At 46.2% G+C, this 144,179-nt stretch overlaps 1 pseudogene; it reads left to right on the top strand.

Annotated features, from left to right (window-relative positions):
* The first annotated feature begins 27,573 nt into the window (after window positions 1–27,573).
* On the top strand, window positions 27,574–136,605 carry LOC146822844 (arf-GAP with coiled-coil, ANK repeat and PH domain-containing protein 2 pseudogene; annotated as a pseudogene).
* Window positions 136,606–144,179: the final 7,574 nt, after the last annotated feature.

Raw genomic sequence — 144,179 nt, 5'->3', positions numbered from 1 at the left:
ACTTGTCTTCGCACAGGTTATATTGCCCCATCTAACGTGCCTTCCTCGATGCCTATGTTATAACGCACAGTGCTATGCCATACATATTAGAATCTGGGATCCATATCTTTGTCACAGTGCATATGCAACGTTACACTCCCCAGCACATATTTTATATTACAACTTTAGAGACTAGTTAGGTTACACAACACTGCCCTGTGCATATTACACTCCAAGGCGCATATCGCATAACACGCGCTAGTGCCTGTGCTATCTCGCGCTCTCCAATGAATCTGTCATTGCGCACAATGTATTGCATATTATATTTCACGCCCGGTTCATCTTATATCACAATTTTTGGTGCATAGTTTATACCATACACTATATCTAGTTTTCATTTTCAATCGTGCTCTCAGGACTATGTTCTATATAACACTGTGTTCACCTACCCTTTTCACGGGCATTACATTTTGCGATATGGGGTGGAGGGTCAGGGGGTGTTTCTGCCAAGTGAGCCAGGAGTCACAGTCACAAACATCCTCTTCTTCCTGAATAAAAGTGAGATTATGCTGCATACTTGTTCATATTTTAAGTAGTTCGCACAGACACACATTTTAAAAACAATAAAGTTCCTAATACCCGCCTTCTCTGAACAGTTAGCTTGCTGCCCCATCCCCCTCCTCCCTATCCTCTGTTGTGTGAATCCATGGACTAGCCTCCTTCCTCCTGCCATGCATGGTCTGATGTGCTGCCACTGCCCTCCATTTAGCATGATGTACCAGTCCACTCCTCCTGCCCTCCATTGCCCAATTCTATGCCCCATCATTGACCTCCTACTTAAACTCTGTGCTTAGCTTGCTGCCCCTATTCTCCTTCCCCCTGCCCTCCGATGTCTTTGTGCATGCCCCTGCTCCATCCTTTTTGCCCACCATGTTCCATGGACCTGCCACTCCTATCTACTCTGAGTGTTCTGTTGAGCTGCCACTCCCCTCCCACCTGCCTAACATTGTCAGATGATTGTAACCTGTCCCTGTCACCTCCACCCTGCCTGTCCACATGCCATGCCCCTATCCCCTTCCTCCTGTCCTCCATGGTCCATTTTACTGCCACACCCTTCTGCCCTCCCTGGTCTGTTGTGCTGCAACTGCTCCTCCTGCCTGCCCCGCGCGGTCAGTTGTGAGGCCCCTTCCCCTGAACTCTCTTGTCTGTGCCCAGGTCCTGACCCTCCCTTCTATCCTACACGGTCCTTTCTGCATGCCCCTGCACCCTCCTTCTTGCCCATCATAGCCATTGTGCTGCCACTAACCCTCCCGCTTGCCATGCATGGTCTTCTGTGCTGCCATTGCCCCTCCCACCTTCCCTCCATGGTCTGAGTGTATGCCATCATAGTCTCACTGTTGCTCTCCATGATGTGTCTTGTTTCTAGTTCCCATCCTGCCTGACCTCCATGGTCATCTTGCTGCTCCTGCCCTGCCCCCTTGCCCCCAGCCCTCTGTTTCCATGTGCAGACCCCTATTCCCTCCCTCCTGGCTTGTCTGTTCCATTGTAATGCCCCTGATCCGTCCCTCCTGCCCTTTATGGTGTGTTATGCTGCAGCTTTCTCTCCTGTCTGTCCATTATGGTCAGCTAGCTACCATTGCCTCTTTCCCCTCTGTTCTCTATTGTCCATGTGCATGGTCCTGTCCCCTCCCTATTGCTTTCTATGGATTGTTGTGCTGCACTCCCATCCCGCATGCCCTGTGTGGTGTATTGTGCTGCTGCAAACCCTGATGCCTGCCCTGTAGGGTCAGTTTTGTGCACCTCTCCATGTCCCTCCTGTCCTCTGTTATCCGAGTCCATGTCCCTACCCCAATTCCTCCTGCCTACCAGGATCCAATGTACCATACTTGCAAACATTTTGAACTTGGTAAGAGGGAGATTTTGAAAACAAACTGGGGTATTGATTTTCCCCTTTGAGTTACATTGACAAAGAGGAGATTGTAGACAGGAGACAGATCAAATAAAGCCCATTTGAGCTTAAAAACATTGGACGTTTCCTGGCTGAAACGGGTCTGTTGGCATGTATGGTTGTACTACAACTGCCTCTTCCTTCTGCCCACAATGGTCTATTATATTGCAACAGCCTCTCTTGCCAGACCTGTATTGTTGGTTTGTTGCCCCTGCCCCCCTTTCCACTGCCCTCCATAGTCTGTTGTGCTGCCACTGCCCTTCCTGCCTGCCCAGTGTGGTCAAATTGTTTCCTCTGCACTCTCCTATCTGCCTTCAATTTTCAGAGTCCGTGCCTCTGGCCTCTGCCTCTTAACAGTATCCCAGTGAACAACTAGATTGCTAACATTCTATTTTCATTACAAAAGTGTGGAACGCCTGGCGGCATCTTGATGTAATCAAAACTGTAATACCTACAGCATTTCCTTTAGAAATTACATATATGAGAGGGTCTTATGTAAATGTAAATGTATGTAATGTAAATGTAAATGTAAGGAGATTTCTAGAGCGCATGGCTGCCCATGAGCGTCCCAGCGCTAGAAGATGCGACAGCGAGTTCAACCGATAGCGGAGCAGATGGTTATGGGAACAGCCATGTCTTTAGTGACTTTCGAAATGGAAGCAGATTGTGTTGGGCCCGGAGGTCAGGTGGAAGGGAATTCCAAAGCTTGGACGCATGAAAGGAAAAACGTCGACCTCCTGAACGAGCTTTCCTTATCTTGGGAATTTGAATCAGATGGGCGTGCGAGGCTCGGAGGATTCTGGTAGTGGTATATGGAACCACAAGGTCCTTTAATATGGACGGCGCTTTTCCCTGGACGATTTTGTGGGTTAGGCACATAGCCTTAAAATGTATCCTTTGCTCAACAGGCAACCAGTGCAAGGATCTAATTGCTGGTTTGGCAGAGCAGCGGGTCTTAGTGTTTGTGAGAATCCGGGCAGCGGCGTTTTGCACCACCTGTAGCCTGGCAATCACTTTTTTTGGAGCCCCGAGGTAAAGAGCATTACCATAATCCAATCTTGAAAGGATAAGACCCTGTAGGAGGAGTTTCCTTGATTGAAATGGGAGCAAGGGAAGAATCTTACGGGTGGTGCGTAGGAGACCAAGGCATATTCCAGCCGTTTTTCTTGCCTGGGTGTTTAGGGTGAGATTTTGATCAAGCCAGATCCCCAAGCTTTTAATTTCAGCTTTGGGGATTGGAGGTGCGCCCATGCATGGAGGCCATAGAGACTCCGGCCGGAAGTGGGATTGGTTGCCTATCACCATAATCTCCGTTTTGTCGCCATTGAGTTTTAGGTGGGATAGGTTCATCCAGCTGACTATGTCCCTCAGGCAGGAGTGCAGATCTATTTCGGGGTTATCCTGCCGACTGAGGGAGACAACCAGCTGGGTGTCATCCGCGTAGGTCAGAAGTTTAATACCGTACGGGACGACAATACCTTCTAATGGCGACATATACATGTTAAAGAGCGTAGGGCTTAACGATGAGCCCTGAGGTACTCCGCAGTGTATAGGTGTCTCCCTGGAGAGGAAATCACCCTCCGCCACCTGGAAAGATCGATTGTCAAGAAATGACTTTAGCCACATCAGGGCCGAGCCAGAGATACCAAGGTCATGGAGTCTCTGGGCCAGGATACTGTGGTTGACGGTGTCGAAGGCCGCACTGAGGTCCAGAAGGATCACTGCCACTGATCCTCCTGTGTCGATGATTTTCCTCGCCTCTTCGACAACCGCCACCATCGCTGTTTCCGTACCCTGGCCGGGGCGGAATCCTGTCTGTGTAGATTTTAGCAATTTGTTGCTTTCCAGGAAATTTGATAGCTGATTGTTGATGAACTTTTCAGCTATCTTACTCACGCATGGGAGCAGGGAAATAGGTCTGAAGTTGGCAAAATTATTCGGGTCAAGATTAGGCTTTTTTAGCAAGGCCTTGACAATCGCTTTCTTCCAACTTGGTGGGACACAGCCGCTTTCAATGGATGCGTTTATCAAACTCACCATGGGCGCCAGAATAGTGGGGGTGACTTGTTTAAGATGTCTGACAGGTGCTGTATCAAGCGGGGAGCCGCTTTTAAGGGATTGGAAGATGGACCGCAAGGTTTCCTCACAGATGGGAAGGAACATATCAAGTTCTATGTGTGAGTTCTGAGTCTGCTCTGAATGAGTGGATGCCGAATCGTTGGGAGGAAGTGGGGGAAGCTGAAGGAGGATGTTTTGAATCTTTTGGTCAAAAAATGAAGCTAACTCGTTGCAGTGGTTATCTGGGAAATTGAATGTTAGAGGTGGCTCTGGAATTTTTAAAAGTTTTTTCATGATTTGAAAGGTTTCTCTAGACGAACAGGATGCCTTGCAAATTTTATCATTGAAAAAAACTGTTTGCGCGTTTTTGAGGGCTTTTTTGTAGATAAGAATAGCTACTTTGTATTCCCTTTTACTGTTAGGATCAAAGTCTTTCCTCCATATTCTTTCTGCTCTCTTGCAGGTTTTTTTCAGGAGGCTGATCTCATAGTGCTCTAAAAAACTAAAATGAGCACATATTTTCTGAGTTTTCAAATAGCGACAACAAACTTTTAAATTATTTGTAATCTTTATGTTTTTTTATCCAGTTGACCAGTTGATTAAATGTTACACTTAGGGGAGAGGATGTGGTGTTACTTCTGATGCAGCGTGGAACATCAAATTCCCCCTTCGTCACAGACCAAATACCTCAATATCAAATTCCCTCATATACATTCAGTGGTGGGACCCATAACACCAATACTTACACTCAGTTTATCTGTTTTCCTAGGGAAATAAGCTTCCAAACGCTGACATGAAAGGAATACCTTTACCTTACCCTAAACACATTGACTTCAACCTAAGATATCCCTCTCTTAAGGAGATGGATCATTTAGTTGTTTGTAGATTTAGTGTTGCAATCATTTATCTAGTCTTTAAATACCACAAAATTCTCTTCTTAAATAATTGACACAACACATTTGTCAATTAATCAAATATTCTTTATCTTAGAAATATTGCAAGAAATGTTAGAAATCATCATCATTATTTCAGAGCATCATATTTACCTATTCTGGCTAAAGTCGTCCTCTAAGTCAGTCAGTCAAGGAAGAATTATATTCAGCAAAGTTAGGCCGCAATTCAGTCTCTCAAAGATTCAGGATGACAGCTGTCCAGCAGTGTCACCGTCCTCTCCGTCAGCATAACGTCAGGAAATCAAGTTCGTCAAAGAAGAGCGTGAGCCATTTGTTCAATTCCCTACCTACTTTTATAATGAAAATAATGTCAAAAAGTATCAAGATCAGGATTCAGAAAGTCCTGATTGGTCGACTTGGAGTTGTGAGGTGCAGTTCTCAGGGTGTCAAACGATGAACTCATCGTACTTGCTGGTTCCGGTTTTTAAATCAAGCATTGTCTTTGGTATTGGCTAGGTTCCCGGAGCGTCCTTGAAGGGTACATGTTCTCCCAGGGTCAGGTCCAGGCCACTGCTGCTGGCGGTGACGCCTGCGCACTTCACCCAGAACCTCATGTTGTCATGGCAGTCACGTTTAACGTCTCATTCAGCCATCTTGTATAGGCCGAAATGGTCAACTTAAGCAAAAGAAACACAAAAACGTAATTAAAACATAGAAATGACTAATAAAATGTTATCCCCTTGCTAATACCCATATGTGTGTGTATTTACCTAGCAGAAGCAACACTCAGAGCGGTTTATACTCACTGAATAAAGCACAAATCACAAATATATCACCAAAGCAACATATAACATGCAATTTCCAAATTTTCTACTATTAATATGCGTACTCAAGTTAGTTTACAATTAATATAGCCATGCAAGGTGCAATTCCCACTTGTAATTCTTTTGTTAATATGATTGATAAATGTTCACTGCAAACCAATTAATATGATTACTATTAGTTAATTATTCAAATTAATATAAACATGCAGAATGGGGGGGTATACAACATTTTGTACTACCCGCTCCAGCACTTCCAGAGCTGCAGACTTTGCAACTGGGGAACCAGGTTGGAGTTTCTGCTTCAGCTCAACATTCAGTGATTCTGGTCAAATCACTTAATCTCCCCATGTCTACAACCAAAATGAATTTGATCTTGTGTGATTTAACCAATTCTCATGTAAAGCACTCCAATACCTGACAAGTCTTCACTATATAAAACTGCAAATACACAAAAAATAACTTCTGTCATTGGGCTACATGTGGGCTACACCTAGGTGATATTTGTGCTGCATTTGGGCTCTTTTGTCTCTGGTGGCCATCTTGGGAGATTTATTTGTTTTGAAGTTTCCTAATTTCCTCATTTACTGCAGTCTCCTTAGTAGGAAATGCTTTCAGTTTTTTACTTTGATTCCATCAAGAATGTATTCAGATATGTCACACATTTGCCATAAATTCTGAATGTTAGCACTCTAGTTGCTCATTAGATCACTGTAGTAAAGCTACTGCTCACCACGGAAGTCTGCTGCTGGTATTAAAAGTACATGTTTCAGTATGCATATCAGAATTTTTTAATGAAATAGAAGAGGATTTGAGAAGTCACTCACAATGTGCCCTAATTTTTCTTTCTGCAGCACTAATCATAATTTATATGGCAAAATGAACCCCCTCATTTTGTTCCTTTGTAAATTAAATATTTTTCCAATCAAGATGGCTTCAGGTGTGCCATACTTTTGTCATAAGTAAGACTGTTAGCGCTCTAGTTGTTCGTTAAAACACTCTGGGACATTCTGTCATTGGGCTATACTTGGACTACATCTGGGTGATATTTGGGCTACACTTGGGCTCTTTTGTCTCTGGTGGCCATCTTGGGAGATTTATTTGTTATGATGTTTCCTAATTTCCTCATTTACTGCAGTCTCCTCAGTAGGAAATACTTTCAGTTTTTCACTTTGGTTCCATCAAGAAGGCATTCAGATGTGTCACACATTTGCCATAAATTCTGAATGTTAGCACTCTAGTTGCTCATTAGTTCACTGTAGTAAAGCTACTGCTCACCAGGGAAGTCTGCTGCTGGTATTCAAAGTGCATGTTTCAGTCTGCATGTCAGAATGTATTTATGAAATAGAAGTGGATTTGAGAAGTCAAAATGTGCCCTAATTTTTCTTTCTGCAGCACTAATCATAATTTCTATGGCAAAATGAACCCCCTCATTTTGTTCCTTTGTAAATTAAATGTTGTAAGTGTTACCACTTTATTCCAATCAAGATGGTTTCAGGTGTGCCATACTTTTGTCTAAGGGTGGGCGTAGTTCGCGAAGTAGCACTTCGCGAAGCTACGCAAAGTGAAGTTCGCACTACGCGAGCTACGCGTAGCACTTCGCGAACTGCGTAGTAACATGTTTGCACTGTGCAAGATGTTGTTTTCAATGATTGCACAGTGCGGACAAGCAACCGGCACTGTGCAATCATTGAAAATGGCATCTTGCACAGTGCGAGCTGTAGTTTTCTGCTGCTCGAGTAGATTTTTACTCGAGCGGCAGCTTTCTCAACGCGAACTGGTAGTTTCTCATCGCGAGCGGTCGCGAGCATACGCGACCCCTCGCAATGAGAAACCTGACCTCCTCGCGTTGGGAATCTTGCCGGGAGGTTTATTTTCCATTCTCGCGATCACGAACAAGGAAAAAGTCTCGCCAGGATGTCATTTTGCTTGCTCGCGGTCGCCAACTTGAAGTTGAGGACCGCGAGCAAGCAAAAAATGACCGCAGCACTACGCAACACTACGCTACGCGTGTTCGCACTGTGCTACGTGCAGTTCGCGTAGTGCGAAGTAGCGCGAACTTCGCAAACTACGCGAGCGTAGCGTAGTGCTTCGCCCAGGCCTACTTTTGTCATAAGTAAGACTGTTAGCGCTCTAATTGTTCGTTAGAACTCTCTGGGACATTCTGTCATTGGGCTATACTTGGGCTACATCTGGGTGATATTTGTGCTACATTTGGGCTCTTTTGTCTCTGGTGGCCATTTTGGGAGACTTATTTGTTACAAAGTTTGCTAATTTCCTCATTTACTACAGTCTCCTCAGTAGGAAATACTTTCAGTTTTTTACTTTGATTCCATCAAGAAGGCATTCAGATGTGCCACACATTTGCCATACATTCAGAATGTTAGCACTCTAGTTGCTCATTAGATCACTGTAGTAAAGCTGCTGCTCACCAGGGAAGTCTGCTGCTGGTATTGAAAGTGCATGTTTCAGTCTGCATGTCAGAATTATTTAATGAAATAGAAGAGGATTTGAGAAGTCACTCAAAATGTGCCCTAATTTTTCTTTCTGCAGCACTAATCATACTTTCTATGGCAAAATGAACCCCCACATTTTGTTCCTTTTTAAATTAGATGTTTTAAGAGTTACCACTTTATTCCAATCAAGATGGCTTCAGGTGTGCAATACATTTGTCATAAGTAGGACTGTTAGCGCTCTAGTTGTTCTTTAGAACACTCTGGGAAGCTGTAGTAGAACACAAAGGAATCAACTGACAGTCTTTGCCCTTGTTGGATGGACATGTTTTACTGAGAATGTCAGACTTCATTCTCACATGACTGAGAAAGATAATGTGAATTTAAAGAAAATATGCTCTCAGTTTAGCTTATAGATCACCTTCCAAACCTCTGTGGGAAAAGCATGAGAAAATAGTTTTCTCTCAAACATGATTCATGATATCACAGCAGAAGGCTTTTTCACATGGTAAAATAACCTTAGAACACACCACAATTCCTAAAATGAGTATGGTACCATCAACAAATAATTTATAATGTAACTAAAGTCTTAAAACCTTCTATTAACTGCAATGCTTTTTAATGAGGTGCTATCATGTATATTCGTCCCAAGATGGCTGCCAACATTTCTTGGATGAAATACTGACAGCCAATCATATCTCACGATAAGATGTGTGGTTAGGCTCCGCCCAGATATATCAATCTTTTTAACTCTAATTTTCTCAGGAACTACTGAACAGATTTACACCAATTAAGCAGAAGGTACAAGTCTGAACTGAGGACTACCTCTTTGCCAAATTTGGTGTAATTCCGTTCAGCAGTTCGGGCTTTAGCTGCATCAACAGGTCCTAAGGGAAAATGCATGGGGAAAACGCGTTTTGGGACCCCCCTTTTTTCTCGGCCCCCGCTTGACAAATCACCGTGAAATTTTAAGGATAGGAGCGGACCGGAGCTGGCCAAAAGTTTAGAAAATTTAGCAAAGATCCGTCATTCGGCGCCAACGTTATTCCAAATAGAATGTTGCGGATTTCCTATGGAAAATAGGTCCTAACTATAACTACCTGCTGGCGACTGCTTACTTACTTACTTACTTACTGGCGACTGCCAGTAGGTAATATATATATATATATATATATATATAGTGTTTTATTTTTATATTTAAGATTCATTTTATTGTACATTTAGGATTATCAATATAGGCACCCATAGTTAGTTTAGTTAGGTCAGTTACTTAGGTGTTCATTATTGATAACTTTATACTTTTTTATCACAGGGTATTATAATAATATTTAGGGATGGGTGGGTCATTTAGTGTGTGTTTACATGTTTTTAAAAAAAAATACCAAAAAAATCTATTTGTGTTTTACTACATTTCTAGTTAGTTCATGTATAGGATAAGTATGTGTATGTCTATTGTGCATTGATGTGTTAATGGGGGTGGGGGATGATGTTTAGTGGTCCCGCGTGAATCTAGTTTAACTTAGGATAATTAAGTTAAGTTAAGTAGGCTAAGCATAGTTAGTTTAGATAGCTTTTAATATTTTACAATAGTGTTTAAGATAATTTAGGCAGAGTGTTTAAGATTAATGTAGATTTCACCTCCACCTTTTTTTTTATATAAAAATATTGTTATTTAACAAGCTTGGACCATATTCTTTGATGGTCAGTATTTAGTATGTTGTATGTGTGAGTAAGAGGGCACATGGACTGTGAACACAAATTACTGTTTGAGTGTATCATATGTGTTCACTCTAGCTGGTCAAACCTTCACCACATCTTGATTGCTGGTATGTTTAATTTCTTAGTCTGTCCCAGTTATATTTTTTGACACAACACCATCAATGTTGGACGTGCAGATTCAAAATCCACTTGCGCTGCCAGTACTTGGCTTTTTTTAAAACACTGACAGCGCTTTTCTCTGCCCCATATGTACAAGGACTTACCTATCCACCCGGCATAGACTTTCATGTCCTTGTAACTACAGCCACTTTACACTCAGCTTTATTTGTGAATGGGGTGTTCCATGTGGGTTGCTGTGGGTGTTCACACCTCACAACCCTGGAAGTAGACATATTTCCAGCTTTACGAAGAATCAGAAACCTGACAATGCGTCATTATGCTACGCAACACTAGGGGTGACAGAGAGAGGCACATTGAGGATCAAACTTTTCCTTTCGCAGCGTTTCTGAAAGTTTGAAGGTGTGCTGCAGTCTACAGAACACATTAATTTAGCAAAAAAGCCAGTTGTAACCATTTTTTTTTGTGGGAATGCCCCTTCATACACATCAAATATTTTCACCATGATGCAGGTATCCTTGCCCCATGCTGCAAGGGTGCATGGTAGCTGTTTCAGCACCAGCGCATGGGAGAGCACAGGAATGCCACATTTGATTGGATATGTGTTGCATTCCTGTGCTCAGAAAGTTACACAGAGTGGCATAGTCAAAGGGCTTGTTGTGCTGTGCTGTGGCACATTCATGAAAATCTGCACCTTAAATCTTCACATGACAGCATGTACTTTTATATTTGCATAGTCATACTAACAGACATTAATCAAGTACTTACACACTCTGTCACATGTGTCTGGATTTTACAATGAGCATTATACCCAGTGATATTGTGGAATGGTACAAATCTGACACAAGGGCACATTGTTCTTGACACACAAGTAGTGAAGCAGCACTTGTTGACATGTTTGAGAGTGTTGAAACAAAGAGATTTTATTTGTAAAGTAGTTTTGTGATTAATACATTGTTATTGTCACGATGTATTGGACTTCAGTGATTGTGGAAAAAAAGATGCGTGGCACAGGTGTTCACATTTTTATAATGCTCTTTTCTGTCAGACATTGTTCTCATTAAGCACAAAGTTTGTTGGTTGGAATACGACACCCGTGGCTTTATGTCATTTTAGTGACTAGTCTTCCTCAGGAACTGTGTTGCTGACTCATCCTCTTCTGAGTCGTCAGAATGTGGCTTTGTTGGCTCTGTAGCTGCAGGGCATGTTGTCCCACTGCCACCACAAGCAGTGGCAGCGGAGGTGTGAGGGGACATATGTTCAGGTGACATTAAGTTTGCCATTAGGGCATTCAACCTCACTTGCTGATATTTGACTACAGTCAGCAACTCCCCATGAAAGGCAGTCATAGTTGCCATGTAGAGGTCTCGCCATTGCTGCGTGTCTCTGATTCTCTCATAAATGTTTTGGAGGTGCTGAGCGACATCGCTGGTGGCACTTTGTGGTGGCATTTGAACATGCCTCTGACTCATTATATTTGAGATGTTAGCCAGAGATTGAGCAAGTCCTGGTGTTTGGGTGTTGCTTGCTTGGCCGCCCAATGTTTGCCAAATCAGGATTCAGGCTTCTCATTATGGCTTGCTCTGAGAAGTTCCCGCTGTAGAGCTACAGTGGTTCTTTGGAACTAAAGCTGTGTGTTCTCCCAGTCTGTGCTCATATTTGTAGTGGCAGATTCTGGTGGTGGTGGTGGTTGGGGTTCAGCTGGAGCAGCTACCATACCGTTGTCACGCTGAGGAGGTGGTGCAGGTGACTGTATAGTGGTAATGATCTCCTCCAGTGTGTCACTGTCAATGGAGGGCAGGGTGTCGTCCATTTCCTCAAACAGATTGGTGTCATCCCCCTGTTGTGATGTTGAAGCTGCATCCTCTGAAAAATAAGATGCAAATCTGTTAGTTGTGTTTGCATGTTCAGTTGTACTAAGGTTTAGTAAGAGGCATCACATGTGGCTTATCAAAGCTGATCTATGTACCACATTCAAGTGACCTATGCCCTGATGCAGACTGATGCTCAAGACTCATACCCACTTGCATGGACATTGCACCACTTATTGTTATAGTAGTGGTGCTGTTCATTGGTATTCTTTGATACTGACCTGTATACATACACTGCATTGGAAATGTTTCTCTTAATGGTAGGTGCACTTTTTGGGCAACACTGCAATGGCAATTGTAAATTGATGTGTGATACCAGGGTGTTGGCCTACTTTCAAGCCAAACCTAAAGATATGTGTCCATGTACAGTTTGGCGACATTACGGCCCATAGGTACAGGTTACTCAATCAAACTACCACAAACACTAGTTAACTGAAGTCTGCAATGTGCAGGCCTATTGCCCACTAAGAACACAGTGTTAGTGATGTTATTTCAATATTTTGCGACATGGCAAGATTTGCAATTGGCTGCAATGAAGACTGCCAGAACCACTGCTGTCAAAGCGTTAGTAATTACACCGTTAGCAAGCAATGATTGACAGAAGGCACATTAGCGACACATGAAATCAAATTAGTCAGCCCTATTTACTATGGCATCGGCAGTGAAAAAAAGCTTATGAGTCAACCTACAATGATAACTACGTAACTAACATTGTTTATCATGCAGAATGGATTAGCCTAGCCCCAGTACGTCACAAATCAACAACTCCCCCAAGCCCCCCAACAGCCATGATGACCATCCAGAGACCAAGGGAAAGGAGAAAATCTGGGCTACACTACTGAGTACTTGCGCTTTGCTGAGCAATACCAGTGTGCATCACCTCATTGGGCACTCCTACTACACAATGGCCTACAAACCCATCTAAGCACCAATGAGTTCCCGGCTCAGGGTGGCATTGGTGGCCTGCCATTTGTGAGCCAAACTGGGATGCGGAGGTGCAGTGTAGTTGCTGGTCTGTGTCTTTAGGCATTGAGGCATTGTTGATCACCCTTACCTGGTGGTGTAGCCAGCCAGGTCACATGGAGGCATGTTGCAGACTTGAAGTGAGAATACACCCTGGTCCCCCTTGTAGTTGTGAATGTACATGTCCATCTGAGTAACTACATAGGGAGGTACACATTGCATACCATGCACCAATAGTACACTGAGATGCACAAAGGATATTGGCAATGGTGGCCAATGCATATCTGCATAAGAGGCCAGAGGATGTGTCACTGGCCATATGCTGTGGAGGGAGTGGACCCTGCGATGATGCAAACTTATGTTGCACAAGCACTCAAACTACATACATAAGGGATGCGTGTTGCATCTCCTTCATCGTGTGATTACCCAGATATCTTGGCAGTGATTCTGTACCCAGGCTTGTGTAAGACCACCTAGCTGAGGATCATGCTGGCTGAGTCACAGACTTTGTGAGGGTACATCAGATAACACCACCGTGTGGATGTCCAAGTGAGTGGAAGGTGTGATGTGTAGTGGACGATGCCCAGGTTATAGTGGTGCACAGGGGTAGCACTTGTGGGTGAGGGACCCACATTGGGGGATAATCCACTATGGTGCTGGAGCACTGGGCCCATGAATTTGAGCACTGGTAGACGGTGAAACAAATACCATGATGGTCATTTTTCTATGTACTGATTGTTAGACCTGGCACCATTGGCGTGGTTCTCTCTTCCATTTTTTCACTGTTGCCTCCTGTGTTTTTGCTATATTTTGCTGGTCTAGATGCTTTAGGCACTTTGCCCCTACTATTAAGTGCCAAAGTGCAAGTGCTCCCTATTGTAAAGTGTTGTATCAGATTAGTGACTCCATGATTGGCTTATTTGATTTACTTGTCAGACTCTAGTACAGTGCACCATGTGTGCCCAGGGCCTGCAAATCAAACGCTGCTTTTGGGTTTGCAGCACTGATTGTGCCACCCACAGAACCAGCTTGTAAAATATGGCTCAGGCCTGCCATTGCAGAGCCTGTGTGCAGTCTGAGACTGCCATATCGACTTGTCAAGTGCACCCAGTTGCCACTCCCTAAACCTTCCCTTTTCTACATATTAGTCACCCCTACGGTAGGCCCAAGGGCAGAGTGCATTGTATGTAAAAGGTAGGACATGCTCTGAAGTGTTTGGCATGTCCTGATAGTGAATTACAGCCAATTTTGTTTTTCACTATTGCAAGGCTACCTGTTCCCATATGCAAGAATGGGCAGTTTGATTATAACAGCTTATAATCCTAACTGACCCAGGGAACACGGTAGAAATTTGAGTTTAGTATGCCTGAACTCAAAATGTTAAAATACATATTTTAGTGAGGGTGATTTTTACATTCTGTGTTTGAAAATGCCACTTTTAGAAAGTAGGTATTTTCTTGCCTAACCATCCAGCATGCCTCTGCTAGGTTTGTGTATTCAATGTCTGGTTTGTGAGTGACAGGGGGCTGGAGAGGCCTTTGGCTCCAGCAAACTGATGGGTCATGGCTGGGCTGAATAGGACCTGCATTGAATAGTGAGTGGGGGGCGGAGATTTCCTTTCACTGACCTGAGCCCTCATAGAATAAAGAGTAGGGGGAGGAGATTTCCTTTCAGCTACCTGGGCCAGGTCTGCTTTCAACAATGCTGTCACCACCTCCTGCCAGGAATATGCACAGAACTGGTTTCGGCTGAGCATAACTGGTATAAATATTGGGGCCCAGACCGCAGAACTTTAGATCACTTCTGGGAATCAAGACAAACCTTTACCAAGGAGAAGAACCAAAGAAGCTGAAGGGGGAAACTGACACTGTGCTGTGCTATTTCTAGGGTTGGCCTGCAGTGGTTACTTATTTGCCAAGGAAAGGAGAAAGGAACTTTGTGAACTTTCATCATCTTAAAGAAGAATCTCCAAGGGCTTGAAGTGTGCTTGCCTCCTGCTTGAAGTCTCAGGGATTCAAGACTTCACCACCAGCTCCCCTGAATTCCCTTGTTGGGAATTCTACATGCAGAGAGGTGCCTACTGTTATTTGGGCCCTCTGAGAAGACTGCGTGTTGCTGGGAGCTGGAAGCGTGAGGCAACGAGGAAGAAGCATGTTGCCGCTGCAGCAGTTGCTGTCACATCGCCAAAGAAGCGTGTTGCCGCCGTAGATGTTCGCCATCACATCACCGACGAAGAGTGTCCCATCACCGGAGAAGCATGTCTCCACTGCTGAGGTCGCCGTCGCATCACCGGAGAAGCGTGTCACAGGGCCTGTCGTAGCTCAAGAGTTCACCGAGTCACCGCACGACCATCGGGCGTGCACGTATCGCATCCACATTGTTACATTGCATCAAAGATGCCATTTTGTCACATCGCACCGGATCCTCATATCGCATTGAGGCGCCATCTTGTTGCATCGTCACAGGGCCGCAGTAAGAAATTACGCATCAACTCCCCACACAGTAAGGAAGCAACGCATCACCTTCCCTGCACTGCAGTAAGGAACCGACGCAACCACTCCCCTGAGTGTAAGGAACGGCGCATCAACTTCCCTGCGACCCTTTTGTTTGTATCGCGTGACACCTCCTAGGTACTTTGAGAGTAAAGTGTAGCATGTACCATCTACATTGCACAAAGCTATTTTCTACCATTTTAAAGACTCATTTTGGTTTGGTCTTGTGTTAAGTCTAGTAAAGATTACTTATTTTTCTAAGCTGATGTGGTGTCCATTTGTAGTGTTTTCACTGTATTACTGTATGTGTTCACAAATGCTTTACACACTGCCTCTGAGATAAGCCTGTCTGCTCGTGCCAAGCTACCAAGGGGGTGAGCAGGGATTATCCAGGAGTGCACCCCCCTTTCCCTGACTAGAAGCAAGGGCCCCTTCATGGTCAAAGGTACCTACCTCTGCCAACTAGAGACCTCCATTTCTAACACTGATGCTATGTTTCCTTGCTGGGTGGGAGGGTGATTGGGGCTGCTCTACTCAGAATTAGGCCCAGGGCTCAGTGGTATACCCAGTAAAGTACCCAATTTCTGTTGTTTTGTCCTCTCAGTCCAGCCAGAACAGTCATGTGCACTTCCCTGTTTGCAATGCAGCCATAATTACAGCATGCATGGAGAACATGCTCACCCCTCAAGCCCCTGTTTAAACGCACTGTCCCTGAGCGCATGAGCAATCACAACACCACATTGGAGCCTTGTGATTGACTTAGGTGAGGGAGCCTGGCTGCTTCCTGTCCCTTGAAGCAGTCTCAGAGGCGCAGGTGCACTGATTATGCAGGACCAGGCCTTGTTGCACATTTCCATTTGTAATGTGATGTCAAACCCCGCTCACACCCCCCATCCATGCCCCCTCCAATGTCTTCTCTGGTTTTTACCACCTCCCAGGTGTCCAGTGCCCCCTACATCATTTCTCAATGCCAGACGCTGTGCAGCCATGCGCAGCAGGCAGACCAGTGGTAAACAAAATGAATCTCTTTTGTTGCAAGGCATACCACTATATTGCATTTCAATATGATGCATACCAATAGGTCTCATATTACAACAGTGGAGTAAGAGCTAGATAGGGTAGCATTGTGTATTACAGTTCCCACTACAGTGAGTGCAACCCTAAAATGAACACTTGTAACACATAACAACCCCAGATACCTGAGATTCATCTCAGCCCCCCCAAAATAACCTTAAATGTCACATTTGGTGCAGACGACATCCTAATTTCATGTCTAACCCCCAAAGACACCCTATTGTTCATGTTTAGCCCCCAAAAGACACCCTATTTTCATATTTTGCCCCAAAAGACACCCTATTTTCATATATCTCCCCCAAAAGATACCCTATTTTCATATTTTGCCCCCCAAAACACCCTATTTTCATGTTTTGTCCCCAGAAGACAACCAAACTGCAATGTTTGATCCCAGCAGACATACTAATTTACATTTTTTAACCCAAAAGAAATCCATTTTTGATTTTGTCAAAACAAAAATGAAACTATTGTGCATTATTTCTCCACGAGACAGCCTATATTTTAGATTTGATCACAAAGAAACTCCCTTCCATTCTTATGTAACACCAGGACACATTACCAAAGCTCGAACTGATGAAACTCCATTACTTGCTTCACAATGCGTTGATATGACATGCAATGTGAAGGCAACTGCATGCCTGAGGTAATTTGGAATTTCCATTCCAATGTGATAACTGTGTTATAATGTACATCTCCCATGATGGAGGCAAGCCATGGATGAGACCGTCTGCGGCCATTTGCCCTGGACCACACTCACCAGCTAGGACCATTCCTCTTCTACACTCCGTTGTGACACCAGCGCCCTCCTCGCCTTCGACCCTTGACGCAACCACACCTGCCATCTTGCAGGACTGAATGCTTATCTTGCAACCTGAGCAAGTTGAATCTCATAACAAACCTTCTTCCACATCTACACACCGGTGCCTTGTACCACTCAGCCAAACAACACTCCACAAAACCAGCTCAACTCCATCCTCCACAACATGCAGGCCCCACACATGCACACTGCAGGAATGTCTCACCACCTTGATGCAAACTCTTCATATGTCACCTACTTCACATACACATGCACCAACCTTAGTTTTGGACCAGAAATCACCATCACCATCAGTCACGGCTACTTAATTACGCACAAGGCCCACCACGTCCATCAAAGAAGAGGCATTGCAATCTCCTACAAGGAAGGAAAACACTCCGACTAACCATGCACTTTAATGACGCAACAGTGAACATGGTACTACACAACTTGAAAAGCCGGACCAGGCACAACAACATCCACTTTGGCACCTTAATTCCAGGCCCCCTGGTCCCTGAACACTCATTCACCAATGTCATTGTAGCCATCATTGCACACCAGGCTCACCCCCCCACCAACGACATTCCTACTTTGAGAACACTAGTTCCACCTGGACTACCCCAGTGACCAGAACACCACCGCCTCCTGGGTGGACATTCTGACATCAAACAAAGGCAGCTATTGGCCACACCAAGCCACATTGCAGGTGACACAGACAAGCACATCTCCTCCGCCAGTAGACAAATTCAATTACAGCCACACCACCAGATTCACCTGGACCAACCATCATTGTAAATGTCACATATTCACCATGCCCAGCAGACACTACCACTATCATTGATCCACATCACAAAGGGATCTTGGAAATCTAATCAGTTATCATTGAGTCCCTTGGCCCTAACACTCTGCCCACACTTATATACAATGACCCCGCTGCACACGTCCTCCAGCCATTAATCACAAACTGCCCATACACACTGGCACACCTCAAGGAAGACCAGGGAAGATGTAGCACCACGTTGCACCTTATTACCTAAGTTACGCATGTAGGCATATGCATAACCTTGTGAACATCTTTTATATAGTCCTTGCACCGACTGGTCTTCACTTTGGAAATTCACATAAGTGAGGTAACGGTGGTGCAAGGCCCTACATAAATGATGTCCAATATGTCTGCTCCATCATAGATGGACATGGCAGTGCTGTTTTGAAATTTTCATTATGTGATTGACATATGTGTTTGACTTACATTGGGAATAGTTGTGATTGTGGACAAGTATAAGGACAACAAGATGCACACATCAGACTGGCACAGGGAAATTTCTAGCTGCAATCACCACCATGACCCATTACTGAAATCGGTGCACTTATTGTGACTTACCCGTTGCCTGCTCTTCAGTTTCTCTGGCGGCACTGTCCTGTCCAGAGATTCCCGTTACAATATCCTCTGGCATGACAGCTGCCACCCGCTCCTCCAGGTCATCCAGGACCTCCTGGTCTACTGGGTTGCCTCCTCCAGTTTATGAGGCTGCCTTCCGGTTTGCTGCAAGCTTTTCTTTTGTCTGGTGCTTACAGTCATGCCACTTTTTTTTGCAGTCGAAGATGGTCCTCTTGGACTGGCCCACGCTGTTGATTTTCTGGACAATTCGCTGCCATATCGCCTCTTTTTCAGCAAGAGGCAGCTTGGAACTAACAAACAGCTGGTGCTGGTAGTTGGTGACCTCCGTCACTAGTATTTCATTTTCCTCATGACTGAAGTTGGACTTATATTTTCTTTTAGCCCCAGGCTCAGCCTGTGCATCAGGGCTTCTGCTAGCGGTGTTTTCCTGAGGGTCCTGGCTACTGGTGTAACCTTCCTGATTCATTATTAGGTCCTCTGTGGTCCACAAATGTCTTTTTTGGGACTTCCGTCGCTTTCCCGGGTGCCTTTTGTCTCTTCCAGCAGTATACGCTGTCGCAGAGTCATCGGAATGGGTCGCGTGTCGCATATTGGCCTTACATGACTTTTTCTGAAGTTGCAATTTTGCGGCACCCACGTCAGTTTTTCTGATGCAGGTTACCGCGTTGTGCCACGGTCCGTCACCTTATAGATTTTCCGCATCCGCGTTGACTTGCACTGTCGCAGTGGCGACGCAAGATTACTGATGCATTTCTGCATTGCGGAAGCGATGCGTCACCTTATGTAAATCTGCCACTTGGTGTCCGTGTCCCTGTGGTGCTTATACAGCGCGTTGTTTTGGACTGGTGTTTTGCATAAATACATATATATATCCAAGGAATTCCCGGTTTGTTGGACAGTCAAAACACAACTCTGGCACAGACTCCAGATTGCATGTAATAGATTTATGCAAGCGACATGGTCCATATGACGCGTTTTGGCCGCTGACCTGCGGCCTTTCTCACATGACGCGCTACGTGACACTCATGTTCTTTAAGTAGGTAACAGTTTTTTTACATTTCCTTGAACAAAATGGCCATTTTTACATAGATGAGTGATTATTTAACATGCTCTAGGCAGTGAACCACATGGGTATAACCAGTCAGTCATAGATAGAATGGAAAGACTCACGGTATGGCCAAATGAATGGACAGAGAAGCAGTAATCACATTACTGAAATAGGGACAATTGCTGTTCATTATAGTTACAGTGAATGATGAAAACCATGTACAGAGTTTCTAAATAACCAATAACTGCATCATGTAATAATTTGGGAAATTTCATTGGTTAAACCAGGTAACAAAGTATTAATGGCATATACAGGATAAATATCAACAATCTAATAAGGCTACCTGACAGTTGACTCAGAACACAGGGAAGTACTTTGACAGATTAAGACATATATATATATATATATATATATATATATATATATATATATATATATATAATCCACCAATTCCGGTTTAAAGATAGCGGTCTGTCGCCGGCGGTCCGAGTTTGGAAACCGGATTTCCAAAGTTATTCACTCCAAACAATCTCACGTATCTTTGAGAAATACTCGGACTCCCAAGTTGAATGCAAAGGATTTATTTACAAGTGCAGAACGACGCGTTTCGCCATTACGGCTTGTTCACGCTCCCGTGAACAAGCCGTAATGGCGAAACGCGTCGTTCTGCACTTGTAAATAAATCCTTTGCATTCAACTTGGGAGTCCGAGTATTTCTCAAAGATACGTGAGATTGTTTGGAGTGAATATATATATATATATATATATATATATATATATATATATATATATATATATATATATATATATATATACATATATATATATATATATATATATATATATATATATATATATATATATATATTATCTACTGGCGGTCGCCAGTAGATAGTTATAGTTAGGACTGTGTTTCCATAGGAAATCCGCAACATTCTATTTTGAATAACTTTGGCGCCGATTGACGAATCCTTGCGAAATTTTCAAAATAGGTGGGGCGCTCCACTCCTTCCCTGAAAGTCTCGGGGGGATTCGTCAAGCGGGGGCTGAGAAAAAGGGGGGGTCCCAAAACGCATTTTCCCCATGCATTTTTCCATAGGACCTTTAGTCCAAGCTGCAGCCCGAACGGCTGAACAGAATTACTTGAAATTTGGCAGAGAGGTAGTCCTCAAGTCAGGGATGTGCCTTTTGCAGGTCTGGTGTAAATCTGTTCAGTATTTCCTGAGAAAATAGCATTTAAATCAATATATATATCTATAGGCGCGCTCCGAGCGCGTACCGTAAGCTTACCGTACGCACAAGCTGCCGTGCGCGAGCGCGATTCTGATTGTTTGTTAGATCTTAGTAAACATTCGAATCGGTCGAAACCAGGAAGTGTCGGCTGCCATTTTGTCTCTCACAGTCTGAGGGGGTGAAAAACAAAGGTGGATAACGTGAAAAGGGGGCAGGCTGGACAGTTCCTGACCCCCTAGCCTTGGTCAGGGGGTCCCAGAAGGACCCCCAATGGCAAAAATGTATTTTAATTTTTTTACGAAAAATCGCGGAGTGCGCGTAGCGTACGCGCACGGTAGAAACGGAAAAATTCCGCAAACTACATAACGTGGGCGCGCGCACGGTGAAAAAATTTAAATAAATAAATAAATACATAAAGTAGCATTTAAAAAACCGTACAAATTCACTGAAAAAAACATAGGTTTCACACACGTTATAGTTAGGAATTAGCATTTAAAAAACCTTGCAAATTCACTTAAAAAACCATAGGTTTCACACATGTTATAATTAGCTGGGCATTTCACTCGTGAAAAACCAATGAAATTCCCCCGTTATAGTTAGGTCAGATAACTATAACTCGCGCGCCCGCAATCCAGTGCTCATGACGTCACATATTACATCACTCATGACATGGTCAGTGGCATTACTCATGACATCACCGATGACATCATCCTTGTGATAGAGTGGCGGTCGCGCGAGTTATAGTTATTTGACCTAACTATAACGGGGGAATTTCATTGGTTTTTCACGAGTGAAATGCCCAGCTAACTATAACATGTGTGAAACCTATGGTTTTTTAAGTGATTATATATATATATAAATATATATATTTCACCAAATGCCCATGAGCTTTGGGAGCGCACCCGACAGAAAACGAACCATCCGGTTTATTCTTTGCAGGTATCTTGCTTTATCATCCTCGGTTTTCAATTATAGGACCAACGCGTTTCGAGACTCACTCTCTTTCTCAAAGGTCACTCTGCCAGGATGTTAAACAGGAAGTTCTGCATGCATCATTTATATCCGTTAGTGTGATTCCATTTCATGCGTGCTGGGACTTGTAGTCCTGTTAAGAACAATCATTTTCCTAAGTAGGTTCTGCTTATCCAATCCTGTATTAAAAGCATTTCATATGCCCTCGTGGGCCCCAGTGTTGTAAAGCAAGTTATTCACCTCGTTTTCTGTGCTGTCTTTTCAAGTACGAACTCTCTTTCATCCCTGCAGCCTCCTTGACATCCATGGATGGTGCTGCTCCCCACGGCAGGGCCGCCGTGTATAATATGTTTCACCAAATGCCCATGAGCTTTGGGAGCGCACACGACAGAAAACGAAATATCCGGTTTATTCTTTGCAGGTATCTTGCTTTATTATCCTGGGTTTTCAATTATAGGACCAACGCGTTTCGAGACTCACTCTCGTTCTCAAAGGTCACTCTGCCAGGATGTTAAACAGGAAGTTCTGCATGCATCATTTATATCCGCTAGTGCGATTCCATTTCATGCGTGCTGGGACGTGTAGTCCTGTTAAGAACAATCATTTTCCTAAGTTGGTTCTGCTTATCCAATCCTGTATTAAAAGCATTTCATATGCCCTCGTGGGCCCCAGTGTTGTAAAGCAAGTTATTCACCTCGTTTTTTGTGCTGTCTTTTCAAGTATGAACTCTGTTTCATCCCTGCAGCCTCCTTGACATCCATGGATGGTGCTGCTCCCCACGGCAGGGCCGCCGTGTATAATATGTTTCTGTCGTGTGCGCTCCCAAAACTCATGGGCATTTGGTGCAGAAAAGATGCTCTTGCCCCCATGAAGGAAAGCAGAATTGCTTTTTTTGGCAAATGGAGGTGCATGTTAGCAGCACCATTTGCCCAATAGCAATGCCAGCTCCTGCTGGAGGCGGAGAACCAGCAGGGACCGCCGGGGAATTGGGGCTCCCCCACAGTCCCCAAACAGAGGCCGAGCCCTGGGGAATGGGGTCCCCAGGGCTGAAAATGGCCATGGAGAGGGGCCCCTCTCTTTTAGAAAACTTTGTTTTTAATGGACAAGCCCTGGGGGCTACACAGCCCCCCTTCCTGATATAAAAAAAATAAAAATAAACCAGCAATGCGCTGGAGGCTTCACCCCCTCCCTGTACCACTCTTCAAATGTGCCTCTTGGCGTGCTCTGGGTTGGGGGATGAAGTTCCCTTGACTGGTGAGGGTCCTTAGGGGCCTGCTAGCCCACCAGGTACCTCCAGTAAGCCCCACACAGTGGGATTGCTGAGAGGTGGTCAAAGGCAATGCCCCTTTTTGCAACACTCTGCAAACACACCTCTTGGTGCACTGCTGATGGGGCGATGATGTCCCCTTGTGTCCTGAGGACTTGAGGACTGAGGTGAACTTCATCCCCCAAGCAGCAGTACGCCAGGAGGCATGTTGACAGAGTGGTGTAAAAAGGGGGTGTGGCCTCTGACCACTCTCAGCAATCCAGCTGTGTGGGGCTTGGTAGTGGTAACAGGAGGGCTAGTTGGCCCCCAGGGATCCTCAGGACGCAAGGGGACCTCATCTCTCAACCAAGAGTTCACCAGGAGGCACGTTTGCAGAGTGATGGAGAAAGGAGGCATGGCCTGTGTCCACCTCTCAGCAATCCCACTGTGTGTGGCTTACTGGAGGTAACACGTAGGCTAGTTCGCCCCTAAGGACCAGCAGCAAAGGGACTTGAATCCGCACCCAAGAGCATGCCAGGGAGCTCGTTTGCAGAGTGGTGGGCAAAGGGGGCATGGCCTGCTAAGAGAACAATCCTGCTGTGTGGGACTTATATAAGGTAATAGGAGGGGTAGTTGACCCCCAAGGATGTCCTTGGCGGCCAACTACCCTTCCTGTTACCTCCAGTAATTCTTTTCTGCACCTCTCTTGCCTCTTTCTGCACCTCGCTTGGTTCTTTCTGCACTTTCCTTGCTACTTTCTGTACTTCTCTTGCTTCTTTCTGTACCCATTTTGCCACTTTCTGCACCCCTGTTGCATCTTTCTGTACTTCTCCTGCTTCTTTTTTGACCTTTCTTGCTTTTTCTGCATCCCTCTTCCATCTTTCTGCACCCCTCTTCCCTCTTTCTGCACCTCTGTTGCTTGTTTCTGCACCCCCTTGCCTCTTTCTGCACTTCTCTTGCCTCTTTCTCTACACCACTTGCCTCTTTCTGCACCTCTATTGCTTCTTTCAGCACTTCTGTTGCTTCTTTCTGCACTTCTGTTGCTTCTTTCTGCACCCCTCTTGCCTCTTTCTACATCCTTATTCCCTCTTTCTGCACTTCTCTTGCCACTTTCGGCAACCCTGTTCCCTTTTTCTGCACCTCTCATGCCTGTTTCTGCAACTGGCTTGCCTCTTTCTGCATTTCTGTTGGATCTTTCTGCACTTCTCTCCCTCTTTCTGCACACCTCCTGCCTCTTTCTGTACCTCTGTTGCTTCTTTCTGCACTTCTCTTGCTTCTTTCTGCACCCCTGTTGCCTCTTTCTATATCCCTCTTCCCTCTTTCTGCTACCACTCTTGCCTCTTTCTACACCTCTCCTGCCTCTTTCTGCACCCCTCTTCCCTCTTTCTTCACCTCTCGTTGCTCTTTCTGCAGTTCCATTTCCTCTTTCCACACATCTGTTACTTCTTTTTGTATTCCCTTGCTTCTTTCTGCACCCCTCTTCCCTATTTCTGTACCCCTCTTGCCTCTTTCTGCTCCCCTCTTGCCACTTTCTGCACCCCTGTTGCATCTTTGTGTACTTATCCTGCCTCTTTTTTCACCTCTCTTGCTTATTCTGCATCACTCTTCCATCTTTCTGCACCCCTCTTTCTGCACCTCTGTTGCCTGTTTCTGCACCTCTATTGCCTCTTTCTGCATGTCTGTTGGTTCTTTCTGCACTTCTCTTGCCTCTTTCTGCGCCCCTCCTGCCTTTTTCTGTACCTCTGTTGCTTCTTTCTGCACTTCTCTTGCTTCTTTCTACACCCCTGTTGCCTCTTTCTATAGCCCTCTTCCCTCTTTCTGCACCCCCCTCTTGCCTCTTTCTACAACTCTCTTGCCTCTTTCTGCACCCCTCTTCCCTCTTTCAGCACCTCTTTCCTCTTTCTACAGTTTTCTTGCCTCTTTATGTACATCTGTTGCTTCTTTTTTTGCACTTCCCTTGCTTCTTTCTGTAGCCCTCTTTCTTCTTTCCGCACCCCTCTTCCCTCTTTCTGTACCCTTCTTGCCTCTTTCTGCTCCTCTCTTGCCTCTTTCTGCACTTCTCTTGCCTCTTTCAGCACATTTCTTATTCTTTCTGCATCTCTATTGTTTTTTTCTTCACTTCTCTTGCTTCTTTCTGTAGTTCTCTCCCCTCTTTCTGTACTCAAATGGAAAGTGCAAGCTGTCAGGTTTAAAGGTCTGCCTGCTCTCGTGACTGAGGTATATGTCTACTTGTACATGTATTCTCACATGTGTTATGCATCTGAAGATGGTAGCTTGAAAGCGGGTAGCTTCTCCTATAAGTGGTCAAATCTTTTTCAGTTCTGCTCTGTCATTTGGTTGCACGGGGAAACATATTCTCATGTACATAGCTGTTATCAAACCCCTCAAATATACTGCCATGTGCCCTGTATTATGGTCTCAAAGAAAAACATACCTTTTTTTATACAAACATTTACAGAGTATGCTGTTTGAAACACAGGTATTCTAGTTTTTGTAGGTTTATTTGTAACATGTCACTAGGTAAAAGCAGAGACACGCATGCATACCTTAACAATCTTGGTCAGACTTACAACAGTGATGTGGTTAGGATTGCTGTTTTATATTTGGTAGGCCTAACATTCTGAGCAGTCAATGAATAGTGAAACTTAAAGAGAAAAGTGAGGTTTAAGACATCATGGGAGAAGGATTAGTGATTAAGCTACTTTGTATGAGTCTGTGGAAAGGTACAGTCAAAGCAGGCCTCTTTCAGCACCTCTGTTGCTTCTTTCTGCACCTTTCTTCCTCTTTATGGACCTCTCTTTCTGCATTTTTCCTGCTTCTTTCTGCACCTTTCTTCCTCTTTCTGTACCTCTCTTTCTTCTTTCTGCACTTCTCTTGCTTCTTTAGGCGCCTTTCTTCCTCTTTCTGTACATAACCTACCTATGTAGGCTTAGTTTGAAATTAGCACTTAAAAAACCTTAGAAATTCACTGAAAAAAACCACAGGTTTCAGGGTCGTTATAGTTAGGCTGACATTTCACTTTTACAAAACCAGAGAAATTCAGCCTTTATTACTCCGCCCCACCCCTGCATGGCACTGCTGATGATGTCATATATTATATCACTCATGGCATGGTCAGTGACATTACTGATGACATCACTGATGAAATCTCGATGCGCATATATAACGTAACAAGGACATACACTACGAACCAAGGGTCACCTGTGCCTTTCTGTTAATCTTCAAATTTCTTTATCTTTGTGATGGACACGACATTGCCTCATAAATCTCAGTGTCACCACGTAAACATGTTCTGCACATCGAAAAGTCACAAGACAAAAGTTTAATACTTTTCTTATTAGGCCCCTCCTGCACTGCCTTCCTTTCCTTGATAAAAGTAAAACTCAAATGCGTAATGTGTGTTCTTAATACTAAAGGTAGTATCTGTACTGAAATTTTGCTGAATAAATCCCTAAAGCAAGATGTAGAAGGCACAATATATGTTGACCTTTTTTATACAGTTCTTTAATTTTGGATAATATAGTGAGCAGCATAGCCTCCAACCGTCCGGACTGTTCTTGGTTCACCTGGGGATTGTGGAGTGGCGCAGGAGCACCGGGCTAAAAACGGAAGGAGTGTGCCCGGGCAAAGACTGGGCCAAGACGGGCCCGTCTGACCCCATCTTAGCCCGACAGAGGCCGGGCTGGACCACCCCACTTTCTTCTCGGAGTTGGATCATTGAATGTTTTAAGTTGGTGAGTGTACACTGCAGTTCTGCTGGTTCCTCTACACTGGAGGCTTTCTTGCTTAGGCCATCTGGTTTGAGGGACTGCTATTCCCTCTAGTGAGAGGTAGTCATGGTGCAGCTTGTGGAACATATTTATACTTGCGTCAGGCACCCTGTTGCAGGAGGATTTCCTAGTGTCCCTGGTAGGAAGGCTGTGTGGATCAGTTTATTTTTCGCACCCTGCCCCTCCTGCACTCACCCCGCGTTACTGTGGAATAAAAGGAAGCTAAAGGATCACTTGTGGGTCTTGATTTACTTGGATAAGGTCCTGTCTGCACTACCGACAACAGCGCCAATTACAACGCTGCCATCTCCTTCAGCTGGGGTGTGGTTCTCTAGGCATAAACTTGAGGAGGGTGGCTGGGAGCGGGAGATGTTGTTCAACTCCATAGAATTCTTTCATTGTAATTCGCCTGTGAGCTCGGGATTTCAATTTAAATCCTGGATAAACCTTAGCTTAGCAGAATTATAAAAGGTAAAAGCCCATTTATATCAGTACATTTTCCACTGGTTCTTTGATTGGCAACATCACACCAGTAATTTGGGCTGACTGAATTATGGGTAAATGGAAAGCCACGTCTGCTTCAAAACTTACTGCTACTACGCTGAATGGCTTTCTCCAAAAAGCTGTGGGGGCAATTACCAGGGAAATTGAACAAGCAGAACGGAGACTCACATTAGCCCCTACTGCTGCCCTACTTCTTTCAGCCCACACAGACGCTAACATGGATTCTGATGGCATAGACAGTGAACAGAGGACTCGAGTATCACCTTTGCCCGTTGTGACATTCAGGAATAATGATGCAACCACGGCCAAAGAAAATCGAAATGTGCCTGATTTCAATCCTAACATTGAGGAGAATAAATCTCCTCAAGTAATGGGGGGACGAAAGAGAATTGAGGGGGGTGGTTTAGCACATAAACAAAGGGTTGCCTCACCCATGACTAATAGAACAAGGCAGGATCCTGTGATAGGTAGTAGGACTAAAAGGGGTGTGGGTAAGAGCGGTGAGACCATAGAGGGTAGATGTTCCTTTTTGTAAGTTCAGTGATTTAATATCAGAGCATGGCTCCCATTCTGGATCGCCTAGATCATATTGAAGGTCAGGTTTCCCTTATGGTACGGAAGTTAACTAAGTTACCAGCATACGTCATGCAAAGGGATAAGGCTATTGAATCAAGTAGCACAGTTGCCTCTACGAATGATAGGATGGTCCCCAGAGTTATTACTTTCATTACCCCCATGGAAGAAGTCCCTAGTGAGGATCGATCCATAGATGCCCCTGTAAACCCCCCAGATCATCTACCTTGGGAAATAGTTCCCCCTAGGAACTATCAAAAGGTGGGGCATGGGGACATAAACTCCTTTAGACAAAATCTGCCAACTGGGGTCAGTCACCATCATCACAATTCGAATTTAAAGCATGTAGTAAATACACCACTTGGCGGGGTGGGCGCAAAGGACATACTTAATTTGCCACCAGTCAGCACACTGGTGTAGTACTAAATTATCACTTCAGGTAAACAATATTATTATGGCCAGGCAGATGAGTTGGTTGAGCCACACTGCAAAATCTGTTGAGGGAGATTGTGTGGTCATCAATTTCATGGACCCAAGAAATGTGCGCTACCTCAAGGACACACTTGATGAGAATGACCCAATAAGGGCCTATCCGCTGGGTTTTTGCTATCCACCTCATAGGGAAAACAGCTTGAGCCTAGGGCTGCCCTCCACAGGCTTAAGAACTTTTGCTCGCTCACAGCTATTGCCGTTCCCTAGCCCGAATCGCTTTGAAACTCTCTCAGGTCTCAATGATAATGATTGATTGCAGGTCCATCTTAGAGATGTAACGGAGGTGGGAGCTGGCGAACTGGCGTGTAACAACCTAGGCAAGGCCACGGGTGATGTAAAACGCACAGCTGAAGGGCCCACGCCCTTAATGTGCATTATACGCTATGCACCCACTAACACACCCAGGGGTCCATCAAGCCAGGGAAATGCTACCCCTTCTTCTAAATCATTTCATGGAATATTTCAGGAATTCACTCTAAAATAACGAACAAGGACTGGCTAGGATATATTAGAGGCTTTGACATCATCTGCCTTCAGGAAACCTGGTCCAAAGATGATATTACCATAGATGGGTATCGTTCGTTTTGTGTTCCTGCTTTGCCATCGGTCGCATGGAGGGGCAAGGGTGGGATTGCAGTGCTCCTAGTTGCAAAATATGGATCTATAAAAGTCAGCTGTTTAAGTTCGTCTTCTTGGCATCAATTAATTATGATCCCCAACTTAATTTGGAGAATTGGTACCATAATATTTTTGATCAAAATAATTGTCGGCTCATTGAATCCCTACAAAATGAGATTACTCAAATTACTGGGAGTTGGAGCCCGCTATGCATCCTTTGGGTGAGGGATTTTAACTGCACAACTTGTAAGCATAGCTCCCTATGTGTGTAAGGGCTGATAGATACTGAGGGCCAACCCCAGCCCCATGTAGTTCATTCACATCAGGTTGAAGCCCTAAACTCTATTCTTATAGGGAATGATTTAGATTTTATAAATAGTTTGGATAGTGAACCTTCATTGCAGTGCCCCACATATACTGGCTGTGGCAGGGCCAGTTTGATTGATTTTTTTTGTCCAAGAATTTTATTATGCTTGTTCGCGATTTTACAGTGGAACTCAATTGTGAGAGTGACCATAACCCCTCATCGCCTCCCTTAATGTAAAGATTCAGACGAGAGTGGATGATGAATGCCCGATTTACTACCATTCCAACAAGCGTGTTAGAATAAATTGGGGCAAGATGAACCCACCAAAGTTTGAGGAAGATCTCATCAGAGGAAATTATCACTCAATAATGGGGTGTTTGTGGTTAGACTCTTCCCCAGGGGATGTTGTCCGGTAGTTTGGCTCAGTGTGCTCTGATCTAGCTAAACGACTGACCTGGAGTGTTCAGTACAGGGAACCTCAGAAGGCCCGATGGTTTAACTTGGAATGTACCAGAGCCCATAAAGAATTAAAAAGGCCACTTCACGCTACTCCGCGCAATAGTGATTTTGTCAAAGCTGCAAAGTATAAATATAAACTTGTGATTGAGGAAAGAAAAGCTGAAATGAAAAGTTCAGCATGGAAAGATCTGGAGGGAGGAGGAGCCTTCAAACATATAAGAACATTTTGGGAAGTTATCAACCACCCTTTTTTTATTGAAGAAGTGAGGCAGATGGACTCACTAATTTTGTCAGATGCCTGGGTAGCACATTTTATTTGTATTTTTAGCCCACTAGGCAAGAGGGTAGAATATTCTATAAGGGATCTTCATGTAGATCTATCTGCAGCCCCCCAACTTAGTCTATACATTACAGTATCCGAGGTTGAGTTGGTCCTATGCCTGAATCCTGGAAGGAGGCACTAGTGGTCCCTGTTTTCAAAAAGGGCAATAGAAGTGATCCGGCATGTTACAGGCCAATTTCACTCATTGATGCCACAGTTAAGGTGCTGGGCAAGGTCCTCCTTGCCCGTTTGGTGATTTGGGCAACCACTGTAGGGGTCATGTCTTCAGGAGGGCATTAGACATGACTGAGCAATGCCTTAATCTCTCCTTAAGTATCAACAATCCGTGAAGGCCAGGAAGGGTTCAATCCACCTGGCCATCATGGATTTGTCCAGTGCCTTTGTTGCAGTTAATATGGATATATTGTGGGCTATGATGAAAGGCATGGGCGTAGAAGAAGCATTGGTATCCCATCTCCACAGGTTGCACCTTAACACCTCGGTCGCCATAATGTATGGCACCCAAGGGGAAAAAAATGAGATGATCGCCTCAACAGAGGGCATCTGTCAAGGGTGTATCTTAGCCCCCTTCTTGTTTTTAATATATACCAATAGTTTGGAGGCCATTTTATTAAGAAGGAAGCTTGAATTCCCTAAAATTGGTAGCAAATCTGTTCCCTTACTAGCTTATGCAGACAACACGGTGTTAATGGGCACGACAGCTAATAGCCTTCAGAAATCCCTTAATATTTTTTCTGATTTTATGTCCTCACTCGACCTAAAAGTTAATTTCACTAAATCATATATAATGGTAAGTGGCCCTAAGACTTCAAGAACAAAGAACTTTGTCGTGTGGGGCAAGAAAGTAGAAAAAGTAGATAATTTCATGTACTTTGGTAATTTATATGATAACCAGTTGAACTGGGAACCAGCTCCACAGCCCACCTTACAAACATGGCTGTGGATGGGCTATATTGTTCTGGACATAGATTGGGCCAGAAGCCAGTGAGGAAATTAATTACTGTATATAAAGCAAAATGTCTTTCTATTACAACATATGCGGTAGGGATGTGGGGACACCATAAAAGCGGCCAGCTACAAACACTGAAAAATAAATTTACCAAAAGGTCATTGATGACCCAGAATAGTGCCCCCAACCACTTTGGTCACAAGGAACTGGGTCTAGAGTTTGTAGAGGATCACATATCTAGTGCTCTCTTGTTTCTATGGGCAAAAATCTTGCTCTCAGAAGAGTTAATGTTTTCATGTGAAGTAATCAGAGATTGCCTAAATTTAGCTGATGTCCTAAAAATACCATGGCTTCACTTTGTGATGGACACTTATCATGAGATAGGACTGGGACACGTTTATGACAATCCGGGAAATATTCCATCAAATGCTAAAGCCATTATTAAAGAGGTGTTCTTTTCAAGGGCCAATTTGTGCTATCTTGATCAAGACGAGATGGGCCCACTACAGTTGCCCCTTCCCCCGTTGCAATACTCTACAACTTTTACTACTGACGTGCAGACTAGATTTTATTTAACTAGATTCCGTTTATGACCTGTTCACTTTTTATTGGCATTCCCACGTCAAAGAGGGTGGGCGGAAAAACTCACACCTTGTCCCTGTGACAACTTCACGATCCAAAGCACTATGCACTTTATTCTATCCTGCACTTTATATAAAATGTTGAGGAGTACATTTTTAGCCCCATTATTAAGGAAAATCCGCCTCTGCACATATGTTGATGGTTTTAACATTTTGCACTCACTGGCTGCCCCTGATATTTGTATTGCGGTAGCAAATTCAATAAAAGTCTTTGGCTAGCAGAATGCGTAAGTGCTCCTGTATAATGAATGGCTTTTACCCTACACTGCCTTAAAATGATTATTATAGATCTAGAATTGTGTTTTTTATTACATTGTAATAACCCATACATTACCAGGTTGTTCCAACTTAATTACTGTATGTAAAGAATTTTTATCTCCCTGGTATTTTATGAATTCTTCTTCTTTTTATTTATTGTTTGTAATTGTTATATACGTTGTGATAATTTTATTGTAAACTTTTGAGGTTCAGAAGTTGTTGAAGTTGAGCAGCATAGCCAAGCAGTTTGAAAGCCTGACCATTGCGATTTACATTTGGCTGTTGCAGTATAATTCAAATCTCTTGGGGCAACGAGGAAATCAGATAAGCCAAGGTCTGACAGTACAGCCATGGCATTTCAAGAAAAATGCTTGAAACTCATTATGACACAGGAATTTTTCATAAATGTAAAGTTTGCTGACTAAGATAAAAATTTGCAATTTAAAATATCAAAATGTACTGATCCAAAGTTACCACAGGATAAAATAGGAGCTCTACTGATCATCTTCACAAAATAAAGTGGTATTCTAACGCAAAGTAAAAATCAGTTAATCAGAAACTGTATGCTATTGTTCCTTGTCCTGTAGCTGTGTGTAAAGAGTAGACCAGAATACCATGAATAGTGGGATTCACCTGGTATTGAACTTTTTTTTTTTTTGCTGAATTGTCCACCAGTGTACGTTTGTGCACTTTAGGGATACCTAATGCTCGTGGTCCTCCATTACTACCATCATTGATAAATCCCTGACAAAACACCATGGTGGATTATACTAACATTTCCCGCAATGCAGTGCAGCAAGTGAAGTTGATGCGCTGCGTTGAGTGAAGGGAGAGAGTAGAACTGCACCATAATTTACAAGATATGGCGCAGTTCTGCTGCCTCTGAGTGCTGGGGCACTGGTGGCTGCCTAGCACCAAATGCAGGCATCCTTGCATCATGTTGCAAAAGGTGCTTCCACAGAAAAACTGTCCTTTGAGGTAATTTCCTCTTTGTACATATGCTGCAGAGTGCAGCAAACAAGCAAAGAGGAAAAAATAAGGAAGAATAAAGATATTTTGCCTCATTACGTAGGCCTCAGGCAGGTGCACCATTTGAGCAAACACTCATTTTTACAACTCTTTGTAAATATTGTTTTGCATCAAACACCCATACACCTACCTGAATCAAGCTAATGTGCTGCGTTGTGATACTTTTTTTTTACAACACCACGCAAGGCTAATTTGGGATTTGCTTGGCTTTCTAAATCCCAAAATAGATTTTACGCCTGGGGTGCCCAAAAATGTGGCTCAAACCAGACACAAATGTTTTGAAAATCTGGGCCCCATTCTTTGTGATACTGCTTTGTGATTGCCCACCAGTTTCAATGCCTCATGTCACAACACTTTAGGATCCAAGGAAGGGTATAAGTCCATGCTTGGCCTCCATGCCGACCATTCACAGAATTGTGAGACATTGACAGAAAAGCTATTAGGAGAGCCCGCCAGGGAGAGCATCCATAGTGGACAGTCCTCAATACTTGTCCTAGGTGTCCATTTATTATTTCACCACAACGCTATGAGGTTAATGTTAAGGAGTGTCCATAACAGGCGATGCCCATTGTGAATGGTCTTCAATGCTTGACTACCACGTGCACCACTCATTTATTTTCAAGGCCTTGAGGGACAGGTTTGGGGAAGTGTTTGACAAGGACAGTTTGCAAGGCAGAGGGGGTACTGCCTATCTACTTTTACTATTCACTTATTGCCTAGACTCTGATGGAAATATCCATTGTTGAAGTTGCTTTTATGACTGGGCCTACAGGTTTGTTAATAAGGGAACGTAGTACACCTCCCAAATAATTCTATATCTACTTCCCATTTGTATCATCATGTGCATGATGTACTAAGGACACATAAGTAAACCCAGGCAACATATTTGAACCACAATGGACTTCATTAACTTATGATGCAATGCCATTTTTCAGAACCTATAAGCGAGGTCTCACGCTCACTGTCTCATTTATCATGGATTCACATTCTATATCTGTGCCCATGGGTGCTCTGGCGCTCAAAGACATGGTTATTCTAGCATTGAGATCTTGTGTTCATAATGCACTGCAACTCTGAGCTGCATAAGATGTACGTTGAAGGTGGAATCTCTTTTATAGCTGATGCTGCTGTTTTCCAAGTGTAAGCAACAACATTATATTTGTCTTACCTCATTTTCCTGCCTGGTTTTGCTGGGAGAAGAAGCAATATTTATCCCACCTAGTAAATACCTCAAACTAGTGTAATGGCGTTTACCTGGTTTGATAAATACACAACATTATTTCACCCAACTTGTACTGAGAACTTTAGTGTTAAGTCTACCTGTGTGCACTTTTGCTTCAGAAAAGTAAAAAAAAATCCATTGCTTGAATCAGTATATTCCTTAGTGCTCTACCCAGATCCTTCTGTTTAACATACATTAGCACAAAGAGACCAGAGTGGTCATACAGCTTTACATCAATCATCAATAACATGGCATAATACAGTATTAAAATTCTAAGGTATTGATTTCTTCTGTGGCTCTATAGACAAAATGAAAAATTGATTGACAGAATGTTGAACAATGTCATACATTAACCCCATGGGAACAGTTCAGCCCAAAATGCCAGACCAGGTCATCTCTGGACTGAAAACAAGCATTATTGGACAGGTTTTGGGGTTATCCCCTCATCAGCCAGGCTAGCTTGACTCCAGTGGCATGGAGAGCTCGGGACCCACGTCTGGGCACACCTGTCCCATTTGGAGTGACAAATGCAAAAAGAACAATTGATGGACAATATGTTGAACAATGTCAAACATTCACCCAAGTACGGAGATCTTGGCCTAAATCCATTGTTTTTTTGCTCCCCATACCATTCCAGTTTAGACCCAGCCATATGCAAATCAGTCTTGACCCTGCTCCCTATGGGAACAGTCCAGCCTGAACTGCCAGACCAGGTACTCCCTTTCCTGGATTTAAGCTAGCATGGCTGATGAGGAGTGACATACCCCAAACTGCTCCCATGAGGAACAGGGTCAAGACTGATTTGAAGATAGTCGGGTACAAACCGAGGTGGCATAGTGAGCAAAAGAACAATGGATTTAATGCAGTACTCTTGATTGGGGGAGAATGTTTGATTTATTCAGCACTTGTTGCTGCAGCACTTTTCATCCTAAGTGAAAGGGTATGCCCAGACATGGGTTCTTTGCTTGCTGCACCACTGGATTCACGCTAGCCTATCTGATAAGTAGTGCTATACCCCGAAACCGGTCCCAGGATGCTTGATCCCAGTCCAGGGAGGACCCGTCTTGGCAGTTCAGCCTGGACTGTTGTCAAGAGGGACAGGGTCAAGCCTAATTTGCATATAGCCAGGTCCAAACTAGGGTGGCGTAGTGAGCCAAAGAACAATGGATTTACCCCAGATCTCTTGACCGGGAGAGAATATTTGATTTAATCAGCATTCAGTCCATCATTTGTTGCTGCAGCACGTTACATATCCATTCGGTGCTCTTCCTGAGTCATATACAAAGATGACTGAACATTGCATTTTGCTGCACTAGCGTTTTTCTGTTAGGCAGCAGGGTAGGGGTACTGATGGCTCAGCTGGAATGGCTCACATAACCCCATCAGTCTTATGTGGTTCTATTATTAGAAAGATGTTCTGCATTGTGAGCTTGGTTTAAGATTTTCAAGTAAGCTTGATGTTGGTTTCTATATTTGGACTTTAAATGACCAATAATAAAACTGGAAGGTGTAAATTACAGAATTGCATTGCCAAATGTCAATCTTTAACACATCGAATATGCATATCGTCTTCATAAGTAACTGTATGTTGATGATTTCTTGATCAATATGCACTCATAATTAACTTATTCTGTCGCCACAACTTTTCATCTGGTGACCAAAGAGAATGGCAGTACCTGTAGGAAGTTCATTAAGATCTTCAGCTGTTAATGAGGCACAAAAACATATGACCTCCAGTGAAGAGGAGGAATGAAGGAAAGCAGCAAGAGTGCATCTGCCTGAAGACTCATTCTCCCTGCTCTAAAAGTACTCCAGGCAGGGGCTGTTGAGTCTCCGGAGCAAGATGGAAGAAATAGATATCGCTTTCCAGGGGATGGTACACAAAGAGTCAATTCAATTCAATTCAAAAAGTGCTTTATTCGAGATTTACTCATAAAAGCAGACAAACAAACATATAATAAAAGACAATTAAATCTGAAATGTCATTTTGACAAACGCACAGTTCATAAAAAAAGAATACAAATTATTTACAAAGAAGAGTTAAAATTCATCACAATTATACAATTCATAGCTGGAGGTACTGCAATTATATACAATTTATATATTCTTTGTGCTAGTGACAGAGCCTCTTAGACATACTTTTCGCAGGTGTAACGTTCGTTAATGTAATTAATACAATTAAATATAATTTTATAAAATCATTATTCTAAAAAGAAACATTTAAAATTGTTTTGTCCCGATGACACGAAGAGATACATCACACAGAGAATAGACAATACTCTAGCAGTCTCTGTTCAACTAGGCAGAGAGTAATCACCGGACTAGCAATCTCTGCCTAATTGTCCATGCCCACCCCAAGTACTTGGCGGTGGCGATTGTAATCCAAGTTAAAGTAGTCGATCTTACTATGCGCAAAGCCACCATACTACTCCTGGTGCCCAAATTCCTACTCATAGGTGCCAACCATACACGCCTTGGAGTAGAGTATGGTTTACAGGAAAACAAGAAGTGACCAAGTGTTTCATTACCTTCCCCACAAGCTGGGCATGTAGCAGGGCCTCCTTCCCTCCATTTAGATGTTAGGTAACGAAGAGGAAGAGAGCCCGCCCTTAACTGAAAAAGCAATTTCCTATCCAAAGGTTTGGATATATAATCCCAATACAGTTCATACATGGGTTACAATTTGACCTCGAGAAAACTAGCAGTCATGACCCCACAATTGATACTGAGGAGGCTTTTGTTATCGACATTGTCCCAAAAAATATTTTTTAGGGTTGCCTTGGTCGGGAATGATGCCCCTGCTGGATCGGACCATAATGCATTCAGGCCTAGTTCAAATAATATTGATTTTAATGATTTGAACCATCTGATTTTGTTAAAGCAATCTGCTCTAACAACGTCAATAAACCCGGATGCATAATGAATGAGCTCAGGTGTAGTCCATAACCTACGCCAATATAAAATTGGTCGTAGTTTGGCCATTTCCGAGATTTTCTTCCTTCCAAGCTCGTATCTCAGGGGTAATAACGGACTACTTTGGGGTGTACCCGTTAATTTCCTAAGGAATTTATTCTCTGAGGTTTGCAACTCCTGTAGGTTATCATGCCCCCATAACTCAGCCCCGTATAATGCCGACCCAATTGCTTTTGCCTCATATATGATCAGGGGTGGTTTAATCGGTTTAGTTAATGATTTCCTGTGCTCCTTTAAGATAGTTCCGGTCAGTTGCTTGTGCCTCAAAGTAGCAATGGTTAAATGCTGGTTCCACCTGTTATCATTAGAAATAAGGATTCCCAGGTATGTGAAAGATGATACGACCTCAAGAGTTCGTCCACTCATGGTAATATTAGATTTAAAATTACGATACGGATTAAAAACCATGAGTTTAGTTTTAGATGCGTTCACCTCCAGACCGTGATCCCCACAGAACTTATCAAAAATATCTAATGCTTTTTGCAATCCACTTGGAGTTTTAGATAAAATTAACGTGTCATCGGCAAACATTAAAATCGGAACTTTTACACCTGCAAGCGAAGGAGCATCAACTGCCTAGGATTGAATACAGGAGACTATGCCATTAATAAAAAGGGTGAACAAGGTAGGTGCCATTGAGCACCCCTGCCGAACCCCACGCTCAACAGGAAAATCGGCAGTGTCTTTACCGTATCCCCCCCATTGAATTTTAGCATAGGTGCCTTCGTGTAATCTCATGATCATTGTCAACAAGACTCCTGGGACCCCCAAGGCCGCAAGTACTTCCCACAGTTTTGTCCTAGGAACCAGGTCGAAGGCAGCCCTCAAGTCGACAAATGCCGCATAAAGACTGCCCCCGCCTAGCACCACAGTCCTCCACTGGATCAGCTGGAACCGAAATACTTGATCCACGGTACTAGTGGCCTTACGAAACCCAGCCTGAAATGGAGATAGAATATTAAATTCTTCCGCCCATTCGAGCAATCGATTAACAATCACTCGCCCAACGATTTTTTGCACTGTGTCGCTCAGGCTGATCGGGCGGTAATTACAAGGCTGGGAACGATCACCCTTTTTGTACACAGGGATGATAACAGCACCCCGCCATGAAGCCGGGATAGCTGCTCCCCTCGCAATGTGGTTAATTAGTAAGTGAATATATTTACACCACCTATCAGTGTCGTTTAAGAAAACGTCCGCTGGGACTCCATCAATGCCAGGAGCGCGTCCTCTGTGTACAATTTTGAGGGCCGACAGAATTTCGGCCATCGTAAAGACATTGTCCTCAGGAGTTATATAGATAGGGCTAATGTTATTTACAATCTGAACCTTATTAGCATATTGATTACTAAAAAAGTTTACCCAGGCTTCCTGCGGGACATGATTATTACAAGCCTCTTCAGGCCTTTCTTGCCCCCATTTGACAATATGCCAAAATAATCTGGAGTCTTTTCGGTCACTAGCACACTTCAGTTTTTTCCAATGGGCTTCATCCCAATCTTTTTTCGCTTTAGCAATGCAAGTTTTATATAACTTTCTTGCAGAGCGAATAGCCCCCAGGTTTTTGCACTTGATTGCAGCACCTAGAGAAGTTCGTGCCACCTTACAAGCATGATTATACCATTTGGCCACTCTGTGAACTCGAGTCACCTTAGGGTTTACTGGTTTCAAGAAATAATGTTTGATTTCTTGGAAAAGGGACTCATGAACTTCAATGATGTTAACTTTGCTTGTGGTAATCCCTGCTTCGCCATCCAGGGCCATAATGGCCTTATCGGTCGCAGCTCCTATATTATCGATAGCTTGCTGGTCTGTCCTAACACTAGTCCATCTTAACCTGCGCATATCATTCGTTGGTACAATAAGCGGGGGTAGGCGATCATCAAGAGAAATAGAGGCGTTAGATTCAGACAGCCACCATTTGTGAGTGACACATAACGGATTGTGGTCACTCTCTGGCATTGCTGTCACGACCATATCTCTAACAGTAGGCCAAAGGGAAAAGCTACAGATAATATAGTCAATGCGACTTTTGCTTCTCCCGTTATCAAAAGTCATAGCTGGTACCCTGTCTGACTTTGTCCTCCCATTTAGAGCTCTTAATCCTTGTTCAAGACACATTGCATTCAAACCCAAAATATCCTCTGTCCAACGAGTTACTGGGATGGTATCTATTGAGGGGATATCCCATTGTTTATCTTCCTCTGCACCTAGAAAGGCTTCACCTGTATCAAGAGGTTCAAACGTACGGTTTAAATCCCCAGCAATTATTATGTTTTTGCCATCTGAGTGTGTCTCGAGGAGATTATACAGGGCAAGAAGAACCTCAGATTTTTCTACATTTCCACCTCTGACATAGATATTATAAATATCGATGGATAAGGATAAATCACTCGTGAATCTAATGAGTTGGATATCTTTCTGCCCGGTCTCTATGTTTTTTGCAACGGCCTTTAAAGATTGTTTAATCCAAATGGTAAGACCCCCCATCGGGCGCCCCTTAGGGCCCTTAGAAGCTGGGACACAAAAGTTTAGGTACCCCAAAGCGAAAACAGGGTCGCAAGCCCATGTTTCCTGAAAGATGCAAACATCAAAATTACTAACAAAATTGGACCAGTCACCACAACCCTGCTTTGAGCCTAGCCCGGCCACATTCCAAGATAATAAGTTTCCAGAATCATGTGCCATTACGGGATTGGGGCTAGGAGTGAGTACACTCATCACATTATCATTTGAACCATTATGTGTTAGATTATCAGATGTTGAGCCAGCTAAGGCCTCCGGCATAACAGCCACAGGACAAGAACCTTCTCGTTGGCCCAGCTCAACAATATATGGTGAATCAGATAAACAGAGGGATGGTTGTCAATCGCAAGCATTCAGGTTTGACAAAGCAGAAAACCTATTTTCCACACATAGACCCCAATCATGAAATCTGACATCATTACAGCTCCTGTTGGTCACAACATTCCATTTAGTTCTTAGAATATTAGGGTTCATGCCTCTTCCTTTCCGTGAATAAAAAAAGTCCAGGGTCAGTGGTACAATTGAAGTTGACCTTCGCTGTGGAGGCAAGATGTTAGGTAAAATATTTGACAAAACCTCAGGGTCAGTGAAGGTTAAAATAACACAGTCCCCTCTGAACCTTTTAGTGCTGTTACCAATCCATTCAACTCTTCTGGCATTAGCGAGTTCAACAGCTAATTGTTGCTTCCCCCACGGTGTTATTATCATGTTGTTTGTAAGCCATGATAAAGATTTGTTTAATAGAGAAGGAACAGATTCGACCTCGCCAGAAGCCAAAGGGGGTACATTTGCAAGAACAAGAACTAATGGAGAGGCTTCAACTACAAGCTCGGAAGACCCTTTTCCCATATTAGAATCATTAGTGGAAGCGACCGGGGGTAGATCAGCAAAGGCACCACTAGATACATTAGGCAGTGGTACAGGGTTGGAGACAGATCCCCTATTCTCAGCAAGAATTGTATTGCTCGTTGCTGGCTCTACAACAACTTCAGTTATATTCCCTACCTTCGCCAAAGTTTTCTCTAATAAACCACCTAGTCTATTGACCTCGGCGGTTAATTTGTCAATTTTACTAACCAGGGGTTTGACTATACCTTTAATTTTTGTATCCATCATACTCCATAGTTTAGTAAATTGAGCGTTAGAAAGGGTAACATGAGCTTCACTAAACAGATCAACCTCCTCCTCCTCATCCACTGATATTCTCCTCGAAGGGGTTGCAATTTTGTTTCTGCCTGATCTTAGACCCCCTCTTTTCTGAATAACCTTGCTTTTACCCCGAGTGACCCTCGGAGCTGGTACAGGAATTATAGAAGGAGGGGACTCGATGTTAGTAGATATCACTGATACCTCTTCACTATCGCTATTGGCTTCTGTAAGTGCGACTACACCACTAGGCAGGATGGGGTCAGTATCAAGTAGAGGGACATGAGCCACACAGGATACACTACTATTGTGTAGAGCCAGAGAATCCCCATACTCTTTCTCGGCCATATGGGATTGATTAGATGAATCCAGTCCCAATGAGGATCTCCTGTCATTATTAATTTTAGCCACAACTTGAATCAAATAGTTGTCTAAGGTATTATTTGCTGGGGTTTGTTTTTTCCCAGGCATGAGTAAGACCAAAAAAGTGGCCACAGTAATCAGTACGCTTAGAGCACAGTATACAGATGGTTGTGATAATTACCCAATATAGACCGCACAGCTCGTGTGTACGTAGATGGTGTAGAGGAAGTTTTGGGCAGAGTCCCTGGCCCAACCCAACCTGGTCCAACCTCGGACGGCCTCAGACGGCCCGCCCTTTGCCCGGGCTTAGCCCGCGCGCGGTCCCGCGACGCGGGGGGTGGTATTACTTTTAAAGCGCCTTCGGGCGCGAAATTCTGGTGTCCGCCTCCGGATGTCGGTGCAGGGGAGCCTGGGAACTGAAGTCCAATAGAGCCTCCGCACAGCGGTCGCCGCCAGTCCCACAGCGACAGCGGGAGAAAGGGAAATGCACACAAGGACCCAACTGCCCCCTAAGTAGCGCCACAGGTAAGGAAAGCACCCCCAGCTGTAACAGGCAGATTAGCGAGCAGGGAAACCCGCTCTACCGGGGGTGGTATTACTTTTAAAGCGCCTTCGGGCGCAAAATTCTGGTGTCCGCCTCCGGATGTCGGTGCAGGGGAGCCTGGGAACTGAAGTCCAATAGAGCCTCCGCACAGCGGTCGCCGCCAGTCCCACAGCGACAGCGGGAGAAAGGGAAATGCACACAAGGACCCAACTGCCCCCTGAGTAGCGCCACAGGTAAGGAAAGCACCACCAGCTGTAACAGGCAGATTAGCGAGCAGGGAAACCCGCTCTGCCGGGGGTGGTATTACTTTTAAAGCGCCTTCGGGCGCGAAATTCTGGTGTCCGCCTCCGGATGTCGGTGCAGGGGAGCCTGGGAACTGAAGTCCAATAGAGCCTCCGCACAGCGGTCACCGCCAGTCCCACAGCGACAGCGGGAGAAAGGGAAATGCACACAGGGACCCAACTGCCCCCTAAGTAGCGCCACAGGTAAGGAAAGCACCACCAGCTGTAACAGGCAGATTAGCGAGCAGGGAAACCCAAAGAGTCGCATCCTAGCCCTGAAGACAATTTAACATTGGTGTCATAGGAGCAGAACCTACCACCATCTGCGCCTCCAGTCACACCCTCAATCTTTCCAGTAGCCCTTTTAACAAAGGGGCTACTAGGTGCACCCTCTGCTGTACCTCCTCCTCCAACTGCCCACCAGGAAGAATAGTGATCGAGGGAAATATTCTCCCTAAGTACACCTAAGCCCTTGGCCTGCTGACTCCATACCCCTTCCTGAACATGGCAAATAGCTGCATTCAGGGAGGCATGGCAGAGATAGATTCTAGTCAGTGAGTGGTATCATAAAGGACTTGATTGGCCAAATGAGTGCTATTTAAGATAAGCTATTGAACCAGCATCAGGAACTATGTACCCTCTTGACCACCATGATAGCAGAGATAATGACTGCTTTGCTTTCCCATCCTATCCAACTTGCAATTATCACATCACTCAGTCTGTCTGCCCAAAATGTTTCACCCCTACTCCACAGGGAGTCAGGTCCTGCCGATCAATCCACCTCTCAGTGTAAGGTGGACTTAATGTTGAGGTGGAATCGGAACCTAAGGGTGGCCTGGAATCTTCACTCCTGACTTAGACACTCAATTTGGGTTGGAGGAGTTACTTTAATTATTATTTGACCAACTGACTTTCATTTCATGCTTTGACTTTCATTTAGAGCATTTATAACCTGATTTAGGACTTTTGAGGTTGGACTAATGTTATTAGATTTTCTATTATTCGTCTAGATTTCCATATATATTTTATCATTTATCCACCTCCCTCCAAGTTCATATTTCCTACTTGAACTCACATAGTACTTTCTTTTATTTTCTTATTAACCAGGACTGACATTAAAAGCAATTTGTTTTAAAATGAAATATAAATGAAATTGTATAACATTAGTGAGAAATACAAACTTATACAGCAATTCAGTCTTTTAACTTCAACCAGTACTTTACCAGTTACAGACATGTGAAAACAAACACAAGTGAATACTTGATGTAATTGGTTTTTATTTTCAGTTGTACTTGCAGGTAAATGTTTGACATCATAAAATGCGTGGATGTTGTTAGACAGTTACATTCAAGATGTGTGGTTGAGTGAGGGAGGTGTTCTCTGTTAAAATAAAGGTTCTCTCCATGCCACTGGTGGGAAGAAGAGGGGTTGTCCACATCTCTCACTATACAGAAATTGGACCATTAGAGCTTGAATGTGTTGTTGCTAGGGTTTGTCGGTGGTTTGGCCCTGACTGATTGTTGTGGTGTCTTGGTTGAGCCTTGACCTTGAAGATTGACAATGGCACTTATTTTTTGTGGTTTTTATCATCTGCATGGGCAAGGCATGTTGCTTTACACTCTCCCCCCTCTACACACCATGATGTTGGCACCACAACTTTGACATGTCTTTGCAACATTTATGACTGTTCTACAAGACATGAGTTAGGCTTTCAATCAATCCATTGATTTCTTTCTGGTGGGCAGCAATTTCATGTATTCTTCCCCTTAACTTGCGAATTTCAGCCTACAAATACGACTGCTTAAAATCAGTCTGTCTGCCATTATAAGCAGTTGACCAGCATGCAAAGTGATGACATCTAGGAGATTGTGGGATGGGAGATTGTTGAATGGGGAAGAGCTCTTTCTCAACAGCATATCCTCGGGCCAAGTGCCTAATAGAATGCTAGAGTTTGAACTACGTGGGAGGTGTGTGCAGGGGAGTTAACTGGGTTCGAAGGCTGTGTGGATGGAATTATTGTGTAGTCTGGGCATGCAATTGAGGCTGCTTAGCTGATGGATGGGGATAGGTATTTCAAATGAGAACATTTTTGCCTGTGTCTTGGCTAGGATCTCTTTTCGAATTTTCTTTAATACACCTCTTAGTAGCTGTTGGAGCAGGAATGTCTTCCGCATGATGTACAAATGTGTTCCACTGCCCTGAGTGTGCAATTCAAGTAACTGCTAACCTGTTTTTTTTATTTTGACCCCAGTCTAATGCTAACCTAATGAGTGCGTACGAAGGCCTAGGGCTATTCCTTGACATGAGTGAGGTTCTGGGCCTTTCCTTGACCGGGTGGAATTCACAGGACATGCCCTCATACGTTTGGCAGTGGACTGCCATACTTGTCATAACTTCAGTATGTAGAGCAGAAGTGACAGTATACAGATTTTTGCGAAGCAATAGTTGAGACCAAACCTTTTTATTAGGGGTGGGCGGAATTTGCGTAATCGCGTTACGCAAATCTCCGCGAAACGGTAAAAAATCTCCGCGAACACGCAGAAATTCCGCGAACACGCGGAATTGCTTGTTCGCGATACTTTTTGCCTGTTCGCGATCGCTGTTTGCGTGCTCGGGGTGAAATATCTCGCGAACACGCATATTGAGAACGTGCACAAGCAAAAAATTTCGGGAAGTCGCGGAACGCAGATTTTTGGGTAATTTCGCGTTCTCCGCGGAACGCGAAATTACCCAAATTCCGCAAATTCCGCGAACGGAACGGAATTTACCGCCCAGGCCTACTTTTTATCCATGTCAAGGGAGTTGTTACCTACGGTCCTACTCATATAAAGTTTCTCTGCTATGCAATAACCCAGGTCCAAGCACTAACATCCCTGTGCATGAGTATCTGTATGTATGTGTGCAGCTCATGTGATGCACACATTGTATGTATGAGTGCAACAAAGTTTGCCCTAGCACTCCCACTTAGTGTATCTAACCAGGACTCCATTGTGGTCAGCCTCAAAGTTTGACTTTTTCCCAGTAAACCGTGACCGGATGTCCCAAAGTGGCGCTATATGTTTTTAAACACTAGAAAGTGCTTATTCTTTACAAATTCATATCTCCGGTTCCCTGCATTGGATTTTTGTCTTTTTGATGTTTATTTGTTAATAAAAATATAACCTTTTGTTATAAATTGGAGTTGGATTTTTATTGGGTGTTGGGTCTTACTTATTTAATTGTTTAGTGTTTTTGAATGCTTTACACATCTGTCTCCTAAGTTACACCTGCCTACTTGTTGCCAGCTGCCAAGGGTTAAGCAAAGGAATAGTCTATTGAGACCTTTAATGACCTTTTTATTGTGATTGTTGCCTTATTACTATTTTTAAGTCACTACTTATCACTATTAATAATCCATTTTTCAACACTCAGGGAGTTTTTAGGTATTTCCGTGGAATTCCAAGGAGTGCAGTTCTGCAAGTTCCGCCCACCCCTAGGTGTAATGAGCATCGCTTTACAGCAAAGCTGTGTCTGTAGAGCACATATGAAAGAAGAACATACACAAAGAACTGTCTTGACTGACTGCACCTGTGTCAACTATAATGTCATTTGAGGTGTCATGAGCAATGTCACCAAAGATGTCATTTAACATGTCATGAGTGATGTAATACGGGAGATCTTAAGCAGCGTATGGTGGCACAAGTTATGGTTAGCAATATTTAACAGTAATTTCACTTTAACCTGTGCATTTTTCACTGAATGTCTATGGTTTTTGTAAAAGTAAGTTAAGATCTTAGGATCATATTTAACTATAACTTGACTTTAACCTTTGATTTTTTTCAGTGCATTTCAGGGTTTTTTTCAATGTAAGGTCAGATCTTATTACTATAGCTCACAAAAATGTTACTTTAACGTTTGCTTTTTTCAGTTAATTTCAGTTTTTTTGTAATCATATTCAGCTAACTGCAGCCAACTCCTCTGCTGCACATGGCTTTCACAACAATGAATAACCCAATGTATGTCATGGTGCCTCAATTTTCCTAATTGTATACTGATTAAAATCACAGTTCAAAATCAATTACTCTGCTCTGTATTATGCCCCAGTGGGCAAACTCTATCTTAGTGATTCATATGTCAAGTTGATCCACCAAATTCAGAAAGTGTCATAAGAGTTCACGCAAAACAACACAGCAAGTGAAGTTGCTGCACTGCCTTCCATGAATGGGAGAGAGCAAAACTGCCTCATGTATTCAAAGAAATGTCCAGATCTGTTCTCAACATGTATTGATGCACTTGTGTCTGTCTAGTGCCAATGCAGGCACCCTTGAGTTATAGTGCAATGGTGCGCTAAGGTCAGGATAGTTTTTGTGTTGGAAGGGGTACCATTCTGCAAAGAAATTCCCCTTTTGAAATATTTCCTCTGCAGCACACATACAAAGAGGAGATAAAAGAGAAATAAAGATATTTTACCTTGTAGATCGACTTCAGGTTCAAGCATCATTTTAGCACAAAGCCATGTCTTTACAAATATGAGTTTGCGTCAAAATCCATGGGTGGATCCACAGGAATGCCCATGTAGCACTAATTGAACGCAAAGTAATGCACGTCAGAGCAAAGCACTGCACTGTGGTACGTTCTTTGCAAAGCCCCACAAATTAGCATTTGTGTAGCTTTGTAAATACACAAAGATGTCTAAGAAGTGATGTAAAACTTATGCAAATCTTTGAAATTCTGGCCCAAAACGTCTGTGATCCATCCATTCTTTCAGTCACAGTGAAAAAATGTTCAATGTAAAAGGCAAATCACTTCATTTTGATCCATGACAAGTAACTTTCTTTTTCCACCATTTGATATAAGAGATGCACCAGCCATTGTAAGTGTACAAACAGTTGCTCTTCAACATGAAGCCTGTTTGTTTCTTCTGTTTGCAACAGAATAATGTATCTGGAGTCCATCTCCTAAATATCTGCTCTTCATTTCATTATAGTATTTATGAAAGAGTAGGGTAACTGGATATTTCCGGACTGCTTTCTTGATAGCCTGTACATGTTGTATTACTAGCTTCTGTGTTATCGGAATTGTTCGTTTCTTACAGCAATGACACACTAGGGTGTAGAACATAGTCAGACCCGCATGTGACATAATGGTTAACAAATCTGGGTTGTTTTCGAGATGAAATGTCCAAAATTTTATAAGCTTGCCAATATGTCCAAGCTCGGCAATGGTTGCACCCTTTGAATGCTTTGTTGAGTATCAGCCAGTCTTTGCTGAATGCCCTGAATTGACCACTTCAGAGGTGATCCCTCACTCAAACTAATGGCTCCGCACTGCATCTTGCTCATAGCTCCTAAGTTCTACAATTTGGAAATGTAAATCCAAATGTTCAATCTGATTACAAATAAAAAAAAATAAAAAAAGGGTTCTGGGATGAAATCTTACTGCCTAGTTTTCTATTGCTTTTTGTTCTGAGGAATGTTCAAAAGGTAGCCTCAGGGACATCTGTTGATAGAATAGGATTATTAGTTGAGGTTTGCTCCATTAATCCTTCTCTGGTCCAGGGTCAGAACATGTTCATGCTGTAGATGCACTTGCTGCTTTGCAGCACTTTTCAGGTTCTTTAAACAAAATTCATAGGGCAACAAAAAAAAATTAGTGCTGCATTGAGTATGTACAGGACTTTACATATTTTATTATTTGTAAACTGCCTGGAATCTCCCTTCAAATGACATTTCATGAAATACTCTGGTTGGAAATTTGAGCTGCACTGTAAAATCTTCAGATTGTTTAAGGAGACTCTAAAATCTGGCCAGCAGTTCTATACATATCACAAAGGTGATCCCAACAATGTAATTGAAGGAATTACCATATATTCCAAAATCAAACCCTTATGTACAAGTTCATCGTTTTTTTCTTTTTTAAATCTTTATTTATATAATTTATCAACAAGTACATACAGTGAAGCAATTACCAATTGTTTTAGACAACGTCCACATATGTGGTACATAAGGTTACCAGGAAGAAGAAAGGATATAATAATAAACAAGATACATATATGCAGGGGGAAAATGTGAAAAGACGTGACATACATTGTAAGCAAAACAGCACATTAGGGATCATTTAACAGTATAGGAACATGACAAATGTAGCATGTGGCAAAAAGGACAAATGTTTAATCTGCTGTTTCATCATCTAAAGAATTTTCCATAGACAACAAATAGTTCTGCAGAGGTTTCCAAATATCTTTGGGTCTGGATGTAACTAGCTGCAGGTAGGCATTCAATTCCGAATTTATATCACAATAGGGCTAGTCCTTCAGCCAGGCTGATACTGTGGAGGTGGAGAAGCAACATTTTTCGTTTAGCTAGGAGTGAAGCAATCACAGTAAAACGACACAGTCCCAATGGTAGTGGCTTAGCATACCCCAATAAAGCCACAAAGGTGTCAGTAGAAAGTGAATGTTCAACCATAGGAGACAGAGTGGAATACATGTCCTTCCTAAAGGAAGATATCACCCCACAGATTGATGCCAAGTGTAAGAAGACTGCGTGATCCGCGTAACCTTTCGTGCATCAGTTGGATCTAGTAGGGTCAAATTTTGCCACTGTATCAGGGGTAGTGTAGGATCTGTGGAGATATTTAAAATGTAATAGTTTTTGTCGGTGGTTGCCTGAAACAGGTTTAGTCTGCATACAGCAGCAAGGCCAAATCTTCTCCAAAATAGGTATATCTAGGTAATGTTCCCATTCAGCTCTGGCTCTCTCCACTCCGACAGGCTTTAATCGTAAGGGAGTGTGATATAAATTTGAAGAAGGATGACTATTACATGGGGAAGCAAAAAGTAATGTGAGTGGTGAGAAATCTTAAGGTTCAGATGGGTAGGTGGGTTGCACAAGCTGTAATGTAGTAAGTAAATGATGGACTGTAGTCAATATCTCTTCCTTGGCCATAGTGGAACTGGGCTTGAGCACACCATGCGACCTGCATGTTGTGTGTGCCAAGAGTGCGCTGTACCAGTTTCTCAAGACTGAGTGGGAGCCAAGGGATGTTTAGAAGTGGGATATGAGGGGGAGTAAACTGTGTCCTCACCAAGATTAAACCGTGCCCAACTAGCAGTGGCAAGCTTCTGCATTATATTGGGGTCGCGCTGAAGACCTGAAGGCAATATAGTGGTAGGTGGGTGATGTGAAAGTTGTGTCCTCTCAGGTTTAAGAAATGGCAACCGGGCATTTGGGTGATACCAATAATAAGTGTGATGTGTTTGGGCTATGTAAAATAAATTTGGAGGCCAGGGACTCCAAATCCACTGCATTCATAAAGGAGTGAAAGGACATCCCAGCGGATGCGAAGCTGAGAACCATCCCATATGTGAATAAGTAACCCGCAGAGGGAGGTGAAAAAACTGCTGGTGAGGGGAATAGGAATAATAAAAAAAAGATAGGGAAAGCGAGGCAACACAACTATTTTAATGATTGTTATGCGCCCAGCCATGCCTAACGGGAGCTTAATCCAACACTCTACTTGCATTTCAAGTTCTTCCAGAGCGAGTCAATAGTTGCCATGGATCACTTTCGTTCCCTGTGTATATGAGTGCTCAAATACCTGGCGGAGTCCGTGCACCATTGTAAAGGGAATTCAGGGTTGCAAGGCACAGTGGCATCTGTAGGCGGGAATAATTCAGATTTACTCCAGTTGATATGCAGACCAGAGAAAACACCGAATCTCTGCACCTTGCAAACAAGTGGAGGTAACTTGACTGTGGGGTCACAAATGAACAACATTACGTCGTCCGCATAAAGTGAAGTTAACAGTGTTCCATGTGGGAATCCAAGGTCCCCATAGAGATGTTTTTCCTATAAATGAAGGACTACAGGGTCCATGTCAATCATATACAAAAGAGGAGAAAGTGGGCAGCCTCGTTGGGTACCAAGCATCAAGGGGAAGGCTTAACCAAGCCAAAGGATCTGATTTCGGAAGCCGCTGGGCATGCCCAGTTTTTTAGAGTGGTGATGCGAAAAGACCATTCAAGTGAATCAAATGCCTTTGCAGCCTCCAATAGTGCAACTGCCGATGGGGTGGTGGGGAAAATTTGATTGATCACTGCAAATAAAGAGCAAAGGCTAATTGGAGTGGAACGGTGTGGCACAAACCTGATTGCATGGGAAAGATTATGTGGGCTATTAATAAAGAAAGACGGGTAGCTAAAACCTTGGCTAGTAATTAAGTATGGTAATTTATAAGGGTCAATGGTCAATATGATGAACAGCTTCCCGCAGCATGGGTGGGAGGGATCCATGTTCAAGAGACTCAGCATACATATCTATTAAAAGAGGGTCCAGAAGTGGGTTATAAGCTTTGTAGAAGTCACCTGTGAGCCCATCCAAGCCGGGAGCCATGGAGCCATTCAAGTCATCTAAGTCCTATGATCTTTCCTCACATGCATGGGAGAGGAGAGGAACTGCTGTTGGCCGTAGTCAAGGCAAACCATCGCGGTTTCAGATAAATAATTATAATCTTTACCAATGCCCGGATGAGAAGTGTGGAGTAACATGTAATACACTGTAAATTCTACCAAAATATTAGTGTCATCAGTCACTTCTGTGCCATCCGGCTGTTACATAGTTGGCATGGTAAGGGGGATAAAGTGCATTAGAAGGAAAATGCCAGGGGCGGAGCATAGGGACATGAAGGGGTATGTGTAATGTCATTACCACAGGAGCATGGTCTGACAGTGTGCCGGGTAAGTGTGCCAAGGTATGTAGCCACAAGAGAGCGCCTTGGGACATGTACCAGTGGTCAATGCGGGTCCACGCATTATGCAGGGCAGATTAAAAAGTGTAATCACACTGATGCGGAAATTTATGACGTAATGCATCTGACAACTGCAATGTGTCAAGTAGGTCAGAAAGGGTTTGTAGGGAATAAGGTTTAGCAATTGCTGTGGAACCTGTTGCATCTTGCTCTGGTTGTCGGATAAGATTTTGTTCGCTGCCCAGTTTAATATACTCAGTTGGGTATTGGCTGATTTTAGAGAATAAGTTGGTGAAGAAATATGGGGTGTCAGTGTTTGGTGCAAATACATTGATAAGTAACACTGTTTGACCTGCCAATTTTTCCAACACAAACAAATATCGACCATATCAACTGAAAGGGGACACTGCTATGTATCAAGATGCACACCCCATGTGAATAGGAGCTATAGCGAGACAAGTAACAATGGGTACCACATGAGGTGCATAATTGCAATCGGGTCTGGGAGCTAGATGTGTTTACTGGAAGAAGGCCATTTGAACCCAGTGGTGGAATAAATAGGCTAGGACCTCTTTCCCTTTTCCAAGAATTATTCAAATCTCTGATGTTCCATGTCATTCAGGAGTGTGGAAGTACTGAGTCTCTACTAGTGGGTGAAGGCATAATATCTTTGATAGATATGGCATACAAGTTAAGATTTTAAGGCCAAACCTGTTATGTACCATGACAATACAAAGGCTTCAGCAAGGAATAATACAAAAAAAAAAAAAACTATACCCCCCTCCCACTCCAGCTGAAACAAAGGCTAGAGAACCCAACTAACCTACAGTGAAAATGAAACAACAAACATAGTGGTGCACACCTTAGGGGGTGACAACACCCAGGAGAGCAGATCCCGGGAAGTATTTGATGATAAAAGTCATCGAACATGTGAGCAATGAGAAAACATATTAAAAAAAAACAATGCAATGCTATATGGATAAAAAGGCATGGATCAATAGAGGGACAACACATCAGAAAACTATGGAAGGGTGTCCATATTCATGAATTAGCAGAGTGTGTAGGGCAAGTTATGGTGGAAGTGTACCCGGCGAAGAGGAGGCAAGGACAGCAGAGGAGGCATTTGCCAGAGGAGTGCTTCTTACAGAATTGTACAGCATCCATGAGGGTGTTGAAAATTAAGTGGCGGACATTAGATTCCACCCGGAAACATGCAGGTTAGAGCATTCCATATTTTAGCCCCATCTTTTTGAGAGTGTGTTTAACCTCCGTGAATTTGTGACTGGCCTCTTGAACCATTGGTGTATAGACCGGAAAAAGCAAAATTGCGGATTCATATATTGCAGCGAACTTTGGGGCATTTCAGCAACACCCGGTGATAATTATTGCTCAGCGCTCTTAGCGTGAGGATAATTATCGGCGGGTAACGTGGACTTTTATCACTGAGATAGCGTGCTATTAGCAACGCTTATCTCCTCAGTGATAAAAATCCTAGCGCTTACTGCCTAACGTGAGATTATCGCTGGAAACCCAGCGAAAATCTCACGCGTTAGCTTGATGATAGGGACTCACAAACTTAGCCATGATATCCACCTTCCATAGGATATCATGGCTAAGTCAGTCCTGAAGCAGGCGTAAGGAAAGTAGCGATAACAGGGGTTATCGCTACTTTTCCTGCCGCTATGCTTCATAGCGTGGGGCTTGATGATAGGAGAAATGTCGCTTAGCGACATTTCTCCTGTCATGTTAGGTCAGGAACGCCCATTTAGCAAAGCTGGGCGTTAGAAATCCCCACGCTAAAGCAAGGTTTCACGCGTTAGCGTGGCCTTGCTAATTAGGTGTTAAAATTATCGCCGCTTTTCGGCCGAAAACGGCCGCAATAGCGGCGATAAATTTTTATCGCCAGCTTGTAAATATGCCCCTTTGTCTCGGGCCATTCTTAATGCAGTATCGCATCACAACTGGGCACAGCGGGGAGGCCCAGGACATGAAACAATCCAGCAGAAGCACAACCTGCCGGCACTGAGGCACACTGCGACCCCGCCCTCTGGCTCACCAACGTGTCTTGTCCCTGCGGAGCCTCCAAAGGCCACGTCAGGCCACAGCAAGCAGACCATTGAGTAAATAACCATGGGGCATATCAACAACAACCGGCGATAATTATCGCTCAGCGCTCTTAGCGTGAGGATAATTATCGCCGGCTAGCGTGAATTTTTATCGCTGAGATAGCGTGCTATTAGCAACGCTTATCTCACTAGCGATAAAAATCCTCACGCTAACAGGCTAACGTGAGATTATCGCTGGAAACCCAGCGATAATCTCACGTTACCTTGTTGATAGGGACAGGCAAACTTAGCCATGATATCCTCCTTCCATAGGATATCATGGCTAAGTCTGAAAATTAGCAGACGTAAAAAAGCAGCGTTAACCGCGGTTAGCGCTGCTTTTTTTGTCTCTAACAGGGTTAGCGACATTCTTGATAATAGGAGAAATGTCGCTTAGCGACATTTCTCCTATTATTTTACTCTGGAACGCCCCCTTTGCATCTCATTAGAGATGCAAGGGGAAGCTTAGAGTAAAAGGGTGCTAACATGCAAATTTGCGTGTTAGCACCCTGTTGTTGATAGGGTGCTAGTTTTATCTCTGCTTTTTTGGCTTTTAAAGCCAAAAAAGCAGAGATAAAGCCCTTGTTGATATGCCCCGATGTGAGGGCTGCACTGAAACCCGGCCCATTGGATTTTAGCCTCTATATGGGAGGAAGAGGTCCGGAACTATTGATGAGCTCATAATGCAATAGGGGAGAGTTTGATGAGATGGACGTTGCAGGCAATGCTCAGCAAAGCTTCAATACCATGCAGCCATCATTGTCGCCGGCTTGGCCGTGATCCCAATGTACAAGGTCATCAGGTTCTACAACAAAAACCATAATACGATATCACAGACAAGCTGACAAAATGCTCTATATTGAAAAGATGTGTACGTTTGCAAACCCAGTTGAAAGACAGTCAAGTGCTATACAGTGTCTATGGCAGAGACACAGAGTGATTTTAGGCAGTAGGTGCAGTGTTCTAGGAGAGAAGGTGGGCTTACTGCTTGCCCATTGTTAGATACTGTCCTGCTTAGTCATCAGAACTATTTTTTTTTTTTTTAGTTTTTTTGACTCATATCACACTCTGGATGTATTACAATAGCTTGTCTAGGAGGTTCACGTGTCATGCTGAGTCTTGAATTTCACCTGCAATCGATTTGCGAACCATGAAACAAGATGGAGAACCACTTCCAAAGTGTCATGTAAAATGCAAGGAATATATTAAAATATATATGAACCCCTCTTTCATGCATTGTCAAAAGGCTGCATAATAGTTAATGATTCGATTTTTTTTTTTTTTTTAGAATGTCGCTAGTAAATCTACTTTATTATATAAAAAAGAAAGCCAATGCCTCTCCTACACATAGGATGTGGCCGATAAGAGATCATTGTTAGGCAATTACAATATAAGTGTGGACGCTCATGTTTAACTTGGATCCAACTAGGACTACACCTGAAAAGTATACGTGAATTTTACTTAAATATATACTCAGTCTCATTAGAGGTGTTTTATAGACTTACATCGATAATATGTGGCTGGCAATAGTTTCTAGAGATTAGTTGCTGAGGGAAAAAGGAAACGATTCAAAGGTTGTTACTGTCATTTGGGGGCATATTATCAAGCCAGGTGATAAAATTATCGCCGCTTTAGCGGCAGAAAACAGCCGCTAAAACGGCGATAATGGGCTTGATAATATGCTCTATGGAATTCCAATTGAAGCCCATGTTAGACGTCCTTCACATTTAACATGGGCTTCAATTGTATGGCAAACTGTCCCCTGTGTTTTGCAGGGCAAGTTACCAGACAAGCCACCTACTTTAATTTAGTTCAGTAGAGACAGTCTCAGTTGACTGCTGTAGTTTACAATCCATAGGCACACTGAGGGGCATATTATCAAGAAACTGTGTTAAAATTATCGCCGCTTTAGCGACACAAAACTGCCACTAAAGCGGCGATAATGGGCTTGATAATATGCTTTGAGAATTCCAATAGAAGCCCATGTTCTGGTGTCAACCTGGCTTTCTATTGGAATTCTCACGGGCATATTTTCAAGCCCATTATCGCCCCTTTAGCGGCAGTTTGCTGCAGCTAAAGCAGCGATAATTTTAACGCCGTGCTTGATAATATGACCCTGAATTTTCGGAGACACATGAGTAGCTTTTCCCTGTTTTTCACCTGTTTTTTCTTTGAACGATATGAATTTGATCGTTATCGTGGACATCTACATAAACACTCATTCACATCATTCACTCATTTTCTACAGTACATTCTACCACTGCAAAATAATACATTCTCTGTAAAAACTCTGCTGCAGTCTCCCCACCATCATGTTCTGGAAATGTTTAGTATCTCTGAATTACTGTAAATAAATTGATAAGCACATCTTCAAAGTGCAGTTCAAGGAAACTCCGTCTATAGGTGTGGGTGTCTGACTGCTTTTAGTAATCATGCATTACATGAAAATGACAACGGTAAAGGCACAAGTCTTTACAAAGTTATTAATTGTGTTTTTTTTCTAGTTTTGCCACCTTAATTAATTTAATTAAATAGGCTAGGTTATAGATTTCAGGCGATATATTCGCACATTGTTTCATAAATGTGTTGCTAGATTGACATTTTATTAATTTTAGGGAAAGATTCACCTTAAACAAGATTTGTGACTCTCAGATCTGTGCAAACAACATAAGCTTTGAAAACTACCTGAACAATTAATTGAGTAGAATGTTTTCCTGTTTTTTATAAATGTGTTCATTAGTGTTATGTACATAATGTGCAGCAGTAATTTATTGTGTCAAGAAAATCAAATTGAAATGCAAAACTGCTATTGTAAATGAGGCCAAAGTCATTTGCAATTATGCAGATTTTTGTTTTAAAATGTAGAGAACACAGTTACTAATCTATTATGAACAAATAACGAAATAAACTGTACGCAGCGACCTTACCAGCTATATTAGAGATTTATACCATAAGCAGCTTTGAACAGATTACAGAGCTTGAAGTTAAAAGTAAGGCGAGGACAATGTATTTCTATAGAGTAGATAAAACGATGCGAATTGTTCTTTCCTCTAATTTATAACAAGTACACTGTGGCGAACAACAGACAATACACTGGCTGAGCAATTTAAGGGTCATGTTTGCCAGATTTTGGTAACAAAGTAACCTGATGCACCGCGCCATAGGGAAAGGGCAGGAATGTGCCATATAAGCAATATGGCACATTCCTGTCCATTCCCCTTGTGCTGTCGTGAAATTACGGCAGCCTAGCGTCAATGCAGGCACTCTTGCACCATGGTGCAAGGGTGCCTGTGTTCTAGACAGGGGGGCAGATTGACAAGAAAGTGATGCATCTATAGAGATGCGTCACTTTCCTTGCGCCACCCTGAAAAATGCTTGTGCTATCATGGATGCGCCGTATTTACAATACGGCGCACCATGGCGGATGGATTGACAGATGCGTCAGAAATTCTGACGCATCTGTTGGGGCAAAAGTCACGTATTGCTGAAATCGTATCGCAAGCACGACGCAACTCCAGCAATGCATTTTGTGGCGTATTCCCAATACACTGCGTCACTCCTTACGCCTGCTTCAAGCAGGCGTAAGGTTTTGACGCAGTGGCATCCTAAAAGTGACGCAGTGAAATCTTGGAGATTTCACTGCGTCACTTTTACGAGGCCTTCCTGCATGGGAACGCCCACTCTGCATACAGTATACCTGACGCAGGTATAATGTGACGCAGGGCTTTACAACGTGACGCATCTCCCTAGATGCGTCATGTTGTAAATAGGGCGCATTGTTTGCGCAGCCGTTGCGTAAAAAAAAGTGAAGTGACGCAATGGCGGCGCAAAGAGGCGCAAGGAGCTTGTAAATCTGCCCCAGGATTGTTTTTGTGTAGAAAGGGGCACGTTCCTGCACAAAAACGGTCCATGGAGGCATTTCCCTCTTTCTTTGTGTGCTATGCAGCACATATAGAAAGAGAAAAAAACAAGGCAAAATTAACATAATTCTCATCATTACGCTTCACCAGGGGAGGCATATCTTTTTGGTGCATTTGCAGGTTTACCAGGTTTGGTGAGTCTGGGATTGTGTCAAAAACCATGGAATTTCCATGGAAAGACCTACTGCAACACTACTGCAACACCCATGGAATGCCTCCCCTGCACAGAGTAAGGCAACACAGTTATTTGTGCTTCATTGCCTTCGTTGCCTTACTCCAGATTTGTGAGGACACTCAAAGTCATACAAAGTGAGTTTGCGTGGCTTCATAAATCTGACTCAGAGCCTTGCCCCATGCATGTACCAGTTTGTGTTGTGCAAACTTGAAGCTTGGCTCTTATAAATATGCGCCCAAAAATATATAGTACTTCTTTTTTTTAATCTTATTTTTATAAAATTTTGAAAAGTCATGTTAACATACTTCAGATACAGAAATGCATTTCCATCATAATAGAGTCGCCACCATACTCATAAATATAATAACAGAATACAGTGTAAAGACATAATCACCTATCAAGGGACAGGGTGTGCCCCTTTCATTTAGCACTGGACCCATTCTTCAATGCTCGTGCAAGCTTTATCTATACTTATCGATCGCATACATAATCAATTCTTACATCTCTCCTACGCCGCATGTCGAATCTGCGCGCTCAGGTCCGCAACCCCATGTGAGGTGCAAGCCCAGTACCATGCACACATAAGCAGTTACCAGCCTAATGGTACTAATAATTGCCCAAATCAAATGCTAGGCTATACGCGACCTCTCCGGGACTCCCAAATGAAAGAAGCCATATAATCTGAATAGTAAGGAAACGACCCCGAGCCGCAGCCAGCCTTCTTCACACACGAAGATTCTTTTTGCACATGAACAAAAAAAGGAAACATCCAAATTACCTAAAAAAACAATAACTAATAACTAACTGCCAGGAGACTATGCGGTTCAGCCGCAAAGAATGAGCCGACTGTCAACAGTGTAGGCGAATAGGGGGTAAGGGGCAGGGGCCCCAAAAAGAGTGCCCCGAGAAGGGGGCCAATCCCCTCCACAGCCCAGGGCAAGCAGGGAAAATGCATAAAACAGCTTCCCCTCACACAACTACTCTGAACCTTCAGTCCCCCTGTCCTCTGAGTCCCGCTCCACTCCATGATGAGTGTCCCACAATTTGGCGATGTCACCCCAGGTCTCCGCGTATGGTTTATGCCGCTTGGTGATCTTATCTTCAGCGATTAGCACCCGTTCCTCAGCCCGTACCCAACAGGTTACGTCCGCCTCCCACCTGGTAACCAGTGGCGGATTCCCTGCTTTCCAATGAAGCACGATTTTCCTTTTGGCCACGAGGAAGGCTAGATCTACAAATCTGTGACCCAACTTATGGGCATTGGGTCTCGGGAAGAGACCCAACAGACAAACCTCAGGGCTGCACTGCAAGGTGCGAGCCAATATTTTATTAACCAGATCCATACTCGTGGTCCAATAATTGGAAAGCAGCGGACAGTACCAGTTCATATGATCGAAGTCCGCGTTCCCCAATGCGCACCTAGCACAGGCCTGATCGTCTCTATTATAAACCACATTCAACCTATGCGGAGTGAGATAGGTCCTATTCAGTATGTTAAATTGAAGGACCTTAAAGGCCGTATTCCCGGAGATCTTTTTTGGGCTCATTAGAACTTTCTGCCATTCCTTATCCGACAATGGTCGCATTAACAGTTTCTCCCATCTTTCCTGTATACCCGGAAGCTCGTTCGGCGCCAGCTCTCTTATGGCCAGATAAAGCCAGCGTATCAAATGTCCAGCGGAACCCAGAGTCACCATCGGCTCCAGGGCCGGATGTGTGTCCGGTTCACCAGAGGCTGCACCCCAAAGCTCCGACACTGCCCCACGGAGCTTATGACAGTTTAAAGACTGACCCGGGGGGAGTTCATGGTATGTAAGAAACTCAGCCAGCGGGAGCCATTCTTTATCCTTGTAACGATCGCCTACAGTGCGTACACCCGCCTCCCCCCAACCCAGCAATTGTCACTGCGTGAGGGGGGGCCCAGCCCCGCCTGAGGTGTATTCACTAGCGGAAGACACGGGCGTATAGCTGTCGCATTCGGGACCTGGCCACACATCTGTCCCAACACTGCACCACCACTGAAAGCAGCGTTCCCATATTGGGAATCTTCTGATGACGGTTAAGGATTCTGGGAAGTAACCGTGTATATAATGCCCCAGCGGGGAGTGAGAACGTAGAGAGGTCCCTGCCATCAAGCCATCTTGCCATCCATTGGAGTTGGGCTGCCAAATAGTATGCCTTGAAATCTGGGGCCCCCAACCCCCCCTCCGTAAGTGGGCGGCGTAGGGTCTGTAAAGACACTCTGTTATGGCCGCCATCCCAAACAAGATCTCTAAGAAGCCCATCCAATGTCCTAAACCAAGATCTGGGTATCAATACGTGTAGATTGACGAAATAATACAGTAGGCGGGGGAGAACAATCATTTTCGACAGTGCCAACTGAGCCATGAGTGGTAACTTAAGAGTGCGCCAGAAGGCCAATTGCGAACGCAAAGCCCTCAGGGTGCTCCCAAGATTCCCTTCAAACAAGTCCACTTGCGTATGATAAATCTGTATCCCCAAATATTTGACAGACACAGGAGCCCACGCCAGGGATGCCGGAAGACTCAATGGCCGAGGCATGGAGGGGTGCAGCGGGAACACAAATATTTTTTTCCCATTCACCCACAGGCCGGACAAAGCTGCAAACTCTTCCAGGATGTCCAGTATTGGATGGACTCCCGAGGTCCCATCCTGCAAATAGATCAACACATCATCTGCGTAAAGCGAAATGATGTGGGGGGTCCCATCGACCGTCACCCCCAACCTATCGCATTTCTTTCGCAGCCTTGCCGCCAAAGGCTCCATGGCCAGAGCAAAAATTAGCGGCGACAAGGGGCACCCCTGCCTGGTCCCTCTCTGAATGGGATAGGCAGCCGAGACAGTAGATCTTGTTCATACACGGGCCGTGGGCACACCGTATAGCAGGCAGATCCACTGCAACCACCCATCCCCCATCCGCAAGACTCCCATCACTGCAAGTAGAAAATCCCAGCATACAGTGTCAAAAGCTTTTTCCAAATCGATCGCCACCCACACTGCATCAGAATAATCTTGCAGTGCCGGATGAAACATGACATGATACAATCGTCGAAGATTACTGGACGTGGAGAGTGAGGGGATAAACCCACACTGATCTGCATGCACCAGTCTGCACATGTGGGGTAGGAGTCTCAGAGCTAATGCTTTACTCAATATTTTTAAGTCCATATTTAACATGGATAGTGGTCTGAATTCCGTCAATTTAGGGTGTGACAATTTAGATTTGGGCAGGGGGATCACCAATGCCTCCTAGAGCTAGGGTGGCAGACACAAGTCATGGAGCGTGGTGGCATACATCTGCTCCAACCACGGCGCCAGTATGTCCACATAAGCACTATAAAATTCTGCTGGGAGGCCATCCGGCCCAGGTGTCTTCCCTCTAGTCATGCCTCTAATAGCCGCCCGTATCTCGCCCGCTCTAATAGGTAAGGCCAGTTGGTCTCAGACAACCTGATCTAACTGTCCCAATCGTTGCTCCTCTAGATACGCCTGCAATCCCCCCCCCCCCTTGTCGATCCCGGGGAACTGTACAGCGATTCATAGTAGTCCTTGAATGCGTTGATAATTAATCTCAGGGAGGTAAGAACACTGCCCTGAAAATCTGTGACACTCACCACAGGTGAACCTCTGCTCTCAGGCCGAATTAACCAAGCCAGGAGTTCCCCAGCCCTGCCCCCCCTCCCTGTGCTGCGTGGTCTGATACTGTTTAAAGTCAAGAGCTCTCAATCTGTCCCAGGTAGCATTGTAACGGCTTTTCACCTCCGCTAGTTTCTCCAGATCTGAAATCGTCCCCACAGTTCCCCTATCGAGGGTCAGGATCTGGGCCTCTAAGTCCGTCAACTCCTGTGTAATCAGCCGTCGGGTGCCTGCAGACTTGCCGAGGCAATGTCCTCTCACCACCACTTTAAACGCCTCCCATTCCACCAGCGGAGAGCTTGCAGTTCTCTGGTTGACTAAGAAGTAAGCAGACAGGGCTTCAGAAAGCCCCTGTCGGGACACCTCATCGTCCAGCAGTCACGGATCTAGCCGCAAACGCGGAATCGGGGCCCTCTCCAAGACCGGAACGAACCCCATGACCAAAGGGCTATGATCAGAAAGCGACCGGCCGAGATATTCAGCCCCGGTCATCATGGGTGACAAGGTGGCAGAACAGAATAACATGTCCAAATGTGTGTGTAAATCATAAAGGTGTGAATAGTAGGAATATTCTCTACATCCTTCATTGTGTATCCGCCACACCTCATGAAGGTCCCAACCCTTTGCCCAAGCCCGCAGTCCCTTAGCAGTGGCAGCCGCCATGACGCCTCGCAGATGAGGGGTGGACCGATCCCGCTGAATATCAAAAACACAATTAAAATCAGCACCCAACAATAAGGTCTCCTGGGGGAACCCCGCTAACACCCTAGACAGCTTATCCAGGAATGAAAGTTGCTTCTGATTTGGGCCATAGATACTACCCAAAGTGTTCTCCCTGCCCTTCAAAGTGCCCGTAACCACCACATACCTCTCCTCAGGGTCAAGTACCCTCCAATGTAATTGGAAGGGCACCCCCGGCCTAATCCAGATTAATGCTCCCCGAGAGAAGGCCGAGTAGGTAGTAGCAAAGAGCTGGCCCCGCCATCAGCGCTTCAGGCGCGCAACCTTTCCTTCCGTGAGATGGGTCTCCTGTAACAACACTACCTGCGCTCCCCTTCTCTTAATATAGTTATAAATGTTGTAGCGCTTCGCAGGTGTCCCCATGCCCCTAATATTCCAGGTCAGAACCTTAATCCCTTCAGGGCTACCCACATATGCAGCCATCGGATCCACAAGACAACACCCCAGCCCCTCCACACCCCCACCCCCACACACCAACTGCCCTCCTGGCAGAGAACAAACCCCCTCAAAACAACTCCCCATCCCAAGAGCGGACTGACAACAGTCAGCTGCCCAAACACACATACAAATCGCATAGTGAAAACTCACACCAGTTCGGAAAGATCCAAGGCCAACTGCTCAAGGACCTGTGGGGGGGCGCAGCGTGACAGAAAACCAACCAATCGTCTGAATCATAGTCAATACTAAGCAATAGCCATGTCAGGCCGTTCCAACCCGCACCCGGGAGTGCCCACCCAAGGAGCCCCCCCTCCACCCACAACACCCTCCACCTTCAGCAAGAACAAGAGCGTATCCAGGGCAGAGACCAGCCCAAGTAAATAATAAAGGATATAAATCCCCACTACAACCAGACAGAAGAGTAGATGAAAGGAGGAAGCCGTCCGTCCCACCCGAGACCCACAGATCACATGTCGTTAGAGAGCTGCGGAGTCACAACGGGCATATTATCTCCTGTGGTCTGAGAGGCATCCGATTCAGTTCCTTCCTCGCCATACTTGGTTTCCACCTGCAGGTCCTGTTGGAAAGCCCACACAATCTCAGCCCCTAGGGCCCACATCAGACTTCAATCACCCCAGCCGGCCCCTCCTGTCCATACAGTGTGGGTGGTGCACCAGCGTCTCACGACCTCTCTGGAGTCGACCTGTCCCCCAGTTTGCTGCCAGGTAGGTGCCCACCTCCAGCCCTTCTCGCCGCAAGTCCAGACCCCCTCAAGGACTGCCGTGCAGCATCCGGTGGCCGGCGCGGCTCAACAGGTGACCTCGCCCCGCTCTGCCTCACAGCACTGTGCCCTCCAGTTGTCGCTCGGCCCACTCCAACACTTGCACAGTTGCTCCCCACTGGGCAAAGCAGCACAGCTCCTCACATCCAGGTGAAGGCCCCCCGCAGTCAAGCAGCTCACCACTTTTGCGCCAATAAAGCCACCCTAGGAACAATTGCAACACCAAACTGCCTCATATAGCGCGCACCTCAACTGCCAGGAGTATCCCAGGTCGCTGCCGCCGGCCACCACTCTGGTCCCTCCTTCTCCAGGTCCAGGTCTCCAACTATAGGTTTCGCCTCCACTCAGGCGGCGGAGGGAGAACCCAGCCCATGCACCACTTTCACAGCGGCTGTTCCGATAGAAAGCTAATCAAGCAAGCGTTCTCGCCCTAGTGGACCCAGCTGTAGCTCTGCTCCTCCGGCCCTCTCCGACACCACCACTCAAGCAGCTGGGGCGGTCTGTAGGCACGAGCGAACGCCTCCAAGTACCCCACTACGCCAAGTCGCAATCCAACGCCTCAGTCACCCTTCGCGGTAAGATCTGCTGATACTTGCGGTCATCGCCGTCCGCAGGGGACACAATCCCATCGGCCCCTCCTTCACCAGGGCGTCGTCCAGCGAGGACCTCCCCAGGGTCAGTGGCAGCCAGACCCAGACAGCCTCCAACGTACCAGGCCATCAGAACAGAGTCTCACAAGAGCGCCTCACAGTCTTCCACCTAAAACCCCCACTGCAGTTTCGCGGGCAGGATTCAGCGCCGTTCCGGGTGTCCACCACGCACCAGCTCTAGCCCCCACCATCCCGGTGAGAGTCTCTGATTCTGCAATCGCATGCCTGGGCCGCCGGGAGCACACTCTTTCCGTCGCAGGCTGGCAGGACAGTCGCACTCTGCTGTGACACAGCCCGCCTTGCTGCTTCTGGCCGCCATTGATCTGTAGTTTCGTCCGTCCCGACTCTCTCCCGCCGCGGGACACAGCATACAGGCTCCACAGAGTTGCCCCAGACGTTTCAGATGTTCTGTCAATTGAGGCCCCAGGAGAGCGCGACCGGGCCGGAGCACCGCCATAGCAGGAGAAATTACCTGGCTGGTGCGGAGCGCTCGGCTCACACGACTGCCATCGGTGGCTTCGTAGCCACGCCCCAATATAGCAAACTCCATAAAAATAAACTTCCACTTTCTTTTGAGCTATTTTCAGAAGCCATATAATGTACCCTTCCATTGAGTCTGGAAGTAGCAAACCGTACCACCTGGCAGCCCCTTACAGCAACCGGACTTTGCCCTTTTTTGTTTTTCACTTCCACATGTGCTGGCTGTATTTCTTTTGTATGTTTGAATAATATGCTATTTGGAATATTTGGATGTATTTTTATTATAAGTGATGTTATCAGCAACATTTTGAAGGACGTCATATGATCTGTTTTCAGTGATGTCACCAGTTAAGTCGCATGTATGACATCAGTGATATTGTGTGAGATGTCCTGTTGATGTCCTGTTGATTACATGGTGATCTCATGAGTTGTGGTTTGCTCTCTGATTCATAATTTACTAATATTTGTGGTTTTAAGCCAGAACCATAACTCAGTGTTTAAATGTGTATTTTTTCATTGCATTTTACTGTTATTTCCTTTCTTTTTCTTACTTAGTTTCAGTGTTGCTTTCTAACTTGTTTGAACAACAACTTGTGTAGTTTAATGGAATGTATTTTGTGATAAGTGATGCCATCACAAATGGCACTAGGGAGGGCATAGGTTATAGTGCAATCCAGTTAGGGTATAGTGAATTAAAAAGCTTGTCAGCCCAGAGCCTTGACTCTGTATTTAACTGCATATTTTTCCATTGAATATCATTGTAAAAATGTATGCTATTATATAGCTTTATATGCCCACCATTGCGGGCTATACTGGCTATCCAAGGCCCACTCCAGCATTAAAGGCCCTAGTGGAAGGCAAGGGTCTTCAACAAGGGAACAGGCCTTAAATTGCCGGCATAGCCCAGATAAAGCGGACTACAAAGCTATTAGAACATTTTAGAATGCTCTAACTGGAAAAACAAAGGCCTCTCGAAGCCCGAGGGTGTTTATATCCCCCTCAGCTCCAAAGCCCTTGTTCACAGCTCTTGCTGTGACTGTTATACAGTTAACAGCTGTGTGCAGGGCTATGGCTGTTAGCTGTTGAACATGCACAAAAAGAGCTGCGAAAGGTGGCTGAAGTCAATCCCTGGTTCTCCCCTGCTTGGCCGAACTGCTTTTTTTAGTCCAGCAAAGCCAAGGAGACCCAGGAGCTAAGCAGGATTCATCCCTCCCTCGATCAAAAGCCCAAATGACACGGAACTACAGGAGGATGGAAGCTTGAAGGCTGCATGTGTCCTCCTCCACAGCTTCTGCCTTTTGCTATCCTCTTCCTAATTAATATATTTTCAAGAGGCAGGGGAAAGAGAAAGGCAGAGATTGTGTATTAAGATATTGAAATATTGAGACTGGAGGGTCTAAACTAGTTCATATAGTCACTGCTTTTTGACTTCAGTGGAGGTCTCAACATTTTAATGTTCTAGTGAACATTATGAACCACAGTATTAACATTTTTTTTAATTTCTTTTCTAATGTTTCTTTTGTTTTGTATTAACATCTTAACTACTGTGTCACTCTGCATTGTGTTTTTCCTGTTAAACCAAAAACAACACGCTTGATTCCTTTTTGGATAGTTTCCTGCTGTGATGGTTTCTTGAGTGCCCTATGGTGTTGTTCATTTATACTGGTTAGTATCCTGAAATATTATTGACTCCAGTGTGGAAAGTTATGGTGCCTGAGGTGGTGCCATCCAAATATATCTGATCATGCTTAAAAGTTAGTATTTCTGCACATATTTTCATTTTATCCTGATTGTATCCCAGCAACAACAGTATGACATTCTGCCATGTTTACCTTATTGTCAAGTATTTCAGAGCTTTACCTGAGTAAATATTACATATAATGTTGTGGTCTGCATATTTCTTTAGGCATTCTAACTGCACTTCATGTTCCTTTGGCACACCTGTGTAGACAAATGATCAAGCCCTACATATGTTTCTGGTACATACCCACAAAAAATACTCCTGTGCATGAAGAATTCTTGAGAATCCCAGAATATTGTTGTTGGTGGTCTTTGTACTATTGATTTAGGCAGATCATATACCCTTTTTTACAAGAGCATGATGTATTATGCACTGAAAATCTACTCTTTTCCAATGTAGAAGTGAAAATCAGATCTCAATTATGAAAACACGGGTTAATTCCTTCTCTTCAGCTCTGGTTTGAGGCAAATGGCTATTTGCTGTTGTTTTAGAGAAGATTAGGAGCTGTACATCATATCAATTATAGTCACAATTTTCAGTCAGTCAGTTAAAATAACTTTATTCGGTTACGAGAACCATAAAGGTTTCACACAAATACTTGCTAAAATAAAATTTACATATCATAGATATTAAGGCATGGATAAAAACAAGCATAAAAGCAGACAATAAATATCGTTTAGGCATTGTTGAGAGCAATTATGGACCCTAATATCGAATACCGCAAACATCCATCTCTAGTATCACCCATACAATTTCATCCATATAATTAATTTTTGCAAAAGGATTACACAGGCATTATTAAATTATGATAGCTCATAGAGTTTCCCCATAGACATTGCAACTCTAATGAAATTCGAAACTGCAATGCAGGTGGTTAGAGTAGACAAAGACTTTAAGAAATTAACCCCTTTGTTGCGCGCGTCGGCCAACGGCCATCGCGAAGCACTACCTCGGTAGTGCTGTGCACGTCCGTTGGCTGGCGCGGCCCCGCCCACCTAATAGAACGCCAGCACCGCAGCCGAATTTGTGCCGCGGTAAAGGGGTTAAAACCGCCAATATAGGTGCATGGCCGTATTTTCCTCAGCAGTGGGGTTAAAAATGCCCCCTCGGATCTTTATAAAGGGGACAGAACAAAATAAAGTGCAACGTGCTCTGGGCTGCCATATTATCACATGGACAAGGCAGTAAACTGTGAACCCAACCTGATTGTTTAGGGAATGCCACTAGAAAGTGCAATGTGCTTAATCGAAACCTTGTCAGGTAAAATCGTGTTTGAACGTTAGTGGTAAAAGTTCAACACAATGTCTTTCTCTGGGAAATTGATAATGGGAGGCCTGACACTGCCATGTGTGCATGGTGAAGGTGTATCCTAGCATAAAATGCCTCTTTTGTAACATCTTTCACATGTATCAATACTTGCTGGATTGTCATAATAGGGCCCCAAGCCTAGCTCAAATAATGTGTCCTTCACAAAACGGAGCCAGGGGATGGACAAAGCCCTATCTAAGTTGGTACAATCCTTGATAGCATCTTTAGAGAACATTAGGTCCTCAGATGACCAAAGCTTGACCAATAAGATCAATGGGGCGATATCAATACGATCTTCAAAATAGGCCAACCCTAGCTCCTAGTGGCAAAAAGGTGTAGGGGCACTATTTGGAGCCATCAATAATCTCTTTATAAATGTATTCTCCAGGACCTGCAATTGTTGGGTATTATTGTAGCTCAAAAACTAAAGCAGTTCAAAAAAGGAGGGTTCAAGGGACAGATTTTATAGACCACTACGAATTATATCCCCTATCAAACATGCTATATACCAAAAAATCCAAGGGTCTAATCACAAATCAATAGTAAATGTGAAACAAAAATACTCCTTGATTAAGGATGTATCTATAAACAACAATGGAGGTGTGCTCATGGGGTCATCTAAGGGCAGATCCCTTTAAGGACGTAATCCCTCACTCACCATAGGTGACATGCTTCATCATAGGGACTCTCCTCCCAAAGGAAACACCTAGTTCCTTTGAGGGCTACAACCCCCTCACTGTGAGGGAGGACCTCAGGGATGTTTTAATGGAGTATGTTGGGTATCCTAAACCCACCTATGATGAGTCTGACGTGTGAGTGAGAACGCAGCGCAAAGAATAAACTAAAACAGTGTGGGTGAATGTTAAAACTGACTAATAGGCAACAAACAACAATTTTAATCAAGGTATGCCTAATGTCAGGATTAAAATAGCAGTGCACCAACGGTATAGATTTAAACCGCTAGGGTGTGATGACAAATGGTCGACATGTTTCAGCCATAGTGATCCAAAATCAGATCAGGCTTTCATCAGGACCTAAACAAATAATGCTGCTGCTCTCAAAAAACGTGAAAAAACAACTAAATAATTGTAACATTAAAGGATATTTGAACAAAAAACCAATCTCTGGTCTTTCAGTGAATAGATTTCACCATACCCGCAATTGCTGGGTGTGAGACCTCACCTTCACCTGGCAACCGCTCAGGAAGGGAGCTCCACTCTGTCAGTCGGTACTTCTTGGCAGAGTGAGCCTGCTGCTGGTTGGCAGCTATTATTGTATCTCCAGACTCCCGCCCCATAGGATGCCAAAGGCAAACATTTAGCTTTGTAGAGGGTAACCAGTTCTGTCACCGGTTTATGGCCTAGCTTGTACCCTAGCTGTGATAAGGAGGTCCTAGTTCATAGTGTCATTAAAAATATTCCCTAAATATGTAAAATGTTTCAACTTGTCAATGTTCTTGCCCCTAACCTAATATTTTCTTGTTTTCATACCTTTAGGGCCACACACCATGACATAAAATTTAATACAATTTACTTTTAAGTCCAATGCTGCCATAAAATCAGTAAAAACATTAAGTGACTTTTGAAGGCCATAGGCTGTCAGGGCCATTAAAACAGTATTGTCCACATAAGATAAAAATGGTTGCTTCCAATTTTAGGAAATTCAACTTCCTTCTCTATTAAAAAAGCCTCTAAACCATTTGTATACAATAAGAAGAGGAATGGAGCTAAAATGCAAACCTGCCGTACACCTTCTTTGGAGACAATGGCCTGTGGTCTCCCCCCTAGAGCCATATCGTACAGCAACCATTGTAGAAGTATGAAGCCTATGTAGGAGGCATATAAAAGCTTCTTCAAATCCCATTTGCTCCATCAGTCCCCACAATTTCTTCCGATTAACTGTGTCAAAGGCACTGAACAAGTCCATGAAGGCCAGATGAATGGAACCCCTCCTGACCTTCGTGTTCTTGCCCATAATGAGGGACAGATTTAGACACTGTTCTGTAGTACCCATTCCCCTTCTAAATCCATATTGCAGTCTGGAGACAATCTCTGCACTGTTCGCCCAGGTCTCAAGACGCACCAGGATAACTCTTCCCAGTACCTTGGCAGTAGCATCGATTAATGAGATTGGCCTATAACAGGCGGGGTCACTCCTGTTACCTTTCTCATATACTGGAACAACGATTGCCTCCTTCCAAGTTAATAGAATGGAGCCAATCACTACAGCTTTAAAAACGTTAGTGAGCATAGGTGCCCATAATTTGGGATTACTTTTAAAGAAATCTAGAGGGACCCCCATGAGGGCCAGGGGCTTTCATAAAAATTCCCCTCACTAGAGCCTCCTCGATCTCTACCACTAAACTTAATTGTGAAGCCAAGGTTATATCAAATGTCGGTTATCGCTTCCTTCAGCTATTGAGGCATTTTTCGGATTAAATATAGCTGAGAAGTGGGATTCCCAGGTTGCCCCCAGGATCAAGGAATCCAAGGATTTAGGCTTGTCCTTAAATAGAGGGCGATTAATTTTGTCCCAGAAGCTCTTAGAATCTTTCAGAGCACTGGCTCTCTCCAGGTCCTCCCAAAACAAGGTCCTCAATTCATCATGCCTTTGTTTGATAGTCCACCTATAGGTCTGCCTTCGAATTTTAATTTGTGTTCTATCACGTGGGGTGGCATGGAGGGCAATTTTAACATTCCTATGCGCTCTGGACACTCCGAATTAAACCATCACACCTCCTGGGATTCCCTTCTGGTCAGGTCTTTCACCACGTCTGCACAGATCAGTTTAAAGTCATGAACCACCTCTTCTGTGGGAGAGTCAGAATGGAGGCAGCTCATAATGAGGTTTAAATTTGTTGTAGCAATCTTTGCTTCAAATTGGATGGGATTAACTTGACCCCAGTTTAGTCTCATCCCTTTATTTTGATTAAAATCAATAGGGCAACCATCACCTTTCCCAACCCTAGCTTTAGTACTGAAGAGAATGGTTAGGGGGTTGTGGTCACTTGCAACATTTGGTACTACCTCGAAGTAACCAACAAGTAAGGAGCACTTCCTGGTAATAAACATAAAATTGATTGTACATTTGCTACCTCCTCCGACATAGGTGGGATACCGGGGTAAAGAACTGCAGTCCAAATTATTAGCATTAATAAGGCCTAGATCATTATCAATAATAAGAGAGTTCAAGCTCACCCTGTATACAATGGATTAAATGTGGCTGTGTCTGACCCTCTGTATCTAGCAATCCACAGGCTCCACAATTGCTGAGAGCACATATGGTAAAATTAAAATCCCCCACCCAAAGGATACATAGGGGCTGCCACTTTCCCGCGATGTTATTAATGACCTCCTGTAGGTCCTCAGTCACATGACAGCTATTCTGGTCAACCATATTATAGTACCAATTTACTAGCAGTAGCTTAATCCAAATCAGATTGAAAATGAGGACTAGCTGGTACCAAGGTGAGGTCTTTACAACGTGGGTGAGCATGTGCCCATATTTAACTGAAATTAAAGTCACAAGCCCTCCTTTCGCCCTCCTAGCCAGTAAAGGTGTTGCATTAATGTTAAAGGAACAATAACCGTCCAGCACAATAGCAGCCTGGTGCCATGTTTCTTGAAGGCAAATATTATCAAAGCCTCTAATATAATCTACCAAATCCTCATTAATTAATTTTCTACGGATTCCTGCAATGTTCCATGAAAGGATTCTAGACAGGGGGGTGGCATGTGCCTAACTTGCCAGGCCCATCTTACTTAATTGCGTAACAGGTGTGGTGAGCATGGCTGATATACCAGACCCCTCCCCCCCCCCGGATTCGCATTAGAAACCGGAATGGTGTCCCGGATGAAGATTTCAGTATTCACTGTGTCATCGGTAGGGCTGCTGATGTTTAACAAAGTGGGACCAGATAAATCTGTTGGTTGCCTATTCCTGATAACATCTGTTTCTTTGTCCCTCCCTAGAATAGGGTGCCGTGGGTATGATCTTTCCAGAACGACTAGGCTGCCTGATTGAACAGGCAGTCAGTCAATATCTGTCAGGCCTGAAAGGGCATCAAAGCGATTGGAGTGGATACATGAGAGGGGCTGGGTGGGAAGATATCTTTTTGGCCGGTAACCTGTAAGATGTTGCCTCCTATTAGTCCCCTGATAGGGGGGGAGTAGGAAAAACCCAGAGGACAGGACTTTTTCAAATCTTTTGGTGAGTCTCTGATATGCTTCAGAGCAAAGTACGCGCACCTTGCATCTTTAAAATTAAGTATGACTCAGTCCCCTTATAGGCATTTGGTTGTAGGGCCTAACCAGCCCACCCTCCTTGCGATATTAATGTGTTCAAGCCAATTGATATGTGATGGGATTCTCCTTGAGCACCAATATGCTGACTTATTTATAAGGCTCAACCAACTTTCTTGTTGCCCTGGAAGGAGGTGGGGGACACCTGACATGATCACTCTATAGGGAGTACAGTCAGGGGGTAAGTTTAAAATATTTTCTGCCCCCTGCCCAACTAAACATCTATACCCTGAGTCCAAGTTACTCAACGATTCTTTTGTTTCTCCACCTCCCCCAAGCATGACGGATCCTAGTTGGTCGTTCCCATTCCAATTCCACCCCCTCCCAGATCCATCCCCACTAAGTATCCCAACGATCCCAATTTCTATGCTTCTCATATCAATTAACTTATTTCTGGAACCAGGCAAAGTAGCCCAACTGTCTATAGTAGGTAGTCCATTCGATGGTTCTGAAATCGCTGGAGAGGCACTAGAAAGTTAATTGGTTACCCTTATAGTTATGTGGCTGGGTGAAGGGGTCATCATATTTTGACCTTGGAGTGATAGGTGATCCCTTGGGTCCTGAAAAAAATGCACAAAATGCTCTTCAATACTAGTCAAGCAAGTAAGAATAGATTTCAGGGCGTCGTTAACAACCTTGCTGATGTTTTCAGTCAATATGTCCAGCAGTACGGGTTCTGTATGCAGTACCTGAAGGGTGAAATTGTTTTGTGCGCTTAACCCTTAGCGACTGACCGTTTGCTTTCAGGTCAACCCCTACCAATTCAATCTGCATCCTCTTCCCTCCTATCACACTCAGGGACCCAATTTTTTCCATAATTAGGCAATCTCTTCTCCCTCATGTGTGGCGCATTGGTTTCCCTGACTTACCTTGATAATAGAGGGCGAAAGTGGGGGTTGTAACCTTGATTCAGCATATGTTTCAGGTTCTACCGTAGAAGAGTTCTCAGTAGCAGTAGTGTAGACTAGTGAAAGTCTCCTCTCAGCCAGTTCTATTTCCTTATTTAGTGCCCCCACTGCCATTTGCAGAAAGCTATCTAGAGTAGTCTCAGTTGTTTTAGGGGGAGGGCAGTTTTCCATTTCCCCATTTTGAATAAGAGTTTAACTTGGGATGTAACCATTTTGGGGGGAAAAAAAACCTTTACCTTGATGGTGCTTGCTAGAGTGGAGCTTTATGGCTCAGTTCCAGTACAAAAATTTGAAGAACCAAGAGGTTGCGCCCAGTCCAGTCCCCTCCAGGCTTTGATGAGCACAGACGGGTCTGCCCTTGGCCTGGGCTTGCCCGGGCGTGACCTGGGCATGCCAGCATGCGTCCTGTGCTGAGTGACTCTGCTGGTGATTTTAGACGCTCCTGTGCCAGAAATGCTGGTTTGGCATTACGGCCCCCTCCGGCCGAGTGTAACATGGGAGGCGTTCCTGCGCCGGAAACACTGGAGTGGCATTGCGGCCCCCTCCTGTCGATTGGAATGTGGGAGTGGTAGTCTGCCCCACTGGTACTGCAAAACTACAGTCAGAAATGCTGGTGTGGCATTGTGGCCCCCTCCGTCCGAGTGTAACATGGGAGGGGTAGTCTGCCTCACTGGTACCGCAAGACTACAGAGTCCCATGCTGCGGGACTCCACTGGTAGCTTTAGGCGCTCCTGTGCCGGAAATGCTGACGTGGCATGGCGGCCCCCTCCGGCCGAGTGTAACGTGGGAGCGGTGGTCTGCCCCACTGGTACCAGGTGTTATTATTCAAATCTTTTAGTAAGTCATGAGTCATGAGGTTACTAATTTATTTGTACTAATCTCAATTATCAAATATGAACAGGAATTTATAACCAAATATTAGTCAATCAAATGATCATAATAAAATGCATTAAATGAATTCCATAAAGGAAAGAATATCCCAATTATAGGAATCTGGAGAGAATGGTGTCAGTCAGAACATATTAAGGGTTCTAGTTCATGAGACTGAGAGTAACAACTGAAAGCTTTGGCATATAAAGTAGTTCATTAAATCAAAACGAATCAAAGCAGAACTTCCCATAAAGAGAGGTTTGTAAAACTCAGTAGAATCTCAAAGAAAAATAGAATAAGGTCAAATGAAAAATTCACAAGAGCAAGTGGTAACAAAACTCTAGGAACACACACTATTATAGACAACACATTCTGAAGCCTTTGCAACATTTTGCTCCTTCCATCTCCAGTCAGCCGATCAGCTTTCAATGCTCTCATAGGAACAGGATCACTTATCTTCTTCCCACAAGAATACAATAGTCCACAGACACCAATGTTAAGTTTGCAACAAAGTTGTATCATTTCTAATTTCATGTGGGTCGTTCTCTTGTTTAGGTCTGCTTTCCCAAATTCAAACTACATCTCTAACCTTCCACTATATCACATTTTAAACATCCACAAACAATGGTCTATGTAGAAGTCGAAACATCTGTATTACCAAAAAGAAAAAAAATAGCACATCAACCATTCATATTCTTTAGAGATGCTGCATCTTCATATATGAATTTCTTCATCACCTCATTAAATGACAAGAACTAATATAAGTTAACAGTGATGTTTGAGCAAGTGGAAATATTTTGCAGAATTATCTGAAACCATTTATACAGCTATTATTACTAAGAGAAAACATGTTCATGGAGAGGTCATTCTAATCCTCTGTTGAGTCATTCCTTTTTCTTTTTAAATTCTATAATTCCTTTACCCTCCTGAATTCTTGATTGATGTGATCATTCAATTCAAAATCCCTCTTTATCTAGCTGTTTCTTTCTCTGACCTTTCTTTCATGAAAATAATATCTACAACTTTTGTAAAAACTAAAGGTTATTAAGTAGAACCCTACTATTAATGTTGACACAAATATAGCTGTCAGAATTCTTCCTCAATTAATTGCCAACGGTAAAACTTCTTTAGCCAAACTTTTCTGAAATCCAGGAGTCTCTAATGGTTCTAATTCAGGTTTCAGATCTGAAATGTTGTTTGCGAATGCTTGAATTTTTTTCTTACTTTTCTCAGGTATGTGCAAGCAGCAATGCTGAGCTTTCAGCAGCTAATAGACTCTGCCTTTCTCTGCAAGGAAGTTTTCTAATGCTAAGAAAGTTTGTTAAACCATTGATCTAATAGCAACTAATACTGTCTCTGCAGCTAGTAAAGCTCCAGAAGTACTGGTTACCAATTTATGGACAACTGTTGAAAGTCTTCTAATCTTCTCATCATTCAATATAACCCCCCACTGGAGGTATGATTGCTCACTCGAGTTCCACAAAAACATTGAAATGAAAGAAAAAAGGGCAGAGTAGGAATACACCTACCCCCTAGGTGTGGTGGTGGATTCCGCCTGTGACCCCGACAGGGTAGAAAATCAATTTTACTTTTTCTTCCATGAAAATACAAAGGCCCTACAAATCCTCTGCAATTTAGTTTTTTAATGCAGCCCCAGAGTGGGTAAGGTCCTGGGGGAATTTGTTAAAAAAGGGGCAGGCGCATAGGCCTCCCCCTAAGACTCTTTGAGCTCTGGGGATACCCACCTCCCCTGGTCTTATTGATAAAAAGAAGGGGGGGCATAGAGCCACCGTCCATGGGTGTTCTATGCCCTGGGGACCACTACCTCCCCAGGGCTAAAGAAAGAATAACGGGGGAGTTGTGCAAACCCCGAGCCCTGGGGACCACCAGCTCCATGGGCTAAATAACACCCACAAGTAAGTCCCATACAGCAGGATTGTTCAGACCTCATCAGAGGCCCCACCTAGTTTCTCACCACTCTGCAACTGTGCCTCCTAGCGCACTACTGGTTAGGGGATGTAGACCCTTTGGCTGCTGAGGGTCGTTGGGCAACAAGTATCCCTATTCTTAGCACAAGTCAGTCCCCCACAACAGGATTGTTCAGACATCGTTAGAGGCCCCGTCCCCTTTCTCAACCACTCTGCAGACATGCCTCCTGCCACACTACTGGTAGGGGGATGAAGTTTCCTTGGGTGCTGAGGGTCATTGGGGCTAAGAGCCACTTTTGTTGCTACAAGTCAGTCTCCCACAGTAGGGTTGCTCAGATCTCACCAGAGGCCCCACCCCCTTTCTCAACCACTCTACAAATGCACCTTATGGCTCACTACTGTTTGGGGGATGAAGTCCTCTTGGCTTCTGAGGGTTGTTTGGAGCCAAGAACCCCTATTATTGCAACAAGTAAATCCCCCACAGCAGGATTGCTCAGACCTCATTGGAGGCGTGCCCCCTTTCTCAACCACTCTGCAAAGTAGCCTCCTGGTGCACTACTGGTTGGGGGATGAAGTCCCCATGGCTTATGAGGGTTGTTGGGGGTCAAGAAGCCCTACTGTTGCCACAAGCAAGTCCCCCAAAATGGGAATGCTCAGACATTGTCGAAGGCCCAGACCCTTTCTCAACCACTCTGCAAACACACCTCCTGGCGGCACTACTTGTTGGGAAAGGAAGTACTCTTAACTGCTGACAGAAGATGAAGCTTCAGACATTCAGTGAAACCACCAGTGGTTCCCAATCCTCTTTCTACAAAACTCAGTGGAGAAATAACTGTTTTGGGGTGTGGTTTTACATGTACATGGCAGGGTTTAAATGTAGCCAATTAATAGGTTAGATTTTGTGTCTCATCAGGCGAATTTGCAAATCCTCACCGTTGATACATGGGTTTGCAAAACTTGTAAAATGAGTAACTTTCTTGAAAAACAGACATATTGGAACCATATACATACTTATATATATTAATAAAAATAAAGGGAGGTACAATTGTGAAATAATCTTTCAAATTTCTGTGAATCCACGATTCAGACTTGGCAGATTTATTCCGATCATGTGAACCGAATTAAAAAACACAGAATACTTGTGGTACTCTCTATGTTTTCAGACCCGCGGAGGTACACCAGAACCAAAACCTAATTAAAAAAAGATACAAATTATATAATTAAATTTAAGAAAACATTATCTATTTCACATTAAGGTGCCGATTCCGATCCGTTAAAAATGATTTGCGTACGACCTGTATCCGTATTTTTTTACGTACGAGTCGTACAAGTACCGTACAAACGGCCAAGTACGATTCGTACATGAAAAATAACTATGAATAGCGTCGGGAAAAGTGTACGAGACTGCGTCGGAAAGTGTTTACATCCGAATATCGTCGGGAAAAGTGTACGAGAGTGAGCCGGACATTTTTACGTGCAAATCGTAAAACACAAGTCCGAGCGCACAAGTACAATCCAGACCATCCGTCCGAATACACAATCGCACGTAAAATGGCCCGTACGGAGCCAACGCAGTAGCACACATGTACACGGGTAAACTTCTGCCCGTGTACGAGCCGTACAGCCCCCCACCCCCAAATATGTCAGCACCGTACACCACCCTGTCCGCACTGTACCCCAGCCCCGCAACTGTATGCGCTGTACCCCCCCAGGTACATGCCGTACCCCCCATGTACGCGCCTTACCCCCCTGTCCGCACTGTACCGCAGCCCCGCACCTGTACGTGCTGTACCCCCCCATGAACGCGCCTTCCCCCCATGTATGCGCCGTACCCCCGCATGTACGTGCCGTACCCCCCCATGTACATGCCTTACCCCCGCATGTACGTGCCGTACCCCAGGCCAGCACATGTACGCACCGTACCCCCACCGCATGTACGCACCTTACCCCCATGTACACACCGCACCTCCGCATGTACGTGCCGTACCCCAGGGCCGCACGTGTACGCACCGTACCCCCACTGCATGTACGTGCTTTACCCCCCCATGTACGTGCCGTACCTCCACATGTACGCGCCCCACATGTACGCGCCGTACCCCAGGGCCGCACGTGTACGCACTGTACCCCCATCGCATGTACGCACCGCACTCCAACACCGTACCCCAGCACCCTCACCCAGCATCACGTATGTACGGATTTTACCTACGCGAAAAAGACTCTTACAGAACCAGGACACTGTAAAACAGCACAAGGAGGGTCAATTTGACTCGCACAACACCACAAAACACGTCTACATGACAAAATACATCTCAATGACTGACCTGGCACATCCAAACAGGCAAACAGAGGCCCTAAATCACAACCACCTCTTATATCACACCCACCAAAATTCAAACACAGCCACACCCAAAAATGGACCAATAAAAAGGGCCCACACACACAACCCATGAGCCTTTGCAACAGACCCACTGCTGCCAGACCCCACAGAGAAATAACTCTACATTACTCATACCTTCACTACACCTTCACTCACACACCTTCACACAACCTCCTTCACAAACATCCCCCTCTTCACATTCACACACACTGTCACATTCACACCCACAACCCACAACCATCCACACCCACACCCCACACCATGCCCACAGACAAGAATCCAAAGTTCACAACGGCGGAGCAGGACCTCCTTGTCAACGAAGTCATCAGAGTCGAGCCACAGCTGTTTGGAACATTGGTCAGACAGACCAGCATAGCTGAAAAATCTGCCATGTGGCTGAGGATTGTCGATAAGGTGAATGCTGTTGTGCCCATCCAAAGGATCAGGCAAGAATGCCAAGCCAGGTGGTACGATCTGCGCAGGGCGGTCAAGAGGAAAATGAACGAAGAATATGCCCAGAGTAACATCACTGGAGGTGGGCCGCCCCACAGACCCATACACTACCATCCCTGGGAGGAGAAGGTGATGGCCCTGCTACTGCTGGTGGGAGTACACGGAGTTGAAGGAGTCGCAGAGCCTGGTGAGTACACAAACAACTTACGTAACATGGAGGCAATGGGGTCCACACCACATATACACCAAATGCACGCAACTTCCCCCAAGCACTCAACACACACAACCACACTCAAAAACCATGCTCATGCCACTAACGTCTCCATGCACCGTTCACAAATCAAGGCAAGGCCATGTCCAAGGCTACAACAACCACAAACACAAGACTGGATGTCCGGGAGGCTGGGAGGGTGGGCCCCACACAACACATTGTGAAAATGAGACACAGACACCAATGCCCTCAGCCCATATGGCATAGGTACATACCAATGCACAATGCACAGGGGCTGGCAAAGTACTGACAAGGTAGCTGACACTTGGCCCTGCTGTATGCAGCACAAGGCCCTCCTAGGACCACTGTACACTCAAACACCAACTCCACAAGCACAGGTATCTAGCACAGGAACTCACACTCACTGTCATGCAAGCAAGCACCATGAGGGGACAAACACATCACCTGGGAGACCCAATGACAACTCACACTACACACAACAGCAGGCCCGGTCACAACCCCCCCCCCCAACACAAGCACACACCCCCAGGGCAGGCAACGGATTTACACACTCCCACAATGGACATGTGACACAACAAGACCAATCCATAGCCAAATAAGCTTCATAGCCAACAATCTACAGGTCGAACACTCAGGAGAACATCCCAATCTGTCCCCCGCAACATACCCATCCCCAAGTGGACATTGAGAGGAATGCTAGGCACATCCAACTACCTGGAGGAACCGTGTCAACTTGAATATGTATGAAACATAGATGTCGCATGAAACACCATTAACATTGTCTCTCTCTCACACACAGGGCAACGTCGTTGATCTCCCCCCAACACTGGGGGGAAAGAATCACAGTCCCAGGATCCGCGTGAAGATGATCCCACCGGCAGAGACGACTCTCACCACTCCCTGGATGACCCCGACCAACCTGGACCCTCTGGTGCCCAAGCCCCTGCAGCACCTGCGTCAGGTACATCTGTGCCAACCACCCCCCCATTCCTGCCACATCCCAGGACATACCCAGGAGCCCTGCTCGCACTGAACAACAGAGCCAGTCTGACCAGGAGGGACAAGGTTCTCCGGGTACCCAGGAGGAGGCAGGCAACCCTGCAAATGCCATCCCTCAGGGGTCCCGTAGACCCGATGTGCCCACAAGGGGAGGCCAGGCTCAAGTGGGCAGGGGTGGTGGGAGTGGAGGCAGGCGGAGGCGCGAACCTGACCAGCCAGCTAAGGACACCGTTATGTCACACATACGCAACATCCTGGACTCATACCGGCGTGACACCAGAGGCATCAACCAGGTTGTGTCAAGACTCTCAGAGATGCAGGGGACCCTCGATGAGATAAAGAACCTGCATGTCGAGCATCATGCCAGTCATCAACAACACCAAGGACGGATGGAGGCAAGACTGGCTGAGCTCCTGGCGGTGCACAGGGACATGAGCCAATCACTCTGTCAGATCGCCCTCCCTGTGCCACCAGGCATACACCAGCACCAGACACAGGGATGGAGGAGGAGGATTCGTCTGACGGAGCGTCCCAAGCATCGTCAAGGCCTGCATCTGAGGGTCCCCGGAGGAAGGTGGGTCATCCACGGAAAAGACCGTGAGAGTCAGCGGACCATCCACATCTCCCAGGTCACCTGGCCTGGCACCTGGCCCTCTGGCACAACAGCAGCACCTCATCCAATGACATTCTCTGCCACATGGACTTGCTGGTCACAGTCTGACCAATGATGACCAACACTGTGCCCTGGACTCTGATGACTTCCAATGCCAAGGATACCATCTCCCCCTGTGAAATTTGGATTCTATTCCCCCGGTAGAGCACCTAATTTCATCTACCAAAACACGTACCCCACGGCAAATAAATATATTACTTTGGTCATGAGACGTTCCTGTCATTTTGCATTATTCAACGACATATGTGTGTGGAAATGTCAAACTATACCTGAGTGTTGAACTAACTCCAGCCATCCATACCCTGGGATCAGAGTCTGGTACAGGACAAACATGGGTCACAAGGTATCATTCAATGTAGGCATGGAGCACAACACTCACCTGTAATGGCCTCTGGCTGCTGAGGGGGTGCTTGCTAAACTGTGCGGACAAACCTATTTGGGAGATTATCATCAAGGCGTAGAGGTCATGGCTCATGTGGAGGTTCCCGGGGAGGGAGTCCCAGGTATGTGTGGCCAGGTGGGAGAACAATGTCCTGTATGCTGAAGTACAGTGGATGTGAAGAACGGTGGCCAGGGCAAGGTTGGATACACGGAGATGGCCCAACGGGATCTAGGATGACAGACGTACAAGGTTGGTTTGTGGTCGGGGTTGTGGACTGCCTCCTGAGTGTGGGTGGGGAGTGTGGAGGTCATCCTGCAGCAGACAGTGATCCATTGCAGCTATCTATGGTGGACAGTGAGGTGGCTGGGGCGCAGGGTGTTGAAGCTGAGGTGTGCAGATGCACCCTGGATGTGGACAAGTTTCCTGGGAGTTTGGATGTACTTGCTCCGTAGAGGGCAGGGCAGTATTTGACACGGATGTTGTCATGGACCTGGGGGATGGTCTGTCTTTTCTTGGAGTGGATCTATCTGTGGATCATGTGCATAATGCAGAGGGCGTTGCAGCATGAGGTACAGATGCTGTGGACTAGCATGGCAAATGTGAGCGAGCCAAACATGATGCACACCATCTTGTGTGTGTGGCCACTGGGTGCTTGTGCAGGACTCTTGCGGGTGGGACACAAGCACTTGACCCAGCTGGAAGGGGACAATCCTCAGATGATCACCTCAGTCCTGTACAAGTCCAGCCTCAGGTGGCTCGTGTTCAGCCATTCATCAATGGATCTCATGCATACTTGAATGATGGAACTGCCAATGTCTGTGTCTTTGTTGAGGGTGAGGAGCACCTGCTGTCAATGGCATACGAGCTGATGATGAGGTACTGTGCGCATGTGATGGTGGAGAGGGGGGTCCTGGACACTCTGTAGATTGACATGCTGAGAGATGATACCTGTGCCATGTCCCAGACGATGACACCATACTACATGCTGAAGCCTTGAGTCCCACTCCCATGCCCTTGCTGGGCTACAGAGCAGGTGGGGAGTATTAGGGATGTGACCTGGTTGGTGTGACAGGGCCTGGAAGGCGGTGCAGCGTAGTGTAGGCAGTTGGAGTTGCACACTCAGCATGCAAAGATGTTGTGTGTGTGCCCAGGGTATGTCTGACAGCAGGCGTTAGATGTGCGGATGGACATAGCTCGGAGTGTGGCTGCTACATCAGACTGTAGTGTGATGTGGGTTATGCAAGGACAGGATGGTGGTGCAATGTGCACCTTGCATGTGCTGATGGTCCAGCCTTTGGCACCGCGTGGCGGCAACAGTGGCATAGACAAGCTGAGGACAGCCAAATTAATGGGTGGAGGGAGGAAGTGAGGAGCATCTTGGAGGCGTGTGTGTTGCCAAATCTGGATACTCTGTGGGCCCTTGCTGCAGGGGCCACAGCAGCAGGCGGCATCTCCTTGCAAAATGCCAGAATTTGCACACAAATACTAGGATGTCAGAAGGACAACTGCAACAGGCGTGTGTGTAAAGTAAGAAGTGTCCAGTGTCACATGGCACAGCCAGAGACAATGCATGCACAATCACCAAAGAAGCATGCCACTGGATCAGGAAACTGAAGGCCTACCTGCGCACAGGAGACACACCCTTAGCAGCTGTTGATGGCCCATTGTGTGGACCAACATGCCAAAAAACATTCACGACCATGTACTTCATGCCCAATAGGGAGCCTAATCCATGAGCAACTGCATGCATGTTGCTAAACTACACATGGACTCCTATGCATAATCTTCCACAACTATGCCAGATATGCCGCATGCAAAGTGGCAAGAGACCTGCATTGACAGAGATGAGGCACCTTGGAGTGTGACGAACACCTTTATTACTCAGACTCACACTAAGGGAAATGCATCAATTGGAACAGACTCACAGGTCATTTGGCTGACCATGTGTGACCTACACTGGACACCCCCTTCAACACACAGATGTGGTAAATCCTACTGAGCTGGCACACAAGTGAAGGGGTTGAGCCTAACACCCCTTGCTGCACATGGAGAGTCTGCAATTCCCCATTGAGCCTCATATGGGGATGTCCCACACTATGTCCACCATTAGCATCCCGTATGTTCCTGAGGGATGTTATACACACATTGATGCCTTCATCAGAATCCACAAACCATTACAGATGACTGTCAGGAAGGGTGACTATCAATTCATGGGAGCCATGCAACATGTCATGTGGCCCATGGTGAGTCGACATGTATGCATGGTAACACAACATGCACAGGAGCAGTCCCCACATATCACAAACACGTACCACCCACAAAATGCCTTGCTGCACTCCTTACCAAAAATGACTTTTCACCATGTCTGTGCATGTAACTCTGATCCAGCACACGTTGCAATACTCATGAGGAATAGCAGGAGGACAATGATGACATGAGCAGACGACAGCCGCAAGAACCTGGGGAGGACAGACACACAACAAGTCAGCGAAGAGCTAGTAATCCGCAGACATGTACATGTACTCTAAAGGAATGATGTTGTCACCATGCTCTTAAGAAATTTAGTGTCCCAGCTAAAATGTGTGGAATGACATCATCACTTGAATGACACATCAGAACACACCTCCAAGTCACTTAGCACACAGTCAGCTGGACACACACATTGCAACACATGCCACACAAGGCTCAAAGCGTGCACACTCCGACACAGGGACTCATCATCATGAGAAGAAGTTGTGGATAAGCTGACTCCGGATGTCCTCATCCTCATCCTCACTTGCCCCGTGCCCAAGCCCTTCATCCTCCACGGGTAGATGATCCTGCTCATCCGGATCAAGGATGAGTGGCACGGCCTTCTCCACTGCCATGTTGTGCAGCATGCAGCATACAATGAAGATTTTGCAGACCTTCACCGGGGCATAGGGGAGGGCGCCGTTGGTCTTGTGGAGGCACCGGAATCTGCTCTTCAGGAGTCCAAACGTCCTCTCAATCACGCGCCTCGTCTGCCCATGGGTGTCGTTGTACCAGTGTAATGCGGCTGTTCTGGGGTTGCGGAGAGGCGTCATCAGCCATGGCATGTTGGGATAGCCAGAGTCCCCTACATGGAAACATCATGTGAAGGAGTGGGTCAGGAGATGCCGTAAGATACAAAGATAGCGCTAATCACAGGACTAACAGAGTATACCCACCAACAAGACATGCTCGTTCCGCGTGCAGCTGCAGCATCATTTCTGGCACACTGCTACGCCTCATGATGTATGCATTGTGTGCGGACCCTGGAAAATGGGAACAGACATGGGAAATCAGCATGTTAGCAAGGGCATTAATGGAGTGATAATGTTTTCTGTTTCTATAGGCTACCTCCTGTGCCTGTGGTGGTACCAAAGCCACATGTGTCCCATCAATGGACCCAATTACATGAGGCATCCCTCCCAGGGCATAGAACTCACCCTTGACACCTGTCAACTGCTCACGAGTGGGAAAATGGATGAATTCATCCAGGTGCACCAACATGGCTTCTAAAACATCATGCAGGACACAGCTGAACATTGTCTGGGACAAGCCACCAACATCAGCTATGGTCAATTGAAACGTGCTGGTGGCAAAAAAATGTAGAGCTGCCATCACCTTCATCTTGGGGCTGTAGGATACCTGTGTTGTGGTTGGAGGTGTGGTGCAAGCCGGCGGGTCAAGTCCTCTATCAACTCTTGCGAGAAGCGGTATCTGCGTATGCAGTCATGTTCATGCATGGCATCCAGGTCTGGCATTCGACTGGGGAGAGGCGGTGCCCTACAGAGATTTGGAAGGAATAACAAAGAGTGAGTACATTACCACACCAATGTCACTGAGGTGAGCACATGTTCAACAGCTAATACACATCTGCTTAATACAGAGTCTGGCCTTTGCAATACATCCAGGACACGTAGGCCAGCCAGGTGATACTCCTACGAAGAGCCAGCCACAATTGCTGCATGGCAATGTTGATGTGACATGCTATTAAAATAGCTGTGGGCCAGTGTAAGTGACAAGCCAGACACATTACATGAGTGACAGACATCCACATATCAGCATTTGAAGGATGTCATCTCATACAGACAGTTGGCGGGAGTCTAGACGCACAGGTCACATGTCATCTGAAAAAGGACAGATAACACACATTTCCATGAAGGGGTACATGTCAAAAACTGATGACACAGACATTGAGAGAACGCAGATATTGCCTCATGTCAGGAAGACATCTTTGAACCATCATGACACATGTAACGTGCGAGTCCACATGTGGCATGGTGTGCGTATATGTGTGTCATGCACATATGCACACAGACACATGTTGGATGCTGCTACCGCAGATGGAGTTGACGGAACACCAACAGCAAGCTAATGGGAACACATGACACTAACATTACATAGTCACATCGTGGCACGCTGGTAGTCACATGTCAGGTGTAATTATCCATGTACCTGGCATGAGGGGACAGTTGCGGGTGTTGCTGACTGTGCCATACCAGTGATGCAGTGCTTGACATGTGTGTCCTACATGCACACATGTGCAAAGTGTGAAGTGGAAGTGTGCCACGTAGTGCCCCATCACACATGACATGTGTAAACAGCTCATCACACATCTATTGTGCCACAACATGAGGAGACATGTGCCACATCACTACCTGACACACCTAGGCCCTGCACATGAAGGACTGCACTGACAATGACTTGATGTCCAGCCTTGTGCGAGTCTGACACCTCCCTTCCTTTCGTGTGCGCCTCCTATCACCAGTGTAAGCTGTGAAACGCAGTACACACGCTCTGAGGGCGTGTGTACGGGCCGTACTCACGTGTGAGTACCCACCGTACACGTGTGAGTATGTGCCTATCACTATAGTTGTGTTACTGTAGGTCCGAGTGATACGGCACGTACTCACGCGTGTACGGCACGTACTCACGTGTGTAGGGGCCGCACACGTGCCTATGGTACCCCCAACTATAGTGATAGGCACCTACTCACGCATGTACGGGCCGTACACGCGTGAGTACGTGCAGTATCACTAGGACCTACGGTACCCCCAAATATAGTGATAGGCACGTACTCACGCGTGTACGGCCCGTACACGCAGGAGTACGTGCCGTATCACTAGGCCCTACAGTAACCCCAACTATAGTGATAGGCACGTACTCACGCATGTACGGCCCATACACGCGTGAGTACGTGCCGTACACGCGTGAGTACGTGCTGTATCACTAGGCCCTACGGTACCCCAACTATAGTGATAGGCACATTCTCACACGTGTACGGGCCATACACGCGTGAGTACGTGCCGTATCACTAGGCCCTACGGTACCCCCAACTATAGTGATAGGCACGTACTCACGCGTGTACGGGCCGTACACGCGTGAGTACGTGCCGTATCACTCGGACATACAGTAACCCCAACTATAGTGATGGGCACGTACTCACGCGTGTATGTGCCGTACACACGTGAGTATGTGCCATATCACTAGGCCCTACGGTACTCCCAACTATAGTGATAGGCATGTACTCACGCGTGTACGGGCCGTACATGCGTGAGTATGTGCCGTATCACTAGGCCCTATGGTACCCCCAACTATACTGATAGGCACGTACTCACGCGTGTACGGCCCGTACACGCGTGAGTACGTGCCGTATCACTAGGCCCTACGGTACCCCCAACTATAGTGATAGGCACGTACTCACACGTGTACGGCACGTACACGCGTGAGTACGGCCCGTATCACTGTAGTGATGGTGCCCTAGGGGTACGTGTGAAACGCGCCGTACCTGTGTGGGGATTTAAGAATTACAATGGGGACACATGAGGGACAAGTATTAGGGCCTAAATGCATGCTGGTTGTCATGGATACCGAGTTTCAAGTTCAAAATTTAACATCATGTGGTCTGGAAAAAGCAGTTGGCCACATTATACATTGTTGCAAAGTGGTTGTTGACTTGACATGATGCTGCAAAATCGAAAGATGCTAAGGCTGTCACTGGTGTATGTTTAAAGGGATTGGAGGTAACGTAGGATGCAAATGAGTCTGACCAATCACTCTGTACTCCTGTAAATGAAATATGCCAGCAAGGCAGATATAAGGCAGGCAGAACCCATGAGAGGGCACTTGCCTGCACAACATGTCAGTCGATACCACTGCTGCTGTATTGTCTCCCTCTGGCACCATGTCAAGGACTGTGGAGAGGGCCTAGCCTTTCACCCAGAAGGAGAACGAGGCCCTGCTGGATGTGATCCTCCCACGGTACCCCATGCTGTATGGTCGACCAGGGGAGCAGGTGAGTGCTGACTCCACTACCTTTGCCTGTGCACCTTTATTGTGTCTGTCACTTCTGGCGTTGTAGCCAGGTGTGACAGACATGCAATGTTGTTTAGAGTGTGTCCCGGGGGGGGGTGGATGGCTTATGTCTCTCATGCAGGGCTTGATGTAGTTCATGTGTGCACTCCTCACTTGCATTGTGCTTACTGTGACATTCACTGCATAGTGCATGGCACATTCAGCCAGCCTAATCCTCTTGGGCATTCTTGTTCTATTGTCCTGCGGTGATTCAGTGGTCACCCCGGTGTGACAGGTGACTGCACCCACAGATGTGTGTGAGAGTTGAGTGGAGCTGTGGTGAGAGTGGTTGAGAGTGTCCACATGATGTGTACGCCCCCTGGACATTGATGTGTGTGAATGTTTCTTGTCATGTGGGTGAGTGTCTATGTGAAGTGTTGCACCACAGCTGCATGGAGGAGGCAACTGCTCAATCCATCTGATGTGTGAAGTAAGCCGTGCTGTGTGTCTGACTTGCTGAGCTAGCCCCACACCTGTGACCCCCCCCCTGGCAAGTGGCACATGTGCAGAGTGAGGTTTGCATCCGCTGTTGCCAATGGCAGGTTATTGATGTGTGCCTGTGTGTGTCTGTATACTCTGCTGAGGTTTCGTCAGTGGCCTGGGGCATGTGACTGCTTTGCGGTGCTGTCCATCAGCCTTGTGTTGCTTGGGATGCACAGTGTGTGCCATGATCAGGGATTGTTTCGCACCCCTCATGCCACCTGTGTACTTACTATGCCATGTAGTGCATTGGTGCGTCCCCAGTGGAAAAAGTCCCTATGACTAAGGTGCTATTACTTGCCAGCATACTATGCCCTGTTCAACAAATCAAAGATGTTCAAATGTGTGTCTCTGTGACATGGTGCAGGTGTAGTGATGTTGTCCCACTTTGTCATCCACACAGGTAACCGCCTACCACAAGGGGAAGATCTGGAAGGATGCCGTCAAGGCCGTGCAATCGGTGGAGGGTCGCAGTCGGCGCCTGCCACAAGTGAAGAAGAGATGGCAGGACATCCGGTGCTGGACCCGGAGGATCGACCAGGTCATGCTGAAGGAGGAGGCTCCTCGCAAGCATGGTGGGCGCCGGCACCTGACCCACCAGATGAAGCGTGTCCTAGCGGTGGTCTTCCTTGACCTGGATAGGCGGCTACAGGAGTTACAGCAGCAGGAAGGGGGTAGGTACATGTGTGTTTGTTGTGTGTTGCCAGCTTTTGTAGCTGCTCAGTCACCTGGAAACACTGCCAGGCTATATATGTGCAGTGCATATCCTGTTCCCCCAAGTCAACCTGTGCTGTTCTTCCTCCCTTCCCCTCCTTGACATGTGTTACCTGGTCTGTGTGTTATCACTATTGCACATGGTCATCTAGGCTGCCAGTTTATCAAGGTGCACACTGCTTTCAGCATCATGTGTGGGGGTGGTCTGCCTGTGCCCTGTCCTGTTCAGTCATTTGGGGGTGCATAATTGTTGGCACTGATGCTGAGTCTCAACATAGGAGTGTGAGGGTTCAAATGAACAGACTTGCAGCATGCATTACCAATGTTGTGGCCTCAGACATGATGTGCATGAGTGGGATATATGCATAGTGCCGGGACGGTTGCTCCTGTAACAGTCAGCTCATTCCAGGACCATGGAGCAGTGTGCCCACTACAGTCCCCGGACACAGCCTGCCCTCCTACTCATATGTGTCATCCAACACTGTGCACATTGACTGTGGGTTCAGCATGGCTCTGCCTCTGTGGCATTGTTCCCTGCCCTGGGTAGTATTTTTCACATGTGTGATACATTTGTCCACTGGACAGGGATACACCAGTTTGTTTGTGCATACTCACACTGGCCAGTGCCTGTGTGGCTATTCACAACAATCTGTTGATGTTTGTTTGTGAGCAATATGTTTTGGCAGCCCTACAAGGTGATGTTGTGTTAATGAAGCTAGTTTTCAAGCACAGTTATTGTAACCCTGAATAAGAGGTGTCACTTCTTGATCAGTATCAGTCACATTGACTTAGGTATGGGTGGGTGTGTGCGGGAGGGGCGTACATGTTCAACCCTGATGTTTCATTGCCAGTTCTGACTTGTGTGTGATGATTCGCAGTACAGAAAGTCATCGTGCAGTGCCCCCGTGATGTTGGCCAGTGCTTAATGTTCGTGCTTCATAGCCTGTGTCAGTTTTTGACAATCATGTATCCTGCTTGTACATTTTTGCCACCTGTGTGTGGTTCAGATGCTACACAGTTGTGACTTTGTGTGCTGACATCTTTGGGTACATTCTGGCTTGACATGAGGGGGAACCCACAGTACAGCTAGGCTTTTTTGCTAAACAATTGCAGGCCCATTAGCTTATGCATTGTCCTGGGTGTGGACATGTGTGCCACTCCAGATGACAGTCAGTAGGTCATATGTGTAGCCAACTGTGTGATCAGGTGACGGATAGCCATGTGACAAATTACATTATTCAAGTTGTTACTCAGAGAAAATGTCCATTGGCACTCACTACACCTGTCAACATGTCTCAATGTTTCATATGCTTGACCTTGTTGTTTTGTTGTGAAGGACAATGATGTGCCTGCATGACAGATGTCTCCCAAGGAAGTGCACAAGACACCACCTTTGCACTTTCCAGGGACACGCTGGCACATTTTAAAGTAAGGCACAGTTTGAACAAAACTTGTTTGGAGTTCATACATATACATATTCCCACAGTGTGGTAGCATTTGGGTTAGTCCTTGTTTGTTGCTGATACCAACTTACAAGTGTCAAGTCATCCAGACCACCATGGTGCCATGTATATGTACCTACTGATACGCCATTTCAGCCTAACAGAGGCTGATTTGAATGAGTCTGGCAGCTCAGACAATGACTGTGTACATGTATTTTGGTGTGCACCTCCTTGTGTGACTTCTGCTATACAGACACATGTGTGTTGTGTTCACAGAGTGCCACATTCACACATTCTAGACATGTCCATTGTGTAAAGGGTTGTGATTCTCCAGGAGTCACAATGTATTTCTTTGGGGTGTCAAAAGTACTCACAGGTCTCTGAGTGTGGGGACACCTTCTGCATTGGCATGTGGTATCTGGCCTTGGGTGCGACAATACTGTTTGGTTCACAGTGAACAAGAGGTGGCATGCTCAACTGATCCCAGACACTAGCTTCTCATGATCTTGTGATTTCAAGTTATTTGCTGTTGTGTCCTAATTGTCATTGTTTCCAAGTGGCATGGTGGGTCAACCAACTGGGGAGTGCTGGGCTTACATATGTGGGGAGTATCCTAGATGTTACTCATGATGCCTTTCCTGATATGCACTGTTGCCTATTTAGTTTGGACTCATGTGTCAGATGTATACGGGTGACTGATTTTTTCCTGTCTCTTCACCTTGCCCACAGCATCATCGGAGGACACCAGGGAGACACCGGCACGGACGTGGAGGAGGGATCGAGCAGTGGTGCCACCACTGCTGAGGAGTCGGTGAAATCTAGTGGCACGGAGGGCGAGGGGAGTGAGGCGGAGGACCTGCCCAGTACCAACACTGACTACGAGGCAGACGGGTCCGAGGCTGAGCTCCCAAAGGGGGCGGAGGCTGCTCCCACAGCTGAAAGCAGCAGTACATCTCTCGCTGCCCCCTCCATTCCCATCACCGCCCTCCCACTTGCTCGGGTCCCTTCCGTCTGTGCTAGGCCACACCGTGTCTCCTTCGTGCCAGGCACCGCACCCCCTGCCCCTGTCCCCCCTGCTGCCCTCACTGCTGAGTCTGTGGACATTCAGCGGCAGTTGCAAGTTGGGCAGACATCGATCCTGACTGTCCTCCATGGCCACACCAGACTGCTGACCCAGATGGTGTCGTACATGGAGGGCATGTCATCAGCGATGTCTGACCAACTGAAGTTGCTGAGGTCCCTGGACTCGTCACTGATGGCAGTAGTGAGTTACCTGGAGCGCTGCCTCCCCCCCTACCCCTGCCCCATCCACAAGTCCCACACCCATGCCTGTCCCAAGCACACCAAGACATCCACACACACGCACCCCACCAGACACAAGCAGCACACCACCACGTAACGGCAAGCGCACACCTCCTGACACGCACACTCAGGGGGAAGCAGGCACACCCACTGGGTCTGGGGCACACAGGCAGGCATGCAGCCACAGTCCTCGTCCACATGACTAACTCCCCAGGCCCTCCGATGTCACTCCCCTTGGCTCCCCTGCCCCAGATTCGGAGAAGGAAGCCTACTTCGCTGGGCTGGGCCTCAGCCCCACTAGTTCACCTGGCCGGAAACGGTCAAGGCATTCCAAGGGTAGGGGAGTTAAGTCCCCCAGCCTGTCCACCACCTCGCCCAGTAACGCTGCAACCCATCCCTCCGACCCCCCCTCCTTGGGGCCTGTTGTTTCTCCGGGTACAGGGGAGATGCTTGAAGAACTGGCAGAAGGGTGCAGCGCCGAGCTCACCTCCAACTTTGGCGCTGCCCCACCCCCTGTAGTGGAGTCGTCCGTCCCTGCACCCACCACACCTACCCTTCCCCCTCCTGTCCCTGCGGTGCCTGGTCCTTCCCCACATGATGCCCCCCCTGTCGCTGAACCAGAGGTTTAGTATGTGCAGGCAAGCTAGGGGAGACACGTGGCCATGTGTCCCCCCCAAGGACTTCATATCTGGACTGGCCATTGGCCTTTGTACATAGTGTTCTTTACTACATCTGTATCGTATCTGTACTCCTGAGGCACAGCCGGGAGCTCTGCTAGAAATTGGATCTTTTAAATACTTATGTAAATTGTTTTTAAAACTTGCGTACTTCTCCCTTACCTGTTAGGCTGGTTGGGGCATCTATCCGGTACCTAATTACCCGCACAGCCGATCTGAACGCTGCCACGGGGTTGGGAATTCGCAAGCACCGCCATCAGCGACCCAGCCTGTTCACAGGCCACGCCCACTTCTCCAGGCCACGCCCCCCCTGATTATATAAAGCACCGACGCCCAGCCCTTCTTAGTATCTGTACTCCTGAGGCACAGCCGGGAGCTCTGCTAGAAATTGGATCTTTTAAATACTTATGTAAATTGTTTTTAAAACTTGCGTACTTCTCCCTTACCTGTTAGGCTGGTTGGGGCATCTATCCGGTACCTAATTACCCGCGCAGCCGATCTGAACGCTGCCACGGGGTTGGGAATTCGCAAGCACCGCCATCAGCGACCCAGCCTGTTCACAGGCCACGCCCACTTCTCCAGGCCACGCCCCCCTGATTATATAAAGCACCGACGCCCAGCCCTTCTTAGTATCTGTACTCCTGAGGCACAGCCGGGAGCTCTGCTAGAAATTGGATCTTTTAAATACTTATGTAAATTGTTTTTAAAACTTGCGTACTTCTCCCTTACCTGTTAGGCTGGTTGGGGCATCTATCCGGTACCTAATTACCCGCGCAGCCGATCTGAACGCTGCCACGGGGTTGGGAATTCGCAAGCACCGCCATCAGCGACCCAGCCTGTTCACAGGCCACGCCCACTTCTCCAGGCCACGCCCCCCCTGATTATATAAAGCACCGACGCCCAGCCCTTCTTAGTATCTGTACTCCTGAGGCACAGCCGGGAGCTCTGCTAGAAATTGGATCTTTTAAATACTTATGTAAATTGTTTTTAAAACTTGCGTACTTCTCCCTTACCTGTTAGGCTGGTTGGGGCATCTATCCGGTACCTAATTACCCGCGCAGCCGATCTGAACGCTGCCACGGGGTTGGGAATTCGCAAGCACCGCCATCAGCGACCCAGCCTGTTCACAGGCCATGCCCACTTCTCCAGGCCACGCCCCCCTGATTATATAAAGCACCGATGCCCAGCCCTTCTTAGTATCTGTACTCCTGAGGCACAGCCGGGAGCTCTGCTAGAAATTGGATCTTTTAAATACTTATGTAAATTGTTTTTAAAACTTGCGTACTTCTCCCTTACCTGTTAGGCTGGTTGGGGCATCTATCCGGTACCTAATTACCCGCGCAGCCGATCTGAACGCTGCCACGGGGTTGGGAATTCGCAAGCACCGCCATCAGCGACCCAGCCTGTTCACAGGCCACGCCTACTTCTCCAGGCCACGCCCCCCCCTGATTATATAAAGCACCGACGCCCAGCCCTTCTTAGTATCTGTACTCCTGAGGCACAGCCGGGAGCTCTGCTAGAAATTGGATCTTTTAAATACTTATGTAAATTGTTTTTAAAACTTGCGTACTTCTCCCTTACCTGTTAGGCTGGTTGGGGCATCTATCCGGTACCTAATTACCCGCGCAGCCGATCTGAACGCTGCCACGGGGTTGGGAATTCGCAAGCACTGCCATCAGCGACCCAGCCTGTTCACAGGCCACGCCCACTTCTCCAGGCCTCGCCCCCCCTGATTATATAAAGCACCGACGCCCAGCCCTTCTTAGTATCTGTACTCCTGAGGCACAGCCGGGAGCTCTGCTAGAAATTGGATCTTTTAAATACTTATGTAAATTGTTTTTAAAACTTGCGTACTTCTCCCTTACCTGTTAGGCTGGTTGGGGCATCTATCCGGTACCTAATTACCCGCGCAGCCGATCTGAACGCTGCCACGGGGTTGGGAATTCGCAAGCACCGCCATCAGCGACCCAGCCTGTTCACAGGCCACGCCCACTTCTCCAGGCCACGCCCCCCCTGATTATATAAAGCACCGACGCCCAGCCCTTCTTAGTATCTGTACTCCTGAGGCACAGCCGGGAGCTCTGCTAGAAATTGGATCTTTTAAATACTTATGTAAATTGTTTTTAAAACTTGCGTACTTCTCCCTTACCTGTTAGGCTGGTTGGGGCATCTATCTGGTACCTAATTACCCGCGCAGCCGATCTGAACGCTGCCACGGGGTTGGGAATTCGCAAGCACCGCCATCAGCGACCCAGCCTGTTCACAGGCCACGCCCACTTCTCCAGGCCACGCCCCCCCTGATTATATAAAGCACCAACGCCCAGCCCTTCTTAGTATCTGTACTCCTGAGGCACAGCCGGGAGCTCTGCTAGAAATTGGATCTTTTAAATACTTATGTAAATTGTTTTTAAAACTTGCGTACTTCTCCCTTACCTGTTAGGCTGGTTGGGGCATTTATCCGGTACCTAATTACCCGTGCAGCCGATCTGAACGCTGCCACGGGGTTGGGAATTCGCAAGCACCGCCATCAGCGACCCAGCCTGTTCACAGGCCACGCCCACTTCTCCAGGCCACACACCCCTACGTCCTCTTCCCGCATAAAACGATGCACAGTACTCGGACGCGCAGCGGACGGGCGCAGCGGGTGCGCCGTCAGCGCGCCGAAGGTGCGCCAAAGGCAAGCCCGTCTGGGCCCGTCCGGGCCCAGCCGGACCCAGGCCCAGGAACTCTGCCGGATTTGTTGCAGGATCGCCTGGTGTACACAAGTGACATGCTTCGGGTCCTTCACCAGAAAAAATCTCAGGACTGCCACTACGTCCATGCCGAAGGTAAACCCTTTATCAATTGTGCACATTGTAACTCAGCCGAATACGGCCCAGGAAAGCCGGGACTACAGATGGGCCTCCTTAACTGCCGCTCACTCCCTAAGCATGATCACGAAATCAATTTGCTGATACAGGATCATGGCCTGGTCGCTCTGTTTCTCACAGAAACCTGGCTCTCCACCAGCACGGACTCGGACATTGTCACTACCCCCAGGCTATCTCATTCAAACCTTACATAGACCTAAGGGGAGAGGAGGAGGGCTGGCAATCATCTACAGAGAACATCTTGCCTGTAGGATTAGCAATGCCAATATTGAAGATTGCGAAAGCTGCTACTTTGTCCTTCAAATTTCCCCAGCACACTCCCTTTCAGGACTGTTGCTCTACCGCCCTCCGGGGACACCAGGGAATTTCCTCAACGCCCTCACTGACACGGCATCACAATCAGTTTCCTCCACCTCGAACTTTCTCGTCGTGGGCGATCTCAACCTTCATCTTAATGACCCCACAGATTCTTCAGCTTCGGATCTTCTTCAGGACCTTAGGTCTTTCAATATCCGATTGATTAACAACGAACCTACCCATGACAAGGGTCACCTTTTGGACCCCGTCCTGACCAACATCAGGGATATCACCACGGGTCCCCCCATCCCTCTCCCTTGGTCAGATCACTTCCTTGTTCCCTTTTTCTGGCACCTTACCAATGCACTCCCCCAACCCCCCAAAATCCGAGTGACAGACCGTCGTTGGCACAAGCTTGAACCGGTGGAATGGGCCAGTTCGCTCTCTGATTCTACACCTATCCTCTCCACGGACCCGGTCACGGCCGACGAACAATTCAATTTTTGGCTCACATCCTCACTGGACAAACTCCTCCCCAAAACTATCACCCTTAAACATACCAAAAGAGTGACTCCTGCCCCCTGGTATACTCCGGCACTCAAATCCCTTCGACAGGAATGTAAGAGAACAGAACGCCCCTGGAGAAAGGATAAATCTAATGAAAAGAAGGCTGCCTATCACACCGCCTTACAAAACTATAAAACCACCCTCCGCAATACCAAAACTCTATTCTTCCAAGAAAGAATAGAACAATCCGCTAGCTCCAGTAAGGAATCTTTCACCATCTTAAACGAACTCCTCAAAATCCCGGACCCGAGACCGAGAGACCCCCCAAACCCCAAAGGTGATGAGGAAAAGTGCTACAAGTTAGCGAATTTCTTCAAGGAGAAAATCCAAAATATCCGGGACTCTATTCCATCCATAAGTCCGAGCGAGGAAAAAGAAGCCTACAACTTTCCTACCCCCCCATGTCTCACTTCCTGGGGACAAGTGACGGCAGATGAGGTTAAAGATACGCTGAACATCATTAAAAGCGGGTCTCCCAGGGATCCGGCCCCCTTACGTATTCTCAAAAAGGTAGCACCCACGATCGTTCCCCCCCTTACCCACCTTATTAACGCCTCCCTTCAACAAGGAGTCGTCCCTCCCAGCTGGAAGGCGGCAGTCGTCAAGGCACTTTTAAAAAAACCCTCCCTTGACCCTGCCGACCTAGCAAATTACAGACCAATCTCCCTCCTCCCGGGAACTAGTAAGATCGCGGAAAAGCTTGTGAACAGAAAACTTTCACAATTTCTGGAGAACAACAACCGTCTAAAAAGTTCGCAGACGGGATTCCGCCCCGGGCAGGGCACCGACATCGCCCTCCTCATGGCGGTGGAAGAGGCCAGAGCACTCCTAGACGAAGGAGGATCAGTGGCAGTGATCCTCCTCGACCTGAGTGCGGCCTTTGACACCGTCAATCACCAACTTCTTATCCAACGACTCATGAGTGTCGGTGTTGAAGGAACTGCCCTGTCCTGGCTATCGTCCTTTCTGAGTCAACGCTCCTTTCAAATCTGGGAGAATAACACCCGCTCCTCCGACACTCCCCTCCAATGTGGCGTGCCTCAGGGCTCCTCCCTTAGCCCCACATTATTTAACATCTACTTGTCCCCATTGGAGGAGGTTGTTACTCCGTTCGGAGTGAGCATCGTTAGTTATGCTGACGACACACAGTTAGTGGTGTCCCTTTCACATCCCAGACAACAACCTGCGGACCTGTACAACTGTCTGACACAGATACAAGGATGGATGAACAGATCGTCTCTGAAACTTAACGGTTCAAAGACTGACATTCTCCTCCTTGGTCAAAAGGGACCCTCTCCACTACAAAACATCTGGCCACCCAGCTTAGGCCCGCCCCCAGACCCGAAACCAGAGGTAAAAAGCCTGGGTGTTTGGCTAGATAAGGACCTCTCATTCGTAACACAAGCAAAAAAGGTAGCCGGGACGTGCTTTGGGCTGCTTAGGTCAATTCGAAAGATCTTGCCCCTGCTCCCTCACAAATCCCAGAAACTGTTGATTCAAGGCCTGATACTCTCCAGGCTCGACTTTAGTAATTCCATCTACTTAGGGGCCCCAGAGGCAACCATGAACAAACTACAAAGGGTCCAAAATGCAGCTGCCTGGATCCTCACTAACACCCCTGCCAGAGCTTCGGTCAAACCAGCTCTGAAGAGTCTCCACTGGCTCCCGGTGAGAGAACGTGTGATGTTCAAGGCCCTCTGCCTGGCACATAGACTGCTTCAAAACAATGGCCCCCCAAGCCTGGAAAAATTTATCAAACCCTAAAAAGCTCCTAGATCCCTCCGTTCCGATCAGGAACATCTTATCATCACTCCCAGAGTGAAGAAGGCACGAACAGGAGGAAGACGCTTCTCGGTTCACACCGCACGTCTCTGGAACGCCCTACCTCACCTCCTGAGAACTGAACCTAATTACCTACGGTTCAGGAAGCAATTGAAAACCCACCTTTTCCCTTAACCGACCTCCCTCCCTGCCTCCGCTGACTCCCCAGTTGTACTGATCTTAGCGCTGGGATACTTACGGGTGACTACGCGCTCTATAAAAATAAATAATAATAATAATAATAATAATAATACATCTTATTTTTTCATGCTGAATAAAGCATTTTGTTTTCCGTTTTGAAAAGTCTTGCATTTCATGTATTGATGTTGATGCTGAGGCTCCAGGAGTTGGGGTTGTGGGAATGTGTTATGTTTCATGGACATATTGTAGTCTGCATCTCATGGGGTGGAACCTGGTATCTGCGTGCCCTCACAAGGTCTCTGCAAAGAATCTTTGGTCGTGTCTGCTCTTTGTGTTTGGAGACATTGTCCCTAGGAGTGTTCCTTCCTCTGTGGCACCTGACATCTCCCCTGCAGAAGGTTGCACATTTGTTGTGTTGCCCTGTGTCTACATTTCCTTTGTTGGTGACGGATCCCTTCAACTCTGGCCATGCCTGCTCAGCAATGTCTCCGGCTGCATCGTCTGTGCCATCCTTGGTACTCACTGTACTTGTGTATAGAGTATTTTGCCATGCCTTCATGGAGAAATTGTCCCTTTTCCGCACAATGCATGTGTGTAATCCCAGCCTAGTACACATGTGGTACTTGTTCTGCTGGGTATTTAAACACCTGACTCACAATTGTGGCCATTGTATCTGTGGGAACTCCACCCTAATCCTTCCATGACAGACAACAATCTGGTGGCTGGCCCAGCACCTGAACATTCCTATCAGTCCTGGGATGTGCGTGACAGTGTGTGTTCTCTTTGGCTCTCTTAGTTTATTAGGCAGTGACATGACTATACAGTCTTGTGGCATGATCTCAGTGTGTGTATTGTGCTGCATCTGCCAGGGGTGGGTATGCATGTGTTATTTGTCCTCACACCCACATGTGGTGTGTCATGCAGTGGGGGAAAGACATCCATCCTCCTGGGAGTGGGACACTGCTGTCAGTGATGTGTTGTTATGGCACTATCATCATTGTCCAAAGTTAGGGATGCGTACATACACCCATGGAGTTGTGGTCATCTGATAATGATAAACACCCCCATGTCTCTGTCCACTGCTGGGAGTCCTCTGCACCCACTCATATATGTCTGTCAACTGCTGGGAGTCCTCTGCACCCACCCCCATGTCTCTGTCCACTGCTGGGAGTCCTCTGCACCCACCCCCATGTCTGTGTCCACTGCTGGGAGTGATGGGCACCCACCCCTCACATGTCCCTGTCCACTGCTGGTATTCCTCTGCACCCACCCCCATGTCTCTGTCCACTGCTGGGAGTCCTCTGCACCCGCCCCATGTTTGTGTACACTGCTGGGAGTCCTCTGCACCCACCCCCATGTCTCTGTCCACTGCTGGAGTTGATATGCACCCCCCCATGTCTCTGTCCACTGCTGGGAGTCCTCTGCACCCACCCCCATGTCTGTGTCCACTGCTGGTATTCCTCTGCACCCACCCCCATGTCTATGTCCACTGCTGGGAGTCCTCTGCACCCACCCCCATGTCTCTGTCCACTGCTGGGAGTCCTCTGGACCCACCCCATGTCTCTGTCCACTGCTGGGAGTGATGGGCACCCACCCCTCACATGTCCCTGTCCACTGCTGGTATTCCTCTGCACCCACCCCCATGTCTCTGTCCACTGCTGGGAGTCCTCTGCACACACCCCCATGTCTGTGTCCACTGCTGGGAGTACTCTGCACCCACCCCCATGTCTCTGTCCACTGATGGAGTTGATATGCACCCACCCCCATGTCTCTGTCCACTGCTGGGAGTCCTCTGCACCCACCCCCATGTCTCTGTCCACTGCTGGGAGTCCTCTGCACCCACCCCTCACATGTCTCTGTCCACTGCTGGTATTCCTCTGCACCCACCCCCATGTCTCTGTCCACTGCTGGGAGTCCTCTGCACCCACCCCTCACATGTCTCTGTCCACTGTTGGGAGTGATAGGCACCCACCCCTCACATGTCTCTGTCCACTGCTGGGAGTGATAGGCACCCACCCCTCAAATGTCTCTGTCCACTGCTGGGAGTCCTCTGCACCCACCCCTCACATATCTCTGTCCACTGCTGGTATTCCTCTGCACCCACCCCCATGTCTGTGTCCACTGCTGGTATTCCTCTGCACCCACCCCATGTCTCTGTCCACTGCTGGGAGTCCTCTGCACCCACCCCCATGTCTGTGTCCACTGCAGGAGTTGATATGCACCCACCCCCATGTCTCTGACCACTGCTGGGAGTCCTCTGCACCCACCTCCATGTCTGTGTCCACTGCTGGTATTCCTCTGCACCCACCCCCATGTCTCTGTCCACTGCTGGGAGTGATGGGCACCCACCCCTCACATGTCCCTTTCCACTGCTGGTATTCCTCTGCACCCACCCCCATGTCTGTGCCCACTGCTGGTATTCCTCTGCACCCACCCCCATGTCTGTGTCCACTGCTGGGAGTCCTCTGCACCCACCCCCATGTTTCTGTCCACTGCTGGGAGTCCTCTGCACCCACCCCCATGTCTCTGTCCACTGCTGGAGTTGATATGCACCCACCCCCATGTCTCTGTCCACTGCTGGGAGTCCTCTGCACCCACCCCCATGTCTGTGTCCACTGCTGGTATTCCTCTGCACCCACCCCCATGTCTCTGTCCACTGCTGGAAGTCCTCTGCACCCACTCATATATGTCTGTCCACTGCTGGGAGTCCTCTGCACCCCTCCCCCATGTCTCTGTCCACTGCTGGGAGTCCTCTGCACCCACCCCCATGTCTCTGTCCACTGCTGGGAGTGATGGGCACCCACCCCTCACATGTCCCTGTCCACTGCTGGTATTCCTCTGCACACACCCCATGTCTCTGTCCACTGCTGGGAGTCCTCTGCACCCACCCCCATGTCTGTGTCCACTGCTGGAAGTCCTCTGGACCCACCCCCATGTCTCTGTCCACTGCTGGAGTTGATATGCACCCACCCCCATTCCTCTGTCCACTGCTGGGAGTCCTCTGCACCCACCCCCATGTCTGTGTCCACTGCTGGAGTTGATATGCACCCACCCCCATGTCTCTGTCCACTGCTGGGAATCCTCTGCACCCACCCCCATGTCTCTGTCCACTGCTGGTATTCCTCTGCACCCACCCCCATGTCTCTGTCCACTGCTGGAGTTGATATGCAACCACCCCCATGTCTCTGTCCACTGCTGGGAGTCCTCTGCACCCACCCCCATGTCTGTGTCCACTGCTGGTATTCCTCTGCACCCACCCCCATGTCTCTGTCCACTGCTGGTATTCCTCTGCACCCACCCCCATGTCTCTGTCCACTGCTGGAGTTGATATGCAACCACCCCCATGTCTCTGTCCACTGCTGGGAGTCCTCTGCACCCACCCCCATGTCTGTGTCCACTGCTGGTATTCCTCTGCACCCACCCCCATGTCTCTGTCCACTGCTGGGAGTCCTCTGCACCCACTCATATATGTCTGTCCACTGCTGGGATTCCACTGCACCCACCCCCATGTCTCTGTCCACTGTTGGGAGTCCTCTGCACCCAACCCCAAGTCCCTGTCCACTGCTGGTATTCCTCTGCACCCACCCACCCACCCACTTGCGCCCTTGCTGTGGTACACTGCTGTCCTGGGCATTCACCACCCCCAATTTACAGCTGATGTGCTGCACCAAGCCGTACACCTACATCTGTGGCGTGTGTACGCCTTGCATCCATCATGTAATGGGGCTGTAGGGGTACGGGTGGTACGACCCGTACCCATGCTCTGGGGGCCTGCCTTCGGGCCGTACCACCATTGTGGCGGTGCCATAGGGGTACGCGTGGTATGGCCCATACCCATGTTCTGGGGGCGTGGGTACGGGCCGTACCACCATAGTGGCGGTGACGTAGAGGTATGCGTGGTACGGCCCGTACCCACACCCCCCCAGAGCTTGGGTACGGGCCATACCACCATTGTGGCGGTGACGTAGGGGTACACGTTGTACGGCCCGTACCCACGCTCTGGGGGGCGTGGGTACGGTCTGTACCACCATTGTGGTGGTGATGTAGGGGTACGCATGTACGGACCGTACCCACGCTCTGGGGGCTTGGGTACGGTCTGTACACACGTACCCCTACATCACCACTGCAATGGTGGTACGGACCGTACCCACGCTCTGAGGGGCGTGGGTACGTCCCGAACCACCATTGTGGTGGTGACGGGTACGCGTCCACGTCCACTTCCGTTGTGGCGGGATGTGGTATTGCTGGACACGCCCCCCCGAAGTGACCAGACCATGGAGGGAGGTAATTAATGTGCAGGATATATTTGTTTTTTGTGGGGGGTGGGTTATGTTTCCTGCCCCTTGCACCCCCCCCCTTTGCCCCTGGGGGTTGTTCTGACCTTCTGCGGCGTCTGCGTCTGTTTCTGAACATGAGGTCGTAGGCTATGAGGGCCGGGATGATGCGTAGGTTGGGGTCCTTCGCTGTCCGTCGCGTACCAGTGCTCCTTCTTCGCGTCGTCCTCAATTTCCCGGCAGTTTTTGGCTCCCGTAAAAAATGGTACGTGCGGAGTGACGTAGGCAGGAATCGTACTTGCTGGTCCGTAAAACGCTGCCTGACTCCGTACGGACATCGCATATGGCCGTCCAGATTCAGATTTATATGTATTTTTTTGCCGGTCGGTCTTTTGAACGACTCGTAAAGAAATGGTATTTCTGTGCGAATCGTACTTGCGAGTTTGTAAGGTGTTTTTCCCGGGTACGAGTCGGACGGAGAAAACGCTCCTTACGACCATTTGTACCCGGGTTTACAGGATCGGAATCGGCACCTAAGTGTATGTCATTTTTACATTTTGAAACATATTCAAATTCCATTTTGGAAAGAAAAATGTCTGCAGTTCAAAAACAAAAACCGTATATTAAAAATAAAAATGAATTGAAGTATACTTAGTACTAAAAATAAAACCTGAAATGAACTCAAGAAACTAATCGTAAAAGGGAAATAATAAATAGAATTAAAAAAAACATTGAAATCCACTGAAAACAACCAAAGGTTACAGGGATGTTATAGTTGGGAAATTTAATTTAAATACCTCTGATAATCACTAAAAAAACTAACGTTTACAGAGACATTATATTTAGGAAAAAGACTTAAAGAAATCCTTAGAAATTCACTGAGAAAAACAAAGGTTACAGCGACATAATAGTTAGGAGATATAATGAAAAACACTTAGCAATTCAGTGAAAAAAACAAAGGTTACAGGGATCTTATAGATGGACTCGGATCTCACATGTACAAAACCATAGTAATTCAACAGTTAGAGCTACCTGAGCTGACTCTAACTTGCACCCCCACGATGCACTGCCTATGACCTCACATATTATTTCACACATGACATGGTCAGTAACATCACTGACCACGAGGCCCCCCAACAATATTGAAACTAGCCCTGTCCACATATAGAATTAAAAGTGCCCTGTGAGATGGCACTTCCCTGGAGCTTTGAGAAGCCCAAGGAGGAGGGCCTGGTGTGTCCCCCTTTCATATTTAGCAGATGTCCTCTGGACCTTGCCCACCCAGGGGATATTCTAAAGCAAGCACAGGAGCCTGTAATTGCTTTTTTAAAAAAAAAATTGCCTCCATTACTCTTACCCAAAAGCACTAGTTCCATGTCTCATATGAGGTTTACATTGACCTGAAAACTATTTTGTCGTATTTTAATCAATATTAATGTATTGTCTGTTTTTATCCCATGTTAATGGATTTATCCTGAAAATAATTTTCTATAATTTGAGTATTTGACAATAACCGTCTAGATGCTTACTAATCCTTGAATATATCTTAAAAGTTTTATGAGAATTTTTGGCCAAATGTTTAACCCATTGCCTGATGTGCAGATAAATGTTACATGATGTTTTGCACTTTGGTTCGATTCGCACAGGATGTTTCTATGTCAATACACCATTTGATCTATATAATTATGCCATTTAGACTGCAGTGCATACATGATCAAGGCCAGGACTGACCGAAATGCATAATTACAGCACAATTGTAAAAAAAAGGTAAATTACTACGACCAATTGAAGTGGTGTCCGTGCCCAATCTTCCTCGCATGTTGCTTTGTATGATCAAGTGGTGTCTAGAAAACACATTTAATCAAGACATTTTCCACCAGGGAGTGGTACAGAGATGGGCACCTGTTTTACCCCCAGTTATGTGTGTTTATACATGGGCTAGTTGAGGAGCGGGTGCTCCTTCCTGACCAAAATTCATTATGGAATGATCATGTAGCACGTTGGCTACGATATATTGATGATCTTTTTGAGTTTGGAGGGGCACATCGGAGTCAGCTGAATCATTTGTTGACTTGATTAACCACAATTCCATCAACTTACAGTTTGTAGCACATATTAGCAGGACCCAGGTGGAATTTCTCAATCTGCAAGTGTTTATAAAACACAATAAAATTGAGACACGTATGTACAGAAAAGCCAGTTCTGGAAACTCTACACTTCATTTTAGGAGTTTCCATCTGATACATTTTAAAAATAGCTTCCCCTTTGGGGAGATGCTTTGACTTAAGAGGAATTGTAGCTGCCCAGATGATGTATTGGCAGGCAAGATGATGCTGTCATTAGATTTGCACAAAGAGGATTCCATAAGACCAACCTTAAGAATGAACTTAAGAAGGCCAATCATAAAAGTAGGGAAGAGCTGCTCTTCAGAAACCGTAGAAACTCTGACTCTATCACAAGATTGATCCTAGTGGTTAGTAAAGAGGCGAAACAACTAAGGGACTTCATGAGATATTGCTGGTCATTAGTCCAGGGGGGTGTTGTAATAGGGCTTTCTGTGCTTAAAGCACGGTCCATTGCATTCAGGAAAGCTCCCTATGTGAGGGAAGCCTTAGTGAAAACCAGTCCGGAAACCATGGACGCGAAAAAATGGCTACAACCCTAAAATGGCTTTTATAAGTGCAGTTCTTGTAGGGCCTGCAAATTTGGGAATAACATCTGTGAATACACCACACCACCAATACTTCAGTGATAAACTACAGAAGATTAAGGGCATATTCAACTGTAAAACTGAATATGGCATATATGTCCTGGAGTGTGATTGTGGGGAGTGCCAAATTGCAGGTCCATGAGTGGATCTTTAAGCACCTGAGAGCTATTATGAATGTTGTTCAAGCCTACCCTGTTGCTCGCCACTTTACCAAATGCCACAATAGTAACCTGAATTGTATCAAACATGGTGTCATTGATTAAAATCCCAAATAGGTTAGGGGTGGCAATTGTGAGCAGATGCTAAGACAGTTGTAGACTAGATACATTATAAATTTAGACTCTAGCATTTCTAATGTCTTGAACCAAGAATATTATCTTCATACATTCTTATGAATTTTTCGCAAGTTTAATATGATTTGGAACTGAAGTTTGAATGTGTAAGAAAATTTGTGCAGCTTCTTTCCTTTTAATTTTCTGTATAATATTCACATAATGGGGGTGTATATGGTTCTGTGTAGGATTCAGTGTATATATATTTTTATAACTGTATAAGATATGGGTATCTGAATTTTAACATCTATTTGGGACATTTAAATTTGACAACCTTTGATACGTGCTTTTAATATGTAATTTCTGCTTTATTTATTAATTGGATGATTTTAGTCATTTCTGTTATTAACTATTGCTCATCGACGTTGTATTGGGGCCGTAAGATATGGGGTTGACTTCTATAGGATGAATGGCACATAAGTATATCAATGTATTTTTAGATTTGTCCAGTAATGTTGATAGTTACCACAATAATCGGTCAAGTTATGCAAAAATTGGTTGATGTACTAGGATTGTGCAGTAGCTAACCTCCATTCCCCTTACCTGAAACCACTGGTTTAATGTCTCTCATTAGGTTTACATTGACCTGAAAATCATTTTTTGATATTATAATCAATGTTAATGAATTGTCTGTTTTTGCCCAATGTTAATGGAAAAGTGGTGTTCGTGAGAGATCTTTGGTGGATTTACGGGGTTGATTGAATTTATATCTATATCTATATCTATCTCTAAATCTATATCTATATCTATATTCTCTGAAAAAACCATAGGTTTCAGGGGCGTTATAGTTAGCTGGACTTTTCACTCGTACAAAACCATTGAAATTCCCCCATTATAGTTAGTTCAGCTAACTATAACTCGCGCGCCCGCAATGCACTGCTGATGACGTCACATATTACATCACTCATGACATGGTCAGTGACATCACTCATGACATCACTGATGACATCTCAAATGACATCACTGATGACATCATCCACTGAATGTGTGTTTTTCTGAAAATTACATATGTTTAATATATGTATATCTCAAGGTCGATGGAAGAATAAATGGGTATGTAGGTGTCTAAATGGATGATTTATTCTTGAAAAATTGATTGTATAACTGACTGATTAAGTATATCTTAGTGAATACATGGCTTAGTGAGTAATGTTTAAATATGTAAATATCTGTATCAGTCTCTCACTTTGTGTATAAGTGGCTGCATTGGTTGGGGAGTAGCTACATGAGTGTCTATGTAGGTTATTAGTTGGTTTTTTGAGTATCAGTATGAGTGTCTGAGTGTCTGTATGGTTCGGTGGGGGGTATTACGTAGTGCATAGGTGCATGAATGAGTGACTCACTGTTTGTATGTGTTGAAGACAGCATGTGTGCAGGACTGTATGGGTTGATGAGTGTGTGCATGGGTGTGTTAGTGAGTGCATGACTGTCTCAATCGTGTCTTTATGAGTAACTACATATGTTTTAAACTAGTATATGTGACTATTGGTGTATATAAGTGAGTATATGTGAGAGTGAGAGATTGGAAGAGTTCCTGTATGAATAAGTATGTGTTTCTATAAGTGATTGTTTAAAAGACTAAGTATGTGTAAGTTTCTGTAGAAGTAAGTGTGGTGGTGTGTGTATAACTGTATATGCTAGTAAATGGATGTTTGATTCTTTATTAGCATGAGTGACTGTGTGTGTGTGTAACTCCATGGATGAGTGGCGTTGTGTAACAGGATGTATAGGTGTATGAGTACATATGATGAGTGAGTACATGTATGAGTGACTGTATAGGACTGTTGGTGAATGAGTGGATGTGTATGTGGATCTTAGAATTACTGAATAGGTTGTTGTAACTGGTATTGGTATGTCCGTTGTTTTGAAAATATTAGTTTCTATTTTTTGAATGTGTGTATCAAAGGTTATATTAGGGGGAGAGGAGGTCTGCCACTCTATCACAACGATGATGTCATCAGTGATGTCATCAGTGATGTCATTTGAGATGTCATTAGTGATGTCACTGACCATGTCATGAGTTATGTAATATGTGACGTCATCAGCAGTGCATTGCGAGCGCGCGAGTTATATTTAGCTGAACTAACAATAACGGGGGAATTTCAATGGTTTTGTACGAGTGAAAAGTCCAGCTAACTATAACGCCACTGAAACCTATGGTTTTTTCAGTTAATTTTTAAGGTTTTTTAAATGCTAACGCCTAACTATAACGTGCCTGAAACCTATGGTTTTTTCAGTGAATTTCAAAGGTTTTTTTATTTGCTAATTTCTAACTATGCCTACAGAGATAGGACACTTTTTCAGACGGATGCTGGTGGTAACTGAGTCTGACTAACCAGTCCTAAGGCCAGTGCTATGTTAAAATGTTAAAAGACACTCAGAATACAGTGAAAACACCTACATACACTAGGGAACACTATGCGTTGGGGTCCCCCTGTGATTAGCATGGCCTCCTCTGTACGCCCCTAGTATATATTAGGGCAAGGGATTAAAACTACCTCTTAAAATGCGCCACAGAGCGTGTTTGCACACGTCACCTCAGGCCCCGTCCCCTCCCTTCCCCACTGTGTAAACACGCCCTGTGGCCGTTTTAAGTTGGGAGATTAAGTCCCCTTGAATCCTGAGGGTCCCTAGGGTCCAACTAGCCCACTAGGTACCTCCAGTAAGCACCACAGAGCTGCGTTGCAGAGAGGTGTAAAAAGTGGCACGGCCTGGACCACCTCTCTACAATGCAGCTCAGTGGCGCTTACTGGAAGCACCTGGTGGGCTAGTTAGCCCCCAGGTGTCCTCAGGATTGAAGGGGAATTATTTCCCCTACTTAAAAAGCACCATAGGGCGTGTTTGCACACGTCACCTCAGGCCCCGTCCCCCCCTTCACCCACTGTGTAAACACGCCCTGTGGCCGTTTTAAGTTGGGAGATTAAGTCCCCTTGAGTCCTGAGGGTCCCTAGGGGCAAAATAGCCCACTAGGTATCTCCAGTAAGCGCCATTGCAGAGAGGTGTAAAAAGGGGCACGGCCTGCACCACCTCTCTACAACGCAGAGCAGTGGCGCTCAATGGAAGCACCTGGTGGGCTAGTTGGCCCCCAGGGTCCCTCAGGATTGAAAGGGAATTATTTCCCCAACTTAAACGCGCCACAGGGCGTGTTTGCACACGTCACCTCAGGCCCCGTCCCCTCCCTTCACCACAGTGTAAACGGGCCCTGTGGCCGTTCTAAGTTGAGAGATTATGTCCCCTTGAATCCTAATTGTCCCTAGGGTCAAACTAGCCCACTAGTTACCTCAAGTAAGCGCCACAGAGCTGCGTTGCATAGAGGTGTAAAAAGGAGCGTGGCTTCAGAACACCTGTCTGCAACACAGCTCCCTGCTGCATACTGGAGATACCTGTTGGGCTAGTTGGCCCTGAGGGACCCTCAGTATTGAAGGGGAATTAATTCCCCAACTTACAACTGGCCAGGGGGCTCGTTTGCAGAGTGCTGCAAGGAGGGGGTGTGGCCTCCGGCGTGATGCCGGTCTTTTTTTCTTTTAAGAAGTAGGGCTGTGTGGCCCGTCTTCTTTTTCTCATTTATTGGCCCTGGGGACCCCATCCCCCAGGGCCTGCACCGCAAATTTTTTTGTTGAAAAAAATACATTTGGAAGGGGGCCGTGTGGCCCCCCTCCCAAGGCCTTAATCGGGCCCGGGGACCCCAACCCCCGGGTCATGGCCTTTTTTTAAAATTCTTTAGGAGGGGGGCTGCGTTGCCCCCCTCCTCTGGCCACTTATGGCCCCGGCGACCCCATCACCCGGGGCCGGCCTTTGTTTTTTATTATTTAAAAAATATATATATTTATAGAAACACCTAGGACATGCTGGACAAACCGTATGTACCTAACACCATGACGATTTGCTTGATATTCATTAAAAGGCGACTATACATAGAATGAATCCACATGGAATGTATTTACACTGCTAGTGAAGCTCTGACGTGTCTGACGCCCTACCGTGCCTAATCCCGGCGCCCCCGCCGGTGGGTACTCTCCAAGTAGACACCCTTGTCATTTATTTATACAAACATGGGTAGCTATTGACGGGCACGTTTAATACACACGCACACCAAGCCATTCAAAGGGGATTCGACAAAAATTCAACCAAACTATGCAAGAAACCCCCCTCACGGTTAATAAAACACCCATCCACCGCCGGATGTGTAATACTTTTTATTTTACTCTCTGGAAAGGAGACGAACCTCACTTGAGAGTCACAGCGTGCTCCTGGCTGAGCCCAATGCTGTATTACACCCACCAGTGCCCGCCGATTGCCTCACACCTCTGTGTTGTATTCCACCAGCTAGTGCGTATGCTATGACACTCTCTAGCCCATGTGCACTGTAACACCACCCCATGAATATGTCATGCCACACTTGCCTTCGCACGGGTTATATTGCCCCATCTAACGTGCCTTCCTCGATGCCTATGTTATAACTCACACCGCTATGCCATACATATTACAATCTGGGATCCATATCTTTGTCACAGTGCATATGCAACGTTGCACTCCACAGCACATATTTTATATTACAACTTTAGAGACTAGTTAGGTTACACAACACTGCCCTGTGCATATTACACTCCAAGCCGCATATCGCATAGCACGCGCTAGTGCCTGTGCTATCTCGCGCTCTCCAATGAATCTGTCATTGCGCACAATGTATTGCATATTATATTTCACGCCCCGGTTCATGCTATATCACACTTTTTGGTGCATAGTTTATACCATATACTGTATCTAGTTTTCATTTCCAATCGTGCTCTCAGGACTATGTTCTATATAACACTGCGTCCACCTTCCCTTTTCACGGGCATTACATTTTGCGATGGGGGTGGAGGGTCAGGGGGTGTTTCTGCCAAGTGAGCCCGGAGTCACAGTCACAAACGTCCTCTTCTTCCTGAATAAAAGTGAGATTATGCTGCATACTTGTTCATATTTTAAGTAGTTCGCACACATTTTAAAAACAATAAAGTTCCTAATACCCACCTTCTCTGAACAGTTAGCTTGCTGCCACATCTACCTCCTCCCTATCCTCTGTTGTGTGAATCCATGGACTAGCCTCCTCCCTCCTGCCATGCATGGTCTGATGTGCTGCCACTGCCCTACATTTAGCATGATGTACCAGTCCCCTCCTCCTGCCCTCCATTGCCCAATTCCATGGCCCATCATTGACCTCCTGCTTAGCCTCTGTGCTTAGCTTGCTGCCCCTATTCTCCTTTCCCCCAGCCCTCCGATGTCTTTGTGCATGCCCCTGCTCCATCCTTTTTGCCCACAATGTTCCATGGACCTGCCACTCCTATCTACTCTGAGTGCCTTGTTGAGCTGCCACTCCCCTCCCACCTGTCTAGCATTGTCAGATGACTGTAACCTGTCCGTGCCACCTCCACCCTGCCTGTCCACATGCCGTACCCCTATCCCCTTCCTCCTGTCCTCCATGGTCCATTTTACTGCCACACCCTTCTGCTCCTCCTTCCCCGCGCGGTCTGTTGTGAGGCCCCTTCCTCTGAACTCTCTTGTCTGTGCTCAGTTCCTGACCCTCCCTTCTATCCTCCATGGTCCTTTGTGCATGCCCCTGCATCCTCCTTCTTGCCCATTATAGCCATTGTGCTGCCACTAACCCTCCCGCTTGCCATGCATGGTCTTCTGTGCTGCCATGGCCCTTCCCACCTTCCCTGTGTGGTCAGCTAGCTGCCCCTGACCCCCTCCCACCTTCCCTCCATGGTCTGTGTACATGCCATCATAGTCTCACTGTTGCTCTCCATGGTGTGTCTTGTTTCTAGTGCCCATCCTGCCTGACCTCCATGGTCATCTTGCTGCTCCTGCCCTGCCCCCTTGCCCCCAGCCCTCTGTTTCCATGTGCAGACCCCTATTGCCTCCCTCCTGGCCTGTCAGTTCAATTGTAATGCCCCTGATCTGTCCCTCCTGCTCTTTATGGTCTGTTAAGCTGCAGCTTTCTCTCCTGTCTGTCCATTATGGTCAGCTAGCTACCATTGCCTCTTTCCCCTCTGTTTTCTGTTGTCCATGTTCATGGTCCTTTCCCCTCCCTATTGCTTTCTATGGATTGTTGTGCTGCACTCCCGTCCCGCATGCCCTGTGTGGTGTATTGTGCTGCCGCAAACCCTGATGCCTGCCCTGTAGGGTCAGTTTGGTGCACCTCTCCATTTCCCTCCTGTCCTCTGTTATCCAGTCCATGTCCCTACCCCAATTCCTCCTGCCTACCATGATCCAATGTACCATACTTGCGAACATTTTGAACTTGGTAAGAGGGAGATTTTGAAAAAAAAACTGGGGTATTGATTTTCCCCTTTCAGTTACATTGAAAAAGAGGAGATTGTAGACAGGAGACAGATCAAATAAAGCCCATTTGAGCGTAAAAACATTGGACGTTTCCTGGCTGAAACGGGTCTATTGGCATGCATGGTTGTACTACCACTGCTTCTTCTTTCTGCCCACAATGGTCTATTATATTGCCACAGCCTCTCTTGCCAGTCCTGTATTGTTGGTTTTTTGCCCCTGCCCCCCTTTCCACTGCCCTCCATAGTCTGTAGTCTGTTGTGCTGCCACTACCCTTCCTGCCTGCCCAGTGTGGTCAAATTGTTGCCTCTGCACTCTCCTACGTGCCTTCAATTTTCAGAGTCCGTGCCCCTGGCCTCTGCATCTCAACAGTATCCCAATGAACAACTAGATTGCTAACATTCTATATTTATTACAAAAGTGTGGAACGCCTGACGTCATCTTGATGTAATCAAAACTGTAATACCTAGAGCATTTCCGTTAGAAATTACATATATGAGAGGGTCTTATTTGCATCAAAATTATGGTTAGTGCTCTAAAAAACTAAAATGAGGACATATTTTCTGAGTTTTCAAATAGCGACGAAGAACTTTTAAATTATTTGTAATCTTTATGCTTTTTTATCCAGTTGACCACTTGATTAAATGTTGCACTTAGGGGAGAGGATGTGGTGTTACTTCCAGAGCTGCAGACTTTGCAACTGGGGAACCAGGTTGGAGTTTCTGCTTCAGCTCAACATTCTTTGATTCTGGTCAAATCACTTAATCTCCCCATGTCTACAACCAAAATGAATTTGATCTTTTGTGATGTAACCAATGCTCATGTAAAGCACTCCAATACCTGACAAGTCTGCACTATATAAAACTGCAAAAACACAAAAAATAAGTTTTTGCACACTTCTGTCATTGGGCTACATGTGGGCTACATCTGGGTGATATTTGTGCTGCATCTGGGCTCTTTTGTCTCTGGTTGCCATCTTGGGAGATTTATTTGTTATGAAGTTTCCTTCAAGATGGCTTCAGTGTTTTACTTTGATTTCATCAAGAAGGTATTCAGATATGTCACACATTTGCCATAAATTCTGAATGTTAGCACTCTAGTTGCTAATTAGATCACTGTAGTAAAGCTACTGCTCACCACAGAAGTCTGCTGCTGGTATTAAAAGTGCATGTTTCAGTCTGCATATCAGATTGTTTTAATGAAATAGAAGAGGATTTGAGAAGTCACTCAAAATGTGCCCTAATTTTTCTTTCTTCAGCACTAATCATAATTTCTATGGCAAAATGAACCCCCTCATTGTGTTCCTTTTTAAATTAAATGTTTTAAGTGTTACCAGTTTATTCCAATCAAGATGACTTCAGGTGTGCCATACTTTTGTCATAAGTAAGACAGTAAGCGCTCTAGTTGTTCTTAAGAATACTGGGATATTCTGTCATTGGGCTATACTTGGGCTACATCTGGGTGACATTTGGGCTACATTTGGGCTCTTTTGTCTCTGGTGGCCATCTTGGGAGATTTATTTGTTATGAAGTTGCCTAATTTCCTCATTTGCAGCAGTCTCCTCAGTAGGAAATACTTTCAGTTTTTTACTTTAGTTCCATCAAGAAGGCATTCAGATGTGCATGTTTCAGTCTGCATGTCAGAATTTTTTTATGAAATAGAAGAGGATTTGAGAAGTCAAAATGTGCCCTAATTTTTCTTTCTGCAGCACTAATCATAATTTCTATGGCAAAATGAACCCCCTTATTTTGCTCCTATGTAAATTAAATGTTTTAAGTGTTACCACTTTATTCCAATCAAGATGGCTTCAGGTGTGCCATGCTTTTGTGATACGTAAGACTGTTAGTGCTCTAGTTGTTCGTTAGAACACTCTGGGACATTCTGTCATTGGGCTATACTTGGGCTACATCTGGGTGATATTTGTGCTACATTTGGGCTCTTTTGTCTCTGGTGGCCATTTTGGGAGACTTATTTGTTATGAAGTTTCCTAATTTCCTCATTTACTACAGTCTCCTCAGTAAGAAATACTTTCAGTTTTTTACTTTGATTCCATCAAGAAGGCATTCAGATGTGTCACACATTTGCCATAAATTCAGAATGTTAGCACTCTAGTTGCTTATTAGATCACTGTAGTAAAGCTACTGCTCACCAGGGAAGTCTGCTGCTGGTATTGAAAGTGCATGTTTCAGTCTGTATGTCAGAATGTTTTAATGAAATAGAAGAGGATTTGAGAAGTCACTCAAAATGTGCCCTAATTTTTCTTTCTGCAGCACTAATCATAATTTCTGTGGCAAAATGAACCCCCTCATTTTGTTCCTTTTTAAATTAAATGTTTTAAGAGTTACCACTTTATTCCAATCAAGATGGCTTCAGTTGTTCTTTGGAACACTCTGGGAAGCTGCAATAGAACACAAAGGAATCAACTGACAGTCTCTGCCCTTGTTGGATGTACATGTTTTACTGAGAAAGTCAGACTTCATTCTCACATGACTAAGAAAGATAATGTGAATTTATAGAAAATATGCTCTCAGTTTAGCTTATAGATCACCTTCCAAACCTCTGTGGGAAAAGCATGTGAAAATAGTTTTCTCTCAAACATGATTCATGATATCCCATCAGAAGGCTTTTTCACATGGTAAAATCAGTAGAACATACCACAATTCCTAAAATGAGTATGGTACCATCAACAAATGATTTATAATGTAACTAAAGTCTTAAACCCTTCTATTAACTGCAATGCTTTTTAATGAGGTGCTATCATGTATATTGGTCCCAAGATGGCTGCCAACACTTCTTGGATGAAGTACTGACAGCCAATCAGATCTCACGATGAGATGTGTGGTTAGGCTCCGCCCAGATATATATGTGATTTTACTTTTGATTTTCTCAGTAACTACTGAACGGATTTACACCATTTAAGCAAAAGGCACGACTCTGAACCAAAGTCTACCTTTCTGCCAAATTTGGTGTAATTCCGTTCAGCAGTTCGGGCTGTAGCTGCGTCAACAGGTCCTATGGGAAATTGCATGGGGAAAACGTGTTTTGGGACCCCCCTTTTTTCTCAGCCCCCGCTTGACGAATCACCACGAAACTTTCTGGATAGGAGCGGACCGGAACTGGCCAAAAGTTTGGAAAATTTTGCGAAGATTCCTCAACCGGCGCCAGACTTATTGGAAATAGAATGATGCGGATTTCCTATGGAAAATAGGTCCTAACTATAACTACTTACTGGCGACCGCCAGTAGGTAATATATATATATATATATATATATATATATTCACTGAAAAAACCATAGGTTTCAGGGGTGTTATAGTTATTTGGACATTTCACTCGTACAAAACCAGTAAAATTTCCCCGTTATAGTTAGTTCAGTTAACTATAACTCGCGCCCCCGCGATCCACTGCTGATGACGTCACATATTACATCACTCATGACATTTGCAGTGACATCACTGATGACATCCCTGATGACATCATCCAGTGACTGTGTGTTTCTGTAAAGTTTAAATATGTTTAATATATATAGGGAAAGGCGTATTGAAGAATGAGCGGGTGTATAAGTGTCTGAATGGATGATTTAGTAGGTGTGTGACTGAGTCCATAAGTGAGTGATTAAACGTATCTTACCGAATGCATGGGTTAGTGACTAAACTGTGTGAATGTCTGTATCCGTCTCTCTGTTGGTGTGTAAGCGGCTGCATGGGGTTGTGAATAGCTACATGAGTGTTTATATGAGTTATTGATTGGTTGTCTGAGTATCTGTATAGGTGCCTGAGTGTTTTTGTGGGTGGGGTGTGTGTGACTCTCTGCATAGATGTGTGAGTGGGTTATTCACTGGGTGCATGGTTTCAAGAATGCATCTGTGATAGACTGTATGGGTGGGTGAGTGTGTGTATGGGTGTGTTAGTAAGTGAATGTATATCTCTGTGGTACATGTGTGAGTAACTACATATGTTAAAGGCAGTATATATGTGTGTTAGAGTATTTAAATGGCTATACATGAAAGTGTGTATTTATGAGAGTGGCTGTATGGATGAATGTGTGCTTGTATCAGTTAATGTATAAGAGCGTAAGCATGTACTAGTATTTGTATGAGTAAGTGAGCTGGTGTGTGTGTATAACTGTATAGGTGAGTAAATTGGAGTGTGATTAATTATTTGCATGACTGACTAGGTGTGTGAGTACCTCTATGGATGAGTGGCGGTGTGTGAGTGTCTATGTAGGTGTGTGAGTGCATATGATAGTCCTGTACTGAGTGACCATAAGTATGAGTGACTGTATGGGTGAGTGAGTAGATGTGTGTGTAGACCTAAGAATCAGTGAGTGGGTATGTAGTTATTGGTGTTGGAGTGTCTATGGTTTTGAGAATGGCAGTCTGTAATTCAGAGTGGGTGTATCAAAAGTTATATTAGGGTTTGAGAAGATGCATGAAATTATCACATGGATGATGTCATCAGTGATATCATCAGTGATGTCATTTGAGATGTCATCAGTGATGTCATCAGTGACGTCACTGACCATGTCATGAGTAATGTAATATGTGACGTCATCAGCAGTGCATTGTGAGGGCACGAGTTATAGTTAGCTGAACTAACTATAACATGGGAACTGTACTGGTTTTGTACGAGTGAAATGTCCAACTAACTATAACGCCCCTGAAACCTCTGGTTTTTTCAGTGAATTTCAAAGGTTTTTTAAATGCTAATTTCTAACTATAACATGCCTGAAACCTATGGTTTTTTAAAGCAAATTTTTAAGGTTTTTTTAAATGCTGGTTTCTAACTATGCCTACAGAGGTAGGACATGTGAAGAAAGAAGAAAAAATGCACAGAAAGAAGCAAAAGAAATGCAGAAAGAAGCAACAGAAGTCGACAAAGATGAAGAAAAGTACAGGAAGAACCAAGACATGTGCAGAAAGAACCAACAGTGAAGCAGAAAGAGGCCTTGTTGCAAAATCATCCTGTGCCCACAACTTTTTCAGACGGGTACTGGTGGTAACTGACTCTGACTAACCAGGTCTAGAGCCAATGCTATGCTAAAAGACACTTAGAATGAAGTGAAAACACCTACATACACTAGGGAACACTATGCATTGGGGTACCCCTGTGATTTAGTAGATAAGGAATGAGCAGTTCCTAGGGGTGCTGTCTAAGACAGGGAGAAAGGGAGGAAGGGAAAGCACAGGTCTTTCTTCAAAATGCCCTCACACACCCCAAGGGATGTCATGCTTCATCATTTGGGCATTTGCCCCTCGTCTGGCCGGCGCTGCAATGCCTGACGGGCTCCCGAAACCGGGGCTCTTTATCGGGGATCTTTTGAAGAAGCCGTGTGGGTGCGTGTGGGTGTGAGGGCCAGGTGGTGCACTAGGAGTGAGGTGGATAAAAAAGGTTTTGAGCAGTCCTACTAAATTCAGATTTTAATTGTTGAGGTAGCTCCAACCTTATTAAAATTGTGAAGAAGCCCTGTGTAGGAAATACTGTTCCCTAAGGGCTAGTCTTAAGTGAGTGTGGTCAACATGTTTCGTGCCCCATCTGCCCCAGAAGGGGTCAATGGCACTTCGTCAGGACCAAGTAAGTGTGAATTAAGTGCACCGCCGTATCGCACTAGTTGCTGATTACGGCTGGAGGAAGTTAATGGAGAACTGGTACTGGGATGTACCAAGACCCCCAATGACCTAATTCCGGCTGACGGGGAGGAACAGAGCACAATAGTTGCTCCGGAGTGGCGGTAGACGAGCAACTTTGCCGATGTCCTACCCTCGCTCTGGGCCCTGTGATTAGCATGACCTCCTCTGTAAGGTCCTAGTACATAATAGGGCAGGGGAATTAAAAATACCTTTAGTTCAGGGTGCAGAAATATGCTACTTTAACTAGTAGTTGCATTTGCAAATTGGTGGAGAAAGGGTGCTGGGTGTCCAACGAACGCTCAGGAATTCCACTGCCTAGGACTTACAGGAGGTACCAGGAGGGATTCTTGGACCCCAAACTCCCCCAGGACTAAATTGGACTCCATCCCCCATCCCTTAGTCTGCCACGAGGCACGTTTGCAGAGTGGTAGAGAAAGGGGGCCATGGCCTCCGAAGACGTCTTAGCAATCCCACTGTGTGGGACTTACTGGAGTTAACTAGAAGAGTAGTTGGACCCCAAGGACATTCTTGGGGGCCAACTTCCCAAACTCTTACCTCCAGTCAGTCCCACACAGCAGCATTGGTAAGTACTCGTATCAGGCCATGCCCACTTTCCCCACCACTCTACAAACACGCTCCCTGGCACGCTCTTGGATGGGGATTGAAGTCCCCTTCACTGCTGTGGGTCCTTTAGGGGCCGACTAGCCTACCTTTTACCTCCAGTAAGCCCCACGCAGTGGGATTGGTGAGAGGTAGACAAAGGCCATGCCCCCTTTCTCCACCACTCTGCAAACGTGCCCCCTGGTGCATTGTATGTTGGAGGATTAAGTCCCCTTGAATCCTGAGGGTCCCTGGGTTCCAACTAGCCCACCAGGTACCTCCAGTAAGTGCCACAGAGCTGCGTTGCAGAGAGATGTTAAAAGGGGCATGGCCTGGACCACCTCTCTGCAACGCAGACCTGTGGCGCTTACTGGAGGTACCTGGTGGGCCAATTGGTCCCCAGGGGCCCTCAGGATTGAAGGAGAATTAACTCACCAATTTAAAACGCACCACTGGGCATGTTTGCACACATGTCATCTCAGGCTCCGTCCCCTCTCTTCACCACTGTGCAAACATGCCCCGTGGCATGTTTTAAGTTTGGGGATTAAGTCCCCTTGAATCCTGAGGGTCCCTGGGGTCCAACCAGGCCACCAGGTACCTCCAGTAAGCGCCACAGAGCTGCACTGCAGCGAGGTGTAAAAAGGGGCATGGCCTGGGCCACCTCTCTGCAACACAGCGCAGTGGCGCTTACTGGAGGTACCTGATGGAATAGTTGGCCCCCAGGGACCCTCAAGATTGAAGAGTAATTAATTCCCCAACTTAAAACGTGCCATAGGGCGTGTTTGCACACATGTTACCTCAGTCCCCGCCCCCTCCCTTCACCACTGTGCCCACGCGCCCCGCGGTGCGTTTTAAGTTGGGGGATTAGGTCCACTTTAGTCCCGAGGGTCTCTGGGGTCCAAATAGCCCACCAGGTACCTCCAGTAAGTGCCACAGAGCTGCGTTGCAGAGGGGTGTAAAAAGGGGCGTGGCCCTGTGGTGCTTACTGGAGGTACCTGGTTCGGCTAGTTTGCCCCCAGGGACCCCAGTATTGAAGGGGAATAAATTCCCCAATTTAAAACATGCCGCAGGGTGCATTTGCAGAGTGTTGTTTGGAGGGGGCGTGGCCTCCGGCACGGTCACGGTGTTTTTTAAATTATATTTTTTAGAAGGGTGCTGTGTGGCCCCCTCCCAGGCCACTCTTTTTAAGTTTTTTGGGCCCTGAAGACCCCATCCCCCAGGGCCTGACCCCCATTGTAAAAATGTATATATAAATAAGCTTGGCCCCCCTCCTAAGACCTCTATTGGCCTCTGGGACCCCACCCCCACGGCCGGCATTTATTTTTAAAAAGAAAAGTATTTCTATTTTTGGGGCGGGGCCGTGTGGCCCATCTCCCAGGCCATTTCTAGCCCCGGGGACCCCACCCCCGGGGCAGGCCATATCCGTTGGGGACCGTGGGGGGAGCCCTAATGCCCCGAAGGTTCCGCCGGCTCCCCGCATCCTGCAGGAGCCAGCATTGCTTTTCCACATGGGGAGCTGCTGACATGCAGTTCCCTTTGTGGAAAAGCAATTCTGCTTTGCTTCATTAAAACGAGAGCAGTTTGGAATGACAGGGTGGGAGTTGCACGGCTCCTGCCCTGCCATTACAAACAGCAGTGTCCCGGAGGTGGTCCTCAGGGCCATCAAGGGCTGTGCACAGCCCTGGGGAGGTGGTGGTCCCCGGAGCTCAGGGGTCCATTACGGACCCCCGCATTTAAATACTTAGTGCCCCAGGGAGGTGGCAGTCCCCGGGGTGTGTGGGAGGGTTCGAGCCTCACCACACAGGTTCTTATTTTTTTTTAAAAAAGCCCCGGGTGGCGGTCCCCCGGGACTTGGGGGGGTCTTGGAGGCCCCCTACACATTAAAAATAACAAGCCCAGGGGTGGCGGTCCCTGGGGCTGAGGGGACCTCCCTGGGCCCCCGCAATTACAATATTGCATGCCCCCGGGACTTGGCCCACCCGGGGGCTAAATGATAACAAAGTACAGCAGCCCGCGCTTCATTTTTTTACATTTTCGGTCAAAATTCGCGCTGGGTGCATGAATCTCGACGATTTAAAAAAGAAAATGCTTTTTCTGGCCCTGGGGGTCCTTGTGGGGGTCCTGAGCAGGCCTAGGGGGGCAGGGTGTTTCTACCCTGCCCCCTTTTCTTTTTTTTCACCTTTGTTTACCTGTTTTCATGTGACTCGGTTCTACCGAGTCACAAGATGGCTGCCAACACTTCCTAGTTTGGAGGGTTGACTGCCAATTAGAATAAAGCTCATGGTCAGGAGGGTCCGCAGATCCACCGCACCTCTAGATATTAAAACTTTTATTTTTTGATTTTCTTTACTGAGAGATAGTGGTACATAACTCTGTGTAACTGATTTTTCCCCCTCTTGTCTCCCATGCCTGCAGCTCAAAGTCCACCAGCTTAAGGCCGTGTGGAGGGCCATTGCACACAAGGTGTGGGCTCTGGGTGTCTCCAACCAACGGCGCACACACTGTCATAAGAGGTGGGATGACATCTGCCGGCAGAGCAAAAACGTGGCAGAGTTGATGCTGGGGCCGCTCCCTCAGACTGGCAGTTTGGCACACAGGAGCATGACTCTACTAAAGGCCCGCATCTTAGCTGTGACACAGCCTGATCTGGATGCACGTTTGAAGGAGCATCACCAGCAAGCTGGGGGTGAGTATTCTGGGAAGGGTGACTTTGGTTGTTAGTGGCTGCATGTTTTCCAAGCCTGGGTCAGCGCTAGGCTCTGTGATGTTGCTATTGTGATGCAATGGCTTGTAAGTGGCCTCTGTGTTGGGTGCCGCTGTCATGCATTTGCACTTACTGTACTTTCTCATGTCATTGGAGTAATGGCCCTTGGCATTGCATTCTGTGTTGTGTCCTTCTGTCATCGTCTGCATTGGGGTAGTCATGGACATTCCATGGAAGGGAACGGCAGTGTGCATCATCTGAGTGTGCTTTCATCAATGTGTGCATTGCCTGACATCAGAATTGTGAGGACTACACATCTGACACCAATGTGCAACTGTAGTTGTGCCCCAAAGTACGACATGGTGGATGGCATGAGCTCATGGCCATTGTGGACTGATATGTTGAGGTCTGTATCTGTGTTGTCCACTTCTGCTGCCTCCAGATATGACAGTGGCAACATGTTGGGAGGTACATCTTCCCCCCTCAGGGCCCTAGGTATGCTCAGAGGGATCTGTGTTTCTGGTTGCACTGAGCCACCGGAAGGCTATTTGGTTGTATGGCCTCACATGGATCACTGATGCCAAGTTTGCATCCTCCTCTTCCACCACAGCATCCAGTGCCCACCCTCCTACCTACTTCCACTAGTGCTGCCCGTGTTCGCACCGGTAAGAAGGGAAGAGTGTCCTTCACCCCAGGCACCGCTGCCCCTGCCCCTGCCCCTGTCTCCCCTGCTGCCATCAGTGTTGAGTCTGTGGACCTTTTGCGCCAGCTGTGTGTGGGCCAGACAACTCTAATGAACGCCTTCCTAGACCACGACAAAAACTTGGCACAGGTTGTTGCTTTGATGAAGGGTATTCATTCAGACGTGGGTGCACTACACCAGACTGTCCAGTCTTTGTCCTCCACAGTGACGGCAGCCATTCAACTGGCACAATCTCAGAGTCCAGCTGCAGTCCCTTTGGCCACACCCCTTCCAGTGGCTAGATCTGAAGATAGTGATCACACACCACAGACCTCAGGCTCAAGATACAGCACACGCAGCACACAACAGCAGCAGACCAAGCGGGCCAGAGCGCAGGCACCATCCCCCCAAAAAACTAAAGCCACCCCAGAGCGCAAAGGCAAAAACCCTTCAGGCAACACTCAGGGGCATAAAGCCAAGAAGCAGACCTCAGGCTCACATGCCTCAGAGGCATCCCCAGCCCAGGACTCTCCTGTCCCAAAAGAGTCTCCCAAAGACAAACAGACATTTGCCGTGCCTGCTGAGAAGCTGGTGCCTCCTAAGAGTCCACATAAAAAGAGCTCCAAGGCAGATTCACCCACAACCTCAACTCCCATCCACACCCCTGTGAAGCAGGGAAAGGAGGGCACTGTAGGGGGTATACCTGATAAACAGGGGATGGAGGGGCAAAGGCCAGGCCAGGCCAAGCGTACTGCTGGATCCAGCATGACCCCAGAGGGAGGCCCACCGTCTACACCGGATGCAGCTTTGGTGGAGAGTGCGCCTGTTGTGTCTGCCCCACCTCCCACTCCTACCAAGACAGGAAAGCCATTTAGACTCCCCAAAAAGTGGAAAGGCACCCCTCCACATTCTCCCACCCACACTGTATCTCACGGCAGCATGACTCCACCTCCACGTGCCACCACACCACCCGGTCCAAGTAGCCCTACGGCTTCCAAAGCCACTGATACCTCTACCTCAGCTGGGCCTTTCTTTCCCCAGTCCAGTCCTCCAACTGGCCCAAAACTCAGCCACCTCCCAGTCCGACTGATAAGGGTGGGCGACAAATTCCGTTCCGCTCGCGGAACTTGCGAAATTTCAGCATTTTTGCGTTCTGCGTGGAACGCGAAAATGTCGAAACTTCCGTGATCCGCGGCGGAAGGGAAATTTGCAAGGCAGGATTCATTCTGGCACGATGCTCCTGTCACTAAACCTCAACAGGAAGCACTTGCAGATATAAATAAAGCAGGTGACCGAGTTGAAGCTCAAATTCAGTAATGCATTATTCAGCACAAAACCTTTGTGAGCACGGTTGAGGCTAGGCAGGTGTGCTTTCTCCCCATATCTACCATCAACAATTTGCTGTAATCCTTGATGGAGCTCTGTGCACCAATGAGTTTCTCGAGCGCAATCCCCGTGTAGTTCCTGACTCCAGGAGGTTCTGTCTCCTCATCTGCTGCTCTGATCGGTCTCTGGCCCTTTATAAACAAGAGGCATGTGAACTGCATGGAAGCCCCGCCAATTTGGCCCCAGCCCACACACCAGTGGTGTGCAACGTCTTCCCGCCCTTTCCCCCACTATGATGGACAGCTCACTCGAGGGACCCAGGCGCCCGTCTGCGCGGTGGCAACGTTACAGACACACATGGTCACTGTAAACAACTCTTCTGGCCATTTACGCAGCTGTAGTGTGGTAAAAGCACTATGGGGCAGATTTATGTTGCACTTGCGCCACTTTTGCGCCGCCATTGTGTCACTTTTGTGACGCAGCAGCGGCGCAAATCCTGCGCCATGGTGCGGGGTATTTACAACGTGACGCATCTGGGAGATGCGTCACGTTGTAAAGCCCTGCGCCACATGTTGGCGTTCCAGGGCAGGTGGGGGCGTTCCGGCGCAGGAACGCCTCCTAAAAGTGGCTGAGTGAAATCTACAAGATTTCACTCAGTCACTTTTAGGCCCATGCTGCGTCAAAACCCTGCGCCTGCTTGAAGCAGGCGTAAGGATTGACGCAGCATTGTACAGATAGGGCCCCCCAGAACATTGCTGGAGCTGCGTCGCGCTTGCGACGCAACTTCAGCAATGCGCCACTTTTACGGCACAGATGCGTCATGCATCTGTGCCGTTTTTGCCCCATGGTGCGCCGCATTATAAATGCGGCGCATCCATGGTGGCGCAGCTGTGGCGCATAATAATTGGCGCATCCCTGCTGATATGCAGGGATGCGCCAGTTAACATAAATCTGCCCCTATATATTTACCCAACGAGGTAGCACTTACTGATTAGCCAGTAGAACGTACTCCAGTTGAGTAGAGGTATTGCACAAAACGGTGGCATCTTCTTGGGTAAATATGCAGGGCAGGATTCATTCTGGCACGATGCTCCTGTCACTAAACCTCAACAGGAAGCACTTACAGATATAAATAAAGCAGGTGCCCGAGTTGAAGAAGCTCAAATTCAGTAACGCATTAATCAGCACAAAACATTCATGAGCACAGTAGAGGCCAGGCAGGTGTGCTTTCTCCCCATATCTACCGTCAACAATTTGCTGTAATCCTTGATGGAGCTCTGTGCATCAATGAGTTTCTCGAGCACAATCCCCGTGTAGTTCCTGACACCAGGAGGTTCTTTCTCCTCATCTGCTGCTCTGATCGGTCTCTGGCCCTTTATAAACAAGAGGCATGTGAACTACATGGAAGCCCCACCCGTTTGGCGCCAGCCCACACACCAGCGGTGTGTAACGTCTTCCCGCCCTTTCCCCCCTATGATGGACAGCTCACTCGAGGGACCCTGGTGCCCGTCGGCGCGGTGGCAATGTTACAGACACACATGGTCACTGTAGACAACTCTTCTGGCCCTTTATGAAGCTGTAGTGTAGGAAAAGCACTAAACATTTACCCAACGAGGTAGCACTTACTGATTAGCCAGTAGAAAGTACTCCAGTTGAGTAGAGGTATTGCACAAAACGGTGGCATCTTCTTGGGTAAATATGCAGGGCAAGATTCATTCTGGCACGATGCTCCTGTCACAAAAATTAAACCTCAACAGGAAGCACTTACAGATATAAATAAAGCAGGTGCCCGAATTGAAGCTCAAATTCAGTAACGCATTAATCAGTCCAAAATCTCTGCGAGCACGTGAAATTGCACGTGTTCGCGGAGATTACTTGCCGTTTCGCGAAATTTTGCGAAAGGAAATTTTGCAAAATCCGCCCACCCCTACCGACTGACAGCCAAGTCTGAGTGAATGTCCCCCTCACACATCTGTCTCTCCCACAGCGGTGACTGGACTGCCCATTGTTCTCCCACTAACTGTGTTGCTGACCATGGCAGGGTACTGTCTCACCCATTCCCTGTGCAGGATCTAATGCACACATGTGCCTTCTCGGCACTTTGGACTGGCCACTGGCCTTGATGTTCACTGCTGTTTGCCCATTACCTGTGCAGGATCTCATGTACATACTCTGCACTTTGGGCTGGCCACTGGCCTTGATGTTCACTTCTGTTTGCCCATTCCATGGGCAGCTTCTCATGTACCTACTCTGCTCTTTGTACTGGCCACTGGCCTTGATGTTCACTGCTGTTTGCCCATTCCCTGTGCAGCTTCTCATGTACCTACTCTGCACTCTGGGCTGACCACTGGCCTTGATGTTCGCTGCTATTTGCCCATTCCCTGTGCAGAATCTCATGTACCTACTCTGCACTTTGGACAGACCACTGGCCTTGCTGTTTGCCCATTCCCTGTGCAGCTTCTCATTTACCTACTCTTCACTTTGGACTGGCCACTGGCCTTGATGTTCACTGCTGTTTGCCCATTCCCTGTGCAGCTTCTCATGTACCTACTCTGCACTCTGGACTGGCACTGGCCTTGATTATTGCCCATTCCCTGTGCAGCTTCTCATGTACCTACTCTGCACTTTGTTCCTTTCCACTGGCCTTGATGTTCACTCCTGTTTGCCCATTCCCTGTGCAGGATCTCATGTACCTGCTCTGCACTTTGGACTGGCCACTGGCCTAGATGTTCACTGTTGTTTGCCCGTTCCCTGTGCAGGATCTCATGTACCTACTTTGCACTTTGTACTGGCCACTGGTCTTGCTCTTGTCTACTTTTGAAGCCTATCTGTGTGATATATGAATAAAGACAGTTACTCCTGTTGTCTGCTTTGTCAGTATCCTTGCTAAATAAAGGGTTTTATGTGTGGGTATGCTTTAATGTGCCACATGCTCTGTATGCTACTTTAACATAGTCAATGGCTGTTTTAACTTTTTCAGGGTTTTGCAGAGGTCACAGGCACTTCAGTTCTTCTTGACTCTGAGGCTTGGGGTGGCAGAGTGGGCTAAAGAATGGTGATGGATCAAACCCAGATCTGTTGACTGGATGTGAGTGTTTGATTGGTTCTGATGCTCTGTCCATGACCACCCCCTTTTGTACCGCTTTGTTCACCATAAGTTGGCAGGGAATGCTCAGACGTGAGTCCCTTGCTCACTTTGCCACTGGATTCAGGCAAGCCTGGCTGAAGACGGCTGAAATGCCAGAAACCGGTCCTAGGAAGCTTGTTTCCGGTCCAGGGAAGGCATGGCTTGGCAGTTCGGGCTGGACTGTTTCCATGAGGCACAGGGTCAGACTGATTTGCATATGGCCATGTCTGAACTGGGGTGGCAGAGTGGGCTAAAGAACGGTGATGGATCAAACCCAGATCTGTTGACTGGGTTTGAGTGTTTGATTGGTTCTGATGCTCCGTCCATCACCAGCCCCTTTTGTACCGCTTTGTTCGACATAAGTTGGCAGGGTATGCTCAGACGTGAGTCCCTTGTTCACTTTGCCACTGGATTCAGGCAAGCCTGGCTGAAGACGGCTAAAATGCCAGAAATCGGTCCTAGGAAGCTTGATTCCGGTCCAGGGAAGGCATGGCTTGGCAGTTCAGGCTGGACTGTTCCCATGAGGCACAGGGTCAGACTGATTTGCATATGGCCATGTCTGAACTGGGGTGGCAGAGTGGGCTAAAGAACGGTGATGGATCAAACCCAGATCTGTTGACTGGGTGTGAGTGTTTGATTGGTTCTGATGCTCCGTCCATCACCACCCCCTTTTGTACCGCTCTGAGGCTTGGGGTTGCAATGATGGTTGTTTGTGATGAGATGCTGTTATCCTAAACAATCTATAGTGATGGTGGCTAACTTGTACACATGTGATGTTTGGATGCACTGCCAGCACGGAGAGGGATTCTATCTACAGTTTTGCAGGGAGGCTGGCAATGGTCCTTCATGTCTGTGTGATCTTTCTTGATGTGTGACCATCAGTGTTGGTGTATGGTCATCATGTGATGGCCAGTCATCACAGTCACATGGGTAGATTTCAATGTGTGCACTTGTGTGTTCATGAAATGTGCAGTGTGATCGGGGTGACTTTATCAGTAGTGTTGATTTGTGTGCGACCCTGCGATGCAAACTACACTTATGTGTCAACCTGAATTTGTGTGCCTGTTATTTGGATTTGTCAGCCCTGTGCTTGTGCGTACATTACATGTGGGAGTTGTAGGTTGTGCACTGTGCAGTGTGTTGGTGTGTCCTTGCACTTCTGGGGGACACCTACTTGTTGTTGGTGCAAAATTGTGAGTATGCAGAGTGTGTGACTGGCAAGTCAGTGTTGTGGTTTGTTGATCAGCCATGTTTCATGTTACTGTTTTTGCTCACTGTGCAGACCTGCTCAGCCACTCTGACATTGTGGGTCTGTTTCTTATGCATTGATGTCACTTGAGGCATTTTTGGCTCCAGTATGGCATGTGGAAGTGGAGTTATGACATCCCCTATCTATGCTTCTGATGCCTACTAATTGTGAGTGAGCACTCCATCTATTTGTGTATGGGGCACTCCAGACATGTCCACCACTGATGTACACAACACTTCACTTTAATGTCAGCTGTCCCCTTGAGTTGCCAGTGTGTGTGCCTCCCCACCACTCTATTTGTTACACATTGCTTTGTGGTGATGATCTGTGCACAGGACCAACATGGCACTCAGGACAGTTTTCCAAGTGGTTATATGTGATTTTCTTGTACTGTTTTGCAGTCATGGTTGCTCATATGCAGTTTAACTGTTTGTGCTGCACAGTCCTCCGGTCATGTTGTTTTCACCTGGGTGTCCCAAACTTGTGCATCTGTGGGTGATGGGTGAGCTGTATGTGTATTTGCTGAGGTACTTCTTCCCTTCCTGAGTGTGATGTTGTCTGTGTGCTATGGTGATTTGTGTTGTGTGTGTTCATGGTGTGGCACCCATATCTGTGTGGAACTGATATGTTTGATGTGCACACACTGCTTGTCATGCATACAATGCTGTGAGTGTATGTTGCCTTAAACTTGCCTGGTGTTCATCCCCTGATATCCAGCTGTGTCTGCAATGTGATGGATTGGCATGTGCATCTGTCGTGTGTTTGATGTGGATGTTTGCAGTTTTTGGCCTGTCTATTCTCTTGCAGCTGACAGATGCTCTGTGTGTGATGTTCTAGTGTAGTGTGCATTACTTGTGTGTCTGTCACATGCACTTAGGGCTATTCTTGTACCTGGGTTTGTTTTGATTGCATCCTTTGGGTTTTCTCCTCTTATATTTGACCTGTCACTTGTCACGATTGTGCATGTGCAAGCATGTGGTACACTATGACACCATGTTGACTTGATGGGTGGTGTGGTCTGTCTGTCTGTGTTTTATTATTGGACCGTTGCTCCCAGTTTGTGTCCATGATTGTTTTGAGATGATGCACTTCTTGTCTATGTTGGGGGATGTTGTCTATGCATTGTTCCTGAGTGATGATGTTGTGTACTCCTGTCCTGTCTGGGCTCACATTGTCTTTCCACAGTTTTACTGCACAGGCCTGGGCTTGTTGAACTTCTGTGTATGTTGTTAGTGAGTTTTGTGTTTGGCTGTTGTTTTTGTGCCAGCATTGGTTCAGGTATCCCTGAGTGTGTGTGTGGTGTTTGTGGATGCCCCCCAGGGAGTGTGATTGTTTGTCAGTGTATTCAGTGTACATTATTGTCACCATTCTGAGGGTTTGACACTGGTGTTGGGTGCTGCAGGTGTGAGGTTGTTGGGGGGGATATGTGTGCAGGATCCAACTTGTGTTTGACAGTCATGAAGTGTGACAATGGGCCCTGTGTGTTGTGCTGCTGGCATACACCTGTCAAGTTGTTGGATACAGATGTGTGGCTGATCACTGTTTGACTTCAGAAACTTCCTTTCATCCCTGTGCCTATGCATGGGTTGTCTTGCTGTCTCCCTGAGTTGTTGCACAGAGGTGACTGTGGTTTCATTTCACACACGGTGCCAGCCATGTGTGATTTGACGGGCTAAGGGTGTTCCTTCTCTTGCATGTGACATGCACATGCTTTGTGGCTAGCTCCTTGGCTTCCATTTGTGTCCAATTCACTTTAGCTTTCCCATTTCTTGTCCTCCATTGCTGCTGACATCTGGTCTGTGTATGTGGCTGTGTGTCAGTGTGGGGTGTGTCTAGTTGAGTGATTGTTCATATTCATTGTGAGTGTTATTTTGTGATTAGACTCAGTTTGCTTGACATGAGTGTAGTGTGGGTGTGGTGTGAGGGTTGCTCTGAGCTTCTGTGCTGTGTGTTCCTCTGCAGCACCACCTGCTGTGACTGTCCCCCTGGTTGTTTGGTATGTGGTGCAGGGTGTGGGTTCATATGGCTGGTTATTGTGCATGGGGTGCACAGGAGGGGCACATAGCATGTCCCTTAATGGGTGTGGGGGGCCTAGTATGTGGAGGGTGGAGGGGTGGCCTTTGTGTACTGCCAATGCCTGGCGCTGGCCTTGCCTTCTACATTGTGCTCATGTTTTCCCGCGTCTTCACTGCTGCAGTGACGTGACCGGGACATTGCATTGATATTGCGGTTGATGGGTGACCTGGATGCGGAGGGGTTATTTAGTGACAGATAGGACACTGGTGGGTATACTTGTGGATGAGTTTCTGTCCCCACCAGGGTGTCTGGTGTGGACAGGAACCGTATGTCAGCCCATGAGTTGTGTGTTGTGGTTGTGTGCATAGTTGTGTGATTGTGTACCTGTGTCGTCATCTGCGACGGTGCATAACTTGGTGGTAGTGTATCAGGTACAGCACCGGGAAGACGTGTAGAGCTGGATCCATTGCGGTCCGGACTGGGTGGTGCGGACCGGGAGTCTGGTCTGGCGCTCCGCTGTCGTGCTTCTGCCGTCTCTGGTTGGGTGGTTTCTCCGCTGCGGTGTGGCTGGCTGTTTGGGGCTTTGTTGGAAATGGCCCTTTTTGCAGGGTTATCCCTAAACTTTTTGCTTTTTCCTCCTATTTTTTCCTGACCTGTTAGTGCTGGTTTTAGGACGCTGGGCACCTTCCCACTGCCAATCAGTGCTAAAGTGCATATGCTCTCTGTGTAAACTGTGTTATAGATCGGTGTTTCCACGATTGGCCTATTTGATTTATGTGTTTCTCCCTAGTAGAGGGCACCGCGCGTGCAAGGGCCCATAAATCAAATGCTGCTGGTGGGATGCAGCACTGGATTGTGCCACCCACGCAAACAGCCCGTAAAGTGTAACTCTGGCCTGCCATTGCAGAGCCTGTGCGCAGCCTGGGGCTGCCATGTCGACTTGGCAAGTGCACACACTTGCCAGTCCCTAAACCTTCCCTTTTCTACATGTGAGTCGCCCTAAGGTAGGCCCAAGGTACCCCCATGGGCATGTGCATTGCATGTGAAAGGTAGGACATGCCCTGGTGTGTGTGGCATGTCCTGATAGTGAATTGCAGCCTACTTCGTTTTTCACTATTGCAAGGCTACCTGTTCCCCATAGGCCAGAATGGGCAGTTTGATTATAACATCCTATAATCCTAACTGAGCCAGGGAACACTGTAGAAATTTGAGTTTAGTATGCCTGAACTCAGAATGATAAAACAAAACTTTTAGTGAAGTTGGTTTTAACATTCTGTGTTTGAAAATACCACTTTTAGAAAGTGGGTATTTTCTGACCTAACCATCCAGCCTGCCTCTGCTACCTTGTATATTGTCTGTCTGGTTTGTGAGTGACAGGGCCTGGGGCAGACTCCAGGAGACAGGGTGAGTCAGCACAGGGCTGAATAGACCTATCTTCACATAGATGGGTGGGAGGAGTAGCACCTGGGTCTGAATAGGGCTGTGCCTGCCTTCCACAATGCTGGTTCCACCTCCTGTGGTGTGTCTGATGACCCTGGCCCACAATGACAAAGGAGGAAAGTGCACACTGGCAGAATGCACCCAGAACTAGTCTGAACTAGGTACAGGACCCTCTGCCCTCAGAGGACAAAGGATTTGGTGGTATAAATATTGGGGCCCAGAACTTTAGATTACTTCTGAACTAAGGATCCTGCCAGGAAGAAGGACCAGGAAATCTGGGGGAGGAGTACTGCCCCTATGCTGCGTGTTGAGGGGTTGGCCTGCAGTGGTTGCTTCCGTCTTGGGTAGGGAAAGGACTGAACTGTGCTTTCATCATCCTGCTGTTAGAGTTTTCTCCAAGGGCTTGAAGTAGAGTAGAGCTTGCCTCCTGTTGGAAGTCTCAGGGATAGAAAATACTTCAAAGAACTCTTTTGGATGAAGAAGACTGCCAAGAAGAAGAGCTGGAGAAGCTGTGAGGAGAAACTACCACTTTGCTGTGTGCTTTGCTGTGTTGGTCTGCAGTGGCTGCTTCTGTCTTGGGCAGTGAAATGACTGCCAAGAAGAAGAACTGGAGAAGCTGTGAGGAGGAACTACCAATTTGCGGTGTGTTTTACTGTGTCGGCCTGCAGTGGCTGCTTCTTTCTTGGGCAGTGAAAGGACTGGACTGAACTTTCTGCAATCTACTTTTGTGAATTTCTCCAAGAGCTTGAGGTAGAGCTTGCCCCCCTGTTCAAGACGTCTCCGGAACAGCAAAGTCTTCAAGCTCGACACCATCTATGACACCGCTGCCGACTCCGTGTCATGAAGGCACCGCAGAGGGCACTGTCGCAACGCTGCACCGCAACCCTGGTCTCACCGACGATGCCTGCTGATGCCGCCACGAGCTGCTGCTCACACCGTGACCTGTGGGCACCGCTCTCCGCACCGCCTCGCTTCACGACTACGCAGTGGTATCCCCGACGGAGCCGCTCCACTCCAGAATCGACGTGGCTGCTTGGTTAGAGGGCACTGCTCGTAAAGTTACACGATGCACTACCCTCATCCCGCACTGCATCCTTGGCCTACCAATGCCGGTGCCATTGACTCCTGTTTGTCAGCCGATGACTGCGCCTCAATGACAATGACGCTGCTGCTTGCACCGTGACCTGCCAGAACCATGACGAGCACCGCCTTCATCTCACTCTGCGACCCTGGTCTCACCGACGACGCCATCTGATGCTGCCACGGAGCCGCTGCTCGCACCACGACCTGAGGGCACCGCACGCAGCACCGCTGCATTTCGCACTTCGCACCGCAGCACCCGACGCCTGCCGACACCAGCGCTCCTGACTTCAACAAAGAGGGGTTCGATCTATAACACGTGTGACTTCAAGGGCCTCGACTACTCCTGCACCGACCTCCGGAACGACGCCTACCAACACCGTGTGTTCGGAAGCTCAATGAGAGGTCATCGACGCCCTGCATTTCTGAAAGGTACTGTTTGCGGGTCTTCCCAACTGTTTGGATTTGTTTGCTCTCAATGCCATGATAGCCCCGGACGGAGCTATCGACATCAAGGAACTGTTTTACAAGGTTATTTTGATAACTGGATATCTTTAAGTACTGTGTTGTGGATTTTTAGCATTTTGGTCTTGTCTTAAGTATATAATAATATTGGATATTTTTCTAAACTGGTGTGGTGTCCATTTGTAGGGCCTACACTGTATTACTGTTGGTTATGTGCAAATGCTTTACACACTGCCTCTAAGATAAGCCTGACTGCTTGTGCCAAGCTACCAAGGGGGTGAGAAGGGGTTATTTTAGGAGTGTAACTCCCTTACCCTGACTAGTAAGAAGGGTCACTACTTGGACAAAGATGAAAGCCATTGCCAACTAGAGACCCCTATTTCTAACAGGCATCCTGATTTGTATGGCGGTCGGGACGTCATTCTGCATGGCGGTGGGTCTCTATTGTCTCCCACCGCTGCGGTGGTGGGTGCATTTTTATGGCGGTTCAAGTTGCACAATGGCGGAGGCTAAATGGGCTATGTTTGCCTATTGTAATATGGCAGGCGTGGGGACCGCTGCTCGCGTGCGGAGAATAGCATTTTTCGCCAGCACCGCTGTGGTGCCTCCGCCCGCCATCATAATGGGCCCCTTTGTGTGATGCTGTACAGACTTCAACTGGTTACATGTTGTCTGATGTGGATGATTTTGTTCCTCATCCTGTTGTTGTCAATCGAGGGGAAGTGGGTGGTGGTGATGCTTGTGACTCGGTGAAAATCCTTTGAACACTCACAACTTATTGAGTCCAGGAGTATAAGATGTCGCAGACCACCTGCTTATTTGAGGGATTACTGTTGTTGAGTACTATTGATTATCTTTCTTTTCTTTTTTCAGGTTGACACTTATATCTTCATTATTGTTTGTATAAAGGAGGAAGATGTGTTCTACATCATTAATTCCCCATCTATGCATTCTCTACAGTTTAAGACTTCCTTTGTGTTGCTCTTTTTCCTTCCCTTCTAGAATACCTGTGTGTATTCTAGCACGTGTCGGACCATTCTATGTTTTGTCAGTTATGTGTCTGGTCAGCTGGCGAGGTGTTCATTTGGCTGTTGTCTCAATAAAATCCATTAATGACTTACCTGGAGAAGTCTTCAAGCTGCCCATTATTTACAACAAGTCATTAGACTGCACTCTCTGAAACAGAAAAAAAGATTGCATCGCACTAAAGATCCACAAAACATGGTATGATGCTCCCACCCATTTATGTGTCTCTCCCCAGACATGGAGATTAGACTTATGACTACTGCAAGGGTATCTGTAGTACACCCTGCTAGGTCGTAGACCAGGTTCTGGACTCCAGGGGCATGCCTCGACTTCCACACATACGCTAGATTAGTGTGATGCTCCGGTCAAGCAAAAAGTCACAATATCAACTTCATATTCAGTCAGGCACTCATGGCAGGGGGAAAACCTATTTACAATTCAGTACATTCCCATCCCAACAGCGGCATAGCTAGTGTTCAGACATATGCACTGAGCTATACTCATGACATGGTCATGTGCATAAAATCAACTGGGCCAGCTGATGCTTATTCAGGAGTAGGTTTACCCTCTGTGCAAGTAATATGAATGTACATTCATCCTTATGCATTCCACAGGCCTCTGCAGACCTACATTCTCTTATGCAAGGTGGTGTTTCCAAAAGTAACACATGAGGCAAAAGCTGCTTCCGATCATCCATTCCTGTGCAGGGGAGGTTACTCTAAGATGTTAAAAAGGTTTGTACTTATTTTATTCAAGAGAAAAATGATGTCTCTATCATCAACATGTGTTTGAAATAGTGTGTTTGCAGTATTCAATCATGTTATAGACATTTACATATTCAAACGGCATTGGGGTGCCACAGAGTAAATCCAAACTTTTTGAGATGACTGAGCTGACACTAACAAAAACAGCAACAATGCATCTTAGAAAGTAGAGCAAAGAGTGGAGTGAGCAGGAAAAAAACAAGGCAGAGAATGTAAGAAAACAGCAGATACGGTGGTTTGTGCAAAGAAATGAATCCCGATTCCTGCCAAAAGAATGCAGAGACCCTAATGCTAATTCCCTGATTGTGAAATGTGTTCTCTACATCAACTAAGTCACCAATGAGTCTAAGGAATTTTAAGATTTTCAAGATATCAAGGAAAGCCACTATAATTCCTTGATGTTGCAGGTTGAGCAGAGAATTGTTCCTTGTGATGACAACAGACCTGGAGAGGGACTGTCTGATTGCCCAATTGTCAAATTGAGAATATTTAAACGCCAAAATGCTGAAATTTTTGGAGTTACCGCTCCATGACAGACACCCCCATCCTGGGAACAACAATCAAATGGCTATAAAGCCACAATGTTTGTTACCTTCCCCATCAATTTTCTTCTGTCTTCCACCATAGATGCCGCATAGTAACAGTGACCATCCATGCGACTGATGCAAGAAAAGAAAGATCCTTGTCCTTTCAACCTCCTTTATCTGGACTAGCCATGAACATAATAGGTAAACCAGAAATATCCAATGTCTCTACACAAATGATTAAATAATACCTACAGGTAACATTAGTAGAAAACATCCCCAACAAAAAAACTATTTTATATCTCACTCAGCTCAATTTGGACTAGTCCCTATTAAGTGACATTTAACACGTGCACATCAATTCATGGACATTTTAATGGCCCTTCAGTGTCTCTCCCCTTCATAGGTGTTGGTGCAAACTCATTCATCTTCAACATATATGAGAATAATCAGAAACACAACTGTTCATGCCAAAGTACCAGCCATGGGGCTTGCACATATAAATGAAGGGCACATACTCCACACCTACTGATCTTCCAGACACCACCCTTTAGCACGACTGAAAGGTATATTCTTATATATCGATCACCTAAACAAACTTCAAGCTGCGAATTTAATTAAATTGTCTCCAGAATAAAATAACTACACTGGCCCCTTCTCTTCCAAAACGCAGTTTAAAACGCAATGCATCCTAATGGTTTCTCTTTCCAAAGCCCCCGGATGGAGCATGTGTGAAACAAAAAAACATGTCCCTAAAGTTAAAAATGTCAATCAAGAGCTGTATTGATCGATTTTCGGACATTATAAAAATCGTGTTTTACAGAATCCACAGTCGTAATTAAGGCATCTGTGAGGTGTTAAATAATCTGTAACACGTGCAATAGTATATTAGCAGACAGGTATCCCTTATTGACAAAGATTCAGGGGAGCAGGAGTCTCTGTGGTTGCAGACACCGTCCTTTAAAATCGACCTTTGTGACCAGACAATAAAAAAAAAACAGGTTTGCCTATGTACAGAAAAATAACTAAAGACCACTACCTTCAATGATGAATTGCCTTTTTGCTGAGAATGCAAATGAATTGGTGGAACTCTGCCGAGGACGACAATCTGATTCTATATTTTGTGTCTATGACGCCCGGACTCTTGCATTGTTGTCCGTTGTCTATGTCTATGAGCGTATCTAGGAGTCTGGAGTGTGCGCCAGCAGGGACCGTGCTCAGAAGTGGAGGAAGCGATGGGGGCTGAGAGCTGGGCAGCGGTGAGGCAGGCTGAAGTGTGACAGACTTCAACTGCTGCGCTCAGATCCCCTTCTCTTGCTGCTGCCTCCTTATTCCTGCCCTCGCCTTCATCGCCCGGGAGGGGCCGACCGTTGATTTCGAGGAATGCTTGAAGGACTCTCCCGTGTCAGAGCCGCTTTGAAGGAAGTTGAAGGTGATGTGACGGAACTGGAAGTGAAATGAAGTTGCATGATTGATGCAGGCAAGGCCTTTTGTGCTGCCAACAAGCAATTTATGAATGGCATTCGGGACCTCGCACAGTATTCAAGCAAGGAGGTGGTGATTGAGTCCAGCTTGACGAAGTTTTCAGACAGCCTCCAAGAAATGATCAATTATCACACAATCCTGTTTGACGAAGCTCAGAGATCCATTAAAACACAGCTCCAGATATTTATTAAGGATGATCTTCGAAAATACAAAGATGCAAAGAAGCAGTTTGATAAGGTCAGTAAAGAAAAAGAAAACGCACTAGTTAAAAATGCCCAAGTTCAAAGAAAAATACTGCACGAGGTGGAGGAGGCAACAAACATCTTAAACGTAAAAAGAAAATCCTTCCGGCACATAGCTTTGGACAACGTCCGTCAAATCAATGTTCTTCAGTCAAAGCGGAGGTCTGCAATTTTAAAATCGATGTTATCCTTCATGTACGCACATCTAGGCTTCTTCCACCAGGGCTACGATCTCTTCAGTGGACTTGAACCGCACATGAAAGAGCTTGGCTCTCAGTTGGATCGGCTTGTTGTGGATGCAGCAAAGGAGAAGAGGGACATGGAACAAAAACACTCCACTATTCAGCAAAAGGATTTCACCAACTATGATCTCAGACTTGAATACAATGTTGATGCGACTAATGGCATTGTAACGGAGGGATATCTCTTTAAAAGGGCCAGTAATGCCTTTAAAACTTGGAACAGGCGCTGGTTCTCAATAGAAAACAACCAAATGGTATATCAGAAAAAACTGAAGGATAACCCCACAGTGGTGGTCGAAGATTTGAGCTCTGCATAGTTAAACACTGTGAAGACATAGAAAGACGTTTCTGCTTTGAAGTAGTCACACCAACAAAGAGCCGTATGTTACAGACTGACTCAGAAAAGCTGCGACAGACATGGATTAAAGCTGTCGAAACTAGTATTGCTACAGCATATAGAGAAAAGAGTGATGAGACAGAGAAGCTGAATAAGAAATCTTTACCTTCTAGAGGAAGTCTGCATTCTGGCAGCGAGGTGAAAGAGATATTAGTTAAAGCTGAAAGTGCATTACAGCCGATTCAGTGTATCGCTGGAAACTCTGTCTGCTGCGATTGTGGTCTGGCGGATGAGCGATGGGCCAGCGTTAACCTTGGAATCATCCTGTGCATTGAGGGTTCTGGGATACACAGGAGTCTTGGTGTGCACTTTTCAAAAGTAAGGTCATAAAAGTTAGTGGGAGCCTGAATTACTAAAGCTGATGTGTGAACTGGGAAATCAAGTAATTAATCGAATATATGAAGCTAAATTGAAAACCCTTGGAGTAAAGAAGCCAGACAATGAAAGTCCAAGACTGGAAAAGGAGGTATATATCAGAGCAAAGTACGTGGAAAAGAGGTTTGTGAATCAGGACCGCGTTGCTTCACACCCTCTTGATGGGCAGAAAAGGCCCTATTCCCAGTGCAAGAACGAAGACCTCAGTAGTTCTGAGAAGTCCCTGACATCACAGGATCACTTCTCAAGATCTTCCAGAAGTTCAGTGAAAAGCAATGGCAGTGTAATCCAGTTCAGTTCAGAAGGCAGTCAAGAACTTCTTGCCTCTACTGTATCCTCAAACAGTTTGTATGAATTGGTCCTAGAGGTCGAGAAGCGAGATTCTTCAGTATTTCAGGATTCCAAAAAGTTTCACCCAGGGCTGCACCTTTATCGAGCTGCCTTTAAGAAAAGCCTTCCTGATATGGCAGAAGCATTGGCACATGGTGCAGATGTTAACTGGGTGAAGGCAGAGGAACACAGCGCAACACCACTCGTTCAGGCTGTGCATGGGGGTTCTTTGGTCACTTGTGAGTTCCTGCTGCAGAATGGTGGCACTGTTAATCACATGGATCTGTATGGCAGAGAACCCCTGCATCATGCAACTGTTTTAGGGCACACTGGGCAAGTCTGCTTATTCCTGAAACGTGGGGCAAATCAGCACGCCAAAGATGAAGAAGGAAAAGACCCTTTGACTATTGCAGTTGAAGCTGCAAATGCTGATATTGTGACACTGTTGCGAGTGGCAAGAAAGAATGAGGAGATGCGGGAATCTGAAGGATTATTTGGACAGTCAGGTGACGAGACCTACCAGGACATCTTCAGTGACTTTTCACAGATGGCATCCAATAATCCTGAGAAATTAAACCGTTTCAAGCCGTCCGATACACCAAAGTCTTTAGAGATGTGGAGGAGAAAAGTGTACACTTGTCCTTACCCACAACCGGTGCTTACGGAGTAAAGTGCCTGGTCCCTAGCTCATTACCTGACTTGGGAACATTAGTTTATGTACCGAACAGTCTGGGACCTCCTGCAGCATTTGATTGACACACTGAATCTAGGGTCCTTTGTATGCAGAAAGACACCACAGTGCACCAGAAATTATGGATACCTCAGCAGTCAGTCTAGCAAAGTACTCCTTTGCTTCAAATGTATCAAGTTACCACATGGTCTGACTGTCCATGTATTTCAACTTGTGGTATCTCGGTGGAAGGATAAACAAATTTGAAGGCTTCCCATTGTAAATCCTAAGTGAAGCAGATGCCATGCTACGTAGTGTATATCAATTCTGACGCCTGGTTTCCATGTAAAAAAAGTACCAGTACATGTTCTAAAATTGGTTACACTTTCATTCCAGATGGCAGCTTTTTAATATCTAATTGTAGTTTTCATGTCCTAGTCAACAATAACTAGAAAATGCAAATAAATGAGTACAGAATTTCTACCATTTTTCAAAAAGGTATAGGATTTTTCTTCCAACTTGAAGGGAAATGTTATGCAAACAAATGTATGTAAACGTTTTACTTTTTGAAGAGAACGAAATAAACAAAAACTGCTTGTTTTGAAAAAGTTATTTCCAAAAATAATATTAATTTATTAAGTTCAAACTGGTAATTAAGAGCCTTTAAGTGGTATATGGTTTGCAAAGAGTGGCGAGTTTCGTGTTGATTTCTACACTTTTAAAGCACTTAGGCATAGTTAATTCACTGCATGAATTTGGGGGTGGTCAATATGCCCCTCATTTACAAGAAAATGATGCGGTGTTGTGCCGCAAGCATCGTGTTGACAACAATGCAAAGCATGTGTGTGGTTTCCCCTGCGCTGGCACACAATTGGCTGCAATGTGCCAGCGCAGGCACCCTTGAGTCATTTTTCATGGATGCCTGCATTGCGGGTCGATTGTTTTTGTGCAGGAAGCCAAACAACAATCATTGATGACATTTTCCTCTTTCTGTGCATGCTGCAGAATACAGGACGCAAAGAAATGGAAAAGAACGAAGACAAATCAAAGTATTTCTCCTCTTCCACCACTCCTACACCTCCCCTCGGGAGGCATAGGATTCTGACCCATTCCCAGCTTTTCAAAAAATTGTAAATCTGCGAATGTGTCCGGTTGCTTGGATGTTGCATGGGAACACCCACAATAACACCCATGTAATGCCCCTTTCATCCGGAGTAATGGGTGAGAGGAACCCATATTTACAAGGTCATGAAAATTCACGCTGGGTAACTTTACGTGGCCTTGTAAATATGGGCAGGCACGGTGTGTCAAAAAACATGACGCACCGATGCCGCAATGGCCTTGTAAATGAGGCCCTATGTTTGCAGTATCTTGGTGTACTCTTGTGGATTCTACATTGAAATATTAACCATGCGTCTTCCCTTTTAGTAGAGAAAGCTCTGCGAGTAAAGAAAATTTGTCACATTTTTCTTTTTAAAAATACTGTATCTGAAGAACCTATGATCATGCCAAATGTGGAATTCAGAATGCATCCACCCACACAAAAAGCCATACTCCCACAAACACCTTTGTGCAAACGTACATATAGGAACACGCACCGTGTACATGGTGGCCAAGGTAAGTGGGCACCACAGGATGAATGCAGGAAGGATACAATGATTTTTTAGCACTCATTCAAGAAACATTGGGCCTCATTTATAAGCCCATTGTGGCGCTGGTGCATCACTATTTTAGAAGCATGAGTGGTGCAGTGTGTTTGCCATATTTACAAGGCTGCATAAAGTCACCCTGCATGACTATTCATGTCCTTGTAAATATGGGACCATTTTATTCATTACTCCGTGTGAAAAGGGCGTTCCATGGGTGCTGCTGTGGGTGTTCCCAAGCAACATCCATGGAACCTGACACATCCACAGATTTACAAAATGTCGTAAACCTGGGAATGCGTCAAAATCCTATGACTCCCCAAGGGCGGTGCATAAGTGGCACAAAGAGGAGAAATACTTTTATTTCTCCTCGTTTTTTGCTCTTTCTATGTGTGTTGCATTCTGCAGCAAACATAGAGGAGCAACCAGCCTTTAACACATTTTTATATGCAGGGAGGTGTCCTTCTTGCACATAAACAATCATCCCTGCAATCCAGGCACCCTGACACCATGGTGTTAGGGTGTCTAAGTTGGTGGATGGCTTCTGTTTGTGCACCAGCGCAAGGAAGAAGAACAGGAATGTGCTGCATCTTGTAGATACAATGCATTCCTGCCCTTTTATTTTGACTCACGGCAGCGCTCCAGGAATACTTGCTATGCTGCTGTGCATCAAATTATTGTAAATGAGGCCCTAGGGAACGTTTTTGAGGAAATGCCTTCCACTTATACCAGAAAAATGCATCCCTCCTTCTATCAGTAATTTGGCTTCACCACCCAGTGGCTCCATTCTTCGAGTGACATTTTATGAAAGCACTGGCCCTGTCAATATAAAGAAAATGCAGGAACTGGTCAGATGGAGGAAGTGCAATCTTCCTGAGGCAGGGAACAATAAGAATGCTGAACTGTGAACATCAAAAAACATTATTCACATTACCAGTGGGTTCCCATAATACTCAGCAGTTCTTCCTAAATTTAGCAATAGTAGAACTGATAAAAAGTCCAAACATCATTCAGTGGTGCAAGGGGTAACCATGGTCCCTATTCCACTTCTCGCACCCTTATGGTTATCTCTTTCTCTCAGAGCAGTGACAGCCTAATATTGTGGAAAAATTAATTGCCTGACTTGATATTTTCTTGCCACAGTGTTTGATGAATGAATGAAAGTTCTGCCACTGCTGGTAGGATTCAAACCACTTTCGAGTTCTGAGAGTTCCGTCTGCCTTTCTTAGCATGCCTGTCTCCTACAGTTTTTTCACCTCTCCTTGAATATTAGAAGGTTAAACCCCGGCACTGCAGCCTTTGTGGTTGAAATCAAGAAAGACTACGGGGTTAAATGGAGAAGAGAGAGGTATGACGAAGGCCGAGTGTCGGTGAAAGTGTGAATGGATGCTCGAATGAGGGGGAGAAGGTATGTATGTCTTGTGATATTGGCAGGAATGTATGCATATGTGATAGTGAGGGCTATGTGTGTGTATGGCACAGTGAGGCACATATATTTGTGTATGTGTCAGTGCTTGAAATAGGCTGAACTTGTGTCATGTGTGATGGGAGAGGAGTGTGAATACACCTTTTTGGAGGGGGGGTGTGTATATGTCATTATTTATTTGTTCGCATTTGTGTGTTGAGAACACACGATAGAGAGGGATGTGCTCATTTGGCAGTACCAATAGAATTCATGTGTTGAAAAGCAAGGGGACATTGAGAAGCTGAAGAACATGCGCTTGACTGCAAGAGTAGTTTGTAAAGCAGTGTCTGTGAAAGAGTATATAAGTTGTGAGTGTATGTGAGTGTATGTGTCAATGAGGATGATATGTATGCATGTGACGGGGTGGAGTCAGATATGTGTATAGGACATTAAGGTGCACTTGTGTAGTAACAGGTACGGTGGTGGTGTGTTCACAGAGCAATGAGGGAAAGAGAGGTGTGTGGTTTGAGGGAGAGCTGTGTCACTAAGGACCAAGAGAACACAAAGGTGAATGAACTGGGCAGTTGAAAGGCAAAGGTACAGGGATGTAGGCCATGAGAGCACAAAGATAGAAGGGCCCAACCCGCTGTTGATTTGACCATGCTGCACATTATTTCCTATACAATATGCCCAAGGTACCACCTCAGTGAACATAACGAGAAATAATGCACAAAAACCTGTTTTGCAAAAGATCTTTTGAGTTGTAATACCACTTATAAAAAGTCACATCTACAATATTTATCAGGTACCATCAAGTGATGGGCCCACAGCGCAAAACCTGGATGAAAAAAAACATTTGCACTATTTTTTTACATTTTTGGCATAACTTTAGAATGAGATTGAATGTGTCTAGTCGAAGCCCAAAACCATTTTAGCAGTTCCTGATTTTAAAGAGGTTTCTGATTCTGAAGCAAAAACTGATTTTGTTTCCCATAATGACCTATGGTCACCCAAAGGAACTTAAATTGACAATCAGAGATCAATGTGTCAACTCAACAATATGTCACTGATACCTCTGGGGTGCCAGTCCAACAGTTTTGTCTGTTTATCTGCTGTGGAGTTCTGAGTGCTGGGAAAACTGAGAGAACTTGTAGCTACGAAATCGAATGAGAACACAAGAGCCAGAAACCAGACTCATATGGAAGTTTTATAGTTCATTTTTCTTTAATCCTTTATCTGTATTAACTTAAGTGGAGTTAGTCACATTTGCCTAAATACCCCAGCCTAATGTTTAGGTAGCAAGTGCTACAAAAATGTCTACATCAGATTTCCAGAGAGGAGATACTGCTCAGTATATGTGAAAACTTAAAATAGTTCTGAGGCTCCTCATATGACTTGGGTAAAATGCTTACTATGTGTTGAAAAAGAAGTTCATGGCCTGTGCCAGCAATGCAAGTCAGATGGAACTTTCAGAATCTTCGCTGAACTGACTGTAGTAAGCTCCCGTCTATCGATCCAAGGCTGCTGAGTTGTTCTCAAGCCTCAGTCTGCTGGCAGATAGAAACGGCCTGCAACTCCTGCAAAAGGAGATCCAGATGAAAGCATCCTTTGGAGCTTTTTATTGTTTTGTGTTGGTGTAACTGCACCAGCCTATTTGGCTTTGTAGACCTCTTGTCTAGGTACCTGTTTGAAGGTCTTTTTGCAGGAACAAGATTACCTGCAATTGTACATTTATTCCAGGGGTCTAGAGCACTATTACTTCATGGGCAAGACCACCTTCTTTGCCTGACTTCTTTGCACTTGTGAGCGAGGTTTCACTTTTCAAAGATCTTGCTAAACAGTAATAAGTTTTCTTTACTCCTATTACTCTCACTGGCACGTAACAATGGTTCGGAGATAGTTGCAGCCTGCTAGATCCCCTATGCAGCGCTGATTCCCGACCCCTTGGTTGTTGACCTGTGGTCGAGCTGCTACCATCAGTCATGGAGATATTGAGCCACACACCAGCGAACCCCTCAGATGATGCAGACTGCACCCCGTGCCATAGTGCTGCGGCTGCCAGAACAAGTGGTGCTGGGCCAAGAAACCCTTGGTTCCATCTCATCCACAGGCACCATGCTTTGCAACCTAAAGGAGTACCTCCTGAATGCCAACCAGGGGTTACAACTGGACCTTTCCCCCTGCAGCTCCAGCTGTGCCCTGGGTGCCTGGAGGTGGGCCCTTGCCGCACACTGGTGCTGATGTTCTGGACAGACGTACAGCTCACTACATCAGACTAGGCCTCATCTTACTTCTAATAGGCCTTGTTTCAACCTGGGCACATGGCAGTACCTCGCCGGACCTGAGATGGGTGAGGGCAGCCCGGGGACCCCTGCTTCCTCCACAGATGGCTATGTACAACATTGGCATTGTTGTCCCCGGCATGGACAAGTAATTTGGGACTGCCCCATTGGATACCTTTGTTCTCCCTGCTATTGGGGCTGACCTATCCCCTCTTACAAGCCCTGATTCTTTACTGTCCCCCTCGACCTCCACCCCGTCCACTTGATGAGGAACCATAATCATGACTGACAGGCGGGTCCGCAGAGTGAAAGCACTTCACCTGTCCTGTGTCAGCCTTCACCAGGGTCCACATTCAGATCCTGCTACCAAAGTGGCACCAGGGGGCTAGAGACTGCGATCCTCAGCGATGAGCGCAGGAGACCCAGTTACTGGGATGCTATGGAGAAATGGCCCCAACCCACTGGCAAGATTCAGAAGTCCCTCTGAAAATCCTTAAGGTGCCAGGTGTGTAGCGCCCTTGCAGCCCCGTCTGTTTCCCGTGTCATAGCCAGCCCCAAGTCATCCACTTTGCCCAGTGCCTAATCCTAGGGACGCCAGCCTCTGATTCTGTGGACTACTTATTCCTCAGTCGCTAATGCAATCTAGCCTGCCTATCCACCTTGCCAACTAAAGGTCTGCAGCATTGCCGCCTGGAGGACACATCACACCGTCATCATTGCCTCGCTCCTCACATGGAGTTACACAAGCCTGTGGCTCACCAACTGCTCTTCTCAGAGGCGGTAGCAAAACATAAACTCAAGCCTAAGTCTACCCATCACCCACGCTGCTGCAATTCTCTGCCGCAGAGATGGGTGCCCCCTTTAGGAAATCATTCAATAGGCGACTGAAGTAAGTGGAGGCACAATACACGGCTCTGCTAAATTGGGGAAGAGACGTTAATTTTTGTATACCCAAGGTCATGAAGTGACACTATTTTAAGTTGCAGAGGGTGCGCAAAAGTAAGATATGCTAGTTTTTTTAGGGGACCTTCTGGGATCTCCACTTCCCCATGGACACAAAAGCCCCTCTGGACTCGATTAACAACTCAACAATTGCGTGGCCAACTATTCCTTACCTCATCCACAGTCGCAACATAACATTCATAGGTTCCACAGCAGTGATAGTCAAACTGAATAGGTCATAATCAAGTGGTAGAGACACTCAGCAGAGACAGACACACACAATGACACCCTTTAAACATCCACCAGATGTTGAAGCAGATGGGGTCGTGGATTCCTAACTGCTGCCATGTATTCAGACTTTTAATTCATGCTACCCCATGAGGATTCCTTTGTTATATTACTGTACCACACATTTCTTATTCTCATCCATCCTTGCCTCCCAGAGGTCTTCGAGTCCGCCATGGGAGCTAATGCTATGTATGTCTCACTCTGCTCTGTGGAGGACTGACCCTCTGGATTCTCAGTATCCCCTCGGGGAACCGCTGGGTTGGATCACTCCACCCTTTATTTCTGAGCTCCAGATTCGCTACCCCCCCCACATTGGCAGTTTTTCCTCAGCACTCCCCCATGCTTTAGATCTCATTGTTGGAAAATACTTGAACAGCATCTATGTTCATGCCACTGTATGTTCAGTCATACCCCACTGACGGCTGCCGCGGTTTTACCTCTTCTATTCCTAATCTTCCCTTTCTCCTGCTTCTAGGGTCTAGGAGAGTAGTAAGTGCCAGCAGGGGCAGGTCTTTCCTTGAGACACAAAGGGTTTCTTTTCTTCCACCTCCTCGTTTTTCTGGTGGCGAGTCCCCACATCCTCTCCCTCTCACTGGCACCATGCTCTTCTCCATTCCTCTCCCAAATTCTAGAGGGTTCTGCTCCCATCCTTGCCCCCAACAGCTCCAAGTAAGGAGCTTCTTCTCACAAACTACTCCCCTCATACCCTCACAGGGAGATGTCTGTATCACTTTTGCTTGCTTCATTGAACATCAATGGTATGTCACTTTATATTAAACATAAAATAATGCCTCATTATTTGCACATTAAACATTTCAACATTGCCTTTATTCAAGAAACCCTCTTATTCCCGGGTGAATACCAGAAACTCAGACAGGATTGGGTATACAATGTTATCAGTAGCAGTAGGCAGGTGGGGGCAGCTCGCATAATCTCACCTACCTGCAGCTGTTCCAATATGTGTGGGGTGGCCATTCTTCGTAGACGTATTCTCCATTGCTGGATACTCAA

The sequence above is a fragment of the Triturus cristatus genome, chromosome 5_2 (genome assembly GCF_964204655.1).
Source record: "Triturus cristatus chromosome 5_2, aTriCri1.1, whole genome shotgun sequence".
In the NCBI taxonomy this organism is placed as follows: Eukaryota; Metazoa; Chordata; class Amphibia; order Caudata; family Salamandridae; genus Triturus; species Triturus cristatus.
Note: the sequence above shows the minus strand (reverse complement) of the source record. Positions and strands in the feature narration are given on the sequence as shown.